Genomic DNA, 124,691 nt, shown 5'->3' on the forward strand with positions numbered 1-124,691 from the left:
TTATGTGGGTGTGTGTGTGTGGGTGTGTGTTTATGTGGGTGTGTGTGTGTTTTGTGTGTGTGTGGGTGTGTGTTGGTGTGGGTGTGTTTATGTGGGTGTGTGTTATGTGGGTGTGTGTGTGGGTGTGTTTGTGTGTGTTTATGGGTGTGTGTGTGTGTGTGTGTTTATGGGTGTGTGTGGGTGTTTATGTGTGTGTGTTTTATGTGGGTGTGTGTGTGTGTGTTATGTGGGTGTGTGTGTGTTATGTGGGTGTGTGTGTGTGTTTATGTGGGTGTGTGTTTATGTGGGTGTGTGTGTGTGTGTGTGGGTGTTTATGTGGGTGTGTGTGTTTATGGGTGTGTGTGTGTTTATGGGTGTGTGTGTGTGTTTATGTGGGTGTGTGTGTGTTTTATGTGGGTGTGTGGGTGTGTGTTTTATGCGGGTGTTTATGTGGGTGTGTTTATGTGGGTGTGTTTGTGTGGGTGGGTGTTATGTGGGTGTGTGCGGGTGTGTTTATGTGGGTGTGTTTATGTGGGTGTGTGTGTGTTTATGTGGGTGTGTTTATGTGGGTGTGTGGGTGTGTGTGTTTTATGTGTGTGTGTGGGTGTGTTTATGTGTGGGTGTGTATGTGGGTGTGTAATCAGGTCCCGTTCTCACTTCAAAAAATGCATGCATCAAATCACTCCCTTCAGCCCTCAATAGTAGGACAGTTTGGGAATGCAATACACAATGGGAATTTGATATGGCGTATCAATGTTTGAGAGTCACATCTAAGCTTTAATTTGTAATTGCACTGACACTAATCTTAGTACTGGGACGGAATATATACAGCCTCTTCTAAATGCTTGTCTCAGCATCCCACGTTCTAGAAGTTTTTGCCACGGTCAACCTTTAGCGGCCTGAATCCCCAAAACAACCATGTTTACTGCATACAGTTCACTGGACACAGCATGTCATTTCAACGTGGAAATGTGGGTAATAATTGGTTGAGATGTTGGTCAATGTGATTTCAACCTTTATTCACCCACTCAAAGACAGCCAGACATTTGTTGAATTCCCAATGTGTTATCACTTTGCATTCAACCATCTAAAAGCACAAACAAATTCCAAAGGAAAAACAATGTCAGATGTTTGGTTTAGTTATCATCTAAATGTGTTCTGCGCTTTCAACCATTTAAATGCACAACAAAGTTGAAATAGGAATACAATGTCCCGTTTTGTGTTTATACAACCTAATGTGATATCACTGGGCTTCATTTAATAGCACAACCAAATGACCTGGATTGCAGTTGAGATTACATTAAAAGTGCATAGTGCAATTAAGTTATTGATGTTGTTCAAGATTATGTGCAGATGATTACAGCAATTGTGAAGATTGTCACAAACCTGCAACCTTTGCATGCAATCTTGAACATGCAGGCTTTCTATGATTAAGACATTTACAGTGCATTTGGAAAGTATTCAGACCCCTTGACTTTTTCCATATTTTGTTAAGTTACAGCTGTATTCTAAAATTGATTAAATTATATTTTTTCCTCATAAATCTGCTCACAATACCCCATAAGGACAAAGCGAAAACAAGTTTTAGCAAATGTATTAAAAATACAAAACAAATACCCTATTTACATAAGTATTCATACACTTGGCTATGAGACCCGAAATTGAGGTCAGGTGCATCCTGTTTTCATTGATCATCGTTTAGAAGTTTCTACAACTTGATTGGAGTCCACCTGTGGTAAATTCAATTGATTGGACATGATTTGGAAAGGCACACACCTGTTGATATAATGTCCTATAGTTAACAGTGCATGTCAGAGCAAAAACCAAGCCATGAGGTCGAAGGAATTGTCCGTAGACCGCTGAGCCAGGATTGTGTCGAGGCACAGATAGGGTACCAAAACATTTCTTCAGCATTGAAGGTGCACTGTAAGATACAGTGGCCTCCATCCTTCTTAAGTTTGGAACCACCAAGACTCTTCCTAGAGCTGGCCACCCAACCAAACTGAGCAATCGGGGGAGAAGAGCAAGAAGAACCTGATGGTCACTATGAATGAGCTCCAGAGTTCTTCTGTGGAGATGGGAGAACCTTCCAGAAGGACAACCATCTCTGCAGCACTCCACCACTCCACCAATCAGGCCTTCATGGTAGAGTGGCCAGACTGAAGCCACTCCTCAGTAAAAGGCACATAACAGCCAGCTTGGAGTTTGCTAAAAGGCACCTAATGGACTCTGACCATGAGAAACAATATTCTCTGGTCTGGTGAAACCAAAATTGAACTCAACGTCAACAAAACAAAGGAGATGATTGTGGACTTCAGGAAACAGCAGAGGGAGCACCCCCCTATCCACATCGACGGGACAGTAGTGGAGAAGGTGTAAAGTTTTAAGTTCCTCAGTGTACACATCACGGACAAACTGAAATGGTCCACCCACACGGACCGTGGTGAAGGAGGCTGAAGAAATGTGGCTTGTCACCTAAAACCCTCACAAATCTTTACAGATGCACAATTGAGAGCCTTCTGTCGGGCTGTATCATCGCCTGGTACGGCAACTGCACCGCCCTCAACCGCATGGCTCTCCAGAGGGTGGTGCGGTCTGCACAACACATCACTCGGGGCAAACTACCTGTCCTCCAGGACACCTACAGCACCTGATGTCACAGGAAGGCCAAAAAGATCATCAAGGACAACAACCAGCCGAGCCACTGCCTGTTTATCCCGCTATCATCCAGGAGGCGAGGTCAGTACAGGTGCATCAAAGCTGGGACCGATAGAAGCTGTTTTTCAATCTCAAGGCCATCAGACTGTTAAACAGCCATTACTAACACAGTGAGGCTGCTGCCTACATACAGACTCAAATCATTGGCCACTTTAATAAATGGATCACTAGTCACTTTAAATAATGCCACCTTATTAATGTTTACATATCTTACATTACTCATCTCATATGTATATACTGTATTTTATACCATCTATTGCATCTTGCCTATGCCGCTCGGCCATTGCTCATCCATATATTTATATGTATGTATTCTTATTCCATCCCTTTACATTTGTGTGTATAAGGTCGTTGTTGTGAAATTGTTAGATTACTTGTTAGATATTACTGCACTGTCTGAACTAGAAGCACAAGCATTTCGCTATACTCATATTAACATCTGCTAACCATGTGCATGTGACTTTGATTTGATTTTGATTTGAACTCTTTGGCCAAGCACACATCTGGAGGAAACCTGGCACCATCCCTATGGTGAAGCATGGTGGTGGCAGCATCATAGTGTGGGGATGTTTTTCAGTGGCAGGGACTGGGAGACTAGTCAGGATCGAGGGAAAGATGAACGGAGCAAAGTACAGAGAGATCCTTGATGAAAACCTGCTCCAGAGCTCAGACTGGGGCAACGGTTCACCTTTGAACAGGACAACGACCCTTTGCACACAGCCAAGACAACGCAGGAGTGGCATCGGGACAAGTCTCTAAATGTCCTTGAGTGGCCTAGCCAGAACCCGGACTTGAACTCGGTCTAATATCTCTGGAGAGACCTCAAAATAGATGTGCAGCGATGTTCCCCAGCCAACCTGACAGAGCTTGAGAGGATCTGCAGAGAATGGAAGAATCTCCCCAAATACAGGTGTGCCAAGCTTGTAGTGTCATAACCAAGAAGACTCGAGGCTGTAATCGCTGCCAAAAGTGCTTCAGCAAAGTACTAAGTAAAGGGTCTTGAATACTTATGTAAATATTATATATATTTATTATAAATGTGAAAACATTTATGACAACCAGTTTTTGCTTTGTCATTATGTGATACTGTGTGTAGATTGATGAAGAACAAAAAAAAAACATTTTTAATAAATGTTAGAATTAGGCTGTAACGTAACAAAGTCAAGAGATCTGAATTCTTTCTGAATGCAATGTATAGTTACAGTAGTCTAACCTCAAAATGTGGCCATGGATGTGTTACTCATTTCAAGGTTGAATAAATACTAGTTAGCCCAACTTTAGGTTATTGAATTGTGTTTGGTTGACAATGCCAGATAGTTTCATCTGAGCCACTAGCTTAATCCTATTCTTTTAACTTTTATTTTTGGTTTAGTTGGAGATGTGAATCCAACATATCATTTTGTTAACTTGTTTACAAGTTAATTGGCTATTTACTTTATTGCAAAAGGGATATTGAATTGTGTTTGGTTGTCAACAAATTCCAGTTTGTCTACAAATAAAAAATGTATATGTTGGATTCACAAATCCGAACATCTAAGTTAAAGAATAGGAGGAAATCTAATCAAACTTGAAATGCATTTTGAATAAAGTTTGATTTGATTTAGTCCTATCTTTTAACTTAGATTTTTTGTTTACATGGCCAATATTTATTGTCTATTTAAGCAATAACCCCCGAGGAGGTGTGGTGTATGGCTACTATACAGCTAACGGTTGTTCTTATGCACAACGCAACGCAAAGTGCCTGGACACAGCCCTTAGCCGTGGTATATTGGCCATATATCACAAACCCCAGAGGAGCCTTATTGCTATTATAAACTGGTTACCAACATAATTAGAGCAGTAAAACTAAATGTTTTGTCAAACCCATGGTATACGGTCTGATATACCATGGCTTTCAGTCAATCAGAATTCAGGGCTCAAACTACACAGTTTATCATTGTCCTCCTAATGCAAGACAATGCTAGACCTCATGTGGCTGGAGTGTGTCAGCAGTTCCTGCAAGAGGAAGGCATTGATGCTATGGACTGGCCCGCCTGTTCCCCAGACCTGAATCCAATTGAGCACATCTGGGACATCATGCTTCGCTCCATCCACCAACGCCACGTTGCACCACAAACTGTCCAGGAGTTGGCGGATGCTTTAGTCCAGGTCTGGAAGGAGATCCCTCAGGAGACCATCCGCCATCTCATCAGGAGCATGCCCAGGCGTTGTAGGGAGGTCATACAGGCACGTGGAGGCCACACACACTACTGAGCCTCATTTTGACTTGTTTTAAGGACATTACATCAAAGTTGGATCAGCCTGTAGTGTGGTTTTCCACTTTAATTTTGAGTGTGACTCCAAATCCAAACCTCCATGGGTTGATAAATTGGATTTCCATTGATTATTTTTGTGTGATTTTGTTGTCAGCACATTCAACTATGTAAAGAAAAAAGTATTTAATAAGATTATTTATTTCATTCAGATCTAGGATGTGTTGTTTAAGTGTTCCCTTTATTTTTTTGAGCAGTATATTTTATACAATGCACTGGGCACACACTGGTTGACTCAACATTGTTTCCATGTCATTTCAATGAAATTACAGTTAATCAACGTGGAATAGACGTTGAATTGACATCTGTGCCCAGTGGGAAGATTTGTCTTAAAAATGTGTTACAATGATGACATAATCCTGTGGTTTAAGTTTCACCCTCAAAACAACAGTTTACATTGATTACTTTTTTCAAATCCAATGTATTTTCCACGTAGATTCCAATTCACAATACGCTGACAAATTACGTTGGAACAAAGTTGATTCAACCAGTTTGTGCCCAGTCGTAGGCCTCCTAACCCTCCTCCCACCGCAGCACCTGTTGCTCCAGGCTCTACCCACACATGACACTCCCACCTCTCGTTTCTCAGAAACAGGCAGACTGACTCTGACTGGGAGGTCAGTTGGGCTAGGAATAATAACTAAGGACTAGTTTCTTAGAATCCTGTTGTGGGCAGGTAGGAGGCCAGGGGACGTGATTTGGCTTTTAAAGACATTTTTCCCTTGGGGGGCGGAGCAGGACCTGTTCTACAAGTCCAGGTCACCCATAGGATGTGATCTCATGTCCCTCATTTACTATGTTGTGTGTCCTTAGCTGTCAGTCCAGTGTCTGTTCCTGGATGTGAGATAGAGCTGGCAGAGAGCTTTCCTCAGGAAAGAGGAGATGCTACAGCACTGCTGAAAGATATTTCCTCCACTGAAAAGGGAATACACCACAGTAGTCTCTAGCTACAGTGCAGGAGCCAGTCATGGCGCTGCGCCCACGGGCTTCCTCCCAGCCTGGGAAACCTTCGTTCTTACAGAGCCCCAAGGTGGTCATGGCTCTGCGGCCCAGGGCCGTGTCCTCTCACTCGGGCTCCATGCTGGAGGACGAGCTAACCTGCTCTGTGTGCTGTGAGATCTTCAGGGACCCTGTGGTGCTCAAGTGCACCCACAGCTTCTGCCGGGCCTGCCTGCAGCAGTTCTGGAACCAGAAGAAGGCAAGGCGCGAGTGTCCCGTGTGCCGCAGGAAGTGTTCCCTGACGGAGCCCACAGTGAGCCTGGCTCTGAAGAACGTGGCCGATACCTTCTTCAGGGAGCAGAGGAGCCAGGGCGAGGCGGGCGGGGGGCCGGACAGAGGGGGCGTCTCAGTGAAGTCTGAGGCGAAGTGCCCCACACACGGGGAGGTGCTGAAGCTGTTCTGCCAGGACGATGCCGAGGTGCTCTGCTGTGTGTGTCACACGTCTAAGAGGCACCAGGGCCACTGTGTGATCCCACTGGAGGAGGGGGCCCAGGAGCTCAAGGTTAGAATGGCTTGTCTCGTATCATTCAGTTTTGGATGGTTGTGTAACCCTCTCTTTTATGGTGTTGCAAATATTGTATTCTGTCAGATAATCTTTTAATTTCACAGTTTTTATTCAGATATACTACTTTATATTGACCATACTACCTTGAAAATGTATTCTTAATCCAGCTCGTTTTAGCAACAGTATAAAACTTGAAGCAGTACAGTCAGCTATCAAACATAACTATTGTGAAACATGATTGTTATTGATGTGACACATTTCACAACAGTGACATTTCGAAATGGATCCTGAGCCATTGATACTGTATCTGCTAGAAAAAAAAGAAAAGAAAACGACACATTGTAAGGTGTGTAGTGAATGCTTCCTTACACAGTTACACCGTATGCTAGTGCAATGCACTGGCAGCAATTTTTCAACTAACCCTTACCTGGTGATACTTTCTTAATTCTTGATTCAGAATAAACATTTCTATTGTAAACGTTTGCGTGCAGTTACAGATGGTACTCCAGAAACCATAGAATATGGTGTCACCAAAAGAAGTATCACCAAAACATCCTGATTACGGTTAAACAGCAGCCTTTGCACGACCTCAGATGAGCTTTAGCTCTGCCGTTGACGTTCGTGTTTACACGGCAAGATTTGCTTGAGCTAAGCTTCCACTTTACCGCTTATACACTTTACAGTGGTATCCCTAAAAATGTTCTCTCTCTCTCCCCCTCCTCTCTCTCCCTCAGGAAGAAATGAAGAAAGAATTGATCCCTCTGAAGAAGAGCCTCCGTGGCCTCTATGAAGCCAAGCAGGAGTGTGATGACACAACAGTACACATCAAGGTATCAACAAACAGGGCGTCCAAAACCGTGGGACATCAGCAGATCCCAACACAACACTGACTGATGTTTAGCTCACACACTGTTAGTCTAAACAGTTGGAGGAATGCCTTTGAAAAAACAAACCCTTGAAAACATGGTCTTATAACTTGTGTACAGTATATCCTCATGTGGACAAAGCAGTCAATATGCTTTGTGCCTTGTATTTGAGCAAGCAGTACAAGTGCCTGGTGTTTGACCAAGCAATTTCCCCTTGAGGGATAATAAAGTTATTTTAAATTGATTGAATTTATCCCACAAATCAGAAATCAGACATGTCTAGGTTGTAAGAGACTTTGTTGTCAATGGCTTGCCTACCAAAACAACGTTTTGACAAATGTCTGCCATTGTGTGCCACTGTTCTAGAGTTATAGATAAGATTGTATCCCTCCTATGACCCGTTTCTCCTGTTTGTCCAGAGCCAGACCCAGCAGACAGAGAATCACATCAGAGAGGAGTTTGAGCAGCTCAGGCAGTTCCTTCAGAATGAGGAGGAAGCCAGGATAGCTATCCTACAGGAGGAAGATGAGCAGAAGAGACATCTGGTGAGGAAGAAGACAGAGGGCATCACGGCAGACATCCTCACCCTCTCTCATGCCATCATCGCTATTGATAATGAAATAGCCTCCAGTGATGCTCTTTTCCTCCAGGTAAGAAGAATAGGAACTTTTATAAACCAGCAGTATTGACAGTACAAACAGTTACAAAACATTTGTTTTGTTACCTTTTCAGAACTACAGAAACACAAAGAAGAGGTAAGTGTTCTGACTTGAGTACCTAATACCTTTATAATGTAATGTACCAAACTCCAACTAGAACTAACTGTCTGTTATATTGTTGCAGAGCTGTGATACCTCAGAAGGGTCCAGAGGAGATCTCAGGTGCTATGATCAACGTGGCGAAGCATGTCAGCTCCCTCAAGTACAAGGTCTGGGAGAAGATGGTGGGGCTGGTGGAGTACAGTATGTATAGCAAGACTACAGTAGTCTGTTTATGCTCCAGTCTTTGGCTTGTTAGGTATCTAGCTAGCTATAACTGCATTAACTAATGTTCTAGTGAACTTCTACTAACTCGTATAGATGTACGATAATTCATTTATTACTAAATCCACAACTTGTAAATATTTTCTAAAACTGTTTCCATCACTAAAGCCCTTTTCTCCATCTCCCAGCTCCTGTGACTCTGGATCCTAACACGGCCTACTCCTGGCTCTCTCTGAACAAGGACCTGACCAGTGTGACCAACAGTGGTCATGTGCAGGTGCTCCCAGACAACCCAGAGCGTTTTGACCACTTCGTGTTCGTCCTGGGCTCTGAGGGCTTCACCACCGGCTGCCACGCCTGGGAGGTAGAGGTGGGGGACAAGGACGACTGGATGCTGGGTGTGGCCAAGGAGTCCATCAACAGGAAGGGCCGGATCTCAGGCTGCCCTGAGGGCGGCTTGTGGATGATCTCCCACTGCGAGGGTGAGTATATGGCCATGACCCGGCCACGCACCCCTCTCAAACTGACAGGGGGGCTGAAGAGGGTCAGGGTGCAGCTGGACTACGACTCTGGGGAGGTGACCTTCTCCAACCCTGTTAACATGACGTCCATCTACACCTTCAATGATATCTTCACTGAGAGGATGTTCCCCTTCTTCTGCCCTGGGGCCAACATCAACGGCAACAACCCCGGCCCGCTGAAGATCTGCCCGGTCAAAGTGGCTGTGTGGAACAGCTCCACCTGGTGATGAGGAGGGGTTCTGACAGCACCATTCAAAGAGAGTGGTAGCTGTACATCCAAGGCACATATCCAGCCTCAAGACACATAGGTAATGGCATAGTGAAATATTTGTCACGGTGTGTGTGGAAAACATTTTGTAAGATCTTTAAGAGATTTTTTTGATTACCTTTTGACTTTATCGATAGAAGAAATTAGATACTAATTATTACCGAAAGACTCCATTTGACATTGGCTTTTTTGCCATGTTATGGAATGTGTAGTAAAGAGCATGTGTGAGATGAATGAAGATATACGATACGACACAATGAATATTACAATTCCTGTATATAAAAGCCCCAAAATGTTATTTTTTTTCTCAATTGAATAAACTTTGGGGGGATACCACTTGATTGTACTCATGTTTATTTGATGTATATTTATAGAAGGTTTATAGAATGATTATAAATGATTGTGTTCAGAGTTCTCCAGTGTTCAGTACAATCCAGTGAGTTTACCAAGGCATGACTTTGCCCTCATGGTCCAGGAAGGCCCCAGTCTGTTTCTCAGTAAGGGAGTCCATCATGCACAGCAGTCCTTCCACACTCTCTGGAGCATCGATCGCCCCCTGGCGGTCATAGTAAACACATACATGGTCGGCCTTTGTGGCAGTAGTGGTATTAGACTTTATTGGGCCATGACTAATCAAAACCTTTCAAATGTTGTCTTGACCCCTCCAGATAATCAAAACAGAACATCAGACCAAAGCCCTGTTTTAGGCTTATGCCACGACCCACTATTGCGTTCTGACTCCTGCTCCTGATGGACTATTGGGACAACACTGCTCTAAGGTGCTTAAACATAGTTCATTACATCCTTTCCCACCCCTGAGGTCAATGTGGTCAATAGAAGCACCCTGCCAGTCAGACTCACCCCTTCTCCACCCATGTCAGTGCGGACCCAGCCCGGGTGCAGGACCGCAAACAGGATCTCATCCTTCCTGAACTCCTCTGTAGCGCAGAGCGTCAGCATGTTCAGACCAGCCTGAGAGGAGAGGAAAGGAGGAGCAGGAAGAGAGAAGGGAGAGAGGCTGTTAAAGAGGAGAGGATACAGGACAATAGATTGGATGTAGAACCATGACTACGGAATGAATGAAAAGGTTTCAAACTCATCAGACACATGACATGTATTCCATTCCAGCCATTACAAAGAGCCCGTCCGCCGATTTAAATTGACACCAGCCTCCACTGACATGGCTGGGCTAACCTGACACGGAATATAATGTGATGGGAGAGGATGTGTTATAATAGGCAAGGTAACAGAGGTATGTTTACTTTGCTGATGCAATAGGGAAGAAAGAATACATCTCCTTGATGGTTGCTATGGAGCCCACCGTGCTGGAAATGCTGACCACAGCTGGCTTACTACAGGACATTCCTGGTTTCCCACTGGCTGTGGCTGCTGCCTGCAGATAGGGCAGAAACTCCTAATGAGGACCACAGGGACAGAGAATGAATCATTCAGTATTCTACACCTTTTGTTTGTAGACCTTAGGAAAAACAAATACATTTTCAATGTCCTCTACAATGTATTTGTATGTGTGTTTTTCTGGCTCTCTGCTCTCACCTTAGTGACGTCCATGGGGCCCATGATGTTGGTGTTGAATGCAGCTTGCATTTTCTGGGTACTTGTGGTCTGCATGGTGCCGTAAGTCAGCACCCCCGTGTTGTTTACCAGCAGGTTGAGCCCAGCCTTCCCCACCAGACTGCCCACCTGGCGGACTCCTTAATGCTGCAGGGGTCTGTGGCGTCTGACAGACACAGAGGAGAAAAAGTCAGCCAGTCAACCGCTAGACTAAACCCAGATCTGTTTGTGCTGTCTTGCCACCCCTAACTGTAATTGTCCTTAAAGCACAAACAGATCTGGGGCTAGTCAACCCCAGTATCCAGTCTAACATCCCAGCTGGCCAGCTCAGAGTAACCTGGCACTCTGCCATGTGATTCATACAGTACAGGCAATACAAGTGCATGCTGTGACTGGTGAGATTGACAACAGTGCCATTAATAGGCTCAATAATCCTAGTGCTAGAGTGTGAAGAAACAAAATAATGGAACACAGCGAGTACTCACCAAGACGGATGACAGTGATGACATTCGGGTGCTTCTTTGCCAGGTCTCGCAGACCCTTAAACAAAAAGGACACATTGTTGGTTAGACACAGAAAATACATCTCCAGGAAGGCTTTATTTTCTATCTTTGCTCAGTAGAGTTTTCCTTATTCAGTGGAGTTTGCCTTCAAGCAGAGCCATGTATTTAGAGAGTTGGGCCATTGAGGTTTGTGCATTATGATGCATTTACATGACATTATTTCAACATTCTAAGGCAGCCATGTGAGCGCCCTATTAACATTATATGGGGAATATTTAATAATCACCATTGCACTGCACACTGCCCTATCCCATCTGGACAAGAGGAATACCTACCTAAGAATGCCGTTCATTGACTATAGCTCAGCCTTCAATACCATAGTACCCTCCAAGCTCATCATTAAGCTCGGGGCCCTGGTCTGAACCCCGCCCTGTGCCACTGCGTCCTGGACTTCCTGACAGGCCGCCCCCAGGTGGGGAAGATAGGAAACAACATCTCCACTTCACTGATCTTCAACACAGGGGCCCCATAAGGGTGCGTGCTCAGCTCCCTCCTGTACTCTCTGTTCACCCATTACTGCGTGGCCATGCACGCCTCCAACTCAATCATCAAGTTTGCAGACAACACAACAGTAGTAGGCCTGATTACCAACAATGACTAGACAGCCTACAGGGAGGAGGTGAGGGCCCTGGCGGAGTGGTGTCAGGAAAATAATCTCTCCCTCAATGTCAACAAAACGAAGGAGCTGATCGTGGACTTCAGGAAACAACAGAGGGAGCACGCCCCTATCCACATCGACGAGACCGCAGTGGAGAAGGTGGAAAGCTTCAAGTTCCTCGCCATACACATCACTGACAATCTGAAATGGTCCACCCACACAGACAGTGTGGTGAAGAAAGCGCAACAGAACCTCTTCAACCGCAGGAGGCTGAATAAATTAATCTTGGCCCCTAAGACCCTCACAAACTTTTAAAGATGCATAATTGTCGGGCTGTATCACCGCCTGGTATGGGAACTGCACCACCCGCAACCGCAGGGCTCTCCAGAGGGTGGTACGGTCTGCCCAACGCATCACTGGGGGCACACTGCCTGCCCTCCAGGACACCTATAGCAGCGGATGTCACAGGAAGGCCAAAAAGATCATCAAGGACATCAACCACCTGAGCCATGGCCTGTTCACCCCGCTATCATCCAGAAGGCGAGGTCAGTACAGGTGGATCAAAGCTGAGACAGAGAGACTGAAAAACAGCTTCTATCTCAAAGCCATCAGACTGTTAAATAGCCATCACTTGCCGGCAACCACTCTTTTACTCAACCCTGCACCTTAGAGGCTGCTGCCCTATATACATAGACATGGAATCACTAGTCACTTTAATAATGTAACACAAGTCACTTTAATAATGTTTACATACTGCTTTACTCATCTCATATATATACTGTATTCTATTCTACTGTATTTTAGTCAATGCCACTACGACATTGCTCATCCTGATATTTATATATTTCTTAATTCCATTCTTTTACTTTTAGATTTGTGTGTATTGTTGTGAATTGTTAGATACTACTGCACTGTTGGAGCTAGGAACACAAGCATTTTGCAACACCTGCAATAACATCTGCTAAATATACTGTATGCATGTGACCAATAACATTTGATTTGATTTGATTTAAATAAGGCTATGTAACTGAATGTCTAGAATTAAAACAAAATACAACATTCTAAAAGTTGACCCAACTCTCTAAATACATGGCTCTGCCCTCAAGGACATAGCTGCCCTAAGAACAACATGGAATAAGGAACACTCCAATCTCCTCTCTCTGCTCTCACCTCAGCTCTGAGCCCGTCTAGGTCTCGGCAGCAGGCTAATAACTGGCGGACCGGCCAGGGAGACTCCACCATCTGTTTAACCATCTCCAAACCCAGGCCTCGGTTGGCCCCCGTGATCAGGACGCTGCATGCTTTAGCTGCCATTTCTTCTCGTTTCAGTCTCTGCCTCGACCTGGAGTGTGTGACTGTTCGGGGCTCTCCTTCTCACCCCATTTATAACGTCATGTTTATTCTGTAGCCTCACCACACCCAGTGAGGTAGTATGCTGAGTTGTGTGTGTGTGTGTGTGTGCGTGCCATTGGCAGAAGGGCTTGTGTATGGGAAATTAAGGACGTTAATATGGTGGTTGCAAATGAAATAGAACCCACCGGGCACTCACTGGTTGAATCAACATTCTTTCCACGTCATTTCAATGAAATGACGTTGAACCAACGTGAAATAGACGTTGAATTGAGTCTGTGCCCAGTGGGAAGTTACATAATGTAAACTGTGATGAGAGCTAAGCCAACAGTAGGCATGGGGATGCAGCCTGGACTGCAGCTAAAAGCTGTGTCCATTGAACAATGGAAGATGAATGAGGTAATGTAAACAACTCAGCTTTGGGAGCAGAAGGTGGATCAGATTCAGAGAGCTGATGAGAGGACGCTTCCCACGGCCTGGACAAACCGGCTCCTGAGAGGCGTTACTACAGACCCTGGTTCGATCCCGGGCTGTATCACAACCGACCGTGATTGAGAGTTCCATAGGGCAGTGCACAATTGGCCCAGCGTCGTCCGGGTTAGGGAAGGGTTTGGCCGGGGTAGGCTGTAAATAAGAACGCGTTCTTAACTGACTTGCCTAGTTAAATAAAGGTTAAATAAAAAGAAGGGGAAAGCACTTGGGCCAGCACTGTGGTTCTTAGAGGGAGGTAAACGACTCATGATGACGCTGCTCATGGGAGGTGATATGGCTGATTTCCCTCTCAGTTACACCCTTAATCATCCTACTACTGCCACACTCACAATGACAGGGATTTACTGTGTCAGAGGGCAGTGTGTGTTTCCCTGCAGGAGTAATCTAATCTAATGAGTCATTCATAAGGACTGTATGTTTGTTTGTGAGTGTGTGAGTAGGTTAGAGTATAATAATAGAGGCAGTGGGTTTCTGTGAGAGTAGGACAGAATGTGAACCAGTGTGATAAATGGAAAGTGAAGGAACCCTGTTATATAAAATGGTGGTCATAATGGTGGTCTATTTAAGCAATAAGGCCCGAGGAGGTTTGTGGTACAGTGAGGGAAAAAAGTATTTGATCCCCTGCTGATTTTGTACGTTTGCCCACCAACAAAGAAATGATCAGTCTATAATTTTAATGGTAGGTTTACTTGAACAGTGAGAGAGAATAACAACAAAAAAATCCAGAAAAACACATGTCAAAAATGTTATAAAATGATTTGCATTTTAATGAGGGAAATATGTATTTGACCCCTCTACAAAACATGACTTACTACTTGGTGGCAAAACCCTTGTTGGCAATCACAGAGGTCAGACGTTTCTTGTAGTTGGCCACCAGGTTTGCACACATCTCAGGAGGGATTTTGTCCCACTCCTCTTTGCAGATCTTCTCCAAGTCATTAAGGTTTCGAGGCTGACGTTTGGCAACTCGAACCTTCAGCTCCCTCCACAGATTTTCTATGGGATTAAGGTCTGGAGACTGGCTAGGCCACTCCAGGACCTTAATGTGCTTCTTCTTGAGCCACTCCTTTGTTGCCATGGCCGTGTGTTTTGGGTCATTGTCATGCTGGAATACCCATCCACGACCCATTTTCAATGCCCTGGCTGTGGGAAGGATGTTCTCACCCAAGATTTGACGGTACATGGCCCCGTCCATTGTCCCTTTGATGCGGTGAAGTTGTCCTGTCCCCTTAGCAGAAAAACACCCCCAAAGCATAATGTTTCCACCTCCATGTTTGACGGTGGGGATGGTGTTCTTGGGGTCATTGGCAGCATTCCTCCTCCTCCAAACACGGCGAGTTGAGTTGATGCCAAAGAGCTCCATTTTGGTCTCATCTGACCACAACACTTTCACCCAGTTGTCCTCTGAATCATTCAGATGTTCATTGGCAAACTTCAGACGGGCATGTATATGTGCTTTCTTGAGCAGGGGGACCTTGCGGGTGCTGCAGGATTTCAGTCCTTCATGGCTTAGTGTGTTACCAATTGTTTTCTTGGTGACTATGGTCCCAGCTGCCTTGAGATCATTGACAAGATCCTCCCGTGTAGTTCTGGGCTGATTCCTCACCGTTCTCATGATCATTGCAACTCCACGAGGTGAGATCTTGCATGGAGCCACAGGCTGAGGGAGATTGACAGTTCTTTTGTGTTTCTTCCATTTGCGAATAATCGCACCAACTGTTGTCACCTTCTCACCACGCTGCTTGGCAATGGTCTTGTAGCCCATTCCAGCCTTGTGTAGGTCTACAATCTTGTCCCTGACATCCTTGGAGCGCTCTTTGGTCTTGGCCATGGTGGAGAGTTTGGAATCTGATTGATTGATTGCTTCTGTGGACAGGTGTCTTTTATACAGGTAACAAGCTGAGATTAGGAGCACTCCCTTAAAGAGTGTGCTCCTAATCTCAGCTCGTTACCTGTATAAAAGACACCTGGAAAATCTTTCTGATTGAGAGGGGGTCAAATACTTATTTCCCTCATTAAAATGCAAATCAATTTATAACATTTTTGACATCTGTTTTTCTGGATTTTTTTGTTGTTATTCTGTCTCTCACTGTTCAAATAAACCTACCATTAAAATTATAGACTGATCATTTCTTTGTCAGTGGGCAAACATACAAAATCAGCAGGGGATCAAATACTTTTTCCCCTGACTGTATGTGGCCAATATACCACGGCTAAGGGCTGTTTTTACGCACGACACAAAGTGGAGTGCCTTGACACAGCCCTTAGCCATGGTATATTGGCCACATACCACAAACCCCCGAGGTGCCTTATTGCTATTATAAACTGGTTACTAACGTAATTAGAGCAGTAGAAATAAATGTTTTGTCATATCCGTGGTATACGGTCTGATATACCATGGCTGTCAGCCAATCAGCATTCAGGGCCCGAGCCACCCAGTTTATAATTATATATATGTTCTGTATGTTTATAAAACACATAGGGCCGTATTCAATCTGTATCGCTGAAGTTCAGCATTACAGCATGGTTAAAATGTAAAGGCAATGTTCCCTCGTTATCGGAGACTGCATTAAGACCATTAGGGGATTCATAAGGATAGGAAAACACCTCTATGCATAACCTTCAGAGCTGACTGGCACCAGTACAAACATATGATCGCAGCAAGCGATAACTGGGGGAACAAGATACACAGGCACGGCAGCCAAGCTTGGCTACAGTGTGAGAGTATAATGACAGCTTTGAAAATGAATTGGAAATCAAACTGAGCCATTGAAAGAGTAGATGTATAGCAACTTTAATATATACATATTTCCATATCTGTTGAAACAGCACTGAATGAGGGCACTGTAGTGCAGGGATGCTGAGCAGCATTCTCACCACACGGTGGCGCCACCATCTCTGCTAAACCTCTGCTGGGTTTTAGACAAAGATTCACGGCTTTCAAGTCCTTGCTCTCCACATGCATGACTCTCCAACATGCATGACAATAATAGAATAGCGAGCTGGTTGAGGAGATGGGGGAAGGGTAAACACTAATTAACTAACTAACTAACTAACTAACTAACTAACTAACAGAGACAGAAAGGCTGGCCTTGGCCACAGAACTATCCATAAAGTTACATGAATCAGTAAACGAATATTAGCTTTGTTCAAGAGATACTCATCGACTGGGTCACTCCTTCAAAGCTTTTCCCTTTCTTTCTGAAGACAGTAAATGGTGTTATAGATTATCCAGCATTAGTGTATGCCTGCTAGCTCTCTAATTGTGGAAATTGACAGGTGATCACTGCTCTTTGGCTTCCTCTGCTGCTGGTGAGCTAAAAGATGAAAGTGGGAACTGACTGAGAGTTAAAGTAACAGTACGATCAGATAAAAAGGTACAAAAAATATTTATGAAACCCCAGATCAGCATACTGTTGGCTCGGCTACAATCACCTCGACATACACAACCACATAGAGACAGAAAAATAACAGTCATTTGGAAATGTGATCCTTTGGCTGTCCAGATATAAATGGCAGTGTCTGGCTTATAACACACATACAATACATGCACATACATAAATACAAATACAAGTTCATTGAATGCACTTCTGTGTCCCCAGCTCTCCACTTCAAAAATGAAACGGTGCATAAATTAAACAAATCAGCTTGTAGAAAAGGTCCATGCACTTGAGAGTTTTCGGATACAAAACTAAGTGACAGCTGTGACTGTCTGTTCAGAGTAGATGTGTCCTTCCCTATAGTATATCTCTCCCCTCATCTCTCTCTCTTTCTCTCCCTCGCTCTCTCTCTGTCTCTCTTTCTCTCTCTCGTTTCTCTCTCCACTCCCACTATGCTGCTGAGTTCCGTTGTCTACGCTCACAAATGGGTGCTGTTCTGTGTGTCGAACCTGTGGCCCTCGGAGCGGCTGTTGCTGACCTTCCTACTGCCCCCCTGGTTAGGCAACAGAGACAGAGGGTCTGGTCTGATCAAGTACCTGGACATGGGACACACACACCAAGACACTTAGATGAATAATACATTTAACAAATGCTCATACATTCTTATAACAAGTTATAAACCATTATACCTACAGGCTTTTTTTATGAAGGGTTACCCACTTAACTTTAGTGATTTCTTCCTGAGTGAATGTGCAAGACTTAATTTAAGTTGGACCAGTATATTGAGGGAAATTGTGTGAAATTGCCTTCTGATGATGTGTGATTTGACTGAGCCATCAGGATATTGTGTACTCACACCACATCGTGCAGCTCCAGCCTGGTGTCAGGAGAGGGGTTGATGAGGATGTAAGACAACCTGTTGCCCTGGTCCGTCATCCCATCTGACACAGGAAGTACACACCACAAGACAGGAAATAAACATGACATGTCACAGGAACTCAAATGATACCAATTAAGTTGTTCCTTAGTAATATTGATTAAAAAAATAGTGGAGGAAAACACAAAGCTATGAGCAAACGGTTCTATTCCATTAGGCAGGCACAGTGCAGTGCTACATGACCACACATCCACCCCTCAGAACATATCCAACAGTACTCACTGAATCCGGTGGCTGAGAGGCCCAGGTGTTTCATGCGCGTGCGGACCAGAGCGTTGAGCTCCTGTCTCTCAGAGCGTCTGAACAGGGTCAGTCTCTGCTGGCTGATCCTCTCCGCAGCGCTTCCTGTGGCCCCCTTCGACCCGCTGGGCCCCCGACCCCCCTTCCTGCTCAGCCTTCTGGCCCACTGCATGCTCTTCCGCCGGAGGAGGGGGTGGTCCGAGGAGTGGGAGGAAGAGGAGGGGGGTTCGGAAGAGGTGGAGTTGCGGTGGGGACCCCTCCGGGACAGCAGGGGCTCTCTGGGCTCTCTGGTGTCCTCATAGTCCTCCACTGTGATGGACACCTGGGACTGAGAGAGAGAGAGACACACACAGCGCAGAACAATATCAAGCAGCAGCTGTTTCTATTGTGAGTTGTTACTGAGTGAGGTGAGTTTTTATTCTGGGTGTTGATGTTTTATCACTTAAACATCATGATGATGTACAGCTTGGTGTCATTGACTCCTGTAAATTATGATCTTTCTGTCCAGACAGGTACCTCAGAGACGGGTAACTTTTGGGCTTCAGTGCGGTAGATGCCGATGGGGATGTCACCAGTGGAGGAGCACAGTTTCTGGTAGAGTCGACCATAGGTGCGGATCCACAGGTCCTCCTCAGTGATCTTCATCTATGAGACCCCAAACACCCCAACTTCATCATCCTCAGTACCAGGCAGCTACATTAATACCCCTTCAACCTCAGTACCTGGCATCTACACTAATGTTCCTTCAAACTCAGTACCAGGCAGCTACACTGATGTCCCTTCAACCTCAGTACCAGGCAGCTACACTAATGTTCCTTCATCATCCTCAGTACCAGGCAGCTACACTAATGTTCCTTCAACCTCAGTACCAGGCATCTACACCGATGTCCCTTCAACCTCAGTACCAGGCAGCTACACTGATGTCCCTTCAACCTCAGTACCAGGCAGCTACACTGATGTCCCTTCAACCTCAGTACCAGGCAGCTACACTGATGTCCCTTCAACCTCAGTACCAGGCAGCTACACTGATGTCCCTTCAACCTCAGTACCAGGCAGATACACTGATGTCCCTTCAACCTCAGTACCAGGCAGCTACACTGATGTCCCTTCAACCTCAGTACCAGGCAGCCACACTGATGTCCCTTCAACCTCAGTACCAGGCAGCTACACTGATGTCCCTTCAACCTCAGTACCAGGCAGCTACACTGATGTCCCTTCAACCTCAGTACCAGGCAGCCACACTGATGTCCCTTCAACCTCAGTACCAGGCAGCTACACTGATGTCCCTTCAACCTCAGTACCAGGCAGCTACACTAATGTTCCTTCATCATCCTCAGTACCAGGCAGCTACACTGATGTCCCTTCAACCTCAGTACCAGGCAGCTACACTGATGTCCCTTCAACCTCAGTACCAGGCAGCTACACTGATGTTCCTTCAACCTCAGTACCAGCCAGCTACACTAATGTTCCTTCAACCTCAGTACCAGGCAGCTACACTGATGTCCCTTCAACCTCAGTACCAGGCAGCCACACTGATGTCCCTTCAACCTCAGTACCAGGCAGCTACACTGATGTCCCTTCAACCTCAGTACCAGGCAGCTACACTGATGTCCCTTCAACCTCAGTACCAGGCAGCTACACTGATGTCCCTTCAACCTCAGTACCAGGCAGCTACACTGATGTCCCTTCAACCTCAGTACCAGGCAGCTACACTGATGTCCCTTCAACCTCAGTACCAGGCAGCTACACTGATGTCCCTTCAACCTCAGTACCAGGCAGCTACACTGATGTCCCTTCAACCTCAGTACCAGGCAGCTACACTGATGTCCCTTCAACCTCAGTACCAGGCAGCTACACTGATGTCCCTTCAACCTCAGTATCAGGCAGCTACACTGATGTCCCTTCAACCTCAGTACCAGGCAGCTACACTGATGTCCCTTCAACCTCAGTATCAGGCAGCTACACTGATGTCCCTTCAACCTCAGTACCAGGCAGCCACACTAATGTTCCTTCAACCTCAGTACCAGGCAGCTACACTGATGTCCCTTCAACCTCAGTACCAGGCAGCTACACTGATGTCCCTTCAACCTCAGTATCAGGCAGCTACACTGATGTCCCTTCAACCTCAGTACCAGGCAGATACACTAATGTTCCTTCATCATCCTCAGTACCAGGCAGCTACACTGATGTCCCTTCAACCTCAGTACCAGGCAGCTACACTGATGTCCCTTCAACCTCAGTAGCAGGCAGCTACACTGATGTCCCTTCAACCTCAGTACCAGGCAGCTACACTGATGTCCCTTCAACGTCAGTACCAGGCAGCTACACTGATGTCCCTTCAACCTCAGTACCAGGCAGCTACACTGATGTCCCTTCAACCTCAGTACCAGGCAGCTACACTGATGTCCCTTCAACCTCAGTACCAGGCAGCTACACTGATGTCCCTTCAACCTCAGTACCAGGCAGCTACACTGATGTCCCTTCAACCTCAGTACCAGGCAGCTACACTGATGTCCCTTCAACCTCAGTACCAGGCAGCTACACTGATGTCCCTTCAACCTCAGTACCAGGCAGCTACACTGATGTCCCTTCAACCTCAGTACCAGGCATCTACACTGATGTCCCTTCAACCTCAGTACCAGGCAGCCACACTGATGTCCCTTCAACCTCAGTACCAGGCAGCTACACTGATGTCCCTTCAACCTCAGTACCAGGCAGCTACACTGATGTCCCTTCAACCTCAGTACCAGGCAGCTACACTGATGTCCCTTCAACCTCAGTACCAGGCAGCCACACTGATGTCCCTTCAACCTCAGTACCAGGCAGCTACACTGATGTCCCTTCAACCTCAGTACCAGGCAGCTACACTGATGTCCCTTCAACCTCAGTACCAGGCAGCTACACTGATGTCCCTTCAACCTCAGTACCAGGCAGCTATATACTATACATTATATTGTTGATCATCACATTTCATAGCTTTCTGATGATAACTATTGAGGACATGAGTAGATGAGTTACTCACAGCACAGAGGAAGCCTGAGCCAGGCATGGAGTCTAGTCCCAGCAACAGTCTGGTGATGGAAATCATGTAGTCCTTCACAAAGGACTGGTGGGAACACACAACAAACAACAGAGGGTCATTGAGCAATAAAGGGGCAATACAAATATTGTAGACTGAGTTTTGAAATATGGAGCGTTGCTGTGCTGGTGTGAGAATTCAGACTAACCTGATACAGTAGAGTATCCAGCATGCTGACACTGAACACCTTCCCAGCAGCGAAGGGTAGACGAAACATGAAGACCAGGTTGGAGCCCCTCTCTCTCTCTTTCTATCAGATCACCATACACAGGAATAAGAAAACAGGGAGAGAGAGAGACAGGGAGAGAGAGAAACAGGAGAGAGAGGGAGAGAGACAGGGAGACAGGGGGAGAGAGAGACAGAAACAGGGCGAGAGAGCGACGGAGAGAGGGAGACGGAGAGAGAAAGACAGGGAGAGGGTGACAGGGAGAGAGAAAGATGGAGAGACAGGGAGAGAAACAGGGAGAGAGACAGGGAGAGTGAGAGACAGGGAGAGAGACAGGGAGAGTGAGAGACAGGGAGAGAGACAGACAGGGAGAGAGAGAGAGAGAAAAGAGCCATTAAATTCTACAACCACCTAAAAGGAAGCGATTCCCAAACCATCCATATCAAAACCATCACCTACAGAGTGATGAACCTGGAGAAGAGTCCCCTAAGCAAGCTGGTCATGAGGCTCTGTTCACAAACACAAAGACACTCCACATAGTCCCAGGACAGCAACACAATTAGACCCAACCAAATCATGAGAAAACAAAAAGATAATTACTTGACACATTGGAAAGAATTAACAAAAACACACAGCGCAAACTAGAATGCTATTTGGCTCTAAACAGAGAGTACACAGTGGCAGAATACCTGACCACTCTGACTGACCCAAACTTAAGGAAAGCTTTGACTATGTACAGACTCAGTGAGCATAGCCTTGCTATTGAGAAAGGCCGCTGTAGGCAGACCTGGCTCTCAAGAGAAGACAGGCTATGTGTACACTGCCCACAAAATGAGGAGGAAACTGAGCTGCACTTCATAACCTTCTGCCAAATGTCTGACCATATTAGAGACACATATTTCCCTCAGATTACACAGATCCACAAAGAATTCCAAAACAAACCCAATTTTGATGAACTCCCATATCTACTGGGTGAAATACCACAGTGTGTCATTACAGCAGCAAGATTTGTGACCTGTAGCCACAAGAAAAGGGTAACTAGTGAAGAACAAACACCATTGTAAATACAACCCATGTTTATGTTTATATATTTTCCCTTTTGTACTTTAACTATTTGCACATCATTACAACACTGTATATAGACATAATATGACTTGAAATTATTTGAAATGTCTTTATTCTTTTGGAACTTCTGTGAGTGTAATGTTTACTGTACATTTGTATTGTTTATTTCGCTTTTGTTTATTATCTACTTCACTTGCTTTGGCAATGTTAACATATGTTTCCCATGCCAATAAAGCCCTTAAATTGAAATTGAATTGAATTGACAGGGAGAGACAGAGACAGGGAGAGAGAGAGACAAAGAGAGAGAGAGACAGGAAGAGAGAGAGACAGGAAGAGAGAGACAGGGAAATGGAAAAGCATTACAGTAATGAAGTACCACTTCCTTTTGACATTCCCACATGACCCATCATTAGATGATCTGACTAGGATGGTCCGACTCACCACAGAGAGTACCATAATACAATATTACCTTCTCCAGCTTGGAGAGAGCCAGGGAGTAGTGGTCTTTGACTTTGAACTGCATGAAGCGCATGTTGGCTGGGTGGGTGAGCTCAGTGATGATACTGAGGGCTGGGAACAGTCTGGAAGGACAGAGGAAAGAGACACATTCAAATTCTTAGACATAGAATGCTTGCTGAATGCAGATATCTATGAATGCACACAAACAACTGTTGGATTCTGCAGGATGGTATGGTGTGATGGATGTATAATGGTTGTGTATGGCTGAGCAGCCCACCTAAAGAGGGTCTGGACGTTGACTATGGTCTTGGCGTCGGCCATGTAGTCCTCCTCAGCGATCATGGAGCTCTCCTTGTCAACCACCACCATGGTGTCAGCAAACGTCACCCCACAACGCAGCAGACTGTCCAGGCTAGAAGGAGAAAGAGAGAGGGAGGGAGGGAGGGAGGGAGAAAGAGAGAGGGAGGGGGAAAGAGAAAGGGGCTTGGGATTATAGAACTTATGTCTTGAGACAGAAAGATTGGAACAGAACTGACACTGTCCATATACAGAGAAATAGCAGTGAGCAGAGAGCAGGAATGACAAACTGATTGTCACAGGGGTTGTGAAATGGAGACCAAGACGCAGCGTGGATAGTGCTCATTTTCAATACTTTAATGAAGACACTTAACAAAATGCCCAACGCAGTCCCGTCAGGTACACTTAGACTAAACGGAAAACAACTACCCACAACCCCAAAGGAAAAACAGGCTGCCTAAGTATGGCTTCCAATCAGAGACAACGAAAGACACCTGCCTCTGATTGGAAACCATACCCGGCCGAACATGAAAACCAACACATAGAAATAGATAACTAGAACAAACCCACATAGAAACAGAAAACCCCAAATACATACAAAACAAACCCCCCTGCCACGCCCTGACCATTCTACTATGGCAAATGACCTCTTTCACTGGTCAGGACGTGACACTGATATGATATACAGTACAGAACTAAGTCAATCCATATACAGCTTCGGGGGGTGTAGCTGCTACAGTATGAATTAGCAGTAGAGGAAAAGAAGTAGAGTAGGAGTGAAAAGCAGATGATGACACCAGGGTAGAGGAGGATTCTCTTACTTGTCAATGGAGCCCACTGTGTAGAACACCATGGGGAACCAGCAGATAGCCTCCAGGAAGTCTGGCTCGGGTCTGAATCAATCACAACACAAATGGATTACCAGGAGACCCATACAGCACAAACGTATACTTACCACAACAAATAAACAGGCTCCCTGCAGTGGTAGAGATAGAGAAGTAGCATGAGTCTCAGATCTGTTTGTGTTGTCTTGCCAACTCCTATAACTCTCATTATCTCTTATTATTGTCATGCGTCAATCACCATAGGAGTTGGCAAGACAGCACAAACAGATCTGGAAACCAGGCTACTAGAGAACCCCCAATCAAATCAAATCAAATGTTATTTGTCACATTCGCCGAATACAACAGGGACCTAGACTTGGACCTAGACTTGGCGTTCCGGTACCGCTTGCCGTGCTGTAGCAGAGAGAACAGTCTATGACTTGTGTGGCTGGGGTCTTTGGCAATTTTTAGGGCCTTCCTCTGACACCGCCTGGTATAGAGGTCCTGGATGGCAGGAAGCTTGGCCCCATTGATGTATCAGGCTGTACGCACTACCCTCTGCAGTGCCTTGCGGTCGGAGGACCAGAAAATTGTCAAAGACTCCAGCCACATAAGTCATAGATTCTATTATCTATGTATAGTCACTTTACCTCTACCTACATGTACAAATTACCTCGACTAACCTGTACCCCCACACATTGACTCGGTACTGGTACCCTCTGTATATAGCATCGTTAGTGTTATTTTATTGTGTTACTTTTTATTAAATGTTTTACTTTAGTTTATTTAGTAAATATTTTCTTAACTCTATTTCTTAAACTGCATTGACTAAGGGCTTGTAAGTAAACATTTCACCTGTGACAAATAAAATGTGATTTGATTTTTGATTTTGATTTGAAATATAAAGTCCTGGCTGCTGTGTGCAGAGAACAGTGGGATAGCAAAGCTCTACACGACCATGACTCAGCTTTTTATTGGCCTTTTATTGGATTCCACTTTAATATGCCCATATTGGGGTTTTGCACCAGGAGAAACCACAGTAATATTTCATATTATGTGCACAGTGCACTGCAGAGTGCCCATAAACTCTTAAAACACAGACATTTTCATACAGTAAATTCTGTTAATGGAACTCTTAAAATGAGACCATCCCTTCTTCCCTGACAGTGTGTTTAAAGAGGGCCTCTAAAGGACAAGTCTCTCTATTCTCCACCCACAGTGTGGTTACACCATAGACATTTACAGTGTTCTATATCTATGTAATTCTATGGTTTCCTGCAATGTGGTTACACCATAGAGGTTTACAGTGTTCTATATCTATGTAATTCTATGGTTTCCTGCAATGTGGTTACACCATAGAGATTTACAATGTTCTATATCTATGTAATTCTATAGTTTCCTGCACTGTGGTTACACCATAGAGATTTACAGTGTTCTATATCTATGTAATTCTATGGTTTCCTGCAATGTGGTTACACCATAGAGATTTACAATGTTCTATATCTATGTAATTCTATAGTTTCCTGCAATGTGGTTACACCATAGAGATTTACAGTGTTCTATATCTATGTAATTCTATGGTTTCCTGCAATGTGGTTACACCATAGAGATTTACAGTGTTCTATATCTATGTAATTCTATGGTTTCCTGCAATGTGGTTACACCATAGAGATTTACAATGTTCCATATCTATGTAATTCTATGGTTTCCTGCAATGTGGTTACACCATAGAGATTTACAATGTTCTATATCTATGTAATTCTATAGTTTCCTGCAATGTGGTTACACCATAGAGATTTACAATGTTCTATATCTATGTAATTCTATAGTTTCCTGCAATGTGGTTACACCATAGAGATTTACAATGTTCTATATCTATGTAATTCTATAGTTTCCTGCAATGTGGTTACACCATAGAGATTTACAATGTTCCATATCTATGTAATTCTATGGTTTCCTGCAATGTGGTTACACCATAGAGATTTACAATGTTTCATATCTATGTAATTCTATGGTTTCCTGCAATGTGGTTACACCATAGAGATTTACAATGTTCTATATCTATGTAATTCTATAGTTTCCTGCAATGTGGTTACACCATAGAGATTTACAATGTTCCATATCTATGTAATTTTATAGTTTCCTGCAGTGTGGTTACACCATAGAGATTTACAGTGTTCTATATCTATGTAATTCTATGGTTTCCTGCAATGTGGTTACACCATAGAGATTTACAGTGTTCTATATCTATGTAATTCTATGGTTTCCTGCAATGTGGTTACACCATAGAGATTTACAGTGTTCTATATCTATGTAATTCTATGGTTTCCTGCAATGTGGTTACACCATAGAGATTTACAGTGTTCTATATCTATGTAATTCTATGGTTTCCTGCAATGTGTCTGTTTCCGCTCACATGTTCTCCAGTAGCAGCACGATGGGGTTGAGCTCTTTCTTGGGGCGGTAGTAAGCCCTCAGGGGCGCGATAAAGTTGTACAGGCCGTTTCCTGCACTCTCCGCTGACACGATGATAAGCTTGTTCTTAAAGCCGTAGGACCGAGCGTCCTCGAACGGGATGTGGTGGCAGGCCTGTAGGAGGGAGATGACACGGGAACGACACAGGAAATACATTGGATTACATGAACGTCATCATCACCATCAAGGAGGGGTCAGGTAGGGAGGTAGGATGGTTATAGTTGAGGGGAAGTAAGGCAGAAGTAGTCTGATTCCCACCTTGTCCAGGCGCAGGCAGCAGAAGGGGATTTTTTCCTGCAGCAGGTGACACAAGGCAGGGGAACTGCCAATGTACGGAGAGTTCAGCGGGTACCCCTTCACCCACCTGACACGCACACACGCACGCGCGCACACACACACATACACAAAGACAGACAGAAACACACAAACAAATTTACACATGGGTCTGAGGACACAACATGGCAGGACTCAAACAAACTAATTCAAACACACATTAGATCTCAGGCAACTCCTAAACACTTACTCGCAGCGTCCACCCCACCACTGGCCATTCTCGTCTCCGTCCCCCTCATCCTTCCCCTCGTCCCCGCCCTCGTCCTCTGATTGGTCCCCCAGCGGGTCGAAGGTTGCTGAGTTGACCCCGTCCACCAGCTCCAGGACAGGGGCGATGCTGTGACGTCTCTCCTGGGCAGAGTCTCCTGTGGCTGGGAGGGCCAGGGTGTTAGTGCCCCCCAGCCCCCCCTCTGTCCGGCTGGCCCTGCCACCTCCACCTCCCCCACTGCCCATGGTCATGCCCCCCGGGCCCTGGCCCTCTGGGCTGCTGTCACTGGAGTCCTGCAGGTCAATGGCCACCGTGCCTACGGGGGACAGAGGACAAATACAATCACACATACAATCTATGACCAGTACACACCCTTAGTAGAAAACAGTTATAGCATTGTCCTGTCCATACAAGCACAGGCTAAAGGGAAAATGTGCCCTAGAACAAACACAGATACAGATGCAAACATAGCACACATGGCAAGCACAGATCCAGAATCAGTACTATTTGGCTTTGTGAGAGTACCAATGTGCTGTGACTGGGAGTACCATTGTTCTCTCACAAAGCCAAATAGTACTGATTCTGGATCTGTGCTTGCCATGTGTGCTATGTTTGCATCCGTGTCTGTGATTGTTCTGGGGCACATTTTCACTTTCAAACTTTGAGAACCAGAAGTCCCAGAGTTCTCCACCAGGGGATGTGGTTGTAAAACGTCTCTAAAACAAAAGGAAACCTACATGCCAGATACATTTCACTCAGTTGGCAGATGCTCTTATCACCAGAGACTTACAATCAGATACTGTTTGATTCCTCATACAACTGTTAGGCTTCTTACATCTGCCTATTGTGGATCCACATGTAAAACATGTCTTAATCTGTGCCATGTACATGGATCAGGAAAGTCAGAATTGTATAATAAGAAACATTATGCTAAGTACACTTGGACAAAGTATCTGAGTGTAACTGTGTCACAGGGAGTCAGTGAGACTGACTGACCCATGCTGGCAATGATGCTGTGGACAGGCAGTCTGGTGAGTCCATGGTAGATGGTCTGGGGCCCCACCCCCCTGTCACTACCCTTGGGGCCCCCCCGCGTGGGCTCTCTGTGGCCCCTGACGAAAGCGGAGTTCTCCTCCTTGGAAATGTTGATGTAGAAGCAGGTGTCTGAGCCGCCCATGATGTGGCCGGGACCTGGGTTCAGCAGGATGTTGGCATTTTCCAGCCTCCGCACTCCGATCAGACACACACCATACCTGGCCGAGGAGGAGAGGATCAGATACAGGAAGTGTGTGTGTTTGTGGTTAATAGCGTCTGCTATATGGCTAAAATATCAAATGTGTGTGGTGTGTGGTGTGTGGGTGTGTGTGGTTAAGAGTGTCTGCTAAATGACTAAAATGTCAAATGTAAACTTTGTGCATGTCTGCTTATTGACTCACTTCTTGTGTGCGTGGAAGGAGGCGAAGGTGAAACTCTTCCCCTGGTACTCCCCAAAGAACTTGCTCTCCTCCAGACAAATGTGATGCACCTCATTGGCCGAGCAGCGGCGGTAGGTGCGCTGCCACTGGTCAGCTGAGCATGGCCCGCCCTCCCTGAGACACGATCAGGGAATGGATTGGTCATTAGGGGACAGAGTTGACCTTTTAAACAGTGTTGCACGCAGCTTCCCTTTCAGCATCAACCCCACATTAAAGACACTTCCCCTCAAGGCTGCAGTGTTAACACTTTACAACTGTGTCAGAAACCAATCAATAACTCAATCAGCACTGAGACACACACAGGGACACACACACTCTCAGAGCAATACAGCTGCCAAGATAGATGCTGCTGAACACTACACATTGAGAGAGTTTCACACATGGGCTGTGTTCACTTTGTCAGCCTTTAGAAAGGATGAGCTGAGAGACAGGAGGTGAGAAAGGAAGGGTGTGGGGCGGAGAGTGTGGCTGTGGGTGGCGGTGATGTGAGAAGGACTGCATTACAGAAACAACTGTCGTCTGTAAATAATAAATGGACAGTTTCATGGGGACAGCATGCCTGGCCGAGTTAATGTCACCATACATCAGGGATATGGAAGGAGGGGGAGGGAGTTGTCGGTGGTTTAGGAGGACAGTGACACACACTGACCTGTTGAGGGGCTGGAAGGCTCCTGCACGTTGCCTGAAGGCCTCTGGGGGTGCTGTTCTGAAAGTAGAGGGGTGGTGGGGTAGCAGATAGAGGATCATGACTGGTCTGGGTTTAAGAGGATCATGACTGGTCTGGGTTTAAGAGGATCATGACTGGTCTGGGTTTAAGAGGATCATGACTGGTCTGGGTTTAAGAGGATCATGACTGGTCTGGGTTTAAGAGGATCATGACTGGTCTGGGTTTAAGAGGATCATGACGGGTCTGGGTTTACTTTAGGTCAGTAGTCTATCTACCATGATTAATCTGCTGTGTACAGCTCAATGTACACAGCATCTGTTAGGCCAAAGGACATACTTCACTGCCCCTGTCTGGTACCACCCACGCCCACTGGAAAAAGAGTGTGTGTGTGTGTGTGTGTGTGTGTGTGTGTGTGTGTGTGTGTGTGTGTGTGTGTGTGTGTGTGTGTGTGTGTGTGTGTGTGTGTGTGTGTGTGTGTGTGTGTGTGTGTACTCACTGTCCTCTAGAGGAGTGGATCAACAGGGTGATGAGGGTGGAGGTAGCAGGACACACACAGTTCAGGGCCAGCATGGCATACTTAAACTCCTCTTCACACACCACATGATCTGCAGACAAAGGCAGCAGGGGAGACAAACCAGTAACACTCAGTATACTGTAATCAAATCAAATGCAACTTTATTTGTCACATGGGCCGAACACAACAAGTGTAGACCTTACCGTGAAATACTTACTTACAAGCCCTTAACCAACAGTGCAGTTCAAGAAAGAGTTAAGAAAATATTTACCAAATAAACTAAAGTAAAAAATAATAAAAAGTAACACAATAGAATAACAACAACGAGGCTATACACAGGGTGTACCGGTACCGAGTCTACACTACCGTTCAAACGTTTGGGGTCACTTAGAAATGTCCTTGTTTTTCAAAGAAAAGTATTTTTTTGTCCATTAAAATAGCATCATATTGATCAGAAATACGGTATAGACATTGTTAATGTTGTAAATGACTATTGTAGCTGGAAACGGCAGATTTTTTATGGAATATCTACATAGGCGTACAGAGGCCATTTATCAGCAACCATCACCCCTGTGTTCCAATGGCATGTAGTGTTAGCTAATCCAAGTTTATCATTTTAAAAGGCTAATTGATCATTAGAAAACCCTTTTGCAATTATGTTAGCACAGCTGAAAACTGTTGTTCTGATTAAAGAAGCAATAAAACTGGCCTTCTTTAGCCTAGTTGAGTATCTAGAGCATAAGTATTTGTGGGTTCGATTACAAGCTCAAAATGGCCAGAAACAAAGAACTTTCTTCTGAAACTCATCAGTCTATTCTTGCTCTGAGGAATGAAGGCTATTCCATGCGAGAAATTGCCAAGAAACTGAAGATCTCGTACAACGCTGTGTACTACTCCCTTCATAGAACAGTGCAAATTGGCTCTAACCAGAATATAAAGAGGAGTGTGAGGCCCTGGTGCACAACTGAGCAAGAGGACAAGTACATTAGAGTGTCTAGTTTGAGAAACAGACGCCTCACAAGTCCTCAACTGGCAGCTTCATTAAATAGTACCCGCAAAACACCAGTCTCAACGTCAACAGTGAAGAGGCGACTCTGGGATGCTGGCCTTCTAGGCAGAGTTGCAAAAAAAAACCCATATCTCTGTCCAGCGTCTGTGTCATTTTGCCCATCTTAATATTTTCGTTTTATTGGCCAGTCTGAGATATGGCTTTGTCCTGGTAATCCGTCTGGCCCTGCGGCTTTGTGAATGTTGACCTGTTTAAAGGTCTTGCTCACATCGGCTACGAGAGCGTTATCACACAGTCGTCCAGAACAGCTGGTGCTCTCGTGCATGCTTCAGTGTTGCTTGCCTCGAAGCGAGCATAAAAGGCATTTAGCTCGTCTGGTAGGCTCACGTCACTGGGCAGCTTGTGTCTCGGTTTCCCTTTGTAGTCCGTAATAGTTTTCAAGCCCTGCCACATCCGACGAGCGTCAAAGCCAGTGTAGTAGGATTCAATCTTAATCCTGTATTGACGTTTTGCTTGTTTGATGGTTCGTCTGAGGGCATAGCGGGATTTCTTATAAGCGTCCAGATTAGTGTCCCACTCCTTGAAAGCGGCAGCTCTAGCCTTTAGCTCGATGCGGATGTTGCCTGTAATCCATGGCTTCTGGTTGGGAGTACGTATGGTCACTGTGGGGATGACGTCGTCGGTACATTTATTGATGAACCTGATGACTGAGGTGGTATACTCCTCAATGTCATTGGATGAATCCCGGAACATATTCTTGTCTGTGCTAGCAAAACAGTCCTGTAGCGTAGCATCCGCATCATCTGACCACTTCCGTATTGAGCGAGTCACTGGTACTTCCTGCTTTAGTTTTTGCTTGTAAGCAGGAATCAGGAGGATAGAATTATGATCAGATTTGCCAAATGGAGGGAGAGCTTTATATGCATCTCTGTGTGTGGAGTAAAGGTAGTCTAGTGGATGTGTCTTCACAGGTAGGTAGTGGGTCAAACATGCTCTGTCTCCTCTGCTGTACCTGTGTGCAAGAGTGAGTACATTTCTTTGTCTGTCTGATCATTTGTCTGTGTGTGTGCCTTTGTGTGTGCTTGTGAGAATATAGGTGTGTGCGTCCATGTGAATATGTGTGTGTGTGTGTGTTTGTGTGTGTGTCTGTGTGTGTGTGTGTGCGTGTGTGTGTGTGCCTGTGTGTGTGTGTGTGTGTGCGTGTGTGTGCGTGCCTGTGTGTGTGGCATCTAGAATGTGTGTGTATGGATTTCTGTCAGCCTCTAAAGCCACCTTATCAGTGCAGGTGCATCCCAAAGGCTGTGGTAATTGATATCTCAGTGCCTGTGTGTGTGGCATCTAGAATGTGTGTGTATGGATTTCTGTCAGCCTCTAAAGCCACCTTATCAGTGCAGGTGCATCCCAAAGGCTGTGGTAATTGATATCTCAATCAAAGGCTGTGGTAATTGATATCTCAGTCAAAGGCTGTGGTAATTGATATCTCAGTCAAAGGCTGTGGTAATTGATATCTCAGTCAAAGGCTGTGGTAATTGATATCTCAGTCAAAGGCTGTGTTAATTGATATCTCAGTCAAAGCCTGTGGTAATTGATATCTCAGTCAGTGGCTGTGGTAATTGATATCTCAGTCAAAGGCTGTGGTAATTGATATCTCAGTCAAAGGCTGTGGTAATTGATATCTCAGTCAAAGGCTGTGGTAATTGATATCTCAGTCAAAGCCTGTGGTAATTGATATCTCAGTCAGTGGCTGTGGTAATTGATATCTCAGTCAAAGGCTGTGGTAATTGATATCTCAGTCAGAGGCTGTGGTAATTGATATCTCAGTCAGAGGCTGAGATGAAGTCTGGCCTGTTAGCTAAGTGTAAACGCTGTGGTTTATGCAGAACACTAATTAAATCTGATGGAATTAAAACACCTTCATTAATCTCAATATAATTTACCCAGATGCTCCCTCCCTCCCTCCATCAAGTAGGCTGCATCAGGTGAATTTACACTATGATTTAATCTATTATTAACTCAATGGCACTTACTTGACAACACAACAGGATGCAATTAGAGATAAATAAATATACATTCGTCAAATAGACAGTCAACTCCCTGTCATGTCAGATTATTTTCTCTTCTCCTCCTTAGGGCATTGTCTATTTTTATCCCTTCAGTTTACATTCTGGGTTGTTTTTACCCCTTCAGTTTACATTCTGGGTTGTTTTTACCCCTTCAGTTTATATTCTGGGTTGTTTTTACCCCTTCAGTTTATATTCTGGGTTGTTTTTACCCCTTCAGTTTACATTCTGGGTTGTTTTTACCCCTTCAGTTTATATTCTGGGTTGTTTTTACCCCTTCAGTTTACATTCTGGGTTGTTTTTACCCCTTCAGTTTATATTCTGGGTTGTTTTTACCCCTTCAGTTTATATTCTGGGTTGTTTTTACCCCTTCAGTTTACATTCTGGGTTGTTTTTACCCCTTCAGTTTATATTCTGGGTTGTTTTTACCCCTTCAGTTTACATTCTGGGTTGTTTTTACCCCTTCAGTTTATATTCTGGGTTGTTTTTACCCCTTCAGTTTACATTCTGGGTTGTTTTTACCCCTTCAGTTTATATTCTGGGTTGTTTTTTCCCCTTCAGTTTATATTCTGGGTTGTTTTTTACCACTTCAGCTTACATTCTGGGTTGTTTTTACCCTTTCAGTTTATATTCTGGGTTGTTTTTTACCACTTCAGCTTACATTCTGGGTTGTTTTTACCCTTTCAGTTTATATTCTGGGTTGTTTTTTACCACTTCAGTTTACATTCTGGGTTGTTTTTACCCCTTCAGTTTACATTCTGGGTTGTTTTTACCCCTTCAGTTTACATTCTGGGTTGTTTTTACCCTTTCAGTTTACATTCTGGGTTGTTTTTACCCCTTCAGTTTATATTCTGGGTTGTTTTTTCCCCTTCAGTTTATATTCTGGGTTGTTTTTTACCACTTCAGCTTACATTCTGGGTTGTTTTTACCCCTTCAGTTTACATTCTGGGTTGTTTTTACCCCTTCAGTTTATATTCTGGGTTGTTTTTACCCTTTCAGTTTACATTCTGGGTTGTTTTTACCCCTTCAGTTTATATTCTGGGTTGTTTTTTCCCCTTCAGTTTATATTCTGGGTTGTTTTTTACCACTTCAGCTTACATTCTGGGTTGTTTTTACCCCTTCAGTTTACATTCTGGGTTGTTTTTACCCCTTCAGTTTACATTCTGGGTTGTTTATACCCCTTCAGTTTACATTCTGGGTTGTTTTTACCCCTTCAGTTTACATTCTGGGTTGTTTTTACCCCTTCAGTTTACATTCTGGGTTGTTTTTGTATTTCTTTGCTCTATATCTTATTTTGGGGTGAAGGGGACCTGGCAACACCCCTGCAGTGCAGTGTCTTATTAAAGGACCTTTCACACTCTCACACACTTAGCAAAGGCCTGGGAAGGAGGGAGAAAATGGAACCAGCCTGAACAAACATAGATAACACCCATCAGTCCACCTTCACTGCTCCTGCCTTGTCTGTTTCTCTTGTTTTTCTGCTACCTTCTCTCTCATCTCTTTGTGACAAAAAAACAATATAGAGTTATGACCAATAAAATGAGTCTCAGGGAGCAGTCATTTTCCCTACTGTGTAATTCTTGATTACATGATATGCTGTAATCAGTGGACAAATATTATTAGGGGTACAGTGTTTGGTACAAATGAGATCTTGGCCTTAAATGCCCAGATGTGTTTTGCATATTGATAGTCGACAGAAACGTTGGTAGTTAGAATTGTCCAGCCTCTCGTGCCTCAGGAGTAGGTTAGTAGCTAGTAACCACTTAAAAGCAATGAGACACAGATCGTTTCTGTCTAGCAGTTTTACTTCCATTACTCACCAACAGAGAGGAAAATGTTGTTGATGAATATAATATTTGTATAAATTACAGGCATAGTGGGATAGAAAGAATGTTTGGATCATAATATGTACCCAAATGAAAAATAAAATGGTATTCACTGTAGTGTTTTTGCAGACTTTACTGTGGTATTCACTATAGTAAATACTACAGTAGGGCTCAACTGTAATATTTACAGTTTACTATAGTATAAATACTGTAGTAAGAAAAAAACTTGGTTTATATTATAGTAATTACTGGATTGTTTTTGCGGACTGTGGTATGTAGTATACTCTACTATTTACTATAGTATTCTACAGTATACTACAACATTCTATAGTAAGTACTATATATGATTGAGGTATACTACAGTGTGTAGTATAGTATTCTACAGTATAATACAGTTTTCTACAGAATTTTATAGTAAGTACTGTAGTATTCTGTGTAATGAATTATGACAGCTTAATTTTTGGGGATCAAACCATCAGTACCCTGCTAGCCTTATGTTCCTATCAACGCTCCTACAGCAGAAAACAGAACAAAATGACTCAGATCTAGCCTTTTGGGCCCCCCACCTCGCGAAAAAACATTTCAGTGGCCCCTCTTAATGGTGGAGAGAAATTTATGTTTTAAAGTAAAACTGTAACGGCGTTCGTCAGAAGGAGTGGACCAAAGCGCAGCGTGGTACATGTTCATGATTTTTATTAACTAATAATCACACGAACAAAAGAATCAAAACGAAAAGCTAAACAGTTCCGTCAGGTACACTATACAAAACAGAAAACAACTACCTACAAACACAGGTGGGAAAAAGGCTGCCTAAGTATGATTCCCAATCAGAGATAACGATAGACAGCTGCCTCTGATTGGAAACCACACTCGGCCAAAACAAAGAAATAGAATGCATTGAATGCCCACCCCACCACACACCCTGACCTAACCAAATAGAGAAAAAAACACGGCTCTCTAAGGTCAGGGCGTGACAGTACCAGGGTCCGGGTGGGCATCTAATCTTGGTGGTGGCTCTGGTTCAGGGCATAGCCCCCGCTCCGCCAGCTGATCCCTCCGCTTTTGCATCACCGGACCGTGGATCGTCAGAGGAGGAACCGGACCGTGGATCATCGCTGGAGGTTCTGGACTGCCGACCGCCGCTGGAGACTCCGGACTGCCGACCGCCGCTGGAGACTCCGGACTGCCGACCGCCGCTGGAGACTCCGGACTGCCGACCGCCGCTGGAGACTCCGGACTGCAGACCGCCGCTGGAGACTCCGGACTGCAGACCGCCGCTGGAGACTCCGGACTGCAGACCGCCGCTGGAGACTCCGGACTGCAGACCGTCGCTGGAGACTCCGGACTGCAGACCGTCGCTGGAGACTCCGGACTGCAGACCGTCGCTGGAGGCTCCGGACTGCGGGACGTCGCTGGAGGCTCCGGGCTTGGGGACGTCGCTGATGGTTCCGGACTGGGGGCCGTCTCAGGAGGTTCCGGACTGTGGGCCGTCTCAGGAGGTTTCAGACTGTAGGCCTTCTCAGGAGGTTCCGGACTGGGGACCGTCGCTGGAGGCTCCTTACTGGGTTCCGTGCCATGGATCATCACTGCAGGCTCCGCGCCATGGATCATCACTGGAGGCTTTGTGCCATGGATCATCACTGGAGGCTTCGTGCCATGGATCATCCCTACAGGCTCCGGGCCATGGATCATCCCTACAGGCTTCGGGCCATGGATCATCCCTACAGGCTCCGGGCCATGGATTATCACTGGAGGCTTCGTGCCATGGATCATCACTACAGGCTCCGGGCCATGGATCATCACTGGAGGCTTCGTGCCATGGATCATCACTGGAGGCTTCGGACCATGGATCATCACTGGAGGCTTCTTACGTGGAGCCGGAACAGGTCTCACCAGACTGGGGAGACGCACTGGAGGTCTGGAGCGTAGGGCTGGCACAACCCGCCCTGGCTGGATGCCCATTTTAGGTCGGTGAGTGTGGAGAGCTGGCACGGGATGCACTGGGCTATGAAGGCGCACTGAAGGCATAGTGCATAGAGCCAGCGCAGAACTCACTGGACCGTGGAGGCGCACCGGAGGTCTAGAGCACAGTGCTGGCACAACTCTTCCTGGCTGGATCCCCCCGTAGCCTGGCAAGTGCGGGAAGTTGGAACAGGCTGCACTGGGTTGTGCTGCCGAACTGGGGTTACCGTGCGTAGAGCTGGCGCAGGATAACCTGGGCCGAAGAGACACACTGGAGACCAGGAACGCTGAGCCGGCACAATCCTTCCTGGCTGGATGCCCACTCTAGCACAGCAACGGTGGGGAGCTTTCACAGAGCGCACCGGACTGTGGCAGAGCACTGGAGACACCGTGCGCTTCACCGCATAACACGGTGCCTGACCAGTCCTACTCTCCCCACGGTAAGCACGAGGAGTTGGCTCAGGTCTCCACCCTGACTCTGTCAATCTCCCCGTGTGCCCCCCCCCAAAATGATTCTTGGGGGCTGCCTCTCGGGCTTCCGTCGTTGCCGTGACTCCTGGTCTCGTCGCTGTTCCTCTCTCGCTGCTTCCACCTGTTCCCATGGGAGGTGATCCCATCCGGCCTGGATCTCCTCCCATGTCCAGGATCCCTTTCCATCCAGTATGTCCTCCCATGTCCACTTCTCCTGCCCACACTGTTTGGTCCGTTTTTGGTGGGTAGTTCTGTAACGGCGTTCGTCGGAAGGAGTGGACCAAAGCGCAGCATGGTACGTGTTCATGATTTTTATTAACTAATAAATACACAAACAAAAGAAACAAAACGAAAAGCTAAACAGTTCCGTCAGGTACACTATATAAAACAGAAAACAACTACCTACAAACACAGGTGGGAAAAAGGCTGCCTAAGTATGATTCCCAATCAGAGACAACGATAGACAGCTGCCTCTGATTGGAAACCATACTCGGCCAAAACAAAGAAATAGAATGCATAGAATGCCCACCCCACACCCTGACCTAACCAAATAGAGAAAAAACACGGCTCTCTACGGTCAGGGCGTGACAAAAACTTTGCTATTTTATAAAACATTTTATGCAATTCCACTAATTTTCCATGGGGCAGAGATAATTTCACTAGCCCATTCAAGCTTAACATCCTTATCATTTATCGCCCTCCAGGTTCCCTTGGAGAGTTCATCAATGAGCTTGATGCCTTGATAAGTTCCTTTCCTGAGGATGGCTCACCCCTTACAGTTCTGGGTGACTTTAACCTCCCTACGTCTACCTTTGACTCGTTTGTCTCTGCCTCCTTCTTTCAACTCCTCTCCTCTTTTGACCTCACCCTCTCACCGTCCCCCCCTACTCACAAGGCAGGCAATACGCTTGACCTCATCTTTACTAGATGCTGTTCTTCTCCTAATCTCACTGCAACTCCCCTCCAAGTCTCCGACCACTACCTTGTATCCTTTTCCTCTCGCTCTCCTCCAACACTACTCACTCTGCCCCTACTCAGATGGTATTGCGCCGTCGCAACCTTCGCTCTCTCTCTCCTGCTACTCTCTCCTCTTCCATCCTATCATCTCTTCCCTCTGCTCCATCCTTCTCCGACCAATCTCCTGATTCTGCTACCTCAACCCTCCTCTCCTCCCTTTCTGCATCCTTTGACTCTCTATGTCCCCTATCCTCCCGGCCGGCTCGGTCCTCCCCTCCTGCTCCGTGGCTTGGCGACTCATTGCGAGCTCACAGAACAGGGCTCCGGGCAGCCGAGCGGAAATGGAGGAAAACTAGCCTCCCTGCGGACCTGGCATCTTTTCACTCCGTCCTCTTCACATTTTCTTCCTCTGTTTCTGCTGCTAAAGCCACTTTCTACCACTCTAAATTCCAAGGATCTGCCCTAGGAAGCTCTTTGCCACCTTCTCCTCCCTCCTGAATCCCCCCCCTCCCTCTCTGCGGATGACTTCGTCAACCATTTTGAAAAGAAGGTTGACGACATCCGATCCTCATTTGTTAAGTCAAACGACACCGCTGGTCCTGCTCACATTGCCCTACCCTATGCTTTGACCTCTTTCTACCCTCTCTCTACAGATGAAATCTTGTGACTTGTGACGGCCGGCCGCCCAACAACCTGCCCGCTTGACCCTATCCCCTCCTCTCTTCTCCAGACCATTTCCAGAGACCTTCTCCCCTACCTCACCTCGCTCATCAACTCATCCTTGACCGCTGGCTACGTCCCTTCCGTCTTCAAGAGAGCGAGAGTTGCACCCCTTCTCAAAAAACCTACACTCGATCCCTCCGATGTCAACAACTACAGACCAGTATCCCTTCTTTCTTTTCTCTCCAAAACTCTTGAGCGTGCTGTCCTTGGCCAGCTCACTTGCTATCTCTCTCAGAATGACCTCCTTGATCCAAATCAGTCAGGTTTCAAGACTGGTCATTCAACTGAGACTGCTCTTCTCTGTGTCACGGAGGCTCTCCGCACTGCTAAAGCTAAATCTCTCTCCTCTGCTCTCATCCTTCTAGACCTATCTGCTGCCTTTGATGCTGTGAACCATCAGATCCTCCTCTCCACCCTCTCCGAGTTGGGCATCTCCGGCGCGGCTCACTCTTGGATTGTGTCCTACCTGACAGGTCGCTCCTACCAGGTGGCGTGGCGAGAATCCGTCTCCGCACCACGTGCTCTCACCACTGGTGTCCCCCAGGGCTCAGTTCTAGGCCCTCTCCTATTCTCGCTATACACCAAGTCACTTGGCTCTGTCATATCCTCACATGGTCTCTCCTATCATTGCTATGCAGACGACACACAATTAATCTTCTCCTTTCCCTCTTCTGATAACCAGGTGGTGAATCGCATCTCTACATGTCTGGCAGACATATCAGTGTGGATGACGGATCACCACCTCAAGCTGAACCTCGGCAAGACGGAGCTGCTCTTCCTCCCGGGGAAGGACTGCCTGTTCCATGATCTCGCCATCACGGTTGACAACTCCATTGTGTCCTCCTCCCAGAGTGCTAAGAGCCTTGGCGTGACCCTGGACAACACCCTGTCGTTCTCCGCTAACATCAAGGCGGTGACCCGATCCTGTAGGTTCATGCTCTACAACATTCGCAGAGTACGACCCTACCTTACACAGAAAGCGGCGCAGGTCCTAATCCAGGCACTTGTCATCTCCCGTCTGGATTACTGCAACTCGCTGCTGGCGGGGCTCCCTGCCTGTGCCATTAAACCCCTACAACTCATCCAGAACGCCGCAGCCCGTCTGGTGTTCAACCTTCCCAAGTTCTCTCACGTCACCCCGCTCCTCCGCACACTCCACTGGCTTCCAGTGATAAGAATATTTCTGGAAAATGTGGGGTAGGTGCAACATAAGACAAAAATATGACAAGGGTTTGAGTGAGAGGACTAGCTGATGTCTTCAAGTGGCCACACACCTCTCCAGTGTGGGCACAGTTCCTAAGTCATTTCAATGCACTCAAAGAGTCTTCAACTATAAGGTGTTTTTTTAGCTCTCCTAGCAGTGCCGTTGAGGAAATAGAGCACGTTGGAACACAGCTCTGCATCCCTGCCTTTACACAATTACTGTTGTTGTTTACGCAACCAAAAATGGTCCATTATAAATCACAATCTGGGTCATGATTTGAAAGCTTGTTCTATTGCCAACATGACTAGCTAAATTATAAAATACAATCTTACAGTGTTAGGCTTTCACAATGCAATTCAGAAAAGCAGGTCGTACGGTGTGCATTGATTGGAGTCATGAGTTCATTCAGATGCGGAAAATGTTCTTCATAATACAACAGGTTCATTCTGTTCAGGACAACCCAGGGTAGAACACCATCTCATATTGTAACTGCACATCAAACATAGTGATCAGAAACATTGACACTGTATATGTAACGTTCGGCGTCTGGTGACGAGGAAGCGGACCAAAACGCAGCTGGGAGCGAATACATGTTTATTCAACACACTAGAATTAAACATGTACACAAAAATCAAGGAAAAACTGCCAATACGTTACGTGCTCAAATAACGAGACAACAACCCACAAACATCGTGGGGGGAAAAGGAACTTAAATATGATTCCCCAATCAGAGGCAACTAGCGACAGCTGTCTCTGATTGGGAATCAACAGAACCCAACATAGAATTACGCCCCAAAGCAAGGCTATACCAAAAACATAGAAAATAAACTATAGAAATGCCACACCCTGACCAAAATAGAAGAGTTCACCTGGTCAGGGCGTGACAGTACCCCCCCTCCAACGGTGCGTACTCCCGGCGCACCAACCTAAAGTCTATTAGGGGGGGGACCCGGGTGGGCGCCTCACCCTCGGTGGAGGCTCTGGCCCCGGGCGTGTTTCTCCCCCTGCCTCCACCCTAGCCCTACCCCTCTGGCCCGGACTGGACCACGGTGGAGCGGCATGCTCAGGCTCCGGAGCGGAGCCGCCGACCGGAACAGGACTAGTCACCGGTGGACCGGACACAGGCCGTGCCGGACTGTGGACACGCGCCGTGGGCCTGGTGCGGGGAACAGGGACGGGCCGGACAGGACCGGGGACACGCACCACCGACCTGGTGCGGGGAGCAGGGACGGGCCGGACTGGCCTGGGGACACGCACCACCAACCTGGTGCAGGGAGCAGGGACGGGCCGGACTGGACTGGGGACACGCACCACTGGCTTGGTGCGGGGAGCAGGGACGGGCCGGACTGGACTGGGGACACGCACCACTAACCTGGTGCGGGGAGCAGGAATGGGCCGGACAGGACTGGGGACACGCACCACTAACCTGGTGCGGGGAGCAGGGACGGCCGGACTGATTGGGAATCAACAGAACCCAACATAGAATTACGCCCCAAAGCAAGGCTATACCAAAAACATAGAAAATAAACTATAGAAATGCCACACCCTGACCAAAATAGAAGAGTTCACCTGGTCAGGGCGTGACAGTATATGACATGAGTTTAATGATATGGAAATGTGAAGTGCACATTTGGACTCACGAGTCTTTGGCTTGCTTCGATGACATCAAAGTGGTATTAATTATAATCCTCAACGTCTGATCTTTCAAAATACATAGATTTATCGTAATTTACAGATGCTCAAGTTCAGAACGGCTGTCAGTCAAAACCCATACAGAGCTGTGAAGCGCAGAGCCAAAGTCATGTATAGCATGTTACTGTGCATCCACTATGTTCCAGTTTAAGCACAGACAATCTTAAATACATTTGGTATGGAGAGTTGGTCAGTGTGTGTGTGAGAGGTGTGTGTGTGTGAAGGACGTGTGTGTGTCTCTGTGTGTGCTAAACTTGTATGTGTGTGTCTCTGTGTGTGTCTCTGTGCGAGGTGAACTCCCACGCTGGCAGCAGATAGTAATTACTGCAGGTCTGCCCAAACAGCAACCCTAATTAAATCAGCATGCAGTTTTTGTGTGATGGTATGTGTAAGTAACCAGGCTATTGACCAGGCTAATATAGCTCAGCCCACCAGAAACACACCAGGTCATTGTTGTTCAACATTTGGTCAGGGAAAATCAATTAACACCATGCAACCCAGTCAACCCACAAGCCAATTCTGATCCTTCCCACACAGAGAGAGAACTTGAGTGCTCTCTCTGCCTCTCTGCATAGAGCCATCCCAACATACACTGAGTGTAAAAAAACATTAGGAACACCTGCTCTTTCCATGACATCGCCTGACCAGGTAAATCCAGGTGAAAGCTACGATCCCTTATTGATGTCACTTTTTAAATCCTCTTCAATCAGTGTAGATGAAGGGGAGGAGACAGGTTAAAGAAGGATTTTTATGCCTTGAGACAATTGAGACATGTATTGTGTATGTGTGCCATTCAGAGTGTGAATGGGCAAGACAAAAGATTTAAGTGCCTTTGAATGGTAGGTAGGAGTGCCTTTGAATGGTAGGTAGGAGTGCCTTTGAATGGTAGGAGGCGCCATGCACACCAGTTTGAGTCAAAAACTGCAATGCTGCTGGATTTTATTCACGCTCAACAGTTTCCCATGTGTATCAAGAACGGTCCACCATCCAAAGGACATCCAGCCAACTTGACACAACTCTGGGAAGCATTGGAGTCAACATGGGCCAGCATCACCATGGACTGAGTCCATGCCCCAATGAATTGAGGCTGTTCTGAGGCCAAAAGGCTCAATATTAGGAAGGTGTTCCTAATGTTTTGTACACTCAGTGTATATGATCTAATATAATAGACGTTAGGCAGTTGTTAAGCTATTTGTGGGGATCAAATCAAGTCTCCACTGCGTCTCATTAGTGCCACCCACACTGGCACTTAATGAGGGAATTCAGCACCCTGTCACAACGTGCCTGTCCACGCCACTAAAAGCCCATTGCTGCACCAATTGGTTCCTCCAGTTTCCTCCACTCTGGTTACTTGACCACTAACAGGAAGAACACTGTATTAAGTAGTGGCTTTATTGTGTTCATATGAAGAGATTGGCTGTGTCTGTTACATTGACTCACATGTATTCATTTATTTATTTTGGGGGTAAATTGAAATGTTGCAAAACCATTCCTCTCTGTGATGTTGTCTTCATTGTGATTCAGGTAGCATTTCAGTTCTATTTAATGTAGCTACTATCCCGTATGCAAGCTAACTGTAGAAGCAAGCACTAGTAGGTTTTCTATCTATGACAGTCCTCCACTTAATACTAAGAGAGCCAGACTGGAACACATTCAACATTTATTTTCACAACTGAATTTATTTATCTGAAAAGAAAACGTGCGAAGAAACACGATGAAAGAAATTAAAACCTTGCACAAACATGTTTGATTTAGTTCCCACAGTACTGCACATGCAGTCCTTCCCCAATCACATCAAAGATATGCAAATTAGACATTTCAAGTACCCCTCAAACCTCCGCATTTGCCTCGGACCAGGTAATTTTGGCTAGCCCGATACCATAACATTCAGCATTCTGCCCTACAGCACCAATCAGAAATCACCTCGCCACAGAGCTCTCCTCAGACCTCCAGGACTGGTACGTGACTGAGAGAAGCAGCACAGTAGAGGAGATAGGCAGACATAGGAGAAGAGAAAAATCAGCTTCATGTTATTCCATCTCCTTGGTAACGCCCCAGCCTAAACTAATAACAAACCAATGCATTCAGATGGAATTCAGACTGTAAAAAGGTAAGGCAATGCCAATAGATGACTCCCTGCCTACAGGAAGCATATTAAGTAGGCAGAAACTGGATTTCCTTGACTAATGTAATGGGATAAAATATGAATCATTAATTGAGACAGCTTGGATGAAGGCAGGGAAATAGGATTGAAGTTAGAGAAGTGCGATATTCGTGAGAGAGACAGAGACAGAGTTAGAGAGAGCTACAATAAACTACAGGACAAAATACAAACCCTCCGACCCAAAAACGCCTGTGGTGTTGACCTAAATGAAATGATTAATTATTCAGACCACAAATTTCAATTCGTTTTCTTAAACTCTTTAACATCATCCTCAGCGTTGGCATCTTCTGCAATATCACCCCAATTCACAAAAGTAAAGGAAAATTTGACCCCAATAACTACCGTGGGATATGCGTCAACAGCAACCTTGGGAAAATCCTTTACTTTATCATTAACAGCAGACTAGTACATTTCCTCAGGGAAAACAATATCACTGAGCAAATGTCAAATTGGCTTTTTACCAAATTACCGTACAACAGACCACGTATTCACCCTGTACACCCTAATTGACAAACAAACAAACTAAAACAAAAGGCAAAGCCTTCTCATGCTTTGTTGATTTCAAAAAAGCTTCTGGCTCAATTTGGCATGAGGGTCTTTTATACAAATTGGGGGAAAAACATACGACATTATAAAATCCATGTGCACAAACAACAAGTGTGCAGTTAAAATTGCAAATAACACACACATTTCTTTCCATAGGGCCGTGGGGTGAGACAGGGATGCAGCTTGAGCCCCACCCTCTTCAACATATATATCAATGAATTAGCAAGGGCACTAGAACAGTCTGCAGCACCCGACCTCACCCTACTAAAATCTGAAGTCAAATGTCTACTGTTTGCTGATGATCTGGTTCTTCTGTCCCCAACCAAGGAGGACCTACAGCAGCACCTAGACCTTCTGCACAGATTCTGTCAGATCTGGGCCCTCAGTAAATCTCAGTAAGACAAAAATAATGCTGTTCCAAAAAAGGCCCAGTTGCCAGGACCACGAATACAAATTCCATCTAGTGTGGTGGCTAATTTCTGCATTACCAAATGAGGAGAGAGACAAACTTCACACACCAGTCAGAGTTATACTTAAACGACATCTTTAATAATAAGAGCTTTGCAAAAGCACTTGACTTTCAATGATGCGCTATCTCTAATGAGCCATTGAAAGTGACAACACAAAAGTACAAAGATCTTTTATAGCCAAGATACACCCCTCTCAATGTACATGACGAACAACAGATCTTAGAAACAGTTCACAAAGGGACTTTATATTTGAGAAAGGAGTATCCCTTAGCCAGATAACATTCGCTATAAATTAGCGTTCAGTTTGGTCCCTAAGACGAGGTTCTAATCTCGTTCCTGGTACTTCATAGTACAAAAACACCAACTCATCCAATGGCATATATCAATTGTCAACTCTAGATACTCCCATCTCAAGTAAACCCCCTCTTGATCCCACTCCTGGACAAGCTCACTGAGGGGAGTGACTTGCGCACAGACATTGTGGAGACAAGTAATTGGTTCCCCATTAATCACGCCATCCCTTCACATGGTTTAAGAATAGGTAAAGACACAATAACATATGAAGACAATGTTTCATTCTGTCCTCTTCCCTTTCTGATATTCTACATAGCACCAGGGATATGTGAAAGACAAGCCTGACCTCTCCCCTCTCTGCGCCCCAAGTGACTGAGCCCTAGCTAAGGGAAAAGTGCAACTGAAAGACACCAGAGTCCAAAGGGATACATTCTAATGAAAAGTATCTCACATAAGCATATTATGCTAATAAAACATCTTAATTATCTATGTTACCCAACTAATTCTGATTAATCCTCCACACTAGACACCGTTGCCCTAGAGCACACAAAAAAACAATACCTACCTCGGCCTAAACATCAGCATCACAGGTTACTTCTACAAAGCTGTGAACAATCTGAGAGACAAGGCAAGAAGGGCATTCTATGCCATCAAAAGGAACATCACATTTGACATACCAATTAGGATCTGGCAAAAAATACTTGAATCGGTTATAGAACCCATTGCCCTTTATGGTTGTGAGGTCTAGGGTCCGCTCACCAACCAAGAATTTACAAAATGGGACAAACACCAAATTGAGACTCTGCATGCAGAATTCTGCAAAAAAATCCGCTGTGTACAACATAAAACACAAAATAATGCATGCAGAGCAGAATTAGGCCGATACCCGCTAATGATCAAAATCCAGAAAAGAGATGTTCAATTCTACAACCATCTAAAAGGAAGCGATTCCCAAACCTTCCATAACAAAGCCATCGCCTACAGAGAGATTAACCTAGAGAAGAATCCCTTAAGCCAGCTGGTCCTGAGGCTCTGTTCACGAACACAAACAGACCCCATAGAGCCCCAGGACAGCAACACAATTAGACCCAACCAAATCATGAGAAAACAAAAAGATAATTACTTGACACATTGGAAAGAATTTACCAAAAAAGAGCAAACTGGAATGCTATTTGGCCCTAAACAGAGAGTACACAGTGGCAGAATACCTGACCACTGTGACTGACCCCAAATTAAGGAAAGCTTTGACTATGTACAGACTCAGTGAGCATGGTCTTGCTATTGACAGAGGCCGCCCTAGGCAGACCTGGCTCTCAAGAGAAGACAGGCTATGTGCACACTGCCCACAAAATGAGGAGGAAACTGAGCTGCACTTCCTAACCTCCTGCCAAATGTCTGACCATATTAGAGACACATATTTCCCTCAGATTACACAGACCCACAAAGAATTCCAAAACAAATCCATTTTTGATAAACTCCCATATCTATTTGGTGAAATACCACAGTGTGCCGTCACAGCAGCAAGATTTGTGGCCTGTTGCCACAAGAAAGAACAAACATCATTGTAAATACAACCCATATTTATGTTTATTAATTTTCCCTTTTGTTAATTAACTATTTGCACATCCTTATAACACTGTACATAGCCATGATATGACATTTGAAATGTATATTCCTTTGAAACTTGTGAGTGTCATTTTTACTGTTAATTTTTGATTGATTATTTCACTTTTGTTTATGATCTATTTCACTTGCTTTGGCAATGTAAACATATGTTTCCCATGCCAATAAAGCCCTTTGAATTGAATTGAGAGTGAGAGAGATAAAGAGAGAGACATACCACAATGTGCAATCCGGGCAGCAAGATGTGTGACCGGTTGTCATGAGAAAAGGGCAACCAGTGGCGCACAAACAACATTGTAAATACCACCAATATTTATCTGTTAATTTATCTTCCCCTACTACTCGTACTATAATTGGTAAAACATTGTACATAATATAACACTTGACATGCCTTTATATTTTTTAAACCTTTGTGAGTGCAATGTTTACTATTGAATTGTGATATTTTTTGGTTGATGTTGTTTTTGTTTCTTCTCACTTTTATTTATTGCTTATTTCACTTGCTTTGGCCATGTAAACATGTTTCCCATGCCAATAAAGCCACTTTGAATTGAATTGAGAGAGATACAGAACGAGAAGGTGAAGGCGAAAAGTCAAGTCTTTGCCTCCTCATCTTTCTCTCTCCTATTCCTAACAAGTGCTGCTTGATTGGTGCTTTATGAAGGTTTGCTGAACCGGAAAAGGCTTTGTTTCCCAGGAGGCAAAGTGTCCATGCTAATGATATTACTCCTCCCAGACACGCTGCCAACACAATCTGGGAATGGAATGGGTATATTGCTTTATACTATCTTGTCTGACAGGAAATGCATAGAATACACCTGCAAAGACTGTCACAAATCACAGGAGGTGCTCAGGTGGAAAATGAGACAGGCCCTTAATCAAGCAGACCAGAAACTCTGGGGAAATGGCTGTCAGTTCATAGTATGCTGGAACAGAGAAAGACACATGGGTCTTTCTCTAAACTAGGGTACCAGTGAGGATTTCCTACACTTGACAACTTGTTACAGCTGTTGATAAATCATTGATAATAATCTGTCAATTTTTTTCAAGTCATTATATTAAGATATAAGGGAGATCATAGCTATACTCAATAAAATTCACCAGTTGATTTAAAACTTATGTTTAACCCTTTATCATGGTTGGTGTCTTGACGGATTTGTCCGAAATCGTGTGACATAAAACATTACTTTTCTGTCATTGCATTTATGGAAGTGTAAGTTATCGTTATATTATATATTAAGCATTAATCAGTTAAACATTGAACTTGAACCCTGTAAGAATCCTGGATCTGGCTGTCGGACAGAGATCTCAGAAATGCAGTGTAACTACATAACATTTTGCGTCTCCTTATGTCAGAAAACACAGTTTTCATGGGCACACAAATCCAAAATGATGTGATTGCTAACCAAAAGAGTATTACCTTGATACTTAAAACCTAAATTGATACTGTCATTAACGTGGTTCTTCAGTAATTATGAATAACACTTGTTGGATGCACATTTGGTGTCCAGCTGATTAGTTGCGCTGCTTTATTTTCACACATCATCATCTGACCCAGGAAGGAATTTTCTGAATGAGAGTCAAGTGATGAACAGCTGTTGTGATAGTGCATGTGATGCAACAACAGCCAAAGTGCTGGAAAAAAATGTGGTTTTGGTGTCTCATTCCTTATGCCGGTGAAGACAGTTGTGCCTGGATTCATGTTGGATCTAATATCCCTAGCAAATTGATGTCGATCATCTGTTGTTGTCTGCTTGATTCACAGCAGGGTCTTGTTAGATTTAACAGAGAAAGCATCAAGGTAATGAGCTCATGTTTTCAGATGCTTTTTTTCCAGATGTTTTTTGAAAATCTGACATTTCCTCAGTTTGGTAGTTGAAAAGTCCTTGTAATTATTGTAGACAATTTATAAGTTCTCCTGCTCCTCATAATTCATTATCTGTGATTTAATTTTTTATCAGTTTTTGTGAGAGATGTGGTCACTTTCGTTTGTTTCCCGCCACTTCAATTGAAGGGTGTTGCGTTGCACTACTCTGTTGCCGTAAAACCACGTGTGGTTATTATGAGGACGACAACATCTAATGTTCGCTTCAACTTGACTATACATACAAATCCTTCCATTAAAAAAGGAACCTGGTTATTGGTCACAGTATAAAAAAAGCGGTGGTGAGATTGTAATCCTCCGCTATTCATGGATTTATTATGTGTGCCTGCGTCGGCCACAGACGCTCCAGAAAAGTCGCCATGCATGCATCCAATTTATTTAGGCAGGAAATGTCCACATTATTCTCACATATTTTATAATGTAATAATAATTTGAATATCAATGCATTTGCAAGGCCTAAAAAATGCATAATGGTCTACTTTATTGACACTTTTTGCTAGCTTCTTGGGGGAGGGAGGGTTCTATATTAGGCCCTATAAGTACAATTATATAACATATACAATTGTATAACATTGAGGTCCATGAAAATTACAATTAAGTACTTGAAAAAGTCCCTGAAAGTCCTTAAATTTGACTTGCCAATGTGTGTATGAACCCTGCTTAAAGGAGGTATAATCCTAGGTCTATGTTGTTGTATAGGTGGAGTTATGGGCCAAGTTGCATATATTACCTTTTATTCCTCTAAGTACAAATGTGGAACTACATTATTATTATTTTTAAACCATTTGAAAATATTTATCCCAATGTCCCACATTGGCCCCATTATGTATAAAAAGACCCATAGGCACACAACTGCACACACATAGGCGTACGGACGCACACATTCCCACACTATGCACGCACACGCTCAGCCATCCCAACGAATCCCACACTCAGTGCTCTGACCTGCAAACTTGACGTGGAACTTGTTCTCAGGTTTGAGGATCTGGACATACAGGGGGCAGTTTGGGGCAAAGTCTTTCACCGCCCAGGCTCTTAAAATGGTTTGGTGATCCTGGTAGAGAAAAAGAGAGAGTGAGAGAGAAAGAGAGAGAGAGAGAAAGAGAGAGAGAGAGAAAAAGAGGGAGGAAGGGAGGATGGGATAGAGTAGCAAGAAAGAGACTCAAATCATAAGCAGCACCAGTAGCTCCACCACAGTCACAGATTGTATCTCCTCTATGTACAATCCCCCTGATAAGCCTCTTCAACTAGGGCACGGAGCTTTCAACAGAACTAACCGCCTACAGCCACACCAGAAAGGAAAATTCACCCAAATTCCCGTAATTATGTCACAGGTGTGAAATGGTCTGTTAAGAACGGCAAAGCAGAGAGGAAAATAGGAGCCAGGGTAAAATAAGAAGATAAATAATTGCTGTGAAATAGTTCTTAGGATGATCATTTACATTTTTATAAAAATATAGTAGAGGTAGAGAGAGAAAGCTGTGAAGGAGGGAAAGAAGAGTGGAGGACAGGAAAAGAAGGAGGGTGGCGTTGTGGAGATTAAAAGTATTAAAAGGAGATTGAGGAACGTACAGCAGCGAAGCGGTCCACCTCGAATCGGTTACTGAGGATAAAACAGGCCTCAGCATCGTCCATCCTACAGCCAGTTAGTAGAGCAGCAGGAGGGGTCAGGCCAAGACAGGACACAGGTCAGATAGAGGCAGGAGGAGGAGAGAGGAACAGGAGATGAAAGGATGAGAGGAGAGAGAGAGGGGGTGGATGTTGTTGTTGTCATGTTTTTGAGAGAGAACAAAGGAGGAACAGGACAATAGAACAATACATTTGTCCTTCAAACACACACTACTTCACTGTGAGTTACTTCCAGGGGAGCAGAAGAGACAAAGAGGAGAAAATACAATCATTTTATTTGCTGTCTTTATTTAACAGAACCAGTGTACTGTAACTGCTATCTGCCCTGATAACTGTCAAACATAGCCTATGAGATATGCCCCTGTAGCATGTCTTGGTTTGAGGCCCCTGGAGGGGCGGCAGGTAGCCTAGTGGTTAGAGCGTTGGGCGAGTAACTGAAGGTTGCTGGATCGAATCACCGAGCCGACAAGGTAAAAATCAGTCGTTCTGCCCCTGAGCAAGGCAGTTAACCTGTTACCCGGCCGCCAAAGAAGTGGATGTTGATTATGGAAGCCCCCCGCACCTCTCTGATTTAGAGAGGTTGGATTAAATGCAGAAGACACATTTCAGTTGAATGCATTCAGTTATACAACTGACTAGGTATCCCCCTTTCCTTTCCCTTTCCCTGTAGCATAACTGTGATTTGGGGCCCCTGTAGTATGGCTGTGATTTGGGGCACCTGAGTGGGGGCCCGATGCAGGGGACTCACTTGGCCCTCATGAGGTCTTGGTCCTTGAGGGCGGAGCCCTGCAGGTAGATGACCCTCTGTGCCCACAGGGGCACGTGGAGGACCCTCCGCACCTGGACATCCATCTCTGCTGGACACAGGATCACCACGTAGTAGTCCTATAGACGCACACACACGCACACACACATGCACGCACGCACGCACACACACACACACACACACACACACACACACTGGGGTTAATGGGAGGGCAGAGAGGGTCTCACACAAATATTCTCTCACACACTCAGTCAATTATGAAGACACATACACACCCTCACCCAGCTGCTCCTGAAAATAAAACATGTTGTTTGATCTATGCTAATGCTGATTGAATTCCCTGTTTTAACCTCAGCTGCTTCAGCTCCTGGAGAGGATTACAGAGATGTACACACTCACACACACATGAATACGTTAGTCACACCGTATCTCATCTTCCCAATGGAAAAAAGTGTAGAATTGAAGGAAATTAACTCTAAAACCTTTTTTTCTTCCTCTGCTGTCAAGAGGGGGGTAGCTAAAGGGGGGGACCAACATTTTGCTTACGGCTCCCATGAGGCTAGTGTCGGCTCTGACTGCATGTGTGGATATAGATGTAGGTACGCAGACCAGCGAGTCAATGCGGCCCCTCATAATGAGATCAGATTTGTTGAGGCCCCACCCCCACCAAAGTTGTCCATCCCTGCCCTAGTTAATGTTTCTTGGAGAGACCTGCAGTCTGGGGTGAGCGAAGAACTCGTTGAGGAAGTCCATGAGGAGGTCTATCTTGAGGCAGCTGACACACAGCACCACATGCTTCTCTGTCTGGGCCCGGTATCGGCTGTAGTTCCCCCCAGACTTCTGGCGCTCCATCCACAGGAAGGCAAGCTGCTCAAACTACAGATGAGAAGAATTATATTAGTGTAATTAGTGATGGACGGACAGTAGATGGTTTGAGGTAGTGATAGATAGACAGTAGGTGGGTTGGGGTAGAGATAGATAGACAGTAGGTGGGTTGAGGTAGTGATAGATAGACAGTAGGTGGGTTGAGGTAGTGATAGATAGACAGTAGGTAGGTTGAGGTAGTGATAGATAGACAGTAGGTGGGTTGAGGTAGTGATAGTGACAGACAGTAGGTGGGTTGAGGTAGTGATAGACAGACAGTAGGTGGGTTGAGGTAGTGATAGATAGTAAGTGGGTTGAGGTAGTGATAGATAGACAGTAGGTGGGTTGAGGTAGTGATAGACAGACAGTAGGTGGGTTGAGGTAGTGATTGACAGACAGTAGGTAGGTTGAGGTAGTGATAGACAGACAGTAGGTGGGTTGAGGTATTGATAGACAGACAGTAGGTGGTTTGAGGGGGTGATAGATAGACAGTAGGTGGGTTGAGGTAGTGATAGTGAGAGACAGTAGGTGGGTTGAGGTAGTGATAGATAGACAGTAGGTGGGTTGAGGTAGTGATAGACAGACAGTAGGTGGGTTGAGGTAGTGATAGACAGACAGTAGGTGGGTTGAGGTAGTGATAGACAGACAGTAGGTGGGTTGAGGTAGTGATAGACAGACAGTAGGTGGGTTGAGGTAGTGAGAGACAGTAGGTGGGTTGAGGTCGTGATAGATAGACAGTAGGTGGGTTGAGGTAGTGATAGTGAGAGACAGTAGGTGGGTTGAGGTAGTGATAGATGGACAGTAGGTGGGTTGAGGTATTGATAGACAGACAGTAGGTGGGTTGAGGTAGTGATAGATAGACAGTAGGTGGGTTAAGGTAGTGATAGACAGACAGTAGGTGGGTTGAGGTAGTGATAGATAGACAGTAGGTGGGTTGAGGTAGTGATAGACAGACAGTAGGTGGGTTGAGGTAGTGATAGATAGTCAGTAGGTGGGTTGAGGTAGTGATAGATAGACAGTAGGTGGGTTGAGGTCGTGATAGACAGACAGTAGGTGGGTTGGGGTAGTGATAGATAGACAGTAGGTGGGTTAAGGTAGTGATAGATAGACAGTAGGTGGGTTGAGGTAGTGATAGACAGACAGTAGGTGGGTTGAGGTAGTGGTAGACAGACAGTAGGTGGGTTAAGGTAGTGATAGATAGACAGTAGGTGGGTTGAGGTATTGATAGATAGACAGTAGGTGGGTTGGGGTAGTGATAGATAGACAGTAGGTGGGTTGAGGTAGTGATAGACAGACAGTAGGTGGGTTGGGGTAGTGATAGATAGACAGTAGGTGGGTTGAGGTATTGATAGACAGACAGTAGGTGGGTTGGGGTAGTGATAGACAGACAGTAGGTGGGTTGGGGTAGTGATAGACAGACAGTAGGTGGGTTGAGGTAGTGATAGTGAGAGACAGTAGGTGGGTTGAGGTAGTGATAGACAGACAATAGGTGGGTTGAGGTAGTGATAGTGAGAGACAGTAGGTGGTTTGAGGTAGTGATAGACAGACAATAGGTGGGTTGAGGTAGTGATAGTGAGAGACAGTAGGTGGTTTGAGGTGGTGATAGTGAGAGACAGTAGGTGGGTTGGGGTAGTGATAGACAGACAATAGGTGGGTTGAGGTAGTGATAGTGAGAGACAGTAGGTGGGTTGAGGTAGTGATAGACAGACAGTAGGTGGGTTGGGGTAGTGATAGATAGACAGTAGGTGGGTTGGGGTAGTGATAGACAGACAGTAGGTGGGTTGGGGTAGTGATAGACAGACAGTAGGTGGGTTGAGGTAGTGATAGACAGACAGTAGGTGGGTTGGGGTAGTGATAGATAGACAGTAGGTGGGTTGAGGTAGTGATAGACAGTAGGTGGGTTGGGGTAGTGATAGACAGACAGTAGGTGGGTTGGGGTAGTGATAGATAGACAGTAGGTGGGTTGGGGTAGTGATAGACAGACAGTAGGTGGGTTGAGGTAGTGATAGACAGACAGTAGGTGGGTTGGGGTAGTGATAGACAGACAGTAGGTGGGTTGAGGTAGTGATAGACAGACAGTAAGTGGGTTGGGGTAGTGATAGATAGTCAGTAGGTGGGTTGAGGTAGTGATAGTGAGAGACAGTAGGTGGGTTGAGGTAGTGATAGACAGACAGTAAGTGGGTTGAGGTATTGATAGATAGACAATAGGTGGGTTGAGGTAGTGATAGACAGACAGTAGGTGGGTTGGGGTAGTGATAGATAGTCAGTAGGTGGGTTGAGGTAGTGATAGTGAGAGACAGTAGGTGGGTTGAGGTAGTGATAGACAGACAGTAAGTGGGTTGAGGTAGTGATAGACAGACAGTAGGTGGGTTGAGGTAGTGATAGATAGACAGTAGGTGGGTTGAGGTAGTGATAGATAGACAGTAGGTGGGTTGAGGTAGTGATAGACAGACAGTAGGTGGGTTGGGGTAGTGATAGATAGACAGTAGGTGGGTTGAGGTAGTGATAGACAGACAGTAGGTGGGTTGAGGTAGTGATAGACAGACAGTAAGTGGGTTGAGTTATTGATAGATAGACAGTAGGTGGGTTGAGGTAGTGATAGACAGACAGTAGGTGGGTTGGGGTAGTGATAGACAGACAGTAGGTGGGTTGAGGTAGTGATAGATAGTCAGTAGGTGGGTTGAGGTAGTGATAGTGAGAGACAGTAGGTGGGTTGAGGTAGTGATAGACAGACAGTAAGTGGGTTGAGGTAGTGATAGACAGACAGTAGGTGGGTTGAGGTAGTGATAGATAGACAGTAGGTGGATTGAGGTAGTGATAGTGAGAGACAGTAGGTGGGTTGAGGTATTGATAGACAGACAGTAGGTGGGTTGAGGTAGTGATAGTGAGAGACAGTAGGTGGGTTGAGGTAGTGATAGACAGACAGTAGGTGGGTTGAGGTAGTGATAGTGAGAGACAGTAGGTGGGTTGAGGTAGTGATAGATAGACAGTAGGTGGGTTGAGGTAGTGATAGACAGACAGTAGGTGGGTTGGGGTAGTGATAGACAGTAGGTGGGTTGAGGTAGTTATAGATAGACAGTAGGTGGGTTGAGGTAGTGATAGATAGACAGTAGGTGGGTTGAGGTAGTGATAGTGAGAGACAGTAGGTGGGTTGAGGTAGTGATAGTGAGAGACAGTAGGTGGGTTGAGGTATTGATAGACAGACAGTAGGTGGGTTGAGGTAGTGATAGTGATAGACAGTAGGTGGGTTGAGGTAGTGATAGATAGACAGTAGGTGGGTTGAGGTAGTGATAGACAGACAGTAGGTGGGTTGAGGCAGTGATAGTGACAGACAGTAGGTGGGTTGGGGTAGTGATAGATAGACAGTAGCTGGGTTAAGGTAGTGATAGACAGACAGTAGGTGGGTTGGGGTAGTGATAGACAGACAGTAGGTGGGTTGAGGTAGTGATAGACAGACAGTAGGTGGGTTGGGGTAGTGATAGACAGACAGTAGGTGGGTTGAGGTAGTGATAGATAGACAGTAGGTGGGTTGAGGTAGTGATAGATAGACAGTAGGTGGGTTGAGGTAGTGATAGTGAGAGACAGTAGGTGGGTTGAGGTAGTGATAGTGAGAGACAGTAGGTGGGTTGAGGTATTGATAGACAGACAGTAGGTGGGTTGAGGTAGTGATAGACAGACAGTAGGTGGGTTGAGGTAGTGATAGATAGACAGTAGGTGGGTTGAGGTATTGATAGAGGGTATATTTTGGTATATTTTGGTATATTTTGCTTGAAGATGCATAGAAATAACTGCGCTGCGCGCAAATCTAGGCCTATGAAAGTTCCCATTTGGGGATGTCTAATAGTATTTCTGATTTTCTTAACTCACCACCACTGATGAGCTGTGAAGATTCTCAAATAATGTTTTTCGTCACCTCACACAGAAAATCAACAGTGTTTCACATCCATTGCGAATGATAATAGTTCCTCACTGTATTTGAAAAATCTTTCCAACACTCTCCTTCTCGATAGGCCTAAGTAACCATAGCGCCTCGGTGTGAAATAGATGTTCCTGATCCCATATCTCCAGTGGAAACATCATAAAATAGGCTATCTGCAAATACAGCTGTGTCTGTTCCGAGCTCATTGGCGCAGGAAACAGTGAGGGCCCAGTTGAAACAATGTTGCAAGTTCGCTATATATAGCTAGCGTTGAAACCAGACGGAGAGAGAAGCAGACAGACAGAGGAGAGAGATTCATTCTTTTGACTGAACCAACTGCTATGCGTAGCAAATGTGATTTATTGAGGATATTTATTTTTATCAGGATATTTTAATGTAATTACATAATTTTGTATCTGGTCGGTATTTCACATATTTTCAGGCAGATCCGAGGTCTGTGTCCACCGAGCTTGGTCTGACCGGGGGCCGAGGTCAACTACAGAATTTTGGATCTGACCTGTTCGGATACCTGTCGGATCTCGGGTAGATAAGGTTAGGGTATATCCGTAAAGACCTCTAGTTGAGGTAATAATAGACAGACAGTAGGTGGGTTGAGGTAGTGATAGTGATAGACAGTAGGTGGGTTGAGGTAGTGATAGACAGACAGTAGGTGGGTTGGGGTAGTGATAGACAGACAGTAGGTGGGTTGGGGTAGTGATAGATAGACAGTAGGTGGGTTGAGGTATTGATAGACAGACAGTAGGTGGGTTGGGGTAGTGATAGATAGACAGTAGGTGGGTTGAGGTAGTGATAGACAGACAGTAGGTGGGTTGGGGTAGTGATAGATAGACAGTAGGTGGGTTGGGGTAGTGATAGATAGACAGTAGGTGGGTTGAGGTAGTGATAGATAGACAGTAGGTGGGTTGAGGTAGTGATAGATAGACAGTAGGTGGGTTGAGGTAGTGATAGATAGACAGTAGGTGGGTTGAGGTAGTGATAGTGAGAGACAGTAGGTGGGTTGAGGTAGTGATAGTGATAGACAGTAGGTGGGTTGAGGTAGTGATAGATAGACAGTAGGTGGGTTGAGGTAGTGATAGATAGACAGTAGGTGGGTTGAGGTAGTGATAGTGAGAGACAGTAGGTGGGTTGAGGTAGTGATAGTGATAGACAGTAGGTGGGTTGAGGTAGTGATAGACAGTAGGTGGGTTGAGGTAGTGATAGATAGACAGTAGGTGGGTTGAGGTAGTGATAGATAGACAGTAAGTGGGTTGAGGTAGTGATAGACAGACAGTAGGTGGGTTGGGGTAGTGATAGATAGACAGTAGGTGGGTTGAGGTATTGATAGAGAGACAGTAGGTGGGTTGGGGTAGTGATAGATAGACAGTAAGTGGGTTGAGGTAGTGATAGATAGACAGTAGGTGGGTTGAGGTAGTGATAGATAGACAGTAGGTGGGTTGAGGTAGTGATAGATAGACAGTAGGTGGGTTGAGGTAGTGATAGTGAGAGACAGTAGGTGGGTTGAGGTAGTGATAGTGATAGACAGTAGGTGGGTTGAGGTAGTGATAGACAGTAGGTGGGTTGAGGTAGTGATAGATAGACAGTAGGTGGGTTGAGGTAGTGATAGTGACAGACAGTAGGTGGGTTGGGGTAGTGATAGATAGACAGTAGGTGGGTTGAGGTAGTGATAGACAGACAGTAGGTGGGTTGGGGTAGTGATAGACAGACAGTAGGTGGGTTGAGGTAGTGATAGATAGACAGTAGGTGGGTTGAGGTAGTGATAGATAGACAGTAGGTGGGTTGAGGTAGTGATAGACAGACAGTAGGTGGGTTGGGGTAGTGATAGACAGACAGTAGGTGGGTTGAGGTAGTGATAGATAGACAGTTGGTGGGTTAAGGTAGTGATAGTGACAGACAGTAGGTGGGTTGGGGTAGTGATAGATAGACAGTAGGTGGGTTGAGGTAGTGATAGACAGACAGTAGGTGGGTTGAGGTAGTGATAGATAGACAGTAGGTGGGTTGAGATATTGATAGACAGTAGGTGGGTTGAGGTAGTGATAGACAGTAGGTGGGTTGAGGTAGTGATAGACAGACAGTAGGTGGGTTGAGGTAGTGATACACAGACAGTAGGTGGGTTAAGGTAGTGATAGACAGACAGTAGGTGGGTTAAGGTAGTGATAGATAGACAGTAGGTGGGTTGAGGTAGTGATAGACAGTAGGTGGGTTGAGGTAGTGATAGACAGTAGGTGGGTTGAGGTAGTGATAGATAGACAGTAGGTGGGTTGAGGTATTGATAGACAGACAGTAGGTGGGTTGAGGTAGTGATAGACAGTAGGTGGGTTAAGGTAGTGATAGTGATAGACAGTAGGTGGGTTGAGGTAGTGATAGACAGTAGGTGGGTTGAGGTAGTGATAGATAGACAGTAGGTGGGTTGAGGTAGTGATAGATAGACAGTAGGTGGGTTGAGGTAGTGATAGATAGACAGTAGGTGGGTTGAGGTAGTGATAGATAGACAGTAGGTGGGTTGAGGTAGTGATAGATAGACAGTAGGTGGGTTGAGGTAGTGATAGACAGACAGATGGTGCGTTGGGGTAGTGATAGACAGACAGTAGGTGGGTTGGGGTAGTGATAGACAGACAGTAGGTCGGTTGGGGTAGTGATAGATAGACAGTAGGTGGGTTGAGGTATTGATAGACAAACAGTAGGTGGGTTGAGGTAGTGATAGACAGACAGTAGGTGGGTTAAGGTAGTGATAGACAGACAGTAGGTGGGTTAAGGTAGTGATAGACAGACAGTAGGTGGGTTAAGGTAGTGACAGACAGACAGTAGGTGGGTTGAGGTAGTGATAGTGATAGACAGTAGGTGGGTTGAGGTAGTGATAGTGACAGACAATAGGTGGGTTGAGGTAGTGATAGACAGACAATAGGTGGGTTGAGGTAGTGATAGTGAGAGACAGTAGGTGGGTTGGGGTAGTGATAGATAGACAGTAGGTGGGTTGAGGTAGTGATAGATAGACAGTAGGTGGGTTGAGGTAGTGATAGACAGACAGTAGGTGGGTTGAGGTAGTGATAGACAGACAGTAGGTGGGTTGAGGTAGTGATAGACAGACAGTAGGTGGGTTGAGGTAATGATAGACAGACAGTAGGTGGGTTGAGGTAGTGATAGACAGACAGTAGGTGGGTTGGGGTAGTGATAGACAGACAGTAGGTGGGTTGAGGTAGTGATAGACAGACAGTAGGTGGGTTGAGGTAGTGATAGACAGACAGTAGCTGGGTTGAGGTAGTGATAGATAGACAGTAGGTGGGTTGAGGTAGTGATAGACAGTAGGTGGGTTGAGGTAGTGATAGACAGACAGTAGGTGGGTTGAGGTAGTGATAGACAGACAATAGGTGGGTTGAGGTAGTGATAGATAGACAGTAGGTGGGTTGAGGTAGTGATAGACAGACAGTAGGTGGGTTGAGGTAGTGATAGACAGACAATAGGTGGGTTGAGGTAGTGATAGTGAGAGACAGTAGGTGGGTTGGGGTAGTGATAGATAGACAGTAGGTGGGTTGAGGTAGTGATAGATAGACAGTAGGTGGGTTGAGGTAGTGATAGACAGACAGTAGGTGGGTTGAGGTAGTGATAGACAGACAGTAGGTGGGTTGAGGTAGTGATAGACAGACAGTAGGTGGGTTGAGGTAATGATAGACAGACAGTAGGTGGGTTGAGGTAGTGATAGACAGACAGTAGGTGGGTTGGGGTAGTGATAGACAGACAGTAGGTGGGTTGAGGTAGTGATAGACAGACAGTAGGTGGGTTGAGGTAGTGATAGACAGACAGTAGCTGGGTTGAGGTAGTGATAGATAGACAGTAGGTGGGTTGAGGTAGTGATAGACAGTAGGTGGGTTGAGGTAGTGATAGACAGACAGTAGGTGGGTTGAGGTAGTGATAGACAGTAGGTGGGTTGAGGTAGTGATAGACAGTAGGTGGGTTGAGGTAGTGATAGACAGTAGGTGGGTTGAGGTAGTGATAGACAGACAGTAGGTAGGTTGAGGTAGTGATAGACAGACAGTAGGTAGGTAGTGATAATAGTGATAAACAGTTGGTTATATTTAAACCAGGAGGCTGACTTCATGTTAATGTGCTCTGTGGCATCCCCATGCATCAGACAGGCTGGGTGGCAGGGAGGGAGACTGGAGGCTCTCCTCTCACTGACAGCAGACACGGCTGAAACCCACACACTCAGAGGGGGTGAGGAGGTGTTGGGCAGCCAGTAAATGTCAGGGGGTATTTATGGATGAAAGACAGGGAGAGGGAGTGAGAGGGCTACATGGCTCTGTGTGCCATTTCCTGTCCTGCTCAAACATGTCTCCCAGAGCACAACAGTACAGCGGCTCAGAACACACACACACACACACACACACACACACACACACACACACACACACACGCACACACACACACATAAAAGGTTCCTATTATCACAGCTGAAATGACAGTAATGGGACATGGGGAGAGGAGAGGGAAACTACTATGGGCAGGAAATGACAGATTTGTGAAACAGTGACACTATACTCTTCTGTGTAATTGGAATATCTGATGTACAATATTATTGTTCAGTCGGATTCTCCCCTCAGCCGTATGTGTGGGGAATACATCAGGGAGATATACTGGAAAATAGTACAAGCTACGTAAATGATCCATTAAAATACAAAAAAACAACAACAACAACAGCATTGGGATTTTCCCCTCACCTGTATGGGAAGCACGATGAGCGCCACACAGATCATGATGACCACTAGCAGCTGAGAAGGCCATATCTGGGGCGTGACATCACCGAAGCCCACGGTAGAGAAGGTGACCACGCAGAAGTAGAGCGAGTCAAACAGAGTCAGGTTGTTTCCTGCTCGCTCTAGGTGCTGGATCCCACATATACTGAGGAGAGGAGGAGGTGGTGGAGGAGGAGGTGGAGGAAGAAGAGGAGGAGGAGGAAGAGGAGGATGTGGAGGAGGAGGATGGAGAGGATGAGGATGGAGGTGGTGGTAGAGGCGGAGGCGGAAGGAGAGGAGGAGGAGGTGGAGGAGGAGGATGTGGATGGATGAGGGGGAGGTGGAGGGGAAGAGGGAGAAGAGGGACAGTAGGAAGGAGAGATGTTGAAGAGAGAAGAAGAGAAGGATGGAGGTGATGGAGAGAGAGGTGAAGAGAGGTTGATGTAGAAGGGGAAGAGGTTAAGGAGAGGAAGAAAGCCAATTATGATGGGGATTGAGAGGTGAGTCAGAGGGGGAGGAACAGGAGGAGAGAGAGATGGACAGGTGGGAAGGAGGAAGTAAGCATGAGAAGACCAGAGGGAACTACTGTGTGTGTGTGTGTGTGTGTGTGTGTGTGTGTTTGTGTGTGTGTGTGTTTGTGTGTGTGTGTGTGTGTGTGCGTGCGTGCATGTGTGTGTGTGTGTGTGTAGTGTGTGTGTGCATGCACGTCTGTCGACGGTGTGTGTGCAAAGTGTTTGTGCACTGTGTGTATATGACTAGTGTGTGTTTACCCAGAGCTGAAGGGCCGGTTGAGTCAACATTGTGCTGTCAGTAGTGATAAGGTCAGCCAGGCTCATCCAGGAAGCTTTTCAGACCTCCAGGACCTAATATTACGCTATATCAGCCTGGGCTATTACTCAAAGCTAGCCTCTACCAACCACTTAATACTGCTACACCACTCCTATACCTGCCATTGGGCTCAAGTAGAGGAAAACTCCCCTCTTCCTCCCAGTGATTGCTAGCAGTGATTGTGGTAACCCACCAGGTGAACATGAGGCAGACCAGGGTGCAGATGAGGATGAGGACCTGGTTGAACATAGCTGAGTGAGTACGCTGGATGGCCCGGTGCAGATCATTCTGAAACACAGCGAGAGAGAGAGAGAGAGAGAGAGAGAGAGAGAGAGAGAGAGAGAGAGAGAGACATGGGCAGAGAGTGAGAGAGAAGGGTGATAAGAAAAAGATAGTGTTGTGATGTGGGGAGGATAACTGTAAAGCCATTGCATCTTTATAATGTCCCAAAAACCAGAGAAGAAAACAAAGATAATTGAGAGACAAGGACAAAAGGAATATGATGTGTATAATACAAGAAAATAATAGAAAATACATGCACTTACATCTGTAAGAATGAGTGGGAGTCAAAACTTGTGGTAAAAAGAGAAACAGAGAACAGTGCAATGTTTTTAAGAGGTGCAGAGATTTAATCTGAAAGAAACAATGGAAGAGATGAGATAAAGAGACACCTGAGAGAACAGTTGTGAGATGGAGAGATGGAGTGACATAAACTGAGCAATAAATATGTATTTTCTCACTATCATGTTCTCCAAGGCATGTTTGGCCAGCCAGCAGTTGAGAAACACAGGGATGAACAGATTTCTGAGGGAGGGCAAAATCACCTGAAGGAGAAAGAGATTTAGGCTGTGTTTTGGTGAGTGCTAACGGCATTTATTCATCATCATGCCTCATCAAAGGTCCATATCTTTTGTAAGTTCGGGGAGATATTGAAGGGAAAAATAGCCAGTGGGGGAAGGAGCATTTTGTAGTAACAACATAGGGTAGAGTATCTTATTGAGCACAGACATGCAACATCCTATATATTGCATGAAATGTATTCCCTTTAGGGGGTTGAACCTACTGTACAACACGATCAAAGAACAAATTGCTCACTAGGCATAATGTTCCATAATGCATGCGTTTGATTGGACTCACAGTGATCACAAAGGGAACCGCACTGATCATCTCCAGGATGAAGGGAACACGCAACACTTGCTCCCAAACGTTGCCCTGGAAACACAACAACACACGGAGGTCAGAGAAACTCCATTGTCATGGCAACCTCTGGGATTACCAGATAAAGTGTTCCTTTGACTGGATTTGTGAATGAGATGGCCACATTTACCCTGTTGAACACGGACACAGACAAGGGTGACTCTCCTTTGCTATCTGTTCACTTCCACTTAAAAAGGAGGCATTACTCAGGTTTCAGTCTGTAAGCTTCTTGTACAATTAAGATGTCAAATATCATGTCGCTTTTTTATGTGTTCAGCCACAGCTTGCTTATAGCTAACCGGAGACCTGGTTTGTGTGGGTGGACAGCCAGAGCCAGGCCTTGTGTGTGTCCACAGAGATATCGATGAGGTTTAAGCATTAAAACCTCCACCTCCTCCTTGCCCCCTGACTGACACTGTAGCAGGCTAGGCAGTGTGAGCCATGCTGTGACAGCTCCACAGACCAATAGACACACCGCCAGTTTGCCACGTACATCAAAGAGCAGGGATGCTGGGTAACCCTCCATGGGAAGGGATCAGATCCCACGCTGTCTCTCTCTGGGGGGGGGATTCCTTTATCCCAGTCACTCTCATGCATCTTTCAATAGGGAGAGCCTGTTGAGGCTCCTCAAATACAGGGTCGGCCCGAGCCTTTTTGGGGCCCTAAACGCGATTTGGTTGCCCCCCCTCCACCTCGTGGGCAAAACATTTTAGTGGTCCCCCTCTTGACAGCCCCCCCCCCTTGAATTTAAATTTTAAAGTTCATTTCCTACAATTATACACATTTTGACAGGGGGAGTAGATAAAATGGTGCAGTTTTAAAGCAAGCTTTCTGCAATTCTACGTATTTTGCCATGGCGCAGAGAGAAGTTTAACAATTTTTGTGCAATTCTACACATGTTAATGATATCTGAGTGAAAGTGACCAACAAAATCAATGGGGGCCTCTTGGAGATCAGGGCCACTGGACACATGCCCTGCGTGCTTGGTCGGTATTCGGCCATGACTATGCCTACTACAAGTTTAGATAGCTGGCTAGACTAACTTACCAATCTAACAATCATTAGCTGACCTGGTGAATTGAGTGACAGTCAGTGACTGACATAACAATAGAAAAACTGCTGATGCACATCCACATTTCGAAATTGAACCTCGGTTATTCTACTATTCTAACTCTCAACAGTAAGTTGAGACCCCGACTGAGTCCCACCCCGCCAAAACAAATGTGGGTACCGGGGGTCCTACGTCACTTATGCCTGGAGACGGCCCTGCTCAGATATATGCTTCATCTAGACTGTATATCAAATAATATATCAAAGGATCAAATGATGAGATGTAAAGTACATTCCCCCAGGACATGTCACATGTAGCTACATAGACATATACAGACTGAGGCTTGTTGTTTTGTGGGGCACCAAAATAGCTATTCATCTCCAGCAGTGTCTGTGAAGGGACTCCGTTTCTGTAATCTCAACAGTAAAACACTGTAAAACACACAGTAAAATACAGTACATGTGTTTTACAGCATTAATGCTGTAGATAGCACTGCATTACGGTAAAATGCTGAAAAAGAACCAATCAATCAAGTTTATTTATAAAGCCCTTTTTACATCAGCCGATGTCACAAAGTGCTATACAGAAACCTAGTCTAAAACCCCAAACAGCAAGAAATGCAGATGTAGAAGCACGGTGGCTAGGGAAGAAAACTAGAGAGGAACCAGGTTCTGAGGGGTGGCCAGTCCTCTTCTGGCTGTGCCGGGTGGAGATTATAACAGAACATGGCCAAGATGTTCAAACTTTCATAGATGACCAGCAGGGTCAAATAATAATAATCACAATGGTTTGTAGAGGGTGCAACAGATCAGCACCTCAGGAGTGAATGTCAGTTGGCTTTTCATAGCCGATCATTCAGAGTTAGAGACAGCAGGTGCGGTAGAGAGAGAGAGTTGAAAACAGCAGGTCCGGGACAAGGTAGCGGGTCCGGTGAACAGGTAAAAAATACTGTTATTGACTGTAATTGGAAGCTTCCTGTAAAAAGTACTCTAACATATTGTATTTTTTTACACTAATAGCTTATACCTACTGTAGATTCAAATGATCAGTTTCAGGCGCCAACCTGTCGGGTGAGACACATGAATCTCAAACTATTTTAGTAAATATCTTCTTGAAGCGGCTGTGAAGTGGAAGAATATTTTCAGCAGCTTCTGGGTAGGTACCTTGATTTGTTTAAGTATTTTTATTGCTAGCCAACGTTGAATTACTGCAATTGTTCTTAGCTAACCTAGCTAGCTAGCTTGCTAACGTTTGCTAGCTATCTAGCTAGCCAGCTAGTTAGCTAGCTCAAGTTGACACAACCCAGATAATAATTGTTGTGATTATAGGCTTTTAGGTACACCGCAGCCTCTGAGTGCCATAGAGAATAAACTGAGCACAGATTAGTGACTGTTATGTTTTCACCATTGTTATAGAGATAATGGTTTGTTTCTAGCAGTTCAAAAGATATTACCCATATTATTACCTGCGCAACGTTTATTTTTCCGGATTGACAGGCTGAATTTTACACATAAACCACGTTGTGGGCCGTTATACCAGTCGCGAGCCACCAAAGCGGATCCGAATGAGCAGTGCACCTGTATTGTATCAAGGTGTTCGCCGACCTAAGGTGCTTGCCACTGAGCAGCTGTAACACAGTGTTGCCGGCGGTTGCTAGTAAAGTGGCCAATTTTTTTCCGTCCCAGGATTATATTTCAAGTGGGATAGTAGCCTACACAATAAATAACTCATAGCCATCTAGACGTCACCTTGATACAGTCTACTCAATGGGGAGAGCATGAACGGCAACAACACAGGGACACAGTGTGCTCAGCTGTCACAACCCTGTGTGATTGGGTTCACTGGGCTCTCAGTTTGAATGACCTCTAGTGAGGTAAGTACACACACACAACACCAGCTTGATATGTCCCTTGTCACCTATCTTTTTACCCACAGGGTAACATCCCTGGTGCTCTCTGTCTTTCATTCTATTATTTATTTTTCTATGCTTGTCCTAAGGGTGAGAAGAGCTGACAAATCAGAACTGAGGAGGATTGTTACGCAGCCCCATGATGAACACCTGATTCTGCGCTGACTTCTCTCTCCTAGATGCTCTACTGTCCAAACTGTCCCGTTGTGTGTTTCACCGCCTCTGAGCCCCCTTACCCTCAATACAGTACAGTTGCCCCTGATCATAGGTCTAGGATTGTACCCAATCCCAATTTCAACTTCCTCTCTCTCTTAGTCTCTGTCTCCACACATCCCCCACACACAGGCAAACAATATTGTTTTTAAATTAGTGTTGTAGTGATGCTCTTATTTGGTTACATATGTGTTAACCTGTCTGGGTGAGGTGGGACGCTTGCGTCAACAGCCAGTGGAATCGCGTGGCACGAAATACAAATACCTCAAAAATGCTATAACTTCCATTTCTCAAACATATGACTATTTTACACCATTTTAAAGACAAGACTCTCGTTAATCTAACCACATTGTCCGATTTCAAAAAGGCTTTACAGCGAAAGCAAAACATCAGATTATGTCAGGAGAGTACCCTGCCAAAAATAATCACACAGCCATTTTCAAAGCAAGCATCTATGTCACAAAAACCAAAACCACAGCTAAATGCAGCACTAACCTTTGATGATCTTCATCAGATGACACTCCTAGGACATTATGTTATACAATACATGCATGTTTTGTTCAATCAAGTTCATATTTATATCAAAAAACAGCTTTTTACATTAGTGATGTTCAGAACAAGCATACCCACCGCAAACTTCCGGTGAATTTACTAAATTACTCATGATAAACATTCACAAAATACATAACAATTATTTTAAGAATTATAGATACAGAACTCCTTTATGCAATCGCGGTGTCAGATTTTAAAATAGCTTTTCGGCGAAAGCACATTTTGCAATATTCTGAGTACATAGCCCGGCCATTACGGCTAGCTATTTTGACACCCACCAAGTTTGGGGCTCACCAAACTCAGAATTACTATTAGAAAAATTGGATTACTGTCACGCCCTGACCAGGTGAACTCTTCTATTTTGGTCAGGGTGTGGCATTTCTATAGTTTATTTTCTATGTTTTTGGTATAGCCTTGCTTTGGGGCTTATTTCTATGTTGGGTTCTGTCGAGTCCCAATCAGAGACAGCTGTCGCTAGTTGCCTCTGATTGGGGAATCACATTTAAGTTCCTTTTCCCCCACGATGTTTGTGGGGGTGTTGTCTCTTTTTGTTGGAGCAGTAACGATACGTTTATTCTCTGTTTTGACCGTGTTATTTCAGTCTGTAATAAATAACATGTGTTCGCTCCCAGCTGCGCCTTGGTCCACTTCTTCCTTCCTGCACGACGATCGTTACAATTACCTTTGCTGTTCTTCGTCAGAATGCACACCCAGGACTTCTACTTCAACAACAAATGTTGTTTTGGTTCCAAATAATCCATAGTTATATTCAAATAGCTCTGTTTATTTCGTGACAAAAAATGTCTAAATATTCCATTACCGTACTTCGAAGCATGTCAAACGCTGTTTAAAATAAATTTTTATGCTATTTTTCTTGTAAAATAGCGATAATATTCCAACCGGGCGACGTTGTATTCATTCAAAGGCTGAAAGAAAAAAATTGAGAATTCTCATGAACGCGCATCTTCAGTGTCACTGTCCCCAGGCTGACCACTCACAAATTCTCCTGCTGTTCTTCGCCCAGAGACAGCAAACACCCCATTCCACTTTCTGGCGCCTTCTGAGAACCAATGGAAGCCTTAGAAAATGTCACGTTACAGCAGAGATGCTGTATTTTCGATAGAGATGCCTTCCCCTGTAGCTCAGTTGGTAGAGCATGGTGTTTGCAACGCCAGGGTTGTGGGTTCGATTCCCACGGGGGGGCCAGCACAGAAAAATTATGTATCAAAAAATGAAATGTATGCATTCACTACTGTAGGTCGCTCTGGATAAGAGCGTCTGCTAAAAATGTAAATGTAATGTATGTAGATGCAACAGAAGGACAACAAATTGTCAGACAGGACACTTCCTGTATGGAATCTGCTCAGGTTTTGGCCTGCCATATGAGTTCTGTTATACTCACAGAAACCATTCAAACAGTTTTAGAAACTTTAGAGTGTTTTCTATCTAAATCTAATTATATGCATATTCTCGTTTCTGGGCAAGAGTAGTAACCAGTTTAAATCGGGTACGTTTTTTATTAGGCCGTGCAAATACTGCCCCCTAGCCCCAACAGGTTAACTGTTGTTACTTCTATAGTCAATTATATTGTGTAATTTGTTGTTAATATTGTTACCAATTCAAATATATGTATTTTATGTAGAAATGAAAAGTTTTTCTTACATTTAGTTTTCAGTGAGAATTTCACTGTAAATTTACAGCATTGACCTGGCACCAGAGTTACCAGCGCAATACTGTAATTTTGGGATGCTGTAATCTGTTTTACAGTAAGGGAAATAGTACTGTAAAATATATTACAGCAAAATTACTGTATTACGTTGGCAACTCTGGTGCCTGTATAATTCTGTACATTTACAGGGAACAGATTTACAGTGTACTCACCTTGTAGCTGAGGTACACCAGCAACATGGTCTCGAAAAAGCTGATGAAAGCTACAAGCACCTGGACAGAGATGAAAGGAGAGAGAGAGAGAGAAGGAGAGAGAGAGAAAGAGAGTGGGTGGAATCATCATTTTGATGATTGAACTCCATCAATAAGAAGTTAAAGTGAAGCAATAAACCAGAGAAAGAGAGTGTGTGTGTGTGTGTGTGTGTGTGTGTGTGTGTGTGTGTGTGTGTGTGTGTGTGTGTGTGTGTGTGTGTGTGTGTGTGTGTGTGTGTGCAGACAGCCTTGTTAATATGACAGTTCAACATTGTGTCTGACCTGTAGAGCCCACAAAGGCAGAGGCCTATTCACCCAGATGATAAGAGACCTGCAGACACAGAACCAAGAGAGCACATCATACATGACACAGAGAGAGGAGAGAGGAGAGGAAAGAAGGGAGAGGAAAAAGGAAAGGAAGAGGGAGAAGAAAAGAAAAAGGAGATGTAACGGGGCAAATATTAAAAGGACTCCCTTTCAAATATGATCAATCCAACGTCATAACACCTCTTGTAATTATGTTGTTTACAAGCGAGTGGTTCTGAACTACAGCTGCCATTAGACTACCTCTGTGAAAAAGCATCACAATCAATATTCACAGATAACATGAATGCAGATTTGTTGTGAGAAAGCGGCTCTATCCAGAGGCCTCGGGGCTTATCATGTCTGCTGCTGTTGTGTGTGTGTGTGTGTGTGTGTGTGTGTGTGTGTGTGTGTGTGTGTGTGTGTCCTCTTAGTGTGCTGCCTGGAGCAACAGCCAGCCAAAGTCGTTACTAAGCACACTCTGTCATACTCCTTCCCACGGGGGACCAGTACGGAGAAAAAAATAAAATGTATGAAATGTATGCATTCACTACTGTAAGTCGCTCTGGATAAGAGCGTCTGCTAAATGACTAAAATGTAAGTGTAAATGTTATTCATTTATAGCCGGAGTTTACACAGTGTCACCAGCCACCAATGAAATAAATATGTCCCTGAGCAGGACTGGAGGCAGAGCCCAAGGACCCAGTCACATCTGGGACAGACTCAGTCAGTTGGACGGTCGGTTTGTTGGTCACTCACTCACTCGCTCGCTTACTCACTCACTCACTCACTCGCTCGCTTACTCACTCACTCGTGCCTTTGAATCTCAGTCCACACCACAGGACATTCCACTCCTAGTAAGTACATTTTGGATGAGTGCAAACTAAGTTCACTTTTAAGTGCAAATCATCAGTCCCAAGACTCGTAATTCAAATAGTTTCTGTTTACTTCCCCTTCAGGCTCTGGTCTAGTAAACACACTCACAGCAGCCCCAAGACATTTCCTGTATCAGTCTTTGACTGGTTTACAGACAGCAGCTGCTAATTAGATTATATGGACACTACATACAGTACATATTATGTTGGCATGAAATCCATACAGGTAACATTGTGACAAACTAACGTGCTACTGTAATAATATAATGTTTGCAGGTTGGCATTTATTGTTATGAATCTTGCCCTGGAGGCAGAATGGTCACTAGCTGGCACAGCCACAAAGTCATCAAAACCTAACCCTAACCTTAACCACACTGCTAACCCTAAAGCCTAACCCTAACTTTAAATTAAGACCAAAAAGCACATTTTTGTTTTCATACATTTTTAGGATATAGCCAATTTTTTCTATGCAGTTGACCCATCTAGCGGAAATCGCTCAGATCTGCCTCCAGGGCAAGAGTCATGACAATAAACGTCAACCTGCATAATGTACCATATCTACATCTCCAACCTCTCTATTACTCCAAGTATCATTAACTGTCTGTTGTACATGGTCTCATTACAGTGCTCTGTGGTGGACACGGGATGAACATCTCTGTGACCCTCTGTATTAGACTCCCAGACCAGTCTTGGCTCCTCATTAAAGATGAATTGGACATAAACATGTAAACTTACCAGTCAAACTGGGTCCTGCTGGGGTGGACCGATGCATTCTGTTTGGAACAGTCCAGACTACAGGGGGAAACATGCACAACAAGAGGACTGAAACGTGTCATGTTTGGAACAGTCCAGACTACAGGGGGAAACATGTACAACAAGAGGACTGAAACGTGTCATGTTTGGAACAGTCCAGACTACAGGGGGAAACATGCACAACAAGAGGACTGAAACGTGTCATGTTTGGACATTCAAAGAGTTCTAGCTTCCTGTTTTCCTCAACCCCATCCTATATGACCTCAAATTTCTCTCTCTCTGTTTCCTCCAGAATTGTAACGCCGGTGTTCTCAACATTACCCATTTCTCTCCCCCCTACTCTTTCCCTTTCCACTGTCCTTCCCTACATCTGGTCTCAATCTCCCAGCCCCTGGCCAAGCGAAACTACCTTAAACCCAACCCTTACATCTCATCTTTACCTATCCCTCTTGCTCCATGGTAAGTACTGACTGACCACTCTCCACTAATACTCCTCACTTCCTCTCCACCAATACTCCTCACTCCCTCTCCACCAATACTCCTAACTCCTTCTCCACTGATACTGCTCACTCCCTCTCCACCAATACTCCTAACTCCCTCTCCACTGATACTCCTAACTCCCTCTCCACCAATACTCCTAACTCCCTCTCCACTGATACTCCTAACTCCCTCTCCACCAATACTCCTCACTCCCTCTCCACCAATAATCCTAACTCCCTCTCCACTGATACTCCTAACTCCCTCTCCACCGATACTCCTCACTCCCTCTCCACCAATACTCCTCACTTCCTTTCCACCAATACTTCTCACCCCCTCTCCACTGATACTCCTCACCCCCTCTCCACCAATACTCCTCACTCCCTCTCCACCAATACTCCTCACTCGCTCTCCACCAATACTCCTCACTTCCTCTCCACCAATACTCCTCACCCTCTCTCCACTTATACTCCTCGCCCCCTCTCCACCAATACTCCTCACTCCCTCTCCTCCAATACTCCTCACTTCCTCTCCACCAATACTCCTCACTCCCTCTCCACCAATACTCCTAACTCCCTCTCCACTGATACTCCTAACTCCCTCTCCACCAATACTCCTAACTCCCTCTCCACTGATACTCCTAACTCCCTCTCCACTGATACTCCTAACTCCCTCTCCACTGATACTCCTAACTCTCTCTCCACTGATACTCCTAACTCCCTCTCCACCAATACTCCTAACTCTCTCTCCATCAATACTCCTAACTCCCTCTCCACCGATACTCCTCACTCCCTCTCCACCAATACTCCTCACTCCCTCTCCACCGATACTCCTCACTCCCTCTCCACCGATACTCCTCACTCCCTCTCCACCAATACTCCCCACTCCCTCTCCACCAATACTCCTCACTCCCTCTCCACTGATACTCCTCACCCCCTCTCCACTGATACTCCTCACTCCCTCTCCACCAATACTCCTCACTTCCTCTCCACTGATACTCCTCACTCCCACTCCACCAATACTCCTCACTTCCTCTCCACTGATACTCCTAACTCCCTCTCCATCAATACTCCTAACTTCCTCTCCACTGATACTCCTCACTCCCACTCCACCAATACTCCTCACTTCCTCTCCACTGATACTCCTCACTCCCTCTCCACTGATACTCTTCACTCACTCTCCACCAATACTCCTCACCCCCTCTCCACTGATACTCCTCACCCCCTCTCCACCAATACTCCTCACCCCCTCTCCACTGATACTCCTCACTTCCTCTCCACTGATACTCCTCACTCCCTCTCCACTGATACTCTTCACTCACTCTCCACCAATACTCCTCACCCCCTCTCCACTGATACTCCTCACTTCCTCTCCACTGATACTCCTCACTCCCTCTCCACCAATACTCCTCACCCCCTCTCCACCAATACTCCTCACCCCCTCTCCACTGATACTCCTCACTTCCTCTCCACTGATACTCCTCACTCCCTCTCCACTGATACAATACTCCTCACTCCCTCTCCACTGATACAATACTCCTCACCCCCTCTCCACTGATACTCCTCACTTCCTTTCCACTGATACTCCTCACTTCCTCTCCACCAATACTCCTCACCCCCTTACCACCAATACTACTCACTCACTCTCCACCAATACTCCTCACTCCCTCTCCACTGATACTCATTACTCCCTCTCCACTGATACTCCTCACTCCCTCTCCACCAATACTCCTCACTCCCTCTCCAATACTAAAGCCACTCTTATTTACCCCCCCCCTTCCTCACCAGTCCTGTCTCTCCTCCTGTGGGTCGTCCAGTAGGACTCTGACCATGTAGAGGAGACAGCTCAATACTTTCAGAGAGAAGTTGAACAGCCTCACCCTCAGACCTGCAGCACATAAACCATACCACAGCAAGGCAAGGACTTAATCAATAAAGTCAATCAATTAATCAATTAAACATAATACATTATCATCAACAGGCAGCCCAATTCTGATCTTTTGCCACTAATTGGTATTTTGAACAATCCGATCAGATCTTTTGCCAATAATTGGGTAAAAGATCAGAATTGGGCTGCCAGTGTAAACACAACCATTAGGTTATTGAGAACATTAATGGAACACAGTGGACATTGATAGGACATACAGAACATATAGACATACAGGAATATACCTAGAGCAAGGGGACAACACGTCACACACAGTCAAAACCACTTAGGGAACACCACCGACAGAGCACTTAATGAAGCAACCAATCATGTGAAGGAACACCCAAACAGAAAGGATTATGTAATGACAGCCAGTCCACAGGACAATAAGTAGGAACTTCCTGTCTGAACATTAACAACTCACTGGATCTTTGGTTTTTGATGAAGAACAGCTTGAGGCGCTCCTTGAAAGTGTTTTCATTCACATAGAATTCTACCTGCACCCTGAGAGAGAGAGGGATGGAGAGAGGGAGGGATGGATGGAGGGAGGGATGGAGAGAGGGAGGGATGGAGAGAGGGAGGGATGGATGGAGAATGACCAGTGAAGAAGAAGATGGGTAACAGGTGAATACCAAAGTAAAGGGAGGGGGAGTAGTGGAGATTGAGGGAGAGGTAGATAGATATGGGAAAATAAAAGGAAAGAAATGAGACAACAGAGAGCGAGAATGGAAAAGAGGAGAGTGGAGTGAGAGAATAGAGGTGGAGAGAGAGAGACATAGACAGAGGTGATAATGGTTATAGGAACAGCAGCAATAAGTTGGGAAATAAATAACAGTGTGGTTAGGTTATATTAAAGACGGGAGGAAATGATGTCGCTCTGTGTCTTCCCCAGTCAGTCAGCCTCGCTATCTCTGCTGATTAAATATAGAGCAACAAATGACTTCCCTCTGTTCTGCTGAATTTGAAGAGTCCATAATTACTGCTCTCTCCTCCCTCACCCCCGTCAGTCCCTACAGCCAGACAGACCACATAGTACACACACAGCCAACGCCTGAAATACACACCTCCATATGCCATTAAGATCCTATATCGGTATATGGACACATACAGTTCACGCATGCACACAGGAAGGAACTCAGTCACATGGGATAACATGCAAAACAAACACAAGAGTAGTGAGTGCACACCATGGATACATGCATATGAACACACACACAAATTTGCGCCCGCACGCAGTCCGGCATGCACGCACACATACACACTGTCATCAAGAAATCGAATTTCCTGGTAGACCCCCTCATGAGAGATTGGCCACTTCTTCTGTTCTTTCATCCTACAGAAAGTGGCGTAGAGGAAGGCAGCGCTGGACGACCAGACACAGGATGAAAACAGAGGCCCAGCACACACAGGTGCTCTGCCACACGTACACAGATGAAACTGAAAGGTCACAATCTAATCTCCTTACTGGTGGGGGTCTTCACAGGGTTTTAATACTGTAGATGAAAACCAGGACCCCACATAGTGGTCCCTCAGTCAGTCACACACACACACACACACACACACACACACACACACACACACACACACACACACACACACACACACACACACACACACACACCGTTAGCAACCATACACTCTTAGCACATAGGAAACGTTGCTCTTTGTTGCTATGGTGATGGAGCATCTTTCTCTCTGTCGATATTTCTCTCAGACACGCGCGTTTGCACACACACAGTGTAGATCTGTCAGCCAACTCTTTGTATACATGAACATGCTGAATAAAATGCTGAAAAAACACCAAGGAGAGTAAAATGCACAATTGGGTAAGAAACGTATTTCCAACCGAATGAAGTGAGAAAACTTTACACAATGCACTTCCCATTAAAGTGGCAGTAGGGAAGCTAAAGAGATTGATTACTCCTATCTGCAGACAACCATTACCACTAAACACCCATGTCCCATAACATATTTACTGTAGGCTCTACCTTTCATTAACATCTGGCCTTAAAGTACACATAATTGCCTGCTATACCACAATATATGTAAATAGGTAACAGAGTCATAACAGTTAAAGAATACGGCTGATCTGGGAACAGTGTGTGTCGCACTTTAAATGATTGAATGACCCTCATTATCACTAGATACAGAGCTAAAGCCATGGTACATTAGGCAGGCTGGGGTTTAGATGGTATGGTATTGTGGCAGTGGATTTGAACTGGGTCCGTACTAATTCCTACATTAGCACTGATAAGATCAAAGTATTAGCTCAAGAAAATGTTCCACTTTGTAATGGAGGTAGTCCTCTACACAGTCAGTACTATGAAGCACAATCTGGAATTTTCTGTACAGCATCAGCCTCTAAATTAAATTTAGATAAACAAAGTAAAAATGGTGAGTGCTCTGCTTTCTGGCAACTGTCCCTGTTTTCCACACATTAATCTGTTTTACTTACAACTAAACCCTATCAGGCTCTTCCTCCTACCTTCCCTCTCCCATCCTCCTCCTCCTCCTTCTACCTTCCCTCTCCCATCCCCCTCCTCCTCCTACCTTCCCCCTCCCATCCCCCTCCTCCTCCTACCTTCCCCCTCCCATCCCCCTCCTCCTCCTACCTTCCCTCTCCCATCCCCCTCCTCCTCCTACCTTCCCTCTCCCATCCCCCTCCTCCTACCTTCCCTCTCCCACCCCCTCCTCCTCCTTCCTTTCCTCTCCCATCCTCCTCCTCCTCCTCCTCCTACCTTCCCTCTCCCATCCCCCTTCTCCTACCTTCCCTCTCCCATCCCCCTCCCCCCCTACCTTTCTCCCATCCCCCTCCCCATCTACCTTCCCTCTCCCATCCCCCTCCTCCTACCTTCCCTCTCCCATCCCCCTCCTCCTATCTTCCCTCTCCCATCCCCCTCCTCCTCCTACCTTCCCTCTCCCATCCCCCTCCTCCTCCTACCTTCCCTCTCCCATCCCCCTCCTCCTACCTTCCCTCTCCCATCCCCCTCCTCCTCCTTCCTTTCCTCTCCCATCCTCCTCCTCCTCCTCCTCCTACCTTCCCTCTCCCATCCCCCTTCTCCTACCTTCCCTCTCCCATCCCCCTCCCCCCTACCTTTCTCCCATCCCCCTCCCCATCTACCTTCCCTCTCCCATCCCCCTCCTCCTACCTTCCCTCTCCCATCCCCCTCCTCCTACCTTCCCTCTCCCATCCCCCTCCTCCTATCTTCCCTCTCCCATCCCCCTCCTACCTTCCCTCTCCCACCCCCCTCCTCCTCCTACCTTCAGTCTGCTGTTAATTACCCATCTCTTAATCATTCCATCATCCTGCCTCCCCCCACTATTGTTATTTCCTTTCTCTACATACTAAAGGTGATCACCCTTTCAGCCATCCAACCATCCATGTCTCTATTTATGAGTGTCTTTATAGTCCCTCCAACTCTGAAAGAATCCATGGCAACTTTCCACAGCAACGAACAAATCATTTGAAAAGTCAGTCTGCTCCTGATGTGCTTCTAAGAGGCAGCTTTTAGACTTGAGGGGGCCACAGAAGAGAAGAAGTAAAGTGGAAATATAGCCGTGGGATAGATTATAGTGTGATTTGTTATCTAAAGGAGGGAAACAAGAAAAACACATTAAAAAGTCATGAAGAACATTATTTCAAAGCCAAAGAAGAACAAACCACACAATAACACATCGCTTCTAGCAATAACCTGGCTACTTTTTCCAAAAAGCTTTACTCATTATGATGTAAGAGTAGATAATTGCTCAAAATAATTGCTTTGGTAGATTAAATCTTTGAATTGTATTAGTGAAAAAAGGGCAAATATTGCTTCAAACACAGAAACCTGTCAGATTGAACCCGAGATAAGGTTAATTATTATTGATGATTGATTATTTTGTTCTTTAAATACACCATCTATAAGATTTAATGTGGTTCATGGTCATTAACTAAACCTATTTTAAACAACAAAAATAATTGTTTGCCTACTAAAATGACATAAACCTACTGCAAAGAACCTAGAACAACTTGGAACAGCTGTTGTAACAACGGTTGATTTACAAATGGTTGTAGTGGTAAAATGTGATGGATTGATAAACAATGGATGGACTAATACAACCTTGGATTGTGGGTTATGATAGGGTAAAACAGACACTTGTACTAAGACGGGGAATATCATTTATAACAATCAATCAAATGATGACGTTGATCTCATGGATCAAGTCCTTGCATCCATAGCTCTACGAATTTGAAAGTGTTTTCATAACCATGACCCATCCTTCAGCTTACCAAAGACAGTGGCCCAGGCTATTGAAATCACTGATTGTGCCTTTAATGTTTTTGAGCGCTGAGTGAAACAATGGTGGTGTGTGAGGTGTGACACTCACCAGGTGACAAGCGATAGACTAACCTGCCCTCGAGAAGACAACCGTTGGAAAAGAGAGGAAACTGTCTGACGGTTGCTAGGAGTGGTGGTAGGAGTCAGGCGCAGAGAGCAGAGGTACAGAACTTCGTGTTTATTTAGAACAAAGGCCAACACGATAAACGCCAACACAAACGGCGTGGGTAAATTGCCAAGTGCCCAAAACAGGAGCACAGCCTGCAATTAAATAACACGTAAATAAACGCCAGCACATCCAACGATAAATTACAACCTGACGCTAAAATAATCCCGCACAACACTGGGCGGGCTAACCAGGCTTAAATAACCAAAATCAATAAACCAAATGAGGGACAGGTGCAAACAATAAGACATACCAAACGAAAAGGAAAAAAGGATCAGCGGCGGCTAGTAGGTCGGTGACGACGACCGCCGAGCGCCGCCCGAGCAGGCAGGGGAGCCACCTTCGATGGGATTCGTGACAGTACCCCCCTCCTGACGCGCGGCTCCCGCAGCGCGCCGCCACCGACCTCGAGGGCGACCCGGAGGACGAGGTGCAGGGCGATCCCCATGAAGGCGGTGGAACTCCCTCAGTAGTGGGGGGTCCAAAATGTCCCTCCTGGGTACCCAGCACCTCTCCTCCGCGCCGTACCCCTCCCAGTCGACGAGGTACTGTAGGCCCCCCCCCCGAAGTCTGGAGTCCAGAATGGCGCGTATCCTATACGCCGGGGACCCCCCAATGTCCAGCGGGGGGGGAGGAACCTCCGGCACCTCACCTTCCTGCATGGGACCAGCCACCACCGGCCTGAGGAGAGACACATGAAACGAGGGGTTAATACGGTAGTAAGATGGAAGTTGTAATCGGTAACACACCTCGTTTATCCTCCTCAGGACTTTAAACGGCCCTACACACTGCGGGCCCAGCTTCCGGCAGGGCAAGCGGAGGGGCAGGTTTCTAGCCGAGAGCCAGACTCGATCCCCTGGTGCAAACACAGGGGTCTCACTGCGGTGCTGGTCAGCGCTCTTCTTTTGCCGTCCACTCGCCTTTGTGAGTGCGTCCTTGACGGCTCTCCATGTGTCCTTCGAGCGCTGCACCCAATCCTCCACCGCAGGAGCCTCGGTCTGGCTCTGGTGCCATGGAGCCAGGACCGGCTGGTAGCCCAACACGCACTGGAATGGTGACATGTTGGTAGATGAGTGCCGTAGAGAATTTTGGGCTATTTCTGCCCATGGCACGTATCTCGCCCATTCTCTGGGCCGGTCCTGGCAATACGTCCTTAGAAACCTACCCACCTCTTGGTTCACCCTCTCCACCTGCCCATTACTCTCGGGGTGGAAACCCGAGGTCAGGCTGACCGAGACCCCCAAACGTTCCATGAACGCCCTCCAAACTCTGGACGTGAACTGGGGTCCCCGATCAGAAACGATGTCCTCGGGCACCCCGTAGTGCCGGAAGACATGGGTAAACAGTGCCTCCGCAGTCTGCAGAGCCGTAGGGAGACCGGGCAACGGGATGAGACGACAGGACGTCGAGAACCGATCCACAACGACCAGGATAGTGGTGTTCCCCTGAGATACGGGAAGGTCAGTGAGGAAGTCCACTGACAAGTGTGACCACGGCCGCTGTGGAACGGGGAGGGGGTGTAATTTCCCTCTAGGCAGGTGTCGAGGAGCCTTGCTCTGAGCGCACACCGAGCAGGAGGAAACATAGAACCGCACGTCCTTACCCAAGGTGGGCCACCAGTACTTCCCCCTCAGGTTCCGCACTGTCCTCTCAATCCCAGGGTGACCCGAAGAGGGGAGATTATGGGCCCATCGAATCAATCGATCACGGAGACCAAGCGGTACGTACTGAACACCTGCCGGACACTGCGATGGTGCAGGTTCCGACCGTAACGCCCGCTCTATCTCCGCGTCCAGCTCCCATACCACCGGAGCTACCAAACACGACGCCGGAAGAATGGGAGCTGGATCGATGGCCCTCTCCTCGGTGTCATATAGGCGGGACAGTGCGTCGGCCTTCGTGTTCTGTGAACCTGGCCGATAAGAGATCGTGAACCGGAAACGGGTAAAGAACATGGCCCACCTGGCCTGACGCGGATTCAGTCTCCTAGCTGCCCGGATGTACTCGAGATTACGGTGGTCAGTCCAGATGAGGAAAGGGTGCCTAGCCCCCTCAAGCCAATGTCTCCACACCTTCAGAGCCCTGACCACAGCTAACAACTCCCTGTCCCCCACGTCATAGTTCTGCTCCGCCGGCCCCAGCTTCCTAGAAAAGAAAGCGCACGGGCGGAGTTTGGGTGGCGTGCCCGAGCGCTGTGATAGCACGGCCCCCACCCCAGTCTCGGACGCGTCCACCTCCACTATGAATGCCAAAGAGGGATCCGGATGAGCCAGCACCGGAGCAACGGTAAACAGCTCCTTCAGGCGACTGAACGCTCTGTTCGCCTCTGTTGACCAGCGCAAGCGCGCCGGACCCCCCTTCAGCAGTGAGGTAATGGGAGCCGCAACTTGACCAAAGCCCCGGATAAACCTCCGGTAGTAATTGGCAAACCCTAAAAACCGCTGCACCTCCTTTACCGTGGTCGGAGTCGGCCAATTACGCACGGCTTTAACGCGGTCATCCTCCATTACCACCCCCGAGGTGGAAATGCGATACCCCAGGAAGGAAACGGCTCGTTTGAAAAACTCACATTTCTCAGCCTTGACGTACAGGTCATTCTCCAGCAGTCGTCCAAGCACCTTGCGCACCAGGGAGACATGCGCGGCGCGGGTGGCGGAATAAATCAGGATGTCGTCAATATACACCACCACCCCCTGCCCGTGCAGGTCCCTGAGAATCTCGTCAACAAAGGATTGAAAGACGGCTGGAGCATTCTTTAACCCGTACGGCATGACGAGGTACTCATAGTGGCCCGATGTGGTACTGAATGCGGTTTTCCACTCGTCTCCTCCCCGGATACGCACCAGATTGTAAGCGCTCCTGAGGTCCAGTTTCGTGAAAAACCGCGCGCCGTGAAATGATTCCACCGCCGTAGCGATGAGAGGTAGTGGGTAACTGAACCCTACTGTGATGGAATTTAGACCTCTATAATCAATGCACGGGCGCAAACCTCCATCCTTTTTCTTCACGAAAAAGAAACTCGAGGAGACGGGTGACATGGAGGGCCGTATATACCCCTGTCTCAGAGATTCCGTGACATATGTCTCCATAGCCAACGTCTCCTCTTGTGACAATGGGTACACATGACTCCTGGGAAGTGCAGCGTTTACCTGGAGATTTATCACGCAATCCCCTCGTCGATGAGGTGGTAATCGGGTCGCCCTCTTTTTACAGAAGGCGATAGCCAAATCGGCATATTCTGAGGGAATGCGCACTGTGGAAACCTGGTCTGGACTCTCCACCGTCGTCGCACCGATGGAAACTCCCTTACACCTGCCTGAGCACTCCTCTGACCACCCTCTGAGAACCCCCTGTCTCCACGAAATATTGGGATTGTGATTGGCCAGCCAGGGAATCCCCAGCACCACTGGAAACGCAGGAGAATCAATGAGGAAGAGACTAATCCGTTCCCCATGATCCCCCTGCGTTACCATGTCCAGTGGCACCGTGGCCTCCCTGACCAGTCCTGACCCTAATGGTCGGCTATCTAAGGAGTGCACGGGGAAAGGTTGGTCCAACGATACCAGGGGAATCCCTAGCCTTAATGCGAGCCCACGATCCATAAAGTTTCCAGCTGCGCCTGAATCGACTAGCGCCTTATGCTGGAAAGAGGGAGAAAACAAGGGGAAAGTTACTAAAACGAACATGTGACCAACAGGGGGCTCTGGGTGAGGTTGGTGCTTACTCACCTGAGATGGACGAGGAGTGCTCCGCCTGCCATCCCGATTCCCAGAGGAGCTCCCCCAGCACCGGTCGGTAGTGTGTCCTCTCCGACCACACTGGGGACAAGGGGAGCCTCCTCCTCCGGTTCCCCTGGACGCGGCCCCCCCTAGCTCCATAGGAATGGGAGCTGGAGGACCTGGAGGTGGAACCAACAGGGCCCCGTCTGGACGCCCGCGCGCAGCCAGCAGATTGTCAAGACGAATGGACATGTCGATCAGTTCATCAAGTGACAGGGTAGTGTCCCGACAGGCTAGCTCACGGCGGACGTCCTCCCGGAGGCTACACCTATAGTGGTCCATCAGGGCCCTGTCGTTCCACCCCGCTCCAGCAGCCAAGGTCCGGAACTCCAGAGCAAAGTCCTGTGCGCTCCTCGTCTCCTGACGCAGGTGGAACAGCCGTTCACCCGCCGCCCGGCCTTCAGCTGGGTGGTCGAACACGGCCCGGAAACGGCGGGTGAACTCGGGGTAATGATCCCTTGCCGAGTCTGGGCCATACCACACTGCGTTGGCCCACTCCAGGGCACGTCCCGTTAAGCAGGAGACGAGGACGCTTACGCTCTCCTCTCCCGAGGGAGTTGGATGAACGGTAGCCAGGTACAAATCCAACTGTAGCAGGAACCCCTGGCACCCAGCCGCCGCTCCATCGTACTCCCTGGGGAGAGCCAGGCGTAGGGCTCCGGGTCCGGACGTCGGTGGAGGGGTAGATGGTGGAGGGGGATTTGGTGCTGGGGATGCGGTAGGGAGGCCACTCCTCTCCCATCGGTCCATCCTTTCCATCATCTGCTCCATCGCTGAGCCGATTCGGTGGAGGATGGTGGTATGGTGAAGGACCCGTTCCTCCATCGATGGGAGAGGAGGGGAGGCTGCTCCTGCTGACTCCATAGGTGGTGCGGGATTCTGTCTGACGGTTGCTAGGAGTGGTGGTAGGAGTCAGGCGCAGAGAGCAGAGGTACAGAACTTCGTGTTTATTTAGAACAAAGGCCAACACGATAAACGCCAACACAAACGGCGTGGGTAAATTGCCAAGTGCCCAAAACAGGAGCACAGCCTGCAATTAAATAACACGTAAATAAACGCCAGCACATCCAACGATAAATTACAACCTGACGCTAAAATAATCCCGCACAACACTGGGCGGGCTAACCAGGCTTAAATAACCGAAATCAATAAACCAAATGAGGGACAGGTGCAAACAATAAGACATACCAAACGAAAAGGAAAAAAGGATCAGCGGCGGCTAGTAGGTCGGTGACGATGACCGCCGAGCGCCGCCCGAGCAGGCAGGGGAGCCACCTTCGATGGGATTCGTGACAGAAACAGAACAAAGAGTTTGAAGCTTTACTATCAGTTCAAGTGCAATTTATCAAACTAATTATTCCTTTCTATAATAAAGGATTCATGGTGATTTAAACCACAGGTCTTCCCTGACGGTAATAAAAAGTAACAAACTACTGAAAAAACGTTCCCTGCTAGATTAAAGACAACAGCGAGAAAAGGCCAGGGTTCATCTAATGGTGAGCCATGCAAAATTAGGCCTGAGGGAAGACATTTGCATTTCTGAATTTGCATTTATGAGAGCATAAGAGAAAGTGTGAGAGAGGGAGAGAAGAGAGAGAGAGATATATGTAAGACAGAACAAGAAAGAGAGAGAGAGATAGAGAAAAGAGAGAGAGAAAGAAGGAGAGAGAAAAAAAAGAGAAAGAGAGAGAGAGAGAGATCTCTAAGATCTTGGTCTCCTGCTAATTTCCCTCCCTGTGTCTAATGGCACAGCACTGACCTGAGTGAGGACCAGAGAGACAACTGACCATCCCCATCACAGCACTGACCTGAGTGAGCACCAGAGAGACAACAGACCATCCCCATCACAGCACTGACCCGAGTGAGGACCAGAGAGACAACAGACCTCACACTGACCATCCCCATCACAGCACTGACCCGAGTGAGGACCAGAGAGACAACAGACCTCACACTGACCATCCCCATCACAGCACTGACCCGAGTGAGGACCAGAGAGACAACAGACCTCACACTGACCATCCCCATCACAGCACTGACCCGAGTGAGGACCAGAGAGACAACAGACCTCACACTGACCATCCCCATCACAGCACTGACCCGAGTGAGCACCAGAGAGACAACAGACCTCACACTGACCATCCCCATCACAGCACTACTGACCCATCACAACCTTTATACAGCAGTTAATACAATACATTTACATTTTAGTCATTTAGCAGACACTCTTATCCAGAGCGACTTACAGTAGTGAATGCATACATTTCATACATTTTTCATACATTTTTTTCTCCGTACTGGTCCCCCGTGGGAATCGAACCCACAACCCTGGCGTTGCAAACACCATGCTCTACCAACTGAGCCACACGGGACCAACTCTACCAACTGAGCCACACGGGAATACAAATCAAATCAAATGAAACTTTATTTGTCAAATGCGCCGAATACAACAAGTCTAGACCTTACCGTGAAATGCTTACTTACAAGCCCTTAACCAACAGTGCAGTTCAAGAAGAGTTAAGAAAATATTGACCAAATAAACTAAAGTAAAAATTTTTTTAAAAAGTAACACAATAACATAACAAAAACGAGGCTATATACAGGGGGTACCGGTACCAAGTCAGTGTGCGGGGGTACAGGTTAGTCGAGGTAATTTGTACATGTAGTTGGGGTGAAGTGACTATGCATAGATAATAAACAGCGAGTAGCAGCAGTTTTCTCTGTCGTAGCAGAGAAAACAGTCTATGACTTGGGTGACTGGAGTCTCTGACAATATTATGGGCTTTCCTCTGACACTGCCTATTATATAGGTCCTGGATGGCAGGAAGCTTGGCCCTAGTGATGTACTGGGCTGTACGCATTACCCTCTGTAGCGCGTTACGGTCAGATGCTGAGCAGTTGCCATACCAGGCCGGGATGCAACCGGTCAGGATGCTCTTGATGGTGCAGCTGTAGAACTTTTTGAGGATCTAGGGACCCATGCCAAATCCTTTCAGTCTCCTGAGGGGGAAAAGGTTTTGTCGTGACCTCTTCACGACCGTTTTGGTGTGCTTGGACCATGTTAGTTTGTTGGTGATGTGGACACCAAGGAACTTGAAACTCTCGACCCGATCCACTACAGCCCCGTCGATGTTAATGGGGGCCTGTTCGGCCCGCCATTTCCTGTAGTCCACGATTAGCTCCTTTGTCTTGCTCACATTGAGAGAGAGGTTGTTGTCCTGGCACCACACTGCCAGTACTCTGACCTCCTCCCTATAGGCTGTCTCATCATTGTCGGTGATTAGGCCTACCACTGTTGTGTAGTCAGCAAACTTAATGATGGTGTTGGAGTCGTGTTTGGCCACGCAGTCGTGGGTGAACAGGGAGTACAGGAGGGGACTAAGTACACACCCCTGAGGGGCCCCAGTGTTGAGGAACAGCGTGGCAGACGTGTTGTTACCTACCCTTACCACCTGGGAGCGGCCTGTCAGGAAGTCCAGGATTCAGTTGCAGAGGGAGGTGTTAAGTCCCAGGGTCCTTAGCTTAGTGATGAGCTTCGTGGGCACTATGGTGTTGAACGCTGAGCTGTAGTCAATGAACAGCATTCTCACATAGGTGTTTCTTTTGTCCAGGTGGGAAAGGGCAGTGTTGAGTGCGATTGAGATTGCATCATCTGTGGATCTGTTGGGGCGGTATGCAAGTTGGAGTGGGTCTAGGGTATCCGGGAGGATGCTGTTGATGTGAGCTATGACCAGCCTTTCAAAGCACTTCATGGCTACCGATGTGAGTGCTACGGGGTGGTAATCATTTAGGCAGGTTACCTTTGATTCCTTGGGCACAGGGGCTATGGTGGTCTGCTTGAAACATGTAGGTATTACAGACTTGGTCAGGGAGAGGTTGAAAATGTCAGTGAAGACACTTGCCCCCTGGTAATCCATCTGGCCCTGCGGCTTTGTGAATGTTGACCTGTTTAAAGGTCTTGCTCACATCGGTTACCGAGAGCTTAATTACACAGTCATCCAGAACAGCTGGTGCTCTCGTGCATGCTTCAGTGTTGTTTGCCTCGCGTCACTGGGCAGCTTGCGTCTCGGTTTCCCTTTATAGTCCGTAATAGTTTTCAAGCCCTGCCACATCTGACGAGTGTCAGAGCCGGTGTAGTAGGATTCAATCTTAAACCTGTATTGACGCTTTGCTTGTTTGATGGTTCGTCTGAAGGCATAGCAGGATTTATTATAAGCATCCGGATTTCTGTCCCGCTCCTTGAAAGTGGCAGCTCAAGCCTTTAGCTCGATGCGGATGTTGCCTGTAATCCATGGGTTCTGGATGGGATATGTACGTATGGTCACTGTGGGGATGACGTTGTCGATGCGCTTATTGATGAAGCCGATGACTGAGGTGGTATACTCCTCAATGTCATTGTATGAATCCCGGAACATATTCCAGACAATGCTAGCAAAACAGTCCTGTAGTGTAGCATCCGCGTCATCTGACCACTTCCGTATTGAGCAAGTCCCTGGTACTCCCTGCTTTAGTTTTTGCTTGTAAGCAGGAATCCAGAGGATAGAATTATGGTCAGATTTGCCAAATGGAGGGCGGGGGAGAGCTTTGTATGCATCTCTGTGTGTGGAGTAAAGGTGGTCTAGAGTTTTTTTCCCCTCTGGTTGCACATGTGACATGCTGGTAAAAATTTGGTAAAACTGATTTAAGTTTGCCTGCATTAAAGTCCCCGGCCACTAGGAGCACCGCTTCTGGATGAGCATTTTCTTGTTTGCTTCTGGCCTTATAGAGTTGGTTGAGTGCAGTCTTAGTGCCAGCATCGGTCTGTGGTGGTAAATAGACGGCTACGAATAATATGGATGAGAACTCTCTTGGTAGATAGTGTGGTATACAGCTTATCATAAGATACTCTACCACAGGCGAGCAATACCTCGAGACTTCTTTAATATTAGACATCGCGTACAATACAATGGTAGAAAGAGGTAAAAAGGTAGAAATACAAAAGGTAGAACAATTTAACTTCCATTTCACTAACTTTGTGGATTTCTTTTGATAGTAAGTATGCCGATTCAAAGTACATAGAAAAGACAAAATGAAAAAAAGAGGACTCTCTCAAAAGATAAGGCCTTTAAAAAGCTCTTACAAATCACACTGATAGTGTGCATTGACAATGACGTGCATTTGAATTCTTTAATTGAGCGATTAAGAGATTTCATTTGTCACCTTACTCCCAATAAACATTCTGTGAGCGGAGATACGCCTGGTGTGTCCCAAGACCCACAATGCATTTATTTAGAAGAACAAAGGTGATAGATAAAGGATTAATGAATGACTGTTTAAATCAGAGTGGGGAAGTTGAAGAGCAGTCAGAGATGACTTGGAGACACAGGAACAGGCAGACAAAGAGTGCGGCAACAATGCCAATCACACAGCCTACAAATAAGGAGAGGGGAATTCAATGGGACGACAGGAGGCAGGGAAATTGCACACCACTATGGCAGCCTAGTCTCACAGTGTTAGGTGTGCTCCACTCTGCTTCCACCATTGAAGGAGAGCCAGGCAGGGACAACGTGACCCTGACCCAGATACACACTGGGTATTGATAAAGGAAAGTTCAAGAAGAGGAAAAGGAGGGTTTTACATTTATTTTCTAAAGGAAAAATCTGTTCCCCTTCCTCAACAGGTTATAACCTGAGAACATGTATTTTTTCTATTTGACTATTTTTATACAGAACTGAGAATGTACAGTGTGTATTCACTGTGAAGAGACAGAGAACATAATTCATTGTTTTTATCAACACATTCACCAGCTGAACACAGACATGGTTATATCAACACACCACTGTAGACACAGATTCCTCACATCCCCATCTAGATATAACACCTCAAGATTCCCTCTGTCTCTCTACTGCTCTCTCTCTCTTCCGCTCTCTCTCTCTCTCTCTCTCTCTTCCGCTCTCTCTCTCTCTAGGATGCAGATGTATACAGTTAGTATGCTATGGGGGAAAATAACACCAGTCATCTTCTGCACTGTGACTGATATGAAAGTATATCCTTGGTTGAGCCTCCGATGCTCACCTTTCCCCTGCCCCCACAATCCCTTCACACACTGCACACAAAATGAAAGTCATAATTTCCCAGGTCTGTGCATTGTCCAGGTCACAATGACAGTAAGCATGTGTGCTCAACAGCCTTTCACTACAACCCATTTCCAGCCAAGCTCTAATGTTAGATCTTTATTGATTAAGCCACGCCATACATCATCAGTGCAGCTGTCCTCCATGCTACCTTCCCTTCATCCCCCCATCTCAGTGAATCCTCCTCCATCCCTGGCTGTCTCCATCACTCTCTTCTCTCACTCCGGGAACCTGTGTTTACTCACACACGGGCTCGTCTCTCTTTATCCTACTTGAATGGGGGTTAAAAGGCTTCGAGTGATAGAACGGGATTCCAATATGTCTGCAGAAAGAATTGGGTGTCAGCTATGATTTGGGTTTGAACTACAGTAAGTGAAGTAGGATTTACTTGGAACAATCGATTCCTATTGTAGCTAAGACCTCTATTCTGTAAAGACCCTTATTTCACCCTACCACTACCAATCACAACAGATAAACCACTGCTACTCAACTAAATACTGTAGATGTTTTCTTATTCCAGCTACTCAGAAAGACAATGACAATCCGACCATCTGTGGCATTGCATCTACCAATCTCCTCATTCTACATGATGTATTGTACGCCGATGTGTACAGCTATTTAACATTTGATCAAATGAGAATGAATTTTATTGTATTTCATAGCCCATTTCATATTTCCTCCGAGGGGACACATGCAAAGGAAAAGGGGTGAAATATGAGCTGATTCATCTCTGTGCCCTCTTCTCAGTGTCTCATGGGCTGCTTGGAGTACGATACAATTCCTGCAGCGTATTACACTAATATGATTTGGTACCGGGAGAGAAGCGATCAGATGGACGTGTGTTTGTGATCCCTCCACACACACACACACACACACACACACACACACACACACACACACACACACACACACACACACACACACACACACACAGAGAGAGAAGCGATAAGATATGTTTGTGATCCCTCCACACTATAGTGGATAATTGCATTTTACAAAATACCCTTATGCAACCATACCCCATGTATTACATTTTCAGTAGAGTAGATTGGTTAATACTTAGTTATTATTTCTAGAGAGGTTATTTCTTGGTTAGTTCTTATTTCTAGAGAGGTTATTTATTGGTTAGTTATTATTTCTAGAGAGGTTATTTCTTGGTTAGGTCTTATTTCTAGAGAGGTTATTTATTTATTGATCAAGACCATTGTGAGGCAGATAGATAACATCAGAGGTATTGATCCTTTCCTATGGTCTTCTTTCATCCATCCTGCATTCCAGTCTCTTTTGTCTTATTCCAAGCCTGGCTTTTGGGAATTTACAATAGTTTTGCTAGATAACATTATGTTGGTCTTATCTTACATAACATATTCATAACAAGTTAGTGGATAAAATCATGTGTGGTGTAAAGAGGTCAGCAAAGAGTCACTGTATGTGTAAAATAAATAAATAAATATATTTATACTACCCTTCAAAAGTTTGGGGTCACTTAGAAAAGTCCTTGTTTTTTAAAGAAAAGCAAATTTTTTGTCCATTTAAAATCGTCAGTTTCTTGGCAATTTCTCGCATGGAATAGCCTTCATTTCTCAGAACAAGAATAGACTGACGAGTTTCAGAAGAAAGTCATTTGTTTCTGGCCATTTTGAGCCTGTAATCAAACCCACAAATGCTGATGCTCCGGATACTCAACTAGACTAAAGAAGGCCAGCTGTATTGCTTCAGCAGTTTTCAGCTGTGCTAACATAATTGCAAAAGGGTTTTCTAATGCTCAATTAGCCTTTTAAAATGATAAACTTGGATTAGCTAACACAACGTGTCATTGGAACACAGGAGTGATGGTTGGTGATAATGGGCCTCTGTACTCCTATGTAGATATTCCATTGAAAATCAGCCGTTTCCAGATACAATAGTCATTTACAACATTAACAATGTCTACACTGTATTTCTGATCAATTTGATGTTATTTTAATGGACAAAAAAATTTGCTTTTCTTTCAAAAACAAGGACATTTCTAAGTGACCCCAAACTTTTGAACGGTAGTGTATATATCAGTAACAAGCCCTCAGGAGAACATGAAGTTGACAGCCTAACAGGCTATATGGGTAACTATGACACAAGGCTTTATGTAACGTAACATTGAAGGAGGCCTTGGATTTAATTCATGACATTTCTATGAAAACACCCATCCCTGTAGTCTATCTGTCGTCATTACTCAGCTGTATAGGTTTACTTCTGATTCCCATGCTTCAGTGTACTGCTACATAGGCTGGCACAATTACTGTATAACCGTGTAACCGCCATGAAAATAAAATACCCGCCATCACTGTTTAATATACAGTATATATATATACAGTGTATCATGAACTCTTAACAATGGGATGAAACTTTGTTGCTCCTTGCCTAGGAAACCCACCCCCAATGCAGTAGCGGACATAGAAACAGAATGAATAGAATAGACTTGGAACCTCTAATGGTCCTTGCTACCCCATTGAAGTTGACATTTAAAATGGTTTAAGTAAGAATTAAAGTAAGGGTTAAGGTTAATGTTTATGATTAGGGTAAGCGTATGGGTTAAGGTTAGGGTTAGGGTTTAGGGTAGGGACGTCCCAAAGATCCCGGATAACACTAACCAACCTTGAATGGGGATGCCCGTTCTATTCATTCTATCTATGGCAGCACATGCAGTCAGGATCGGAGAGGCTTCTAAAAAATAATTTGGGATGACGGTAACTGGCCAGCCAAATGATCGTGGTTACCGTAATAATCATTAGAATAGCAAAATAAATGAATAATAATAATACAAACAATATACAGAATAGATGTTTTTTTGATATTCGAACAGTTATTATGGAGACCTTGGTCATTTTGGCTGGCCGATTACTGTCATCCAAAATGCCATGACTGTCACAATATCCCCCCCCCGTCTCTCCAACCCGCACACTGATGTCACAAGGTCTTACCTATCTGAAGCAGACAGCACTGACTCCAGATCAGCAGAGGCAGCCAATAGGCTGGGCGCTAGCAATCCCTTGTATTTTACCCAGCAGCAAGCTACTGTGTGTTGACAGTGCTTGTCTTACTAGAAAGCAGCGGTCGGGGAATACTCATACCAGGCTCATTAACGCATAGCGGTTGGGCAGGAAATAAACATTCGTTAAACATAAAAGTGAGGATTTAATGCGGCCGCTCCTTCAGAGGTCGTGCGCCTCACTTCCTGAGAATAAGATAACCACTCAGGGTCAGCTCAAGGCTCTCTGGTCTATCCTCCCTACAGCTGCCTCAGGCCAACCACAGGCCTGGAGGGAGGAAGATCATGTTGCTGTATACAGTTAGTATGATATGAGGGAAAACACTAGTCATCTTCTGCACTGTGACTGATGTGATTGTGTATCCTTGCTTGAGCCTCTGATGCTCGCCCTTTCCCCCTGCACACAAAATGAAAGTCATCATTTACCAGGGCTGTGCACTGTGCACGCCCAATGACAGTAAGTAAGTGTGCTCAATACCCTTTTACTCAAACCGATTTCTAGCCAAGCTCTACCCAGCTAACAACAAATGTTCTCACAACTTTACAGAACGTTCCCTTCAAATCACTTACGGGCCCTTCCCAATGATGCAGAGAGAAAATAATAATAATAATAATAATAACACGAGAAATAAATACACAATGAGTAACAATAACTTGGCTATTCACACAGAGTATGCCATTACCGAGTCAATGTGCAGGGGTACAATGGGCATGGGCCCTCAGATCTTCAAAAAGTTATACAGCTAAACCATTGAGAGCATCTTAAATGGCTGCATCACCGCTTGGTATGGCAACTGCTTGGCATTCGGCGGCAAGGCACTACAGAGGGTAGGGCATACGGCCCAGTACATCACTGGGGCTGAACTTACTGCCATCCAGGATCTCTATACCAGGCGGTGTCAGAGGAAGGCCCTAAAAATTGTCAAAGACTCCAGCCACCCAAGTCATAGTTAAATAAAGGTTCAATAAAATAAATAAAATAAAATAAAAAATTGACTGTTCTCTCTGCTACCCCACAACGAGTGGTATCGGAGCGCCCAAGTCTGGGACAAAAAGGATCCTGAACAGCTTCTACCCCTAAGCCATAAGACTGCTGAACACTTAATCAAATGGCTACCTGGACAATTTACATTGACCCCCTTTATTATAATTTTTTTGTCTTCATTTCTTTTGTACTGACTCTCTTGCACTGGCTCTATGCACACTCACTATACTCTATCCACACACTCACACATACTACACTGACACTCCAACACACAATGCACACACAACATAGGCTCACACACACATGCATAGATGGGTTCAAGTCCGGGTTCTGGCTAGGCCACTCAAGGACATTCTGAGACTTGTCCCGAAGCCAATTCTGCGTTGTCTTGGCTGTGTGCTTAGGGTCGTTATCCTGTTGAAAGGTGAACCTTCGCCTCCAGTATGAGATCCTGAGCGCTCTGTAGCAGGTTTTCATCAATGATCTCTCTGTACTTTGCTCCGTTCATCTTTCCCTCGATCCTGACTAGTCTCCCAGTCCCTGCCGCTGAAAAACATCCCCACAGCATCACGTCCTCCAGACGTGATGCTTGGCATTCAGGCCAAAGAGTTCAATCTTGGTTTAATCAGACCAGAGAATATTGTTTCTCATGTTCTGAGTCCTTTAGTTTGCCTTTTGGCAAACTCCAACTGTCATGTGCCTTTTACTGAGGAGTGGCTTCCGTCTGGCCTGTTTGGTGGAGTGCTGCAGAGATGGTTGTCCTTCTGGAAGGTTCTATCTAGAAGAAAAAGAAACGCACACCTATTAAGGCGAGGTGCTGGCTAGCGGAGTAGAAAACTTGAAAATAAGGGAGAGCCGCACACTCTAGGAGCTCAGATGCAAAAATGTAATATCCAATGGTCGAAAAATTTTTACATTTACATTTTTGTAAATGTTGGATATTCAATTTTTGCATCTGAGCTCCTAGAGTGTGCGGCTCTCCCTTATTTTCAAGTCTTCTGGAAGGTTCTCCCATCTCCACAGAGGAATTCTGGAGCTGTCTCAGAGTGGCAATCGGGTTCTTGGTCACCTCCCTGACCAAGGCCCTTCTCACCCGATTGCTCAGTTTGGCAGGGCGGCCAGCTCTAGGAAGAGTCTTGGTGGTTCTAAACTTCTTCCATTTAAGAATGATGGAGGCCACTGTGTTCTTGGGGACCTTCAATGCTGCAGACATTTTTTGTGCCTCGACACAATCCTGTCTCTGAGCTCTACGAACAATTCCTTTGACCTCATGGCTTTGTTTTTGCTGTGACATGCACTGTCAACTGTGGGACCTTATATAGACAGGTGTGTGCTTTTCCAAATCATGTCCAATCAATTGAATTTACCATAGTTGGACTCCAATGAAGTTGTAGAAATATCTCAAGGATGAACAATGGGAAAAGAATGCCCCTGAGCTCAATTTCGAGGCTCATAGCAAAGGGTCTGAATACTTATGTATTTGTAATAAATTAGCAACAAATTCTAAAAACCTGCTTTCACTTTGTTATTATGGGGTATTGTGTGTAGATTGATGAGGATTTATGCATTAGGGCAGGTAGTGTTCTCCTGGTATCCGCCAAACCCAGATTCGTCCATCGGACAGCGTGATTCATCACTACAGAGAACGCGTTTCCAATGCTCCAATGGCGGCGAGCTTTACACCACTCCAGTCGAAGTTTGGCATTGTGCATGGTGATCTTAGGCTTGGGTGCGGCTGCTCGGCCATGGAAACCCATTTCATGAAGCTCCCAATGAAAGGTTATTGTGTTAACGCTGCTTCCAGGGGCAGTTTGGAACTCGGTAGTGAGTGTTGCAACCGAGGACAGATGGTCTGTTCTGTGAACTTGTATGGTCTACGACTTCGCGGCTGAACCATTGCTGCTCCTAGACATTTCCACTTCACAATAACAGCACTTACAGTTGACCGGGACAGCTCTAGTAGGGCAGACATTTTATGAACTGACATGTTGGAAAGGTGGCATCCTATGACGGTGCCACGCAGAAAGTCACTGAGCTCATCAATAAGGCCATTCTACTGCCAATGTTTGTCTATGGACATTGCACAGACAACAGGTGTGGCTGAAACAGCTGAATCCACTAATTTAAAGGGGTGTCCACATGCTTTTGTATATATAGTGTATAAATATTTTGTATTTATTATTGTATTATACAGGGCACATTTGGAAAAGAGACCTAGGTCTCAATCTCCCCAGTCAAAATAAAGGTGAAATAAAAATGTAAAAAGGACATAGCGTAGGGTCTATCACACTGTGGATTCAACAAGTTCTTATCAAATGATCCCTCATATAAGAACTATCTCTTAGCAGTCAATTATCACACTTCATACACTCTTCAGGCTAGGAGAGGAACACTGCACAAAGGGAGGTTTTATACGTTACACTGTGACCAGAGGTGAGGTACACAATGTTCCGATACATAGCATTCTTACTTAGACCACGAGAGGGGAGAAAGCAATATTGTACACAGCAGGGAGGCAGATGCAGCATTATACAATATTATAAACATTGTGGTTCGAGCCCTGAATGCTGATTAGCTTAAAGATGTGGTATATCAGCCTGCATAACATGGGTATGACAAAACCTTTATTTTACTGTATAATGTTGGGGCTGCCCCAGCTGTATACAGTATTATTATGATACAGAGTATGGAGGCAGCCACAGCATTATACAGTATTATTATAATACAGAGTATGGAGGCAGCCCCAGCATTATACAGTATTATTATGATACAGAGTATGGAGGCAGCCCCAGCATTATACAGTATTATTATGATACAGAGTATGGAGGCAGCCCCAGCATTATACAGTATTATTATGATACAGAGTATGGAGGCAGCCCCAGAATTATACAGTATTATTTTGATTCAGAGTATGGAGGCAGCCCCAGCATTATACAGTATTAATTTAATTCAGAGTATGGAGGCAGCCCCAACATTATACAGTATTATTATAATACAGAGTATGGAGGCAGCCCCAGCATTATACAGTATTGTTTTGATTCAGAGTATGGAGGCAGCCCCAGCATTATACAGTATTATTATGATACAGAGTATGGAGGCAGCCCCAGCATTATTATAATGCAGAGTATGGAGGCAGCCCCAGCATTATACAGTATTATTATGATACAGAGTATGGAGGCAGCCCCAGCATTATACAGTATTATTATAATACAGACTATGGAGGCAGCCCCAGCATTATACAGTATTATTATGATACAGAGTATGGAGGCAGCCCCAGCATTATTATAATGCAGAGTATGGAGGCAGCCCCAGCATTATACAGTATTATTATGATACAGAGTATGGAGGCAGCCCCAGCATTATACAGTATTATTATAATACAGAGTATGGAGGCAGCCCCAGCATTATAAAGTATTATTATGATACAGAGTATGGAGGCAGCCCCAGAATTATACAGTATTATTTTGATTCAGAGTATGGAGGCAGCCCCAGCATTATACAGTAATATTATGGTACATAGTATGGAGGCAGCCCCAGCATTATACAGTATTATTATAATACAGAGTATGGAGGCAGCCCCAGCATTATACAGTATTATTACAATACAGAGTATGGAGGCAGCCCCAGCATTATACAGTATTATTACAATACAGAGTATGGAGGCAGCCCCAGCATTATACAGAACTATTATACAAAGTATGGAGGCAGCCACAGCATTATACAGTACCATTATAATACAGAGTATGGAGGCAGCCCCAGCATTATACAGTACTATTATAATACAGAGTATGGAGGCAGCCACAACATTATAGAGTAATATTATGGTACAGAGTATGGAGGCAGCCCCAGCATTATACAGTATTTTTATGATACAGAGTATGGTGGCAGCCCCAGCATTATACAGTATTATTATGATACAGAATGGTGGCAGCCCCAGCATTATACAGTATTTTTATGATACAGAGTATGGTGGCAGCCCCAGCATTATACAGTATTTTTATGATACAGAGTATGGTGGCAGCCCCAGCATTATACAGTATTATTATGATACAGAGTATGGTGGCAGCCCCAGCATTATACAGTATTTTTATGATACAGAGTATGGTGGCAGCCCCAGCATTATACAGTATTTTTATGATGCAGAGTATGGAGGCAGCCCCAGCATTATACAGTATTATTATAATACAGAGAATGGAGACAGCCCCAGAATTATACATAATTATTATGATACAGAGTATGGAGGCAGCCCCAGCATTATACAGTATTATTATGATACAGAGTATGGAGGCAGCCCCAGCATTATACAGTATTATTATGATACAGAGTATGGAGGCAGCCCCAGCAATATACAGTGTTATTATGATACAGAATGGTGGCAGCCCCAGCATTATACAGTATTATTATGATACAGAGTATAGAGGCAGCCCCAGCATTATACAATACTATTATAATACAGAGAATGGAGGCAGCCCCAGAATTATACAGAATTATTATGATACAGTGTATGGAGGCAGCCCCAGCATTATACAGTATTATTATGGTACAGTGTATGGAGGCAGCCCCAGCATTATACAGTATTATTATGGTACAGTGTATGGAGGCAGCACCATAATTACACATTACTATTATAATACAGAGTACGGAGGCAGCCCCAGCATTAAACAGTATTATTATGGTAGAGAATATGGAGGCAGCCCCAGCATTATACAGTATTATTATGGTAGAGAATATGGAGGCAGCCCCAGCATTATACAGTATTATTATGGTAGAGAATATGGAGGCAGCCCCAGCATTATACAGTACTATTATAATACAGAGTATGGAGGCAGCCCCAGCATTATACAGTATTATTATAATACAGAGTATGGAGGCAGCCCCAGCATTAAACAGTATTATTATAATACAGAGTATGGAGGCAGCCCCAGCATTATACAGTATTATTATGGTAGAGAATATGGAGGCAGCCCCAGCATTACACAGTATTATTATGATACAGAGTATGGAGGCAGCCCCAGCATTATACAGTATTATTATGGTAGAGAATATGGAGGCAGCCCCAGCATTACACAGTATTATTATGATACAGAATATGGAGGCAGCCCCAGCATTATACAGTATTATTATGATACAGAGTATGGAGGCAGCCCCAGCATTATACAGTATTATTATAATACAGAGTATGGAGGCAGCCCCAGCATTATACAGTACTATTATAATACAGAGTATGGAGGCAGCCCCAGCATTATACAGTACTATTATAATACAGAGTATGGAGGCAGCCCCAGCATTATACAGTATTATTATAATACAGAGTATGGAGGCAGCCCCAGCATTATACAGTATTATTATAATACAGAGTATGGAGGCAGCCCCAGCATTATACAGTATTATTATGGTAGAGAATATGGAGGCAGCCCCAGCATTACACAGTATTATTGTGATACAGAGTATGGAGGCAGCCCCAGCATTATACATTATTATTACGAATCAGAGTATAGAGGCAGCCCCAGCATTATACAGTATTATTATGATACAGAGTATGGAGGCAGCCCCAACGTTATACAGTATTATCATGATACAGAGTATGGAGGCAGCCCAGCATTATACAGTAATATTATGGTACAGAGTATGGAGGCAGCCCCAGCATTATACAGTACTATTATAATACAGAGTATGGAGGCAGCCCCAGCATTATACAGTATTATTATGGTGCAGAGTATGGAGGCAGCCCCAGCATTATACAGTATTATTATGATACAGAGTATGGAGGCAGCCCCAGCATTATACAGTATTATTATGATACAGAGTATGGAGGCAGCCCCAGCATTATACAGTATTATTATGATACAGAGTATGGAGGCAGCCCCAGCATTATACAGTATTATTATGATACAGAGTATGGAGGCAGCCCAGCATTATACAGTATTATTATAACACAGAGTATGGAGGCAGCCCCAGCATTATACAGTCATATTATGATACAGAGTATGGAGGCAGCCCCAGCATTATACAGTATTATTATAATAGAGTATGGAGGCAGCCCCAGCATTATACAGTATTTTTATGATGCAGAGTATGGAGGCAGCCCCAGCATTATACAGTATTATTATGATACAGAGTATGGAGGCAGCCCCAACGTTATACAGTATTATCATGATACAGAGTATGGAGGCAGCCCCAGCATTATACAGTACTATTATAATACAGAGTATGGAGGCAGCCCCAGCATTATACAGTATTATTATGGTACAGAGTATGGAGGGAGCCCCAGCATTATACAGTATTATTATAATACAGAGTATGGAGGGAGCCCCAGCATTATACAGTATTATTATGATACAGAGTATGGAGGCAGCCCCAGCATTATACAGTACTATTTTGATTCAGAGTATGGAGGCAGCCCCAGCATTATACAGTATTATTATGATACAGAGTATGGAGGCAGCCCAGCATTATACAGTATTATTATGATACAGAGTATGGAGGGAGCCCCAGCATTATACAGTATTATTTTGATTCAGAGTATGGAGGCAGCCCCAGCATTATACAGTATTGTTTTGATTCAGAGTATGGAGGCAGCCCAGCATTATACAGTATTATTATGATACAGAGTATGGAGGGAGCCCCAGCATTATACAGTATTATTTTGATTCAGAGTATGGAGGCAGCCCCAGCATTATACAGTATTGTTTTGATTCAGAGTATGGAGGCAGCCCCAGCATTATACAGTATTATTATGATACAGAGTATGGAGGCAGCCCCAGCATTATACAGTATTGTTTTGATTCAGAGTATGGAGGCAGCCCCAGCATTATACAGTATTATTATGATACAGAGTATGGAGGCAGCCCCAGCATTATACAGTATTATTATGATACAGCGTATGGAGGCAGCCCCAGCATTATTATAATACAGAGTATGGAGGCAGCCCCAGCATTATAAAGTATTATTATGATACAGAGTATGGAGGCAGCCCCAGCATTATACGGTATTGTTTTGATTCAGAGTATGGAGGCAGCCCAGCATTATACAGTAATATTATGGTACAGAGTATAGAGGCAGCCCCAGCATTATTATAATACAGAATATGGAGGCAGCCCCAGCATTATACAGAACTATTATACAAAGTATGGAGGCAGCCACAGCATTATACAGTACTATTATAATACAGAGTATGGAGGCAGCCCCAGCATTATACAGTACTATTATAATACAGAGTATGGAGGCAGCCACAGCATTATACAGTAATATTATGGTACAGAGTATGGAGGCAGCCCCAGCATTATACAGTATTATTATAATACAGAGTATGGAGGCAGCCCAGCATTATACAGTACCATTATGATACAGAGTATGGAGGCAGCCCCAGCATTATACAGTATTATTATGATACAGAGTATGGAGGCAGCCCCAGCATTATACAGTATTATTATGATACAGAGTATGGAGGCAGCCCCAGCATTATACAGTATTATTATGATACAGAGTATGGAGGGAGCCCCAGCATTATACAGTATTATTTTGATTCAGAGTATGGAGGCAGCCCCAGCATTATACAGTATTATTATGATACAGAGTATGGAGGGAGCCCCAGCATTATACAGTATTGTTTTGATTCAGAGTATGGAGGCAGCCCCAGCATTGTACAGTATTGTTTTGATTCAGAGTATGGAGGCAGCCCCAGCATTATACAGTATTATTATGATACAGAGTATGGAGGCAGCCCCAGCATTATACAGTATTGTTTTGATTCAGAGTATGGAGGCAGCCCCAGCATTATACAGTATTATTATGATACAGAGTATGGAGGCAGCCCCAGCATTATTATAATACAGAGTATGGAGGCAGCCCCAGCATTATACAGTATTATTATGATATAGCGTATGGAGGCAGCCCCAGCATTATTATAACACAGAGTATGGAGGCAGCCCCAGCATTATACAGTATTATTATGATACAGAGTATGGAGGCAGCCCCAGCATTATACAGTATTATTATAATACAGAGTATGGAGGCAGCCCCAGCATTATAAAGTATTATTATGATACAGAGTATGGAGGCAGCCCCAGCATTATACAGTATTGTTTTGATTCAGAGTATGGAGGCAGCCCCAGCATTATACAGTAATATTATGGTACAGAGTATAGAGGCAGCCCCAGCATTATTATAATACAGAATATGGAGGCAGCCCCAGCATTATACAGAACTATTATACAAAGTATGGAGGCAGCCACAGCATTATACAGTACTATTATAATACAGAGTATGGAGGCAGCCCCAGCATTATACAGTACTATTATAATACAGACTATGGAGGCAGCCACAGCATTATACAGTACTATTATAATACAGAGTATGGAGGCAGCCCCAGCATTATACAGTACTATTATAATACAGAATATGGAGGCAGCCACAGCATTATACAGTAATATTATGGTACAGAGTATGGAGGCAGCCCAGCATTATACAGTATTATTATAATACAGAGTATGGAGGCAGCCCCAGCATTATACAGTATTATTATGATACAGAGTATGGAGGCAGCCCCAGCATTATACAGTATTATTATGATACAGAGTATGGAGGCAGCCCCAGCATTATACAGTATTATTATGATACAGAGTATGGAGGCAGCCCCAGCATTATACAGTATTATTATGATACAGAGTATGGAGGCAGCCCCAGCATTATACAGTATTATTATGATTCAGAGTATGGAGGCAGCCTCAGCATTATACAGTACTATTATGATACAGAGTATGGAGGCAGCCCCAGCATTATACAGTATTATTATGATACAGAGTATGGCGGCAGCCCCAGCATTATACAGTATTATTATAGTACTCTTTGGTCTTATTAATTAGCTTGTTGGAGGTTTATTTTTGTCATTAAAAGTCAGGGACACCGGCACTGTTTAATTTGTCAAGGCTGAGATGCCGCCATTATCTACCCACCGTGCCTCAGCTCCAGGGCTAAACATTGTTGATGATTCTGTCTGCCAATTAAAAACCTCAACCAAATTAATTCACATTAAAAAGGGTTTTTTTTGTTTACTTTGATGCTAATGTTTACCTACTGGGTGTGTTGGAGGGTTACCCAAAACACTTCACATCAATCAGGAAGCTCATTAGACCTTTGTGGACTCCGACACCCACAATGCCCCTCTCACTTCCACCACCTCCTCTCTTCCGGCCTCAGATCTGATCACAGACTCCATCTGTATCTCTGTATCACTCTCTTTGTACTATTCTCTCCCTTGTATCAACCATTGTGCTGCATAATTCTCTGTAATGCTGGATTCCTTATCGGAGAATCACATTAGATGAGTTAATTTACAAGATGTAAAACCCTCCTCAGATCTAGATACTGAGCAGCAACAGATCACTTCCTCATAGTGATCAGGGAGAAGCAGACTATGAATATTAGCAGTTTCAATGGCTACTAATCATGTTCCGGTTCTTTCATCCTTGCCAAACTGAGCCTTGGAGAGAGGGCCAAAAGGAGCTGGAGCATTGGAAGAGAAAATAGCCGAGATGTGGGTGAGATTGAATGAGGGATGATGGGGGAAGGCGACAGTCAAAAAGAGATTTTGTCTTAAAGACAAAAAGCTCTCATTTGTATGATAATACCAGACTTTGCTCCAAGCCCCACTGAGACTGGCTGCTGTGACGAGACTGTCTCATTCCACTCTAAACAATTCAGCCAAACAAGTCATACCGTGGGGGAGATTCCTTTCCCTCTGTGTGTGTGTGTGTGTGTGTGTGTGTGTGTGTGTGTGTGTGTGTGTGTGTGTGTGTGTGTGTGTGTGTGTGTGTGTGTGTGTGTGTGTGTCATCCAACCTCAGACTGACAAGTGGGTGTTGGAGCGAGACATTGGCACTAGAATAGATTGCCATGCCATAGTGAGCGCCAAGTATGAAGGTTGCACAGACATTATTCTTGTTGTGTATAGACAACCATCAAACAAACACTTGATGAAGTATTAAGCTCTGGGTTGTGTACAAATGGTCCATCAAGTGCTTGATTCAAGACCATCACTGCTTTACTAATGAAAGGAAAATATCCTCGTCACTAGACAACTCCATAACCGCTCACATGGAACAACCAATGAGGGAGCAAGTCCAGCTCCCTTCACCTGACCTATACGATGATGATAGGTCAAACAAACGAGGGAAGCAATTGTGAAGGTTCACTCTGAGCTGAAAGGCAATAATCAGCAGAAAATAACAAGAGTTTACAGCTGTACTTCAAGCTGTAAACTCTTGTCTTTTGTGGTGATCATTGCATTTCAGCTCAGGATGAACCTTTACAATACTTGTGTCATATCTGCTAACAGAAGGTACTGTCTGTAACAATAATGTTCGCTGATAGTTGACAAATGAATATTTTTTAGCATATCACAGCATAAACCATACAATAACACCACTGCAGTAGTTAAATTCAGAATCCAGACGAGAGGCCTTGAGCAGTAGCCTTGTAAGCCGCCTGATCTCGCGAGCTTTCAGGAATGTTTGCCATGAGGCTACTTCAGTGGAGGTCTGAGCAGAGTATTTGTGGTGTGTGAAGACAAGAGGCAGTCCAGCAATCAAAACAAACATGGGAAAGGGAGGAGGGAGTTCAAGGAGGGTAAAGTAACGACATGGTACTATGTGTTGAGGAAATAGTGAAGGAGGAAGAGGGTCCATGGGCGAAGGAGTGGAGAGGGGGTTAAAGGGCTCAGTAATGTGTGTTTTCCCAGAGCACAATGTGTGTGTATGTGAAAAAAGACAACTTATGCGTGCAAGCGTGTGTGTGCCTGGATGTGTGAACATGTGTGACTATGTACGTAGATGTGTGAACATTCTCTGGTTGTGTGTGTGTGTGAGTATGTGATATGTACGTGTGTGTGTGTGCGTATGTAAGCATGTGTGTGAGGATTCTTGTGTGAGTATGTACGTGTTTATTTGTTTGAGTGTGTGTGTGTGTGTTTGCGAGTGTGTGTGTGTGTGTGTGTGTGTGTGTGTGTGTGTGTGTGTGTGTGTAAGTGGGAGAGTGTTGAAGCATTGATTAATAGAGCAAACATTGTGACATGAGGGACAAACTGTCTGTGATTCAGCCTGGGAATTAAGCTGTCTGTCATTAATCAGCCGACTCTCTTCTGCACCGAGTCCATTTTTTACCTGGTAATACTCCCACAGCCATTGGGATCAACACCATGAATCAGGATAGGATAAAATGCCCTGCATCCCTCCTTCTCGCTTTCATTCTGTCTCTGTCTTTCTCTCACTCTTTTTCTCACTAACTCTCTCTCACACGTCCTCACACACACACACACACACACACACACACACACACACACACACACACACACACACACACACACACACACATACACACACATACACACACACACACACACACACACACACACACACACACCCTTACATTCCTATTACCGAACCAGCTTCAAACATCATTTAGTCATTTTTCTCTTATTGAAACCCAGTCCCATTGAAGAGGAGTGGAACTTAGTTCCAACTACTGGGTGTGGGATTAGAGGAGGTGTGTGTGTGTGTGTGTGTGTGTGTGTGTGTGTGTGTGTGTGTGTGTGTGTGTGTGTGTGTGTGTGTGTGTGTGTGTGTGTGTGTGTGTGTGTGCATGCGTGCGTGCGTGTGCGTGCGTGAGAGAGAGAGTGTGTGTGTGAGAGTGTGTCTACTGCCACATTCAACAAAGAGGAGTGCAGAGTGAACATGAAGAGATCCCACAGTGTCGCTCGGAGCAGCACTGTGCCTGCTGAAGCCTTTGGAGTGATGAGCACCCAGCCATCTCCAAAACACTACAGCAGGGAATACATTATACATAAGTAGTACAACAATGTGCTCTCTCTGGGAGCAGCAGTTGAAGCACATCTGCTCAGTGTTCCTGGAAGCTCTCAGCCATGCAGACAATGGGGACAGCCCTGATGTTTATGGCCCCCATGTTCCCCACTTAATGTCCACTTTGTTTCTGTCATATGCATTTTCCATCCTCCTCCTCAGACATTTGGCTACGGTGTTTTAGTTAATACCAAGAAGACAGATGTTCTACTCTTTCTAGGGGTTGGTTGGACAGATATCTATGTAGATCACATTCTAACCGCATTCCGAAGAAGGGAAAGTGTCTCACTGTTGTCATGACGTTGGCCTCTTTGGGTACAGGGAGGACAGTTGGCCCCCTCCCCTTTGTACCATCCCCCAACCTACCTTCCCCCCAACCCAGGCCCTGTGTGAAAGGGTTGTAAAAACTCTAAGAGGAGAATCTCCTACCACATGTTTCATAGAGAGACAAAGGAAATTCTTCCAACTCATAGAATTGGAGAACCGAGCGACATGTGTGTTCTGGAGAAGGTATGGAAGATTGGTGAAGAATCCAGCTACGAACTGGTCCGCTTGGAACAATTTTGTGATACTCAGAAGAGACAATATAGCCATATTACCATAAAACTGTTTATATAATAGCCTCAGCGATGAGACTTGCATCATAATGGTTGTATAAAATGTATTAATAAGGATAAAGCTATTTGTAATACATTGAGATGCTATGTACTGATGTTAATGTGAATTGGATTTCTGTACCAAGCTTCACTCAGCCATCGGCACGCCCCCCAAGGGACACAGACAGGACCAGGCGTCATTTGACAAGCCTGTTCAAGGGTCACTATAAAACTATACCCTGAGCTACATTTCTCCAGACCAGGCCTCCACTCCATTAGTGAGTTGGCCAATAGGTTTTACCATCCAATTCCTCTACTAAAAGTGAACTACACCACGTGGTTAACTTTTAGACTATCGAGACCGACAGAATAAGAACAAGTCTTTGATATTCATTATTAGTCTGCAGCTAAGTAAATTATATCATCGAACGCGAAGACCAACGAAACATCCATTCTATGACGACATTAATGAATGTCGCTCTGAAAGATCCATTCTAACCGAGAGATTAGAGAGCGAGAGAACGCGGACAAAACTCCCCAACAGAACAGAACTCTCCAACAAGGATCCAGACGACACACTGAGCGTAAATATATATTGATTGCAATTGTTCCCGAATGAGTGAGCGTTCAATTGTCAATTGTAATATTAATGAACTCTGTAGGTGTGCATCCTCAGCTGACTTTTATGATCCATTGTTCAACAGGCCGACCTGCCTGTTTAGCCCATTAGAGCACATTACGCTACCAATCCTTTGTGACGATAATTACTGTTTGTATGTTTTCTGTTAATTACTTAGTGTATTAAATAAATGATTTTAAGACAATTGATGTATGGATGATTTTAGTAAAGACTGGGTTCGTGCAGATACAACAATTTACGACGTTTGGAATGAGACTGGACTCGAGGTAAAATACACCATTTAAACCAGAAGATAATCGGCCTATACTATAATATGGGAAAGTTATATTAGGAAAATTATAACTTTGTAATCTGAGTATTTTCCTTGGTGCCCCGATCTCCTAGTTAATTACAATTAAACGATTAATCAGTTTAATCGCGTGATAATAATTACAGGGAGTTAATTGATAAACATGTCTTCAGTTTAATGGTACCCCAAAGACACGACACTGTGCTAAAGACAACCTTGGCTTTCACCACTGAACTGTAACCAGGATTTATCTTTCTCCCCATCTGAGTGAGGTTACACATTACAAGAGGCTACTGGTGAGAGGATGACCATGCACAGACCACAAGGCCTGTACTTCACACTTAACAATAAGGCCTTTGGGAGTTCATGGGAAATAATAGTATTGTAAATGAAGCTAGGGTCCTTTTCAGCTCTGAGAGACAAATACGATTATAACACCCCATTTGTGACATATCTCAGATATTGTTTCAGTAATGTTATAGCATTACTGTTTATTTTTGCGACCAGGGCCATTCAACCGTAGTATTACTGCCCCTGTAGTATTGGATAACGTTGTTTAAATGGAAGCCTTCTTCCAAATAAACGCAACATGCAACAATTTCAAAGATTTTACTGAGTTACAGTTCATAGGAGGAAATCAGTCAATTGAAATACATTCATTTGGCCCTAATCTATGGATTTCACATGACTGGGCAGCAGCACAGCCATGGGTGGGCCTGGGAGGGCATAGGCCCACCCACTGGGGTGTCAGGCCCCAGCCAATCAGAATGAGTTTTCCACACAAAGGAGCTTTATTACAGACAGAAATACTCCTCAGCCGGATGTGGAGGTCCTGGGCTGGCGTGGTTACACGTGGTCTGAGGTTGTGAGGCCAGTTGGATGTACTGCCAAATTCACTAAAACGACGTTGTCGGGCACTGATGATCGAGATATGAACATTCAATTCTCTGGCAACAGCTCTGGTGAACATTCCTGCAGTCAGCATGCCAATTGCACACTCCCTCAACACTTGAGACATCTGTGGCATTGTGTTGTCTGACAAAACTGCACATTTTAGAGTGGCATTTTATTGTCCCCAACACAAGGGGCACCTGTGTAATGATCATGCTGTTTAATCAGTTTCTTGATATGCCACACCTGTCTGGTGGATGGATTATCTTGGCAAAGGAGAAATAAAGTAAACAAATCTGTGCACCAAATTTGAGAGAAATACGCTTTTTGTGCATATGGAACATTTCTGGGATCTTTAATTTCAGATCATGAAAAATGGGACCAAACACTTTACATGTACGTTTATATTTTTGTTCAGTACATATAGTCTTCTTCAATTATGTGATTTTAAACACCCACTCAGGAGGAAGACCACAAGCAAGTGTTTTGGTGCAGGTTAGTGTTTTCATCATAAATTTTGACTTTGCAGTTGGCCTATCTATCGGAAATCGCTCAGTTATGCCTCCAGGACAAAACTCATTCCAATAAAATGTCAACCTGCTGTTTTGCTCATCATTTCTCACCTACCAACCAGGGGTCCAGTTGTGAAATGGTAGTTCAGTATTGCATTAGTCCCTATAACGAAATATAGGTGGCAAGCATACACATATTAATAAATATGCATGGGGAAACCATAACAAATATATTATCCTGAAAATGGATGGTTAAGTTACAGGTTAATAGACACTCTTAGTAGGGCCATATGTTCTGCTTTTGGAACAGCCCTGGCCATACCAGGGTAAAGAAAGGGAGCATGATAAATCAACCCAATCTAAGGCTTGATAAATAATAGATAGGTGGTATAATGACTAAATTAATGGCTGCCAGAGGCTCACATTACTACCTAATTATTAACACTTTCCCAAATGTACGTTCATAATTATAAATATCAAAATGGATTTGACATGCCTGACTTCCACGCATGGACAAGATGCATAGCTGAAAAAACGTAATGCCTATGCAAACACACGCATGCACACACACACAAGCATTAACATAGAGTCTGTGCATTTAGTCCAGTCTTTTCCATTATGAAACCTGTTGCTGCTGCACAGTGGCTTGTTGTAGCCTATCCTCTTTCACAGCGCCATCAACAGATCCAGATCAATAAAAATGACATTATTACAGTAGCCTAGTTCTCTTTTTTGGTTGCGATGGCAACGCAAAGATGAATTTCTTAGCTTAGTGAGGGACTGCAAATGACGATTAATTTAACTTGTGATCAATTACAGGGTACCATGGGTAGGCTAGATTGTTGTGCACCAACACAGGTTTCTTCTGAATAAACAAGTTGGAATAGATTTCCTACCTGTCATCAGCCTGCCAGTCACCCAGCAACAGGTCTCGGAACCGGTACCGTGGAGGCAGCGGGAGCACCTCCTTCTCCAGCTCTACCACTACCATGGTCCCCTCCTGAGCGCCGAACCCACCAGTGCACAATGCCAGAGATTGAGACGCGAACAAACAGAGTCGCCTCTAGAGGGGCTTATCAAAATTAACTATTCTTTTGTTATTCAACTTCCAAATAACACATACCTGTATGAGCACCCTAAAATGTTGTTAATTTATTACTGCCACAATGTAATATCTTTCTTCTTCCAATGCAACAGGTCGAGGATGCTCCGCCGTGACATGCACGTGAGTACTTTTGGCTTGACAGGATACGGAGCAACTGGTTGTCTCTTTGAACATCCGCTGGCTCCTTATGGACGCAGCGAAAGCAGACCTCGAACAATTACATACTCTGCGTCTACGAGCAGTAGGTTACAAGCCCAAATCCCTGCAGGGCACATTTTAAATACTGAACAAGCGAATCATATTTGCATGAGCTTTAAAGTGGTGTGTTGTCGTTTTATTGAAGATGCCTTGTTTATTTTTTTCATTTATTCAGGACATGCTCTAATTCTAGTTAATGTAAGCTCAATAAACCATTTATGAGTCATATGCGATATTAAGTTAATCCATTTAAGGACCTAATTTCTCTATATACATTCAAATGACTAAAACCAAATCAAAACTGTGTAGAAATGATAATGGACTTATATTCATACAGTTTATTGACTGTCCAGCTCACTAATCATCACTGTGCAGTCAATGGACCTACAGTTGAAGTCGCAAGATAACACACAACTTAGCCAAATACATTTAAACTCCGTTTTTCACAGTTCCTGACATTTAATCCTAGTAAACATTTCCTGTCTTAGTTCAGTTAGGATCACCACTTTATTTTAAGAATGTGAAATGTCAGAATAATAGTAGAGAGAATGATTTATTTCAGCTTTTATTTATTTCATCACATTCCCAGTGGGTCATTAATTTACATACACTCAATTAGTATTTGGTAACATTGACTTTAAATTGTTTAACTTGGGTCAAACGTTTCAGGTAGCCTTCCACAAGCTTCCCACAATAAGTTAGGTGAATTTTGGCCCATTCCTCCTGACAGAGCTGGTGTAACTAAGTCAGGTTGCAGGCCTCCTTGCTCGGACACACTTTTTCAGTTCTACCCACAAGTGTTCTATAGGGTTGAGGTTAGGGATTTGTGATGGCCACTCCAATACCTTGACTTTGTTGTCCTTAAGCCATTTTGCCACAACTTTGGAAGTATGCTTGGGGTCATTGTCCATTTGGAAGACCCATTTGCGACCAAGCTTTAACTTCCTGACTGATGTCTTGAGATGTTGCTTCAATATATCCACATAATTTTCCTACCCCATCTATTTTGTGAAGTACACCAGTCCTTCCTGCAGCAAAGCACCTCCACAACATGATGCTGCCACCCCCATGCTTCACGGTTGGGATCGTGTTCTTCGGCTTGCAAGCCTCCCCCGTTTTCCTCCAAACATAACGATGGTCATTATGACCAAACAGTTCTATTTTTGTTTCATCAGAAACAAAAGTAGGATCTTTGTCCCCATGTGCAGTTGCAAACCGTAGTCTGGCTTTTTAACAACGGTTTTGGAGCAGTGGCTTCTTCCTTGCTGAGCGGCCTTTCAGGTTATGTCGATATAGGACTTGTTTTACAGTGGATATAGATACTTCTGTACCTGTTTCCTCCAGCATCTTCACAAGGTCCTTTGCTGTTGTTCTAGGATTGATTTGCACTTTTCGCACCAAAGTATGTTCATCTCTAGGAGACAGACCGCGTCTCCTTCCTGAGCGGTATGATGGCTGCGTGGTCCCATGATGTTTATACTTGAGTACTATTGTTTGTACAGATGAACGTGGTACCTTCAGGTGTTTGGAAATTGCTCCCAATGATGAACCAGACTTGTGGAGGTCTGCAATTTGTTTTCTGAGGTCTTGGTTGATTTCTTTTGATTGTCCCATAATGTCAAGCAAAGAGGCACTGAGTTTGAAGGTAAGACTTGAAATAGATCCACAGGTACACCTCCAATTGACTCAAATGATGTCAATTAGCCTATCAGAAGCTTCTAAAGCCATGACATCATTTAATGGAATTTTCCAAGCTGTTTAAAGGCCCAATCAACTTAGTGTATGCAAACTCCGACTTCAACTGTACATTCATACCATTTCTTGACTGTCCAGCTCGATAATAGGCTAATCCCCATACATTCAGAGAGCACAGAACATTCCCAAAACAATGGATAGTCAAATATTTTTTGCAAATTTTGACTACAAGGAAATATAACACATTTTTAATGCAGCCCTTTGGACCTTGTTGAAGACCGAATGCAGCCCCTGGGGCAAAATGAGTTAGACCCCCCTGGTCGTTGGTTTTTACCAATGTGCATTAAGAAACAGTTAAGTTGTATTAGTTCACACTTGCTCGATTTTGCATGGCGTGCCAATTGTTATGCAGGCAACTATGCAAGATAAATAACTGTGCAACTGCGTACAGTCGTGTCCAAAAGTTTTGAGAATAACACAAATATTAATTTCCACAAAGGTTGCTGCTTCAGTGTCTTTAGATATTTTTGACAGATGTTACTATGGAATGCTGAAGTATAATTACAAGCATTTCATAAGTGTCAAAGGCTTTTATTGACAATTACATGAAGTTGATGCAAAGAGTCAATATTTGCAGTGTTGACCCTTCTTTTTCAAGGCCTCTGCAATCCGCCCTGGCATGCTGTCAATTAACTTCTGGGCCACATCCTGACTGATGGCAGCCCATTCTTGCATAATCAATGCTTGGAGTTTGTCAGAATTTGTGGGTTTTTGTTTGTCCACCCGCCTCTTGAGGATTGACCACAAGTTCTCAAAGGGATTAAGGTCTGGGGAGTTTCCTGGCCATGGACCCAAAATATCGATGTTTTGTTTTGCCACTTAGCTATTACTGTTCCTGGATGGTTGGGAGAAGTTGCTCTCGGAGGATGTGTTGGTACCATTCTTTATTCATGGCTGTGTTCTTAGGCAAAATTGTGAGTGAGCCCACTGCCTTGGCTGAGAAGCAACCCCACACATGAATGGTCTCAGGATGCTTTACTGTTGGCATGACACAGGACTGATGGTAGCGCTCACCTTGTCTTCTCCGCACAAGCTTTTTTCCGGATGCCCCAAACAATCAGAAAGGGGATTCATCAGAGAAAATGACTTTATCCCAGTCCTCAGCAGTCCAATCCCTGTACCTTTTGCAGAATATCAGTCTGTCCCTGATGTTTTTCCTGGAGAGAAGTGGCTTCTTTGCTGCCCTTCTTGACACCAGGCCATCCTCCAAAAGTCTTCGCCTCACTGTGCGTGCAGATGGACTCACACCTGCCAGCTGCCATTCCTGAGCAAGCTCTGTACTGGTGGTGCCCCGATCCCGCAGCTGAATCAACTTTAGGAGACGGTCCTGGCGCTTGCTGGACTTTCTTGGGCGCCCTGAAGCCTTCTTCACAACAATTGAACCGCTCTCCTTAAAGTTCTTGATGATCCGATAAATGGTTGATTTAGGTGCAATCTTACTGGCAACAATATCCTTGCCTGTGAAGGCCTTTTTGTGCAAAGCAATGATGACGGCACGTGTTTCCTTGCAGGTAACCATGATTGACAGAGGAAGAACAATGATTCCAAGCACCACCCTCCTTTTGAAGCTTCCAGTCTATTATTCGAACTCAATCAGCATGACAGAGTGATCACCAGCCTTGTCCTCGTCAACACTCATACCTGTGTAAACGAGAGAATCACTGACATGATGTCAGCTGGTCCTTTTGTGGCAGGGCTGAAATGCAGTGGAAATGTTTTTGGGGGATTCAGTTAATTTGCATGGCAAAGAGGGACTTTGTAATTAATTGAAATTCATCTGATCACTCTTCATAACATTCTGGAGTATATGCAAATTGACATCATACAAACTGAGGCAGCAGACTTTGTGAAAATGTATATTTGTGTCATTCTCAAAACTTTGGGCCACGACTGTAGATAAAGGCGATTTTCTTAGAGAATTCATCCAATAGGACTACAATATCCCATAAAATAATCTAATTCAAGTGACACGCAGAGACTTAGGTAAAAATGTGATTGTCAACCGTGTTGATTCATTAAAGAATAACTTGTTCATTACTATTACATGTTTATTATTATATGTTTAGCATTATAAACTAATAACTGACAGGTATTAACAATTACAACCCATGTATAAACTCTGTAGCCTATACAGGGTGGCTTTATTGAAAGATCTTGTCTCTCAACTAGTAGCAACAAGTGCTTTTACAACTGCAATGTAGCCTATTAAAGATTTAATTAGATGTCATACAATGAAAAACTGAAACAGAAAGGACCTCAATTTCTAATAGGAAAACAGGAACCAATCAAATAAAATGTTGATTCCGGAACAAAAACCTAAACATTGGAATCTACAAAAAAATTCTTGCCTATTGTTTTCCAATGCGTCTTTGATCCTGGTTTGCTTCAATGGCAGATTATGACACCCTATTATTCTCTGTCCTCCGACTGTCTTGACTGCTGGAACTCATTGTATTGGGCGTCATTTGTTGTTTGAGAAAGTAGCACTTCCTTGAGAATTGGTTTGCCACTACTCTGTCTGCCCTCAGCATGCAAATCTGACTAAACCATACATGCTCTACTTCTCTGCTTTTGAACCAAACTGAGTGGGTATAATTCCCATTCCTTCCTATGAAACTTCTCCAGCATGTCAACTAAACAGATGGCGCAATCTGGCTCACGTGCATTTTCATCAGGTTTAGAATATTTTTGCCCTCTAGTGGCCCAAAGTCAAAAGCACAAACATGGGTTCCTGTGTTCTCATCTCTTGCGCAACAAAACAGAACTCAATTATAGAAATGTATTCGCTTCCTCCTGCTGGTAAAGGTCGATAACAAGCCCTAGGAAATGTTCCGAAATCTCTCTAATTGTTAGTTTATGACCACATTTCTGTGTTAGAAGTCATGCATGGAATTTAAAGAGGGTGGGCCGCTGGTCTGTAGCCATGGTAACAACTAAAAGTGTCTGAATATATCAGAGGAGACAGTTCCTGGACTTCAACAACACTACTCCACTCCTACATTATCATACACTGAAAAGGTCTGCAGAGTGAAAACTGGATGTCACAAAAGTACTGTATGTCTGACAGGAGTTGAAAGCAGTACAATGTAAATTCATAACTTTCAACAGAATGTATAGCATATAAATGACCAAAAAAAACTAACCGTACTGTAACAAAACATGAACGTAACTAAATCATAAAGACAGTAAAATATTCAGGCATATCACCGTCATTGAACCATTCAGTAATAAGTCTGACAGAATATACAGGCAGAAGCAATTACCCAAGTGAAGCATAAAAGTAGAAAAAGCGATTTCATGACAAACAAAACCATTTTTAAAAAGGAGATCTGATTTCTCATATAAAAGGTCTTATTGGCCATTGCAGAGGAAGTCCCAGGCTGTGTAAAGCAAGGAGTTGACCAGTTTAATTCAATGTGATGTTGACTGTTCCTAGAGCATCCACCGCCCAGCCTGGATACTGTTCAGGAGAGGGGAACATTCTCTTCATGAATGTCCTCACAAAGTCTGGGAAGCGACCATCTATGATGCTCTGTCTCACCGACCGCATCAGAGTGAGCTGGACGCAAAGATAGAGGATAAGGTTATTATCTCATCTATGGCAAATAGTAACTGAAGGAAACTAATAACCATTATAGAAACACAGACCTGGTAGGAGATGTTGTGGATGGTAATGTGATGCATGGCTGCGGTGTCACTCTTGAACAGAGCATGCAGATAGGCCCGACTGTGCCTAGAGCAAAAGAAAACCGATACTGTATTTAAAAATATATATATATTTAACCTTTATTTAACTAGGCAAGTCAGTTAAGAACAAAATATTATTTACAATGACGGCCTAGGAACAGTGGGTTAACTGCCTTGTTCAGGGGCAGAGTGACAGATTTTGACCTTGTGAGCTTGGGAATTCGATCTAGCAGCCTTTCGGTTACTGGCCCAACGCTCTAACCACTAGGCTACCTGCTGCCCCATGAGAAAACAATCCTCAGAATCATTCAGCCTGGAACTTAAAACATCCATTGAAGAGAATTGAGATTTGAAAACCAGTTTCTCTAACCCCAACAAACTCCATTCCTTCAACCCTCCGCATTCTGCCCCTCAGTGTACCAGGGTTAATATTCCTTTACCTCCTGCAGGTGGGGCACTGGCAGTCTGGGTCTATTGCCTGTAGGTCCTTGGCAAACTGCTTCTTGGTAATCGTCAGAGATCCCCACGGGACCAGGGCTGAGCCAAACCTCTGGGATGAAAAGAAGAAGATCACTTAATTATCATCATAACCATAATCATCAATATAATCATTATTCGGAAAGTAGTACTGCTATGGACTAAATGATAAAAAAAAGCTATTGGGTTTCTCAGCACTTGTGATAAGAATACTTATTTCGAAGTAAATTAATAGAGAGTAGGTGACTCATAATATGTAAGAGAATGGAATACTTACTGCAGTGCGTGTTGGGAAGACACAGTCAAACATGTCACAACCCAGCGCAACACACACCACCAGGTCCACTGCATAACTGTGACCCACAGCAATAACACATGAACCACATACATACAAATATCTGTACGGCACAACAAAACATTTGCAACTTATGTCATTTATGCATGGAAATGTGCTGTTATAACATAAGGAAGATGGCAGCCATACCCAACCCCCATGAGGTAGCGTGGCTTCTCCCGAGGCAGGTGGTCTGTGCTGAGTGTCACCATCCTCCAGAAATCATCCTTCTCCTCACCTCCGCTCAGCCCACCGATAGCAAAGCCAGGAACATCCCGTTTTGTCATTTCTGTAAAAAGTACAGGAACAGAAAGAGAAAAAAAATATGTATCCTCTGGAAATACACAAATTTCACAAAATTGGTATCAGCATCTGCACAGATAATGTATTTTTCATTACCTCTTTTCCACTGTATTTCCAAAATAAGATGTTAAACTAATTAGCTAATACCCATGAAGACAAAGCAATTTGCTGTGCTGAATGGCTTTGAGGGAGGTCAGTCATCGAAGGACATAGATGAAACAGGGGGGAACATCTTACCGTCTAGACAGGCTTTGCGCAGCTCTGCGTTCAGGCCCCCCTGGATGATGGCAAACAGGTTCTGTCTATCTGGATTCTTATTGGCCGCGATGCAGCGGTCCAGCCAGCGAATCGATCTCCACGTAGCCTCCTCCACCCGCGGCCCAGTCACCGTACTGCTGACCACGTCATCCAACTGCATCATGATGTCTGACCCTGGACAAAACAGAAATGGTGTGATATTAAAATTAATGACAGGTACTACCTGAAGTATAGTAGCTTTACTTTCCAGACTGATTCATTGGGAGTGGATACTGGACTGTGTCCTTCTTACCCAGACTGTTCTGTATGGCGATTGACTGCTCAGGACTCAGAAGGATCTCCTTCCCATCGTAAGGAGATTTGAACTTGACCCCCTCCTCAGTAACCTCAGATAGTTCAACAAGAGACACCATCTGAAAGCCCCCACTGTCCTATGAAGAAATGGTGGTGATTCAAGGAAAATTCAAACCAAAAACGATCTTTTGGTTTGTGTTTCAATAGTCCATCGTTGACATACTGTAGTCACAAAATGTTTTTCTTGTCAGCACTCAAGTTTTCAAGGTATGTGACCTCCCCATATGCATTTTGCATCATATGATGCTCACATATCTTGAAAAGCAGACATTTGGGTGAAAGAGACCCTTGTTGTTTTTAGCCCACTCACACAGCCAACACATTAGCTGATACTCACAGTCAAAAGGTTTCTTTTCCAGTTCATGAAGCCATGCAGGCCATTTGCTTTCTCAATCAGCTCAGGACCCTGTGATGGGACAGACAGACAACACCATCCTCACTGTCTGCAGACCACCACACACTGACAACAAAGAGCTGTCTACAAGGTCAACCATCTTTGATACACAATGTGAATAGCCCTCGCACCACTTAATGTAGCCCTTGATAATGACTCAGTTCCATTACATTACACATAAGAGTTATTGGACGAAGGCGTTTCCATACAGGGGAGTTTTGTTAAGAGCCCTGAAGCTCAGTCTGAACATTAACACGCACTGCTTGCGGTACAGTTTTGGAAGCATAAGGACCTTATATCTTTCATATTAGCAATAAATAATAACAATAAAAAAAAAGATTACATTTATACACAGCTTTATAGGGTTATACACAGCTTTACAGCTTTTTGTCACTGAAAAACACTTTTGGCCACAACTGTGTTAAACCAGTTAAAACACAATTATTTTGATGTGATATGAAAGTAGAGGGATTTATGTTTCTAGAACCGTGCTGCAAGTGAGAATCAATTAACGTTTAGATGGAGTATTTGGCTGTTTTGGCTTCCTGAGCAAATATGCCTTTAAATCGCAAATCACCAGTTGAAACAATAACAAAAATCCCTCTCCACCACTGTTTCACTAAAAAGCTGAGGGATGGGGCTGGAGATATGTAACCATTCTCAAATTCATAGACAGAGCTATGGATGCAAGGACTGACCATCCATGATATCAGAAGTATAGTTTTGACCATGTTTTCAGGCTATACTGTGTTTGTTTACATTAACTTTGTTTACAAAGATTGGAGTAAAACAACGTTATACTGTATATATTTTGGGGGTATGACAGTTGAACTAAGCTCATGAGGCATTTATAAGTTATATTCTTCAAGAATCAATGGGTACATATCATTAATGTATAAATCCAAAAATGGATGTAGCAAATTCTGATTGCCCCTTTAAACAGAACATGTAAGGTCCTTGGACTATAACGACTAACGTTAGGCTCCTTTCTTATATTATTGGGCTACACTTACCGGCCTCATACCCAAGTGGTATGTGTTGCCAAGACAAATCTGACATCCCAGATCATCGAGTTGGTCCACAGTGATTCCCTTCATCGTGCCTTGTGTACCAACAGGCATGAACACTGGGGTGCTGACCGTACAGTGAGGAAGTGTGAGATCACAAGCCCTAGCTTTGGTCACTGGACATTCGGCGATGATTCGGAGAGCAAGAGGAGCAACGATGGAAACGGCTTTCTTCACAACCATGCCTGTTTCAAGGCTGCTTGTTGCAGCTCCTCCGACTATGGGCGCAGCCATGTTGTTGCAAACAGACGACGTCAACAGGCACGTGACATACCGGAACTACAGTAATCTAATATTTGCATTGAGTTGTAAAAAATATGTCTTCATTACAATACTATTGACAGCAAACTCGTAGAAGCTATCCTTACATGTCTTGTCATTTAATAATTGTATCATCAAGTATTAATTTGCCCATTGAAGCAATGTCCAGGGTGAACACACCCCTTTGAGACGTTGAAAACAACTAGCCAATGAAAGGAGAATGATTAGAGACGAGCAGTGAGATTGACCAATTATTTAATTGACAGGAGGCAGTAGCCTAATCACCGGTTATCGGATGTCGACTTGCCTGACCGGATGGTGGAAGTTTTGTTTTGTGAGTTTTCTATCGGTTTCGTTTGGTTGACTTTGAGTATTTTTCGTGTTTATAAGAACACGTTATTGTAATCCCACTAAATTGGGAGTTACACAATTGTAAACAGCATATTTTCCTTTCACAGAGTGAAGACAGGGCGGCTTGAAAGGTGGAATTCAACACTTCTTCGGAGTAACCCGAGCACCTTGCTAACTAGTAACGTTAACGTAGTAGGCTAACGTTAGTTTGCTCTTCGGGAGGGGAGACGATCCAACGAAACCATGGGGAACCGGGGGATGGAAGATTTGATCCCCCTTATCAACAAACTTCAGGACGCTTTCAGTTCCATCGGCCAGAGTTGTAACTTGGACCTTCCGCAAATTGCTGTGGTCGGTGGGCAGAGTGCTGGAAAAAGCTCGGTCTTGGAAAATTTCGTTGGCAGGTTGGTGGTGCTCAAAGCTAACGGTAGCTAGACAGCTATCATATTTGTGGTTTAGCTCACTCAACTCAATTTGCAAAAGCTCACTGGAGTCAGGTTTTAGTAAGGAATTTCGCTAGCTAGATAACCAATTGGTAAAGTTGTGAGATGATCCGTGCTCCTAAACGGGTATTTGGTCACATACTCATTTACGCACTTGGCGTAAGCAAACAAAACGAAAGAGGAGGAACGAAATGTTGACGTTAGATGCGACGTTTGCGTGGCAAGCCAGGGCGAATAACAAATGTTTCAAAGGAAATCGTGAGAACTTGCTTGCCTGGAGGCACTGGTCTAGGACCAGAAATCTTACATAGTAGTATCTATTTATGTAAAGAAATGAAACACAATGCAATAAATATGGACCAAATAACTTTGCTATCTAGCGTTTTGGGGGCAACTTGCTCCTGCGATAGTGTCAGCGGTTGTCAGCAGGGCCGAACACGGAAATTAAATCAGGCTACTTCAGTAGATTAGATTGATAACTTAATTATTTGTGTATTGTAGACTGTTCCCAGTACACATTGAATTGTTTTCCATTTAAGATGTATGTAATTTCTAACTCTCTAGGTGACATGATGACATTACACAACAACAGAACACAACTAGCTACAGTAACTGCTTGTTTGTCTGACAGGCTATGTTGAGCATAATCTGTATGGAGTGTAGTCTAGAATTTAGGTATATGAAAAACATTTAGTTGAATATTAGGCTGCTTGTCCCCCTTTAATCCACTTAAATATGATGCTGCACTTGGCAAGATGGGGTGCCACAAAGAGGCCAACAACATTGGTTTCCCAGTGGTGTTTGCATAGGATCTGCTGTTATGTCTAATTTCTATACCCTTATGAATTCAATACCCTTTGCCTGTAAAAACCCAAAAATATTACCGGTAGTTAGGCAATGTGTCCTGCGTAAATATACTGTATAGTTTTGTGGGGTCCAAAGAACTTGTTTATAGTGGGTGAGTACAGAGATAATAGGTGGGTGAAGTGTAGACTGGAGAAAAATGTATTTTGTGTGATGTCACACTGGTGTTTAGGCCTTGAATGACTCCGTTCCATTACATTACACAAGTCATTGGAGGAAGGGGTTTTGTTGATATCCCCGACGCTCGGTCTGAACATTAACGTCTTGATCACACTGACAGTGTCATTGCATTTTAGTACACCAGGAGTACATGCATTTCCAATGGAACACTGCGTTTGCCTTGCAGCAGTGCGTTCTGTGTGGGGCATACGTTGAATTTAACGAAAGTATGCGTCCAACTGTACGCATAGACAGCTTGACAAAAATGTTAGCAGAAGGTGAATGCTAAACTTTTGTTGCACACCATCCCGATGCTGCAAACCATTTTGCGTAAGGACACTGTAGGTGTGATTGAGGCATAATATGCATCGCTTGCGGTACGGTTTTGGAAGCATACGGACCTTATCTTTCATATCAGCGGAAAATCATTTTCTAAAACGAAAGCACGAATTGATATACACCTTTTTTTTATAGGGTTACTGTTCTTACAACGCCATATCTCCAAGTTACAGCGCATGTTTATGCGAGACAGATGCTAATTAGCTATCTAGCGTGCTATGAACACCTGTGTGTGACGGAAGATGGCTGCCAGAAACGGGTTGTCACTGAAAATACTGTCAGGTGCAACTGTGATAAAGCCTGCTAAAACATTCTATACTAAGTTTATGTTTTACATAGTGAAATTATATTGGTGTAACATTAAAAGTAAAGGGCTTTATGATTCTAGAACCGTTGCCAGAGCCAGTCTACCTCTGGAAATAACAACATAAGATCCTTGGACCTTAAGGAGTAACGGTAGACTTGTTAAGAGTACGTCTTGGGATAACTGGTGTTCTGCCCTTGTTTCAAAGGGAATCTTAGGTGTAGGCTTGTCTCCCACTGGTCTATTTATAAGTTCCACGCCACACCCAGAAATTGGCAGCAGGACAGGACCCACTATGCACAACCTATGTTATGGCAGTCTATCACTAGGCTACAGCCTATACTTTTGTGTTGCACATAATAGCCTTGGGCCTAATACTTTCCCCCTGTGGGGCTAATTAATGAAAATATGTACTCTATACATGAGCTGCACCAGTTTTGTTCATTTATGATGCACTGACTGTCTCTCTCACTCACTAACCCAGTTTAGTGTTGGCTCTGAGGAGACTGTTGGATAGGATGTGTGTATGATGTATAAACAGCAGGTGTGTATCTGGCCCTGTGAGGTCTGTCATCATTTCCTATTTTCTCACCAGCCTAGTCTGTTTTTAAACAAAAATGATCTATCAGCAAGAAATAGGCATTCAATAGAATTTCATGACTATAGCATTGTTGACTCATACAGCTTATTGCAGAAATAGGCAACTCATCACTTCCACTTTAGTGCTTCCTCTTTCTCACCCCATTTGATTGTTTTCTATTGAACAGTAGAAATTCACAATCTCTCCTTGCCTGTTTGTTGTGCGCTCTAACCCACAGCCCTCTTTAACAGGCTGGTCCTGTCGCTATCTCCCACATCAGCAGTGTGTGAGATCACCCTTCATATAAAGACACAAAACAAGCACCCGTGAAAGCAGCTCTTCCCAATTCAAAGACTCACTCAGAAGAATATCACACACACACACACACACACACACACACACACACAGCACTTGACAGATCTCTGCTGTAATTAACGTTAGTCATTTGCTGCTGACCTCAATTTTCCTGCCAGAACAGACCTCCCGCATTCCCTTGTTGACAGCTCTTAGGGAAGTAAGCTCACACACAGGTGCACGTGCAAACATTTACATTTTACATTTTAGTCATTTAGCAGACACTCTTATCCAGAGCAACTTACAGTAGTGAATGCATACATTTTTTTTTTGTACTGGCCCCCCGTGGGACTCGAACCCATAACCCTGGCGTTGCACACACCATGCTCTACCAACTGAGCCACAGGGAAGGCTGCCTACACAAATACACAACAAAGCTGTTTTATACTCATTGGGTTATGCCCATATGAGGGACATGTGTAACGGGGGTCAGTGTGATGCTAACAGCTTAGCTTCCTCCACTGTCCGACTGCCCTTGCCTGGCTACGCAGACACCTTGCTCTGGCCAAATGCTACGCCACCCGCACGGACCTTAGATCCACACTCATTGCTGTGAAGGAACTGAGTACCTCCCCGACACTTTACCGAATGCGAACACATTCTGGGCCGTCTGATTGGTCCTGAAACCGATGGGTTGGGCCAGAGCCAGAACACATGGGTAAAGCAGCTGTTTAAAAATTTGGCGTTGGCTTTGATACTCTGATTAGAGACGATCCAATCGATGATGACTTTGTTTTGTATGACGCCCCTGGTCACCACAAATGACTTCAGTGATGGCAATCTCAGACTAAAGTATGTAGCGAATCACAGAGCAACGGAACAATTTAGTATGAGTCGTCAGGCCCATACTGGGCTTGAACCTGTGATTCTCTGCTTTGCAACACACGTGACCGCCCTCAACAACCTTCCAACTGGTTACGCTACCCAAAATATATCCAAATTGGATTGTTACCACCACATCATCAACATTAAGGGACATGGGCAGCTGTGAGGAGGAGGGTTTATTCTCCAGGTCTTTAACTGTTTTCCAGAACTTCTTGGGGTTAGACCCACAGAGAGAGAACTGCTCCTTAAAGTAACTAACTTTGGCCTTCCGGATAGCCTGAGTGCACTTATTTCTCATTTGCCTGAACGAGAGCGTCAGCCTGAAGATGCTTATGCCGAGCCTTTTGCCAAATGGAATTCTTGCGGTGGAGTAACTCTGCCTGAACACAGTCAAACCAGGGGCTGAACCTGTTTTTAATTCTCATTTTCTTTATGGGGCGTGTTTGTTAACAATACCACTGAAAATATTTTTAAAATAAGGTACACGCGTCTTCGACAGAGGGGATCAAGTGGATTCTATACAAATTTAGAGGCCAGGTCATAAAGGAAGGCTTGCTCACTTTTTTTTAATCAAGCTTCTATGGCAAATCAGGACAGATTGTTTCAGTGAGCAGCCATTGCGAACACAGGCTGTAAAACAGTGATCACTAAGGTCATTACAGAAAACATCACACTGATACCTATCAGGATTGTTTGTGAGGATAACACCAAGGAGAGTAGCCTTTGGGGCGGCAGGTAGCCTAGTGGTTAGACCGTTGGGCCAGTAACCAAATGGTTGCAAGATCAAATCCCTGAGCTGACAAGGTAAAAATCTGTCATTCTGCCCCTGAACAAGGCAGTTAACCCACTGTTCCTTGGCCATCATTGTAAATAAGAATTTGTTCTTAACTGACTTGCCTAGTTAAAACATTTTACAAAATAATAATACAAATCTGGGTGTTTGGAGTCATACCTTGTGGGATTGGTAATAATCTGAAAGATGTAGCGAGTCCCATTGCTTTAGGAGTTGGTCAGGTGGTTTAAGCATGTCCCAGTTAAGGTCACCGAGCAGGACAAATTCAGACTTAGTGTAAGGGGCCAGGAGAGAGCTTAGGGCAGGTAGGGTACAGGCCGGTGCTGATGGTGGCCAAAAACACCCGGCAACAGTCAACGGAGCTATTGGAAAGTTTAATGCTTAAAACCAGCGAATTAAATTGTTTAGGGACAGACCTGGTGGAGACAACCGAGCACTGAAGGTGATCCTTGGTAAAAATTGCCATTCCACCACCTTTGGAAGATCTGTCTTGCTGAAAAAGGTTATAACCAGAAAGGTTAAATTCAGTGTTCAAAACACTCTTTCTTAACCACGTCTCAGTAATGACCAACACATCTGGATTGGAGCTGTGAACCTACACTTTTAATTGATCCATTTTAGGTAATAAACTTCTAGTGTTAACGTGCAGAAACCCCAGGCTTTTACGAGAGCAGAAATCAGTGAAGCAGATATCAGAGCACAAGTCAGAATTGGGGCTAGCAACAGTAGATGGGCCAGGGTGTACATGCACATTTCCAGATATCATCAGCAGTCAGGGCACAGCATAGGACAGGGAGAGCTCTGCAATGTTGATGTTTTATGACATCTGAATGTGCATCAGATGGCAACAAGATCATATTGTACAATTTCATCAGGTAACATGAATATAAAGCCGACGAGAGATGGATGGGATGGGATGCCAAGAGTCCATGTAACCTGTAGAGTCAGAGTCTCGAGTGTGGGAACAAACAGTCTGTCCCACGGTTGGCTAAACAAGCAAGTTCGTAGTCAACAAAGTGCGCACGAGTCATGAGGCAAATGGCATAAAGCAGCAGAAAGAAATATAAGGATTTGGGGCTAGCCGTTGTAAGTTCAGAGTCACTCGCCCTAACGAGCTTGAGAGAGTAGCTCTCTGAGTCCAGTAGGCTATAAAAGTATGAGAGAAAATAAACCAATAGTAGTGTGTAAGTGCATGTGTGCTGGAGGTCAGTGAAAGCCTGGAGGAGAGGGGGGAGTGTGGTGGGGGTACCTATAACAAACAGGGGGGAGACAGGCCAGGGCAGACGGTGAACAGAGAGGGGGGAGTGTGGTGGGGGTACCTATAACAAACAGGGGGGAGACAGGCCAGGGCAGACGGTGAACAGAGAGGGGGGAGTGTGGTGGGCGTACCTATAACAAACGGGGGGAGACAGGCCCGGGCAGACGGTGAACAGAGAGGGGGGGGAGTGTGGCGGGGGTACCTCTACCAGACAGGGGGAGACAGGCCAGGGCAGACGGTGAACAGAGAGGGGGGAGTGTGGTGGGGGTACCTATAACAAACAGGGGGGGAGACAGGCCCGGGCAGACGGTGAACAGAGAGGGGGGAGTGTGGTGGGGGTACCTATAACAAATGGGGGGGAGACAGGCCAGGGCAGACGGTGAACAGAGAGGGGGGGGAGTGTGGCGGGGGTACCTCTACCAGACAGGGGGAGACAGGCCAGGGCAGACGGTGAACAGAGAGGGGGGAGTGTGGTGGGGGTACCTATAACAAACAGGGGGGAGACAGGCCAGGGCAGACGGTGAACAGAGAGGGGGGAGTGTGGTGGGGGTACCTATAACAAACAGGGGGAGACAGGACAGGGCAGACGGTGAACAGAGAGGGGGGAGTGTGGTGGGGGTACCTATAACAAACAGGGGGGAGACAGGCCAGGGCAGACGGTGAACAGAGAGGGGGGAGTGTGGTGGGGGTACCTATAACAAACAGGGGGGGAGACAGGCCAGGGCAGACGGCGAACAGAGAGGGGGAGTGTGGTGGGGGTACCTATAACAAACAGGGGGGGAGACAGGCCAGGGCAGACGGTGAACAGAGAGGGGGGGAGTGTGGCGGGGGTACCTCTACCAGACAGGGGGAGACAGGCCAGGGCAGACGGTGAACAGAGAGGGGGGAGTGTGGTGGGGGTACCTCTACCAGACAGGGGGAGACAGGACAGGGCAGACGGTGAACAGATCGCCAGGTGAAATCCAAGCAGCATTGCAGCATGCAACGGGAGTAGGTGTCACAGCCACTTGGGAGAAGCTTTTTTGGGGAGGCAGATTCCTTGTAGAAAATTCTAGCTAACGTAGCTAGCAAGTCTCTGTCCACCGTTCTTAACACGGAAGGGTTTGGGTGGTGCTGCCGATCACTATGGCAATTAGACTGTTAGAAATGTTGTCTTCTGTTTTGATGTTGGGTATCTTTTTTGTTACATAAGTTCAAATCAACATGTATTTGTCATATGCACAGGATACAGCATAAACGGTGCAATACATTTCATTTTTTTCTTGTGGACTTCCTCAACACTGCAGTAATAATACAATTATCAGTAAAACTAATACTGTCATTAATAGTATAAAAGTGTACAATAAAGTAATTAAAAAATCAAGTAATAACTAAGGATTTATTGTAAGCATTTACGGAATATACTGTGAATATTACAAAGCCAGTGTGCTGATGTTAAGAGGTGCTTAGGCTATATGAAGTGTTTTAGCTCTTGGTTTGAGACAGGCTTACTTTAAGATATTATGCCACAGCAGCCATACTGCAAGCTACAGAAGCAAACATACATGGCATGTGGATGAAAGAGAAACCTTCTGAGAGAGAAGTGGAGTGTTTGACTCATTTTTCTGAATATCCTTTGAAGTAGCGTCATACCATCACAGACGTTCCTCTGGGGGTGAAGATGGTAATTTCTGTCAGTGTGGACATGGAGACATGCGAGAGAAGTGTAATGACAGACTGGTTGTGGAGGTTTCTCTGTCTCTCCCTCTCTGTCTCTCCCTCTCTGTCTCTCCCTCTCTCCCTCTCTGTCTCTCCCTCTCTGTCTCTCCCTCTCTGTCTCTCCCTCTCTGTCTCTCCCTCTCTGTCTCTCCCTCTCTGTCTCTCCCTCTCTGTCTCTCCCTCTCTGTCTCTCCCTCTCTGTCTCTCCCTCTCTGTCTCTCCCTCTCTCCCTCTCTGTCTCTCCCTCTCTCCCTCTCTGTCTCTCCCTCTCTGTCTCTCCCTCTCTGTCTCTCCCCCTCTCTGTCTCTCTCCCTCTGTCTCTCTCTGTCTCTGTCTCTCCCTCTCTCCCTCTCTGTCTCTCCCTCTCTGTCTCTCCCTCTCTGTCTCTCTGTCTCTGTCTCTCTCTCCCTCTGTCTCTGTCTCTCTCTGTCTCTGTCTCTCCCTCTCTCTGTCTCTGTCTCTCTCTCTCTGTCTCGCTCTCTGTCTCTGTCTCTCTCTCTCTCTCTGTCTCTCTCTCTCTCTCTGTCTCTCTCTCTCTCTGTGTCTCTCTGTGTCTCTCTCTGTCTCTGTGTCTCTCTCTGTCTCTGTCTCTCTCTCTGTCTCTCTGTCTCTCTGTCTCTCTGTCTCTCTCTCTGTCTCTCTCTTCTGTCTCTCGTCTCTAGTCTCTCTCCTCTTCCCTCTGTCTCCTGTCTCTCCTGTCTCT

General features: G+C 45.0%; 4 protein-coding genes and 1 pseudogene across 23 annotated transcripts in view; 2 read left to right on the plus strand and 3 right to left on the minus strand.

Annotated features, from left to right (window-relative positions):
- The first annotated feature begins 5,817 nt into the window (after positions 1 to 5,817).
- On the plus strand, positions 5,818 to 9,487 carry LOC115171565 (tripartite motif-containing protein 35). The gene is made up of 6 exons (XM_029728512.1): positions 5,818 to 6,510; positions 7,248 to 7,343; positions 7,799 to 8,029; positions 8,112 to 8,134; positions 8,223 to 8,341; positions 8,551 to 9,487. The coding sequence occupies exons 1-6, from the start codon at positions 5,977 to 5,979 to the stop codon at positions 9,108 to 9,110; spliced, it is 1,563 nt and encodes a 520-aa protein (XP_029584372.1). The 5' UTR covers positions 5,818 to 5,976; the 3' UTR covers positions 9,111 to 9,487.
- Position 9,488: 1 nt separating this feature from the next.
- On the minus strand, positions 9,489 to 13,198 carry LOC115171566 (C-factor-like; annotated as a pseudogene).
- A 3,297-nt stretch (positions 13,199 to 16,495) lies between these two features.
- LOC115171567 (potassium channel subfamily T member 2) lies at positions 16,496 to 106,831 on the minus strand. Its single transcript, XM_029728515.1, has 30 exons — positions 106,724 to 106,831; positions 73,086 to 73,165; positions 72,520 to 72,622; positions 70,241 to 70,297; positions 68,610 to 68,658; positions 68,289 to 68,348; positions 62,623 to 62,697; positions 62,226 to 62,309; positions 61,679 to 61,773; positions 60,643 to 60,823; positions 51,838 to 52,002; positions 51,109 to 51,245; positions 50,304 to 50,367; positions 49,677 to 49,785; positions 29,828 to 29,936; positions 29,314 to 29,370; positions 28,626 to 28,778; positions 28,186 to 28,442; positions 27,172 to 27,505; positions 26,907 to 27,012; positions 26,590 to 26,762; positions 24,171 to 24,242; positions 23,330 to 23,464; positions 23,063 to 23,174; positions 21,511 to 21,612; positions 21,306 to 21,389; positions 18,800 to 18,928; positions 18,266 to 18,611; positions 17,963 to 18,047; positions 16,496 to 17,702 (listed from the first exon to the last, which is right to left on the minus strand). The coding sequence occupies exons 1-30, from the start codon at positions 106,816 to 106,818 to the stop codon at positions 17,585 to 17,587; spliced, it is 3,726 nt and encodes a 1,241-aa protein (XP_029584375.1). The 5' UTR covers positions 106,819 to 106,831; the 3' UTR covers positions 16,496 to 17,584.
- A 3,897-nt stretch (positions 106,832 to 110,728) lies between these two features.
- On the minus strand, positions 110,729 to 116,201 carry qtrt1 (queuine tRNA-ribosyltransferase 1). The gene is made up of 9 exons (XM_029728537.1): positions 115,706 to 116,201; positions 114,636 to 114,704; positions 114,237 to 114,375; positions 113,924 to 114,118; positions 113,534 to 113,672; positions 113,327 to 113,402; positions 113,013 to 113,122; positions 112,534 to 112,618; positions 110,729 to 112,444 (listed from the first exon to the last, which is right to left on the minus strand). The coding sequence occupies exons 1-9, from the start codon at positions 115,991 to 115,993 to the stop codon at positions 112,292 to 112,294; spliced, it is 1,254 nt and encodes a 417-aa protein (XP_029584397.1). The 5' UTR covers positions 115,994 to 116,201; the 3' UTR covers positions 110,729 to 112,291.
- Positions 116,202 to 116,292: 91 nt separating this feature from the next.
- dnm2a (dynamin 2a) overlaps positions 116,293 to 124,691 on the plus strand; it is a 36,566-nt gene continuing 28,167 nt past the window's right edge. For 7 of the 20 annotated variants that reach the window (XM_029728531.1, XM_029728528.1, XM_029728533.1 and 4 more), the window contains exon 1: positions 116,328 to 116,775. In XM_029728531.1, coding sequence (XP_029584391.1) covers positions 116,615 to 116,775 — 161 coding nt within the window. In that variant the 5' untranslated portion in view covers positions 116,328 to 116,614. Of the gene's footprint in view, positions 116,776 to 124,691 lie in introns of all 20 variants that reach the window. The other 13 variants (XM_029728520.1, XM_029728516.1, XM_029728521.1 and 10 more) reach the window with 7 other exon arrangements.

Source organism: Salmo trutta, chromosome 32 (genome assembly GCF_901001165.1).
Source record: "Salmo trutta chromosome 32, fSalTru1.1, whole genome shotgun sequence".
Taxonomy (NCBI): Eukaryota; Metazoa; Chordata; class Actinopteri; order Salmoniformes; family Salmonidae; genus Salmo; species Salmo trutta.

What these genes read in the sequence shown, in the direction of transcription:
- LOC115171565 (XM_029728512.1), top strand. Translation starts at nt 5,977, where the DNA reads ATGGCGCTGCGCCCACGGGCTTCCTCCCAGCCTGGGAAACCTTCGTTC. An exon ending in AGGGGGCCCAGGAGCTCAAG is followed by an intron (nt 6,511 to 7,247) that starts GTTAGAATGGCT and finishes TCTCTCCCTCAG; the next exon opens with GAAGAAATGAAGAAAGAATT. An exon ending in GGTGGGGCTGGTGGAGTACA is followed by an intron (nt 8,342 to 8,550) that starts GTATGTATAGCA and finishes TCCATCTCCCAG; the next exon opens with CTCCTGTGACTCTGGATCCT.
- LOC115171567 (XM_029728515.1), bottom strand. Translation starts at nt 106,818, where the DNA reads ATGGTAGTGGTAGAGCTGGAGAAGGAGGTGCTCCCGCTGCCTCCACGG. An exon ending in GCCTTCCAGCCCCTCAACAG is followed by an intron (nt 28,779 to 29,313) that starts GTCAGTGTGTGT and finishes ATCGTGTCTCAG; the next exon opens with GGAGGGCGGGCCATGCTCAG. An exon ending in CTCTCTCCAAGCTGGAGAAG is followed by an intron (nt 21,613 to 23,062) that starts GTAATATTGTAT and finishes GTGATCTGATAG; the next exon opens with AAAGAGAGAGAGAGGGGCTC.
- qtrt1 (XM_029728537.1), bottom strand. Translation starts at nt 115,993, where the DNA reads ATGGCTGCGCCCATAGTCGGAGGAGCTGCAACAAGCAGCCTTGAAACA. An exon ending in CAGTGCCCCACCTGCAGGAG is followed by an intron (nt 112,619 to 113,012) that starts GTAAAGGAATAT and finishes CTTTTGCTCTAG; the next exon opens with GCACAGTCGGGCCTATCTGC. An exon ending in TCCACAACATCTCCTACCAG is followed by an intron (nt 112,445 to 112,533) that starts GTCTGTGTTTCT and finishes CTTTGCGTCCAG; the next exon opens with CTCACTCTGATGCGGTCGGT.